This window comes from Procambarus clarkii, chromosome 43, assembly GCF_040958095.1.
Source record: "Procambarus clarkii isolate CNS0578487 chromosome 43, FALCON_Pclarkii_2.0, whole genome shotgun sequence".
Classification (NCBI taxonomy): domain Eukaryota; kingdom Metazoa; phylum Arthropoda; class Malacostraca; order Decapoda; family Cambaridae; genus Procambarus; species Procambarus clarkii.
The window spans coordinates 22,761,362-22,905,540 of NC_091192.1; the positions used below are offsets into that span (position 1 = coordinate 22,761,362).

The 144,179-nt window shown below is 41.5% G+C and overlaps 4 protein-coding genes across 15 annotated transcripts in view; 2 read left to right on the forward strand and 2 right to left on the reverse strand.

Moving 5' to 3' along the window:
• The first annotated feature begins 5,171 nt into the window (after window positions 1–5,171).
• LOC123755837 (uncharacterized) lies at window positions 5,172–45,926 on the forward strand. Of its 2 annotated transcripts, XM_045738716.2 has the most exons (7): window positions 5,172–5,197; window positions 14,085–14,169; window positions 33,427–33,516; window positions 35,284–35,379; window positions 37,246–37,874; window positions 39,660–39,826; window positions 43,826–45,926. In XM_045738716.2, the coding sequence occupies exons 5-7, from the start codon at window positions 37,518–37,520 to the stop codon at window positions 44,046–44,048; spliced, it is 747 nt and encodes a 248-aa protein (XP_045594672.2). In that variant the 5' UTR covers window positions 5,172–5,197; window positions 14,085–14,169; window positions 33,427–33,516; window positions 35,284–35,379; window positions 37,246–37,517; the 3' UTR covers window positions 44,049–45,926. The 2 variants fall into 2 exon arrangements, with proteins under 2 accessions (XP_045594672.2, XP_045594673.2); XM_045738717.2 differs by lacking the exons at window positions 5,172–5,197; window positions 14,085–14,169; window positions 39,660–39,826; window positions 43,826–45,926 and adding an exon at window positions 20,279–20,435 and having other exon boundaries at window positions 37,246–37,503.
• On the reverse strand, window positions 45,914–58,614 carry LOC123755835 (vacuolar protein sorting-associated protein 33B). 6 transcript variants are annotated; one of them, XM_045738705.2, is made up of 6 exons: window positions 58,555–58,614; window positions 56,215–57,084; window positions 55,352–55,504; window positions 53,813–53,968; window positions 52,042–52,219; window positions 45,914–49,507 (listed from the first exon to the last, which is right to left on the reverse strand). In XM_045738705.2, exons 2-6 carry the CDS (start codon window positions 56,376–56,378, stop codon window positions 48,347–48,349), a joined length of 1,812 nt encoding a protein of 603 aa, XP_045594661.1. In that variant the 5' UTR covers window positions 56,379–57,084; window positions 58,555–58,614; the 3' UTR covers window positions 45,914–48,346. The 6 variants fall into 6 exon arrangements, with proteins under 6 accessions (XP_045594661.1, XP_045594665.1, XP_045594660.1 ...); XM_045738709.2 differs by having other exon boundaries at window positions 56,215–56,542; window positions 58,555–58,613; XM_045738704.2 differs by having other exon boundaries at window positions 56,215–56,369; window positions 58,555–58,603.
• On the forward strand, window positions 57,409–80,554 carry ClpX (Caseinolytic protease chaperone subunit). 3 transcript variants are annotated; one of them, XM_045738702.2, is made up of 13 exons: window positions 57,409–57,499; window positions 61,853–62,034; window positions 62,220–62,447; window positions 65,232–65,374; window positions 66,118–66,286; window positions 67,449–67,679; window positions 68,515–68,679; window positions 69,037–69,137; window positions 69,626–69,781; window positions 75,524–75,691; window positions 76,256–76,384; window positions 76,861–76,953; window positions 78,563–80,554. In XM_045738702.2, exons 2-13 carry the CDS (start codon window positions 61,956–61,958, stop codon window positions 78,731–78,733), a joined length of 1,833 nt encoding a protein of 610 aa, XP_045594658.2. In that variant the 5' UTR covers window positions 57,409–57,499; window positions 61,853–61,955; the 3' UTR covers window positions 78,734–80,554. The 3 variants fall into 3 exon arrangements, with proteins under 3 accessions (XP_045594658.2, XP_045594657.2, XP_045594659.2); XM_045738701.2 differs by lacking the exon at window positions 57,409–57,499 and adding an exon at window positions 58,893–59,013; XM_045738703.2 differs by lacking the exon at window positions 57,409–57,499 and adding an exon at window positions 59,239–59,397.
• A 12,469-nt stretch (window positions 80,555–93,023) lies between these two features.
• LOC123755839 (protein phosphatase 1E) overlaps window positions 93,024–144,179 on the reverse strand; it is an 82,018-nt gene continuing 30,862 nt past the window's right edge. Inside the window, exons 2-4 of one of the 4 annotated variants that reach the window (XM_069300106.1) lie at window positions 101,209–101,416; window positions 98,227–98,259; window positions 93,024–95,083 (exon numbers count right to left, since the gene is read on the reverse strand). In XM_069300106.1, the coding sequence (XP_069156207.1) occupies window positions 94,968–95,083; window positions 98,227–98,259; window positions 101,209–101,410 (351 nt within the window). In that variant the 5' untranslated portion in view covers window positions 101,411–101,416 and the 3' untranslated portion in view covers window positions 93,024–94,967. Of the gene's footprint in view, window positions 95,084–98,226; window positions 98,260–99,825; window positions 99,943–101,208; window positions 101,420–144,179 lie in introns of all 4 variants that reach the window. The other 3 variants (XM_045738720.2, XM_045738721.2, XR_011221980.1) reach the window with 3 other exon arrangements.

Below are 144,179 nucleotides of genomic sequence, written 5' to 3' on the forward strand. Positions count from 1 at the left end.
GCTCATTTGGGCAATTAAGGGCAAAGTTTCCTTCCAGTTTCCATCTGTGTCCCTTTGTTCATGTCTCACCCGTGATAGAGAGTTTGTCTTTGTCCACCCTGTCAATTCTGAGAATTTTGTAGGTAGTTATCATGTCTCCCCTTACTCTTCTGTTTTCCAGGGACATGAGGTTCAGCTCCTTTAGCCTTTCCTTGTAGCTCATACCTCTCAGTTCCAGGATGAGTCTGGTGGCATACCACTGAATCTTCTCTAACTTTGTCTTGTGTTTAACTAGGTATGGACTTTAGGCTGGAGCCGCATATTCCAGGATTGGTCTGACATAAGGGTATACAGGGTCTTGAACGATTCGTTGCATAAGCTTCTAAAGGCAGTTCTTAGGTTGGCCAACCTAGCATATGCTGCTGATGATATCTTTTTGATGTGGGCCTCTGGGGACAGATTCGGTGTGATATCAATCCCCAGATCTATATCTATCTATCTCTCTCTCTCTCTCTCTCTCTCTCTCTCTCTCTCTCTCTCTCTCTCTCTCTCTCTCTCTCTTTCTTTCTCTCTTTCTCTCTTTCTCTCTCTCTTTCTCTCTCTTTCTTTCTCTTTCTTTGACTCGGTATGACCACAGAACACCTCAGGATCCTCTTCCTGTATGACCACAGAACCCCTCAGAAACCTCTCTCCGTATGACCACAGAACACCTCAGGAACCTCTCCCCGTATGACCACAGAACACCTCAGGAACCTCTTCCCTTATGACCACAGAACACCTCAGGAACCTCTCCCTGTATGATTACAGAACACCTCAGGAACCTCTCTCTGTATGACCACAGAACACCTCAGGAACCTCTCCCTGTATGATCACAGAACACCTCAGGAACCTCTGCCTGTATGACCACAGAACACCTCAGGAACCTCTCCCTGTATGACCACAGAACACCTCAGGAACCTCTCCCTGTATGACCACAGAACACCTCAGGAACCTCTCTCCTGTATGACCACAGAACCCCTCAGAAACCTCTCTCCATATGACCACAGAACACCTCAGGAACCTCTCCCTGTATGACCACAGAACACCTCAGGAACCTCTTCCTGTATGACCACAGAACCCCTCAGAAACCTCTCTCCTGTATGACCACAGAACCCCTCAGAAACCTCTCTCCGTATGACCACAGAACACCTCAGGAACCTCTCCCCGTATGACCACAGAACACCTCAGGAACCTCTCCCTGTATGATCACAGAACACCTCAGGAACCTCTCCCTGTATGATCACAGAACACCTCAGGAACCTCTCCCTGTATGACCACAGAACACCTCGGGGACCTCTCCCTGTATGACCACAGAACCCCTCAGAAACCTCTCTCCGTATGACCACAGAACACCTCAGGAACCTCTCCCCGTATGACCACAGAACACCTCAGGAACCTCTCCCTGTATGACCACAGAACACCTCAGGAACCTCTCCCCGTATGACCACAGAACACCTCAGGAACCTCTCCCTGTATGACCACAGAACACCTCAGGAACCTCTCCCCGTATGACCACAGAACACCTCAGGAACCTCTCCCTGTATGATCACAGAACACCTCAGGAACCTCTCCCTGTATGATCACAGAACACCTCAGGAACCTCTCCCTGTATGACCACAGAACACCTCGGGGACCTCTCCCTGTATGACCACAGAACACCTCAGGAACCTCTCCCTGTATGACCACAGAACACCTCAGGAACCTCTCCCCGTATGACCACAGAACACCTCAGGAACCTCTCCCTGTATGACCACAGAACACCTCAGGAACCTCTCCCTGTATGACCACAGAAGCTTGTCAAAGGCTCCCCCCCCCACATTATTCCTGAAGATTTTCCAGCTAAATTTTAAACTACAGTATAGTAATATCTTAGCTTTTATAGCTTCGACCTCCTCAGCTTGGTGCCTTCTTTTGATAATTATGGCTTTGATGAAAAGGGAATCTAATAATAAGAAGAGGCTGTGGAGACAAATAATGTGCATCATTTAGTCAAAGATATGCATTGTCTAAATTTTGATTACCATAATTACTTGTAAAAATGTATTGGAGCACACAATAAGTTTACACAAGAAAACGTCATCCATCCCATATCGTCATTATGTTTCCGTGAACAATGAATAAAACTTGGATAAGTTTAGTTTCTGGAATTTTTTCAGAACCAGGTCCAGGTCTGGAACATGGACCCCAGAACCACCGCATGGTAAAGGGGCCCAGAAGCCGAGCTCGACCTCCCTGGAAGCACATTGAGGTGAGCGTTGGTCGTGTGCAGAGACCATGGAGGAGGAGGAGAAGTGCCGTGTGCACAGGACATATAGTGATGATGGCTGGAGACACGTCGTCAGATAAGACGCAGAGCTTATCATGTTTACCCGTGTGTGTGTGAGTGCTTGTCTGACCATGTTTGAGTGCGTGGCGGCCAGCCAGTCCAAGTCCACCAAGGATGCCCTTCAAGGCCGGCATATAGCCCCGGCATATGCATTCATATGGCGTTTACCACAAATATGTTTAATCCACCTGGGAAGCAATAAAGGCATACCAGAGTATACTGTCCCACCAGGAGTATCCCCGTATTCATCATGTGACAGACAGCATACCGCATGCACTATTGTAGTTTCCCTTTGAAAGGGGTAAGACGGGAAATCTATTATGGGCTCACCATAGCCCGTGCTACATGGACACTTCGTTCTGAGTAGCTAAATCTGAAACAACAACAGGGAAATTTAACGCGGTCTTCTCTATCCCAACGACTGACCTTTCCCCGGAATGCAAACTACAACAGCTGTGGAGGTGATCAGAGGCACAGACGAAAGAGAAACTGGCCAAACGTCACACAACCTTCCTGGGAATCGAACCCGGGTTCATTCGGTTTTAAGCCGACTACATTGACCACTCTATAACCTACTTTTCATATAATGCGGGAATTATTCCCTACGAATAAGCTTCAATAGATAGGCTCGGTGTTTATAGCATTTATGCTAAATATCCCATTACCGCTGATAATAATAGCAGCTTTGTAACAATATAATCATTGTAATAAGCATGTAAGTTTTGGAATATATCTATCGTATATTTAATACAAATAAAATTATTATTAATAATTATTAATTAGTATTAAATATTATGTTGCTCCACACAACAAATATAATCTCACTTCGTGCTGTAGTTTCAGCTTTATGAAAAACAACGCAAGTTTATTTAAGATTCTTTAGAACATACTATTATCTATTACATATTAAGTTGTACAATTTTATGCTAATCAATTAAAACAAAAATAAATAACTAGCTAGCTGTGTAATTGTTTGCGGTCTACAAGCACAATAATAATAATAATAATATAATTACACACAGAAATCACAATAGCGTGATACATCAATGAACGAATCCACAAGGGCCGTGACACATCCTCGAATACTCGTTACGGCCCTTATGGATTTGTTCAATAATATAATATTTTATTTACAAGAAGGTACAATGTGTTGGTAAGATTACATTAGAGTGATATTTTTCCATTCATGCAAAGCCACATAACAGGTTTCGGGCAGGTCTTTAATCTAACATATTAGGTAAGATGAAGAGGTACATTGTACCAAGGTTTTTTTTTATATCAACAATATAAATTGACAGAGGTGATTACACTGGTAAAGATTAAGTAATTAATTAGTCTTAAGTACTAATATTGAGGAAGTGGGTAGTACAAGATAGAGCGTGAGTTTGAAGGACAAGGTAGGAAACTATGAGGATGAAATTAGATACTTTTTTGTTTTATTTTTGAACAGAAGATTGGAATTTTTGTTAATTCACCAGGGAGTGAATTCCAAAGACTGGGCCCCTTTTATTTGTATGGAGTTTTTGAATCCATTTAGTTTGGTGGGCACAGTGACGGGCCGGGCTTACTGCAGGGTCGGCGTTCGATTAAGAACGTAAGAATTAAGGACACTGCAGAAGGCCTATTGTCCCATACGTGCAGCTCCTATTTATATCCACCCAAACTCATTCATTTATATGTCTAATCTACGCTTGAAACAATCATTTCCCTTTGGTCTGGCTTCATATCTCAGCTCCTAGTTTAGCTTCATATCTCATCAGTAAGTCTATCCTCATACAATAATAATAATATTTTATCGAGGACAGACATCGTCCTGTTAATTAAACCTGTTAAGCTTATATATAAGCCTATTAGGCTGATATCGTCAAGGTTCCCCCCCCCCCAAGTTCGAATTACTGACCCTCCCCAGGAGGTAACTCCTGTGTACCTATTCACTGCTTGGTAAACAGAGGCATTAGGTGATAAAAACGTGCCTATAACCACTTCTGCCCCCCCCTTTCCCAAGGGATTCCCCATTGTGAGATGAGAACCCCATCTATCATTGTTGATGTGACGATGTGCATTGAATTTTGTAACTAACTCATCAAGATGATAACTTGCTTTGCTAAATGAAATGTGGGGTTCAGTTCCTGAGCCCATTATGTGCCTCTGTAACCCTTTCCACTGCCGCCTACAAGATGGGTATGGGGTGCATAATAAATGAACTAAACTAAACTATCCAGCTCTTAGTCTATCCCTCTAACCCACCTTTTGTTTAGTCTTATATCTATTTTAAGTGTTGTATAGTAATGCTGGGTGCTTTCTGCTGGTGATTACTCGTCTCTTTCATTCCCGCCTACTGGATTGGCTCGTTTGGGGGGGGGGGATTGCTCGTTAACTGGTACCAAGCTATTGTATGTTAAATAGAAGCCCCCGAAAATGTTAAAGAAATGTTGTACATTTATAATCGAGTTTACACAAAAATGTTACAAATTCAGTACATTTAGTTGGCACAAAAATTCAGTACATTATTCACATAAGAGAAAGTCATAATAATGATCAAACACATAATCATAACAATTCAATACACCTCGGGCGGCAACAGTGGAGCCTAATAGTCATTATTTCGTAAAATATAAGATAAAGCTTCTCTGAGTAGATCAACCATGCTATCGCGTTGCTAAGAAGACCAAATTAAGAGAGCCGAACTGAGGCACGCAAAGACTGTAGTAACTGATAAGCAAAGCCATAGAAGAATATATCAACTTTTGAGAGATAAATAATCTAACCTGACAACTGGCTATACCTGTCACCTACATATATAGCTGCGCTTCGCACCTGTCCAGTGTCGTCATTCTTGCTTCCACTTCCATGGTAAGCGGAGATATTTGCTGTTAGAGGAATATTACCATTACACACTCCAGTAGTCATCCACAGCAACACTGCCCAACCGCTTGAGCTCAGTTACATGCCCGCTCCGGTGCCAGGTAAGTCCAGATTGTTGCGGATTACATCATGTAAAACTGTTCATGTAGCAGCAAACGGGTTTCGGGGAGTTAAGCCACTGTTGTGGGTTGCATCCTGGGAAGGTCAGCTCCTGGCCTTGAAGGACCTTAGGCTGACAGGCTTCCTATCCTCAACCATGGAAAACCTTGAGTTTGTGGTGAAATTTTGACAAAGTTCCTAGGCTACTGAGGTCACGTAACAAAGTGCTCCTTATCTTAAATGTTTTGATGGGATTCCCTTTAACCATCTCGTGGGTATTGCCCTCGTTTCATTTCTCCTTTTACCTCCTCTCTCCTCTGTGTTCCTCTCTTTACTCTCACTCCCCCCCCCCCTTCTCTCTCTCTCTCTCTCTCTCTCTCTCTCTCTCTCTCTCTAACAACATCGTGTTGCTAGACATGTAATTCAAGGAAGCATGACTGGTAATCATTACACTTGCGATAACTGACTCGCTATCATCAGTTGCTGAGAAAACACACACGCACAGGTGTGTGTAACTAGGTGTGCTTGCGGGGGTTGAGCTTTGGCTCTTTAGTCCCGCCTCTCGACTGTCAATCAACTGGTCCCTACCTGTTCTCATAGTTTTTTTTTCACTTCCTGATGCTCTAATATGTTTACTCATACTCGCTTTTAGTGTTGTGAATCTCGTTGGCTTCAACGACTTCTGCTTCAAGTGCGTTCCATACGCACTTGACTTTTTCCTACTGTTTCTACGACAAATTTGTGCGTTCAGTTTCCACCTGCAGCCCTGCCCTCCGTCATCTGGATAACACCATTTCCACTTCATCTATTGTTCTTGTTCTTGTTGTAGATTCAGCTACTCGGAACATGTTCCAAGTAGCACGGGCTATGGTGAGCCCGTAACTTACCTGGCACAGGAGCGGGGCGTTCATCTATTCCTCCCGGTATCGCTTATATTGCGATCATGTCACCTCTGCTCTTCATTGAATGTAGCTAGATCTGATGCCTTTGTATATGGACAGTACAAAACGTCTATCCTGTTACTCTAAATAAAAGTTTTTAACACTGGCTAACAAATTTCATCTTGCGAAATGGATAGCTCAATATATATTATGCCGCGCTCGTGGCATGAACTCTGTAACTCTATATAGCTTAGACTAGCGCCAATTCAAGATTATTCGAGTTTATTACAAATTACACAAAATACCTAACGATATTCAGAAAGCTGTAATTACTGGGCTACGTGTAAAATAACTCCCATAATAATAATCAGACTATGCAAATGGGAATAAACGAAAAAGTAAAACACAAGTGAGTGAAAATATTCGATGTTTTCCTTAGAGTCGGCCACAGAGAGGAGGAACCAGCTTGGCCCAGGGCGACGCCATTGTTGCTACCCGCGCCACCCTCAGTTACTGACCCCGCCCAGGATGCAACCCCACAACAAGTTGACCAACTCCCGAGTACCTACTTACTACTAGGTAAACAGGAGCATTAGGTGAAAGGAAATGTGCTCAACCATTTCTGTCCCGCCCGGGATTCGGACCGGGAATTCTCGATTGTGGGTCGAGAACGAACCCGACTGTACTACCGGGGCCCTAAACCAGATTTACGCCAGATTCATCAGTTACGCATGTGCTACGCACCTGCTGTGCATCTTTTCTCAATCTTTGGCGGCTTTGTTTAGATTTATTAAACAGTTTAATGAGCCTATAGGTTCATTTAAAAGCAAGTGTCATACTGAAGAATACGTAGCCTCATTAAAGACAGGTGTCTTACTGAAGAATACGTAGCCTCATTAAAGACAAGTGTCTTACTGAAGAATACGAAGCCTCATTAAAGAACATAAGAACATAAGAACAAAGGTAACTGCAGAAGGCCTATTGGCCCATACGAGGCAGCTCCTATTCTATAACCACCCAATCCCACTCATATACTTGTCCAACCCGTGCTTGAAACAATCGAGGGACCCCACCTCCACAATGTTACGCGGCAATTGGTTCCACAAATCAACAACCCTGTTACTGAACCAGTATTTACCCAAGTCTTTCCTAAATCTAAACTTATCCAATTTATATCCATTGTTTCGTGTTCTGTCCTGTGTTGATATTTTTAATACCCTATTAATATCTCCCCGGTTATGTCCATTCATCCACTTGTAAACCTCTATCATGTCACCCCTAACTCTTCGCCTTTCCAGTGAATGCAACTTAAGCTTTGTTAATCTTTCTTCATATGAAAGATTTCTAATTTGGGGAATTAACTTAGTCATCCTACGCTGGACACGTTCAAGTGAATTTATATCCATTCTATAATATGGCGACCAAAACTGAATTGCATAATCTAAATGGGGCCTAACTAGAGCAAGATATAGCTTGAGAACCACACCAGGTGTCTTGTTACTAACGCTGCGATTAATAAATCCAAGTGTCCGATTTGCCTTATTACGAACATTTATGCATTGATCCTTTTGTTTTAAATTCTTACTAATCATAACTCCCAGATCCCTTTCGCAATCCGACTTCGCAATCACAACACCATCTAGCTCGTATCTTGTAACTCTATCATCATTACCTAACCTCAGAACTTTACATTTATCAGCATTAAACTGCATCTGCCAATCCTTTGACCATTTCAAAACCCTATCTAGATCAACTTGAAGTGATAGTGAGTCCTCCTCCGAATTAATTTCCCTACCGATTTTCGTATCATCGGCAAATTTGCAAATGTTGCTACTCAAACCTGAATCTAAATCATTTATATATATTATAAACAACAGAGGTCCCAGGACAGAGCCTTGAGGCACTCCACTTACAACATTTTCCCACTCTGACTTGATTCCATTTATACTAACTCTCTGTTTCCTTTGGTATAGCCATGCCCTAATCCAGCTTAATATAGCACCCCCAATACCATGAGACTCTATTTTTTTTAATCAGTCTTTCATGTGGCACTGTATCAAAAGCTTTGCTAAAGTCAAGGTATACAACATCGCAATCCTTACCACTATCAACTGCCTCAACAATGCTAGAATAAAAAGATAACAAATTTGTTAAACATGAACGGCCATTTATAAAACCATGTTGCGACTCAATTATTAATTTATGTTTTTCAAGATGAAGACGAATTTTATTTGCTATTATAGATTCGAGTAACTTTCCCACAATAGACGTTAGGCTAATTGGTCGATAGTTAGACGCAAGTGATCTATCTCCTTTCTTAAAAACTGGTATCACATTAGCAACTTTCCAAAACTCTGGCACTCTGCCTGACTCTATTGATTTATTAAATATGGTTGACAGTGGGTCACAAAGCTCCTCTTTGCATTCTTTAAGCACCCTAGCAAACACTTCATCCGGCCCTGGGGATTTGTTTGGTTTGAGTTTTACTATTTGTTTAAGAACATCCTCCCTGGTAACTGCTAAACTCGTCAACCTGTCCTCGTCCCCACCCACATAGACTTGTTCGGCTGAAGGCATATTGTTAAGTTCCTCTTTAGTAAATACAGATACAAAATATTTATTAAAAATACTACTCATCTCTTCATCACTATCTGTTATTTGACCTGTCTCAGTTTTTAATGGACCTATCCTTTCCCTAGTCTTAGTACGATATAACTGAAAAAACCCTTTAGGATTTGTCTTTGCTTGCCCTGCTATGCGAACTTCATAGTTCCTTTTTGCTTTCCTTATCTCTTTTTTAACATTTCTAACCAGTTGTACGAATTCCTGTTCTAAAGTGACCTCCCCATTTTTAATCCTTTTGTACCAAGCTCTCTTTTTACCTATAAGGTTCTTCAAATTCTTTGTTATCCACTTTGGGTCATTAGTATACGATCTATTCAATTTGTATGGTATACTACGTTCCTGTGCTTTGTTTAGAATATTCTTAAATAAGTTATATATTGAATCCACATCGAAATCCCCATTTAAGTCACCTAACGCTGGGTTCATGTCTCGCTCCAAGACCGGCCCACACCCCACACCCAAGCCTTTCCAATCAATTTGACCCAAAAAATTTCTTAGGCTATTAAAATCAGCTTTTCGAAAATCTGGCACTTTAACAGAATTTTCTCCTACTGGTCTATTCCATTCTATGCTAAATCTGATTTCTTTGTGATCACTGCTCCCTAGCTCACTCCCTATTTCGATGTCATTAATTTGTGTTTCCCTGTTAGTTAAGACAGGTGTCTTACTGAAGAATACGAAGCCTCATTAAAGACAGGTGTCTTACTGAAGAATACGAAGCCTCATTAAAGACGGGTGTCCTAACACAGAAATCACAATAACGTGATGCACCAAATGAACAAAATTGAACACTTTTTTAACTATGTCGTAGCTCAGTCGATTAAGACAGCGTCTGGGATGCTCCCGGACGCAGGTTCGAATCCTCGTTACGGCCCTTGTGGATTTGTTTAGGTGTCCTATTCGAGGACAGGAATCCTACATACAAGGATGCTTGACTATTGCACCTATAAATTTAGTGGTGGAATATTTGTACATATAAATTCATATTAGTCCAAATATTTGTGTCTGTCCTGAGCTCCGCAGCTTCCAGACAGGAACCGAAGACTCGGCTGGAGTTTTCATTCTGGATCGCCACACTCGAGTCCCTGAAACAGGAGGCTGGCAGCTCTTGGGTCTCTGGTTGTGTCAATGAGCCTAGAACCAAATTCTCTTGAGAAAACACAAGGCACCCTTACCCCAGGGGCCAACTGCATTAGATGCTATGGGAACAAATGTGTACTCTCACACACACACACACACACACACACACACACACACACACACACACACACACACACACACACACACACACACAGGCCTGAGGGAACTGTGCCTTACGACACTAGAAAGAAGAAGGGAGAGGGAGGACATGATAGGGACGCATAAAATACTCAGGGGGATTGACAGAGTGGACATAGACGAAATGTTCACACGGAATAGTAACAGAACAAGGCGACATGGGTGGAAGCTGGAAACTCAGATGAGTCACAGAGATGTTAGGAAGTTTTCTTTTAGCGTGAGAGTAGTGGAAAAATGGAATGCACTTAAGGAACAGGTTGTGGAAGCAAATACTATTCATAATTTTAAAACCAGGTATGATAGGGAAATAGGACCATAGTCATTGCTGTAAACAACCGATGCTCGAAAGGCGGGATCCAAGAGTCAATGCTCGACCCTGTAGACACAACTAGGTGAGTACACACATTGGGGGCCTGGTAGCCTGGTGGATAGCACGCACGACTCGTAATTCTGTGGCGCGGGTTCGATTCCCGCACCAGGCAGAAACAAATGGGCAAAGTTTCTTTCACCTTGAATGCCCCTGTTACCTAGCAGTAAATAGGTACCTGGGAGTTAGTCAGCTGTCACGGGCTGCTTCCTGGGGTGTAGTGCTAATAGCTGTGGGGGAAAAAAAAGTAGTTAGTAAACAGTTGATTGACAGTTGAGTCACTGGTTACTCCTCTTTCAAGCCTGGCAAAAAGATATCCAGAGACATTGCAGTAGCCATACACAGACTCAGACTTGGTTACAAGTGCTGCTGGGAGGTAATGAACCCAATAGTTAAAGAGTGTCACATCTGTGGAACAGAAGCAGAGGCGCCACTATTGCACTACTTACTGGAATGTGAAGCTACTGAAGCCCTGCGCATCAAACTCAACATTAACCCAACGACAGCAGCTGCATTAGATGTACATTCCACCGCGACTACAATGATTAGAAAAGCCGTTGAGGAATGGGACTCACTAGTGAGCATTCTGCACCTACATCCACCACCAAGATAATGTTAACAATACAAGACTAAAACAGAAGCGATAAATAAACAGGGGAAAAGGAGAAATCCCCTCCTCCATTTTCAACTTAGACCCAAATATCACAGAAACAAGGCTATCGCGAATAACCAAACTCAATTACGGGCTCACCATAGCCTGTGCTACATGGACACTTCGTTCTGAGTAGCTAAATCTGAAACAACAGTCAGTTGAGAGGAGGGCCGAAAGAGCAAAGCTCAACTCCCGCAAACACAACTAGGTGAACACAACTAGGTGAATACACACAGGGCTCAGGGCTGCCCGGCTAAGTGGACAGAGCTCGGGGAGTTGTAGTGGTTAGCGCCCGGGCTCGACTCCCGGCCAAAGCAGTAACTAATGGGCAAAAATTCTTTCATCTGATTCGCCTGTTCACCTACAGTAAATACTTACGTGAGAGACGGCTGCTACGAGCTGCTTCCTGGGGATGTACTCACCTATTTGTGCTTGCGGGGGTTGAGCTCTGGCTCTTTAGTTCAAGAGACCAAATTATTTGTGTGTGTGTGCGTGTGTTAGAGAAATATATGTTGTAGACATAATAGAGAAAAAAAAGAAGATCGGTTAGAAATGCGGGGTCCAAAAGCTAATAGCTCGATTCTGCAGGTAAAAATAACACACACACACACACACACACACACACACACACACACACACACACACACACACACACACACACACTGTGAAGGAGTTTAAATATATTGTCAAAGCCTCCGGCCATGTTATCTGCCAGCTGCACTTTGCTCGATATAGGTGATGAAACGAGAAACCAAACACATAACAATCGCAGTTGAGCAGATCTTCAGCCTTGAAGAGGATCGAGTCATGTCGTAAGGGGGGAAGGTTCAACATTTTCTGTTGAAGAACTGTGGTGAGGGAGAACAGCCAGGTTCTGTTGAAGAACTGTGGTGAGGGAGAAGAACAAGGTTCAGTTGAAGAACTGTGGTGAGGGAGAACAGCCAGGTTCAGTTGATGAACTGTGATGAGGGAGAAGAGCCAGGTTCTGTTGAAGAACTGTGATGAGGGAGAAGAGCCAGGTTCTGTTGATGAACTGTGATGAGGGAGAAGAGCCAGGTTCTGTTGAAGAACTGTGATGAGGGAGAAGAGCCAGGTTCTGTTGAAGAACTGTGATGAGGGAGAAGAGCCAGGTTCTGTTGAAGAACTGTGGTGAGGGAGAAGAGCCAGGTTCAGTTGATGAACTGTGATGAGGGAGAAGAGCCAGGTTCTGTTGAAGAACTGTGATGAGGGAGAAGAGCCAGGTTCTGTTGAAGAACTGTGATGAGGGAGAAGAGCCAGGTTCTGTTGAAGAACTGTGGTGAGGGAGAAGAACCAGGTTCTGTTGAAGAACTGTGGTGAGGGAGAAGAGCCAGGTTCTGTTGAAGAACTGTGGTGAGGGAGAAGAGCCAGGTTCAGTTGATGAACTGTGATGAGGGAGAAGAGCCAGGTTCTGTTGAAGAACTGTGATGAGGGAGAAGAGCCAGGTTCTGTTGAAGAACTGTGATGAGGGAGAAGAGCCAGGTTCTGTTGAAGAACTGTGGTGAGGGAGAAGAACCAGGTTCTGTTGAAGAACTGTGGTGAGGGAGAAGAACCAGGTTCTGTTGACTCTTCATGTAATAAATGGTTTCTATTCTTAGTTGAAAATTTTTATATAGACTGGTGCTGATGTAAGTGCAATCGTCAACAAAAGATTAATGATATCACTATACGGCTAAAGTGAACGTTTCATAGATGCAACTTAAGTAACTATAACAAAATATAAATAATTCGACCATTGATGTAACTTTCACGACAAGACAAAACCAATCATTAGTTTTGAATAACAAGACTTATTACCTGATAAGAAAATCTTGCGAATATAATTTTATAACCACATAACGCAAATGTGTGAAGCATATACATATGACGATTAGTCAGATATATATTTTCAACACTGGCATGGCGAGATTTCTTTTGATAATTCCCACCTTTCTGAGTGATAGGGCCAGGTGATATCCCACAAGTATATGACACCTGGCTGCCCCCAACCTGATTTCAGTATATCCCGGACAGTCCTAGTGGGAGGTGGTGCCGTGCGCTCTTGAACCTAAGCAAAATTTCCTTGTAAGTGATATCGATGAAAATAGTTAAAAAAAATTCTAAACGAGTTTATATACGTAACCACTTTAGAAAATGGGAGCGTTGGAGTACTTAGCTCGTTACTGTTGTATATATATATATATATATATATATATATATATATATATATATATATATATATATATATATATTTACTCTGAATAAAAGTTCCAAGTAGCGTGGGCTATGGTGAATCCGTAGTAGAAAGTCATGTATAGTGTAAGGTAAATTTTCAATCTCGAAAACTTCATATTAATTTTAATTAATGTTTGTTATAAATGCCCCCTATTTTGGTATATTTTTTGCGGTTTATATTTGTATATTGTTTTTATATTAAATTTTAATAATTTATATATTGATACAATTTTTACATGTTATCGCTGATGGTTTGTACGTGTTGATGGTGATATTTTTTGTTGTTGATAGTATTAATTCAGACGTGAAGTGAAAGTGTAGCAGATAGTGTACTGTCTGGTACACTTTCTCAGTATACTGTCTGGTACACTTTCTCAGTATACTGTCTGCTACACTTTCTCAGTATACTGTCTGCTACACTTTCTCAGTATACTGTCTGCTACACTTTCTCAGTATACTGTCTGCTACACTTTCTCAGTATACTGTCTGCTACACTTTCTCAGTATACTGTCTGCTACACTTTCTCAGTATACTGTCTGCTACACTTTCTCAGTATATTGTCTGCTACACTTTCTCAGTATACTGTCTGCTACACTTGCTTCCCTCAGTTCACCTCTGAAGATAACACTGTCCAAAGTAATAACTCCCGTTTAATAGTCAATATATTCCGACTATCAATGACAACAGTAGTCAATATAGACGTACAGATACAAAGCTTAATGCCTTATTATGTATGTTTAGGACAAAGAAATCCTTGAGTGCTGCCGAAGCTTACATATGTGTCTGAGAAAGCTGGAGGTAATCAGCAACTGCACCCAAGATTAAGGTAAGACCTTTTACACTTCTAATTTGGAAATAATGTGTTATTTTCTACATGTTTTCCAAATTTCTATTTTTTTATAATTGTGATTATTAGTAGCTGCTTAGAACACTTTTATCGAAGGCATTACGTGCGCCATATTTGCCTTCTGCTGCAAATTATGTACAGGTAAATGAAATAGTAATTAAAGGCGAAAAAATACCGGTGTCTCGGCATAATCACTTTACCTTAAGAACAGGCTGAATAGTTCAACTTGTCCTCTGGGAGGGGGTACCCTGAGGGGTAATTAATTCAAAACCAATACGTAATTAGTGTTATTATATAATAATAATAATAATAATAATGTATTCACTAGAAGATACAATGGGTTGGTGAGATTACATAAGATTGGAATTTGTACATTGTTGCATAGCCACTAACACGCATAGCATTTCGAGCAGGTCCTTTATCTGCTCCTTAATTATCTGCTCCCTACCCCATGGTTAGGTTAAGGTTAAGTTAGGCTATGTATGTACAGTGTATTATTCTCTAACATGTGAAAATATGAAATTCGAAAACTGTTCGAGTATCCCCTAGAATTTCATTTGCATGAAAACCATATTCAGACCGTTTCAAAGAAAACGAGTTAAGCATAGACTTGTCATACTTTAAACCAACTATTTATAATACAATAAAGCCATAACTTTAGAATAATCTTTGTTTAGGACTTTGTATTAGTGCAGGGGGTAATGATGTTGGGCGAGTTAGGAGTGAGGAACTGATAAAGAAATTTAACAAAGCAATAGAATTAGTTAGGAGCAAGGGAGGAATCCTGATCATATGTGGCATTCTTCCAAGAAAGGGAGTGGGAAATGAATGGATGTCGAGGGCAATTGGTGTCAATTACCGGCTGGAAAGATATTGCAAATCAAATGCAATATCTTTCATAGACAACTGGGAACACTTCTATGGAAGAAATGAAATATATGCTCGTGATGGGGTGCATCTATCGAGGGCTGGGGTTGTTGTTGTTGCGAACTCGTTGGAACCAGTGGTTAGAGTCATTTGTTTGGGTTTAAACTGTTAGTAGATAGAGGTATGGGAATTGATAGGGAGGAAGGAGGTAATAAAAATGTGTTTGTTGGAGAAACAAATTGGCAAAATGATCAGGGAAAGAGAAGGGCCTCAAAATAACAATTCACTTAGGGTATATTACACTAACACTAGAAGTCTAAGTAACAAAATAAACGAGTTAAATGCTCTTATCTGTACAGAAGAAATAGATATTATTGCACTTACCGAAACGTGGATGAATGTTAGCAGTCTCCGTGGTGTAGTGGTAAGACACTCGCCTGGCGTTCCGCGAGCGCTATGTCATGGGTTCGTATCCTGGCCGGGGAGGATTTACTGGGCGCAATTCCTTAACTGTAGCCTCTGTTTAACGCAACAGTAAAATGTGTACTTGGATGAAAAAACGATTCTTCGCGGCGGGGATCGTATTCCAGGGACTTGCCCGAAACGCTACGCGTACTAGTGGCTGTACAAGAATGTAACAACTCTTGTATATATCTCAAAAAAAAAAAAAAAAATGTAGAAAATAGAGAACTATTAGCTGAATATCAAATAAATGGATTTAAACTATTTCACACAGATAGATATATTAGACGAGGAGGGGGAGTAGCCATATATGTTAGGGACAATTTGAAATTTAGTCTCAAAGAGGGAATCAAAACTGAGCCACATACAGAAACTATTTGGATAGAATTAAACGAAAAAGCAAATATTATTATAATAGGAGTTATATATAGGCCACCAAATTTAGACAGAATGGAAGCAAAGCATCTATGGGATGAAATAACTAGAGCATCTAGATCTAACAGTATTTATGTCATGGGTGACTTTAATTTTAGTGGAATAAACTGGTTGAACAAAACAGGGAATAGTGAAGCAGAAGATTTTCTAGAATTAATTGACGATTGCTTTCTTACGCAACACATTAAGGAACCAACACGGGAAAATAATATTTTAGATTTAGTGTTAACTAACAGGGAAACACACATTAAGGCCATGGAAATAGGGAGTGAGCTAGGGAACAGTGATCATAAAGAAATCAGATTTAGCATAGAATGGAATAGATCTGTAGAAGAAAATTTCGTTAAAGTGCCTGATTTTCGAAAAGCTGATTTCAATAGCCTAAGAAATTTTTTGGGTCAAATAGATTGGAATGTCTTGGGTATGGGGTGTGGGCCGGTCTTGGAGCGAGACATGAACCCAGCGACAGGTGACGTAAAAGGGGATTTCGATGTGGATTCAAAATATAACCTATTTACAAATATTCTAAGCGAAGCCCAGGAACGTAGTATACAATATAAATTGAATAGATCGAATACTAATGATCCAAAGTGGATAACAAATGATCTGAAGAACCTTATAGGTAAAAAGAGCGCTTGGTACAAAAGGATTAAAAATGGGGAAGTCAGTTTAGAACAGGAATTCGTACAACTGGTTAGACATGTTAAAAAAGAAATAAGGAAAGCAAAAAGAAACTATGAAGTTCGCATAGCAGAGCAAGCGAAGACAAATCCTAAAGGTTTTTTTTCAGTTATATCGAACTAAGACTAGGGAAAGGATAGGTCCATTAAAAACTGGGACAGGTCAAATAACGGATAATGACGAGGAGATGAGTAGTATTTTTAATAAATATTTTATATCTGTATTTACTAAAGAGGAACTTAACAATATGCCTTCAGCCGAACAAGTCTATGTGGGTGGGGACGAGGACAGGTTGACGAGTTTAACAGTTACCAGGGAGGATGTAATTAAACAAATAGTAAAACTCAAACCAAACAAATCCCCAGGGCCGGATGAAGTGTTTGCCAGGGTGCTTAAAGAATGCAAAGAGGAGCTTTCCGAGCCACTGTCTACCATATTTAATAAATCAATAGTTAGGTAGAGTGCCAGAGTCATGGAAGGTAGCTAATGTGGTACCAATTTTTAAGAAAAGAGATAGATCACTTGCATCAAACTATCGGCCAATTAGCCTAACGTCTATTGTTGGAAAGTTACTTGAATAGATAATTGCAAATACAATTCGTCTTTATCTTGAAAAACATAAATTAATAAATGAGTCGCAACATGGTTTTACAAATGGCCGTTCATGTTTAACAAATTTGCTATCTTTTTATTCCAGCATAGTCGAGGCAGTTGATAGTGGTAAGGATTGTGATGTTGTGTACCTTGACTTTAGCAAAGCTTTTGATACAGTGCCACATGAAAGACTGATTAAAAAAATAGAGGCTCATGGTATTGGGGGTGCTATATTAAGTTGGATTAGGGCATGGCTATTCCAAAGGAAACAGAGAGTTAGTATAAATGGGGTTAAGTCAGAGTGGGATAATGTTGTTAGTGGAGTACCTCAGGGCTCTGTCCTGGGACCTCTGTTGTTTATAATATATATAAATGATTTAGATTCAGGTTTGAGTAGCAACATTTTGCAAATTTGCCGATCATACAAAAATCGGTAGGGAAATTAACACGGAAGAAGACTCACTGTCACTTCAAGTTGATCTAAATAGGGTTTTGAAATGGTCAAAAGATTGGCAGATGCAGTTTAATGCTGATAAATGTAAAGTTCTGAGGCTAGGTAATGATGATAGAGTTACAAGATACGATCTAGATGGTGTTGAGATTGCGAAGTCGGATTGCGAAAGGGATCTGGGAGTTATGATTAGTAAGAATTTAAAACAAAAGGATCAATGCCTGAATGTTCGTAATAAGGCAAATAGGACACTGGGATTTATTAATCGAAGCGTTAGTAACAAGACACCTGGTGTTGTTCTTCAGCTATATCTTGCTCTGGTTAGGTCCCATTTAGATTATGCAGTTCAGTTTTGGTCGCCGTACTATAGAATGGATATAAATTCACTTGAACGTGTCCAGCGTAGGATGACTAAGTTAATTCCCCAAATTAGAAACCTTTCATATGAAGAAAGATTAACAAAGCTTAAATTGCATTCACTGGAAAGGCGAAGAGTTAGGGGTGACATGATAGAGGTTTACAAGTGGATGAATGGACATAACAGGGGGGATATTAATAGGGTATTAAAATTATAAACACAAGACAGAACACGAATCAATGGGTATAAATTGGATAAGTTTAGATTTAGGAAAGACTTGGGTAAATACTGGTTCAGTAACAGAGTTGTTGATTTGTGGAACCAATTGCCGCGTAACGTGGTAGAGATGGGGTCCCTCGATTGTTTCAAGCGTGGGTTGGACATGTATATGAGTGGGATTGGGTGGTTATAAATAGGAGCTGCCTCGTATGGGCCAATAGGTCTTTTGCAGTTACGCAGGCGATGAGTCACAATAACGTGGCTAAAGTATGTTGACGAGACCACACACTAGAAGGTGAAGGGACGACGACGTTTCGGTCCGTCCTGGACCATTCTCAAGTCCAGGTCGTCCCTTCACCTTCTAGTGAAGGGACGTCAAGATTGTCGTCGTCCCTACACCTTCTAGTGTGTTGTCTGGTCAACATTCTGCAGATTGATTGATGAAGATTAAGCCACCCAAAAGGTGGCACGGGCATGAATAGCCCGTAAGTGGTGGCCCTTTTGAGCCATTACCAGTATCTAGAGCTGATACTGGAGATCTGTGGAGGTGCGACTGCACCCTGCGTGACGGGAGATGTCTCCCGTGAATGTTGGAACATTCTGCAGTTACCTTTGTTCTTATGTTCTTACCGGTGGTGGTGTCAGTGTACTCCTTAATCAAGGCTCCACATCCTGCCTTTCCGTCCTTATGTACCGAGCCATTACACTAAACATAATACGTGTAGGGTGTTTAATATAATTTGTTATATTATTATACATTGGCATATTACCTTCAAGTCCTGGCTCGTACATACTCTTCTTCAGCTGGCGAACACTCTCCACCTCTGCTCTACACTGCATACGTGATGGTGGTAATTGTTCCGTAGGTAATGAAATACATTCTTACAAGACATTATATTTTGTAACAGAAAGATTGTCTGATGATGATTGATGAAGATTAAGCCACCCAAGAGGTGGCACGGGCATGAATAGCCCCTAATTGTAACAGAAAATATAATTCTCACAAATCACCTCTTGTTATACATTAAAATACAATGTTAATTTCTTTCCGCCTTTTGAACTAAGAGGATTGATTCATCAGCTCCCTCTCCTCTCATTAGTTGAATCCGCGAGGCTACATTTATCTCAGAAATTATATCCCAAATATTTGGGGATATAATATATAAAGTTCACTTCCAAAATTATCTCAAACATAACATTTCTTGGACATCCTAAAATTATTCGCATGACTTCGTTTTGCACGTTCCTCAGCTTGTTTAGTCTACCTTAATCGAAACAGGAAATGGCAAGTGCACGGTCCTTACTAATCATCACGCCAAGATCATTGTCCAGCAGGTATCTGGGAAAATCCACTACGGGCTCACCATAGCCTGTGCTACTGGAACTCTGTGTTCCAAGTAGCTGAATCTAAAACAACATCGTACCTGGGTACTATTTTATTCTTACCTGAGACCAGAATCTGACAGTTTCCATCATTAAACTGCATCTACCAGTCGTATTCAATTTGAAAGCATCGTCCTGCAGCGATTTTACTCTTTCGAATTTGTTTATAATCTTATTTTTGAATGTCTGCAGTTAGTTGTTGTTAATATGTATGTATGGTATGGTACATACATAATATGTATGTACGGTAAACAACAGAGGACCAAAAACAAAACCCTGGGGCACGCTCACTTACTCGGACTCTATTTATACGAACTCACTATTTGGGTGGCTATAAACAGAGGCTGTCTAGTATGGACCAACAGCCCTACAAAAGCTCTTTATTCTCATTCCCATGCAACATCATGGAAGCCTAATGACATTACCTGAGGTGAGGTGTCCGTAGAGCTTTATATCGTTGACGGCGCGTGACTGTCAATAACTGATTGGCTCCGAGATGGGATTCTGGGTCCACTCTCAGGCCAGGATGCCACCAGTCCACCCCTAGACACCGTCCCGGTAGGATCAAGCGTCGCTCTCATCGCGTCTGGATGAACAAAAAATGTTCGTCAAAAATCTGTGATATTTGAAAGACTTTGGATGTTTGAAGGGGAAGTCATATGAAGCTTCAAGATACGTCTGAAACGCAAGCTATAAATTTGGGGGGTTGGAAAAGTCCCAAGGAATATATATTGAAGTGTAATTAAGAAAACCGCACTTTAGGCTACTGGAACAACAATGATCTCTTTAAATCAGGTGAGTGTCTTAAGCATTTGTTTGGTGTTGATTTGATGTCGTGAAACATCGCTTTCCACGGTTGCTGATTGATGGAACAAAATTACCTTAATAGACGTGTGGGGTTCCAACATATGCGCCGAGTGTTCCCAGGCGCGCCTTAGTCAACAGTACCACAACATGGTCAAAAGAATTGCAACCTAGAGTGCTACGGCACCCACGAGGGTCCCGAGGCTTCGACTGAAGCCTCCCTTTCACACAATTGCCCCCATGCACTCCATGTTAGATACATATACTAGGATGTTCCCTGTGTTAGATACTTATACTAGGGTGTTCTCTATGTTAGATACTTACACTAGGGTGTTCCCCTGTGTTAGATACATATACTAGGGTGTTCCCCTGTGTTAGATACTTATACTAGGGTGTTCCCCTGTGTTAGATACATATACTAGGGTGTTCCCCTGTGTTAGATACTTATACTAGGGTGTTCCCCTGTGTTAGATACATATACTAGGGTGTTCCCCTGTGTTAGATACTTATACTAGGGTGTTCCCCTGTGTTAGATACATATACTAGGGTGTTCCCCTGTGTTAGATACTTATACTAGGGTGTTCCCCTGTGTTAGATACTTACATTAGGGTGTTCCCCTGTGTTAGATACTTACATTAGGGTGTTCCCCTGTGTTAGATGCTTATACTAGGGTGTTCCCCTGTGTTAGATACTTACACTAGGGTGTTCCCCTGTGTTAGATACTTATACTAGGGTGTTCCCCTGTGTTAGATACTTATACTAGGGTGTTCCCCTGTGTTAGATACTTACACTAGGGTGTTCCCCTGTGTTAGATACTTATACTAGGGTGTTCCCTGTGTTAGATGCTTATCGAGGATGAGTCCACTATCTCCTGGCGTGAACACAATGTATAATGTATACCGTTATCATGTCTCCGCCCCTCATCTGAATCCCCCACCCCAGCTAGTCCCCCACGCTCTACGCCCCCCAGCCCCTTCCCTCTTTAAATAAATCTACACCAGCTTGAATTTATTTAAGGTAAAATGGGTTGTGAAAGCACATACATTGATAATTCAGTGGTACATTCTTGCCACTAACACGCATAGCGTTTTGGGCAGGTCCGTAAGGTAGCCGGTAAATGTAATGATTATCAATAATGGTAATTATTATTGTATTTTCTAATAATTATTATATAATTACACATTATATAGTGAGTTACATAATTATATAGTGAGTTACACAAAATTATAATTATATTGTAATTATATAGTGAGTATACACAGAGATCACATTAACGTGATGCATCAAATGAACAAATCCACAAGGGCCTTGACGAGGATTCGAACCTGCGTCCAGGAGCATCCTACACACTGCCTTAATCGACTGAGCTACGACTCTTTTACTGATGCCTTAATCGACTGAGCTTTCAACTTTTTTACCCTGTCGTAGCTCAGTCGATTAAGGCAGTGTCTGGGATGCTCCTGGACGCAGGTTCGAATCCTCGCCACGGCCCTTGTGGATTTGTACACTAGTGAGTGTAACACTTACACTATTATAATTACAATATAATGATAATTATATTGTAATTATGTATTATATATTGTATATTATAATTAACATAATTTGAATTCATATAGTAACTATCTCAGCATAAATACACGGAGGATGACAAAGAAATTAGTGAAATCCTAAAAAAGCAGTACGTATGAGGACATGTTTAGCACTCCAATAAACAACATGAAAGTGGAAGATCCAGACAATTTCTTTATGCGGGATATTTAAACCCTTGTAAATATAACTGATATCAACACGAGCGCACTAAATTTTGAAAGAGAAATTGAAAACATGCCCAGTCCTTGCACCGTTGCTTTTTCTTATTCTCATATCAGATATAGACAAAAATACAAGTCACAGCTTCGTATCATCCTTTGCAGATGACAGTATGTCATCTGCAAAGTAATCTGCAGAAAATCAGTATGAAAATTATCTCGGCTGAAGACATTAAAAAACTTCAAGCTGATATTAATAAAGTTTTCGACTGGGCATCAGAAAATAACATGATGTTTAACAGTGATAAATTCCAGGTACTCAGGTACGGTAAAAATAAGGACCTTAAACATAATACAGAGTACAAAACACAATCAAATGTACCCATAGTAGGAAAACAGCATGTAAAGGATTTGGGAATAATAATGTCTGACGACCTAACGTTTAAGGAGCATAACCAAGCAAATATTGCGACAGCCAGAAAAATGATAGGATGGATTACGAGAACTTACGAGAAATCCAGGGATCCCATCACAATGGTTGTACTCTTCAAGTCAATTGTGTTGTCCCGTCTTGAGTACTGCTCAGTACTCCCTTCCCCCTTCAGAGCAGGAGAGATTGCTGAAATAGAGGGAATACAGAGAACATATACGGCACGCATAGACGAGAAAGAAGACGAGAGAGATATCAAATAATATACACCTGGAAGATACTGGAGGGCCAAGTACCAAATCTACACAGTAAAATAACAACGTACTGGAGTGAACGATATGGAAGAAAATGCAGAATAGAACCAGTGAAGAGCAGGGGTGCCATAGGCACAATCAGAGAACACTGTATAAACATCAGAGGTCCCCGGTTGTTCAACGTCCTCCCAGCGAGCATAAGAAATATTGCCGGAACAACCGTGGACATTTTCAAGAGGAAACTAGATCTATTCCTCCAAGGAGTGCCGGACCAACCGGGCTGTGGTGGGTATGTGGCCCTGCGGGCCGCTTCAAGCAACAGCCTAGTGGACTAAACTCTCACAAGTCAAGCCTGGCCTCGGGCCGGGCTTGGGGAGTAGAAGAACTCTCAAAACCCCATCAACCAGGTATAAAATGATTAAATAAATTATACTAATGAAGGTGGATTTGTATACTGTCCTGTGTCTACATTCTCCCCCGCAAGGCTTTGGCCGTTTGCCAGTATGGCCGAATTTGGACGTAATTTGAAAATGAAAAAAAAATGAAAATAAATTTGGGATTTTTTTTCAACAACAGTAAGTTAAGGGTCCTCTGATAGGTTAGGTGGGCAGGAAATTCTCATAAAGTTTCAAAACGTTATGAAAAACGTTAATTTAAAGTGTCCTCTTATAACCTCTGCGCGTACGCCGGACGACTCAAATAGAAAACGGAACAGAACGTCACTTTTGTGAGTCGATTTCATTTCAAATTACGTCCAAATTTGGCCATAGTGCGCATACGAGCCAAAAGTGACGTTATTTTTAAGAGGACTGGTTGGTGAGAGGGGGGTACTACACAGGGTGAGAGGGGGGTACTACACTGGATGAGAGGGTGTACTACAACAAGGACCTATAGGTTGGGTGGGTTGCTTGGGTGTGCACGCTTGTAGTCAAGAAAAACCACTTCAACTGTGACTCTTGACAACGGGCTGGCCAACAGTCGTGACCTGTTATCGTTATCTCAAGTACTTTCGGTCCTTGGTACACTATCTTGCATAGTTCGAACCTGTTATCATTTACAAGTGTGTTATCGGTATTTATTAGGCAACTCAAACAATAATAGTCGCCTAACAGATTACGCTTTCGTAACTGTGTATTTCAAACAGACTTGACATCAAACCTCGACGTGACAGACGCTACTCTAAACACGAAGATTGATTGATTGATGAAGATTAAGCCACCCAATAGGTGGCACGGGCATGAATAGCCCGTAAGTGGTGGTCCTTTTGAGTCATTACCAGTGTCAATAGATGATACTGGAGATCTGTGGAGGTGCGACTGCACCCTGCGTGACGGGGGATGTCTCCCGTGTAAGCAGGAAGATCGGTTCAAACATTTTATAACGAGAACTGAACTGGCTAATTAAGTCTACGGATAACACAACCAATATTTCAGAGTCGACTTCATGAAACTCGCATGGGGCGTGTGTTGGGTTTAGACGCCGTAATTTCTTAAGATGTGACACTGAAGCCGACCCCCGACTGGCCTATGACATTCCCATACTCCACATGTTTCATATGTCAAAGTTGAATGAGGCTAGCCCCAAACATCTGGCCTCTAAACAGTTTATTTACCTATAATAACCAGGTTATTAGAGATTGTCTAAACATTTCTTTCAAGTGCATTTTATGTTAAGAATTCGAAAAAAAAAATTATAATTCGGCATACTTTAAAATAAAATATTTTTTTCTTACATAAGGTACAAGACAGTAGGCTTGTCGGTCCAGGGGGGGGGATAGAAACACTGTAGTAGGCCTATTTTCCCAGCACTCTTGTATATATTTAAACTCACTAAGGTATTCGCTTCTGTGATGTAGTCTGGCAATTTTTGTTTTTTTAGTAGAATGCCTAGAAAATATAATTCTTAATATATCTAATTTGTGTACGTTTTCACTTGCTCTGTTTCTATTGACCATTTTCTTTTTTTTTGTACTTTTCAAACGTAATTTCTATAGCTCTAAGCTCTTCCAGATAATCTTTTCTAGCTCTAAGCTCTTCCAGATAATCTTTTCTAGCTCTAAGCTCTTCCAGATAATCTTTTCTAGCTCTAAGCTTTTCCAGATAATCTTTTCTAGCTCTAAGCTCTTCCAGATAATCTTTTCTAGCTCTAAGCTCTTCCAGATAATCTTTTCTAGCTCTAAGCTGTTCTATATAATCTTTTCTAGCTCTAAGCTCTTCCAGATAATCTTTTCTAGCTCTAAGCTCTTCCAGATAATCTTTTCTAGCTCTAAGCTCTTCCAGATAATCTTTTCTAGCTCTAAGCTCTTCCAGATAATCTTTTCTAGCTCTAAGCTCTTCCAGATAATCTTTTCTAGCTCTAAGCTCTTCCAGATAATCTTTTCTAGCTCTAAGCTCTTCCAGATAATCTTTTCTAGCTCTAAGCTCTTCCAGATAATCTTTTCTAGCTCTAAGCTCTTCCAGATAATCTTTTTTAGCTCCAAGCTCTTCCAGATAATCTTTTTTAGCTCCAAGCTCTTCCAGATAATCTTTTCTAGCTCTTAAGTTCTTAAACTTAGTTTAGTACTAAAGTAAAAACAATGTATATACACGTACTCGGTGTATATGTTAGAATACAAAATTCATCTTCTAATACATGTATGGTGTACTGCCACGGCGTGTGAGCGTATGGGGGAGTGGGGTCTAAAACCTGAGTAAAGTCTGTACTCGACTAAGTCATCGATACTCAGTAAACAAACCTAACCTATCGCAGCCAAGATATCAAATGTCGTGTTTGATTGGTTGTGCAGGTGTATGACGTCATAAGGTTCCTGCCGGAACAGGTTTTAGGTCCTGTACCAGATGAGACGAGGCTTGCTAGGCTCCGCGTTTAGAAAGTTCTATTACTAAAACGAGGCCTTCTGCATTTAGCAGATTATCACACTAGTGATATAGGGTTCTAATTTAAACAAAAATGGAATACTGCTTGTATATATCCTGTATAATACCAATGGTGGTTATTACTCCCCTCTACTAACAAGGTTCGTTAATTATGAAAGATAAATTTCGCATCCACTGATAGTGCCTCTAATTTCTTGACAGAAACTGCATTCCAAGTTGTCTTCTCTCTGAAAGACATATACTAATATGAGGAACCTGGATGTAAAACAAGTTGGGGATCGTGTTCTATGGAGGGGTGAAACATATGGGGCTGAATGACAAAAATTACATTACACACTCCAGCCTGAACTGCACTTGACTTCAATAAATCACTTACGAATAAGACTTGTAAATCTAAATCTAAATTTGTGTATTTTGATGTAGAGGGAAATTTGAGGCAGTCACACACTGAGAAGAGCAGTGAAAGGCTCCTTCACTGATAAGAGCGGCGAAGGGCTCCTACACTGAGAAGAGCAGTGAAAGGCTCCTACGCTGAGAAAAGCGGCGAAGGGTTCCTACACTGAGAAGAGCGGCGAAAGGCTCCTACACTGAGAAGAGCAGTGAAAGGCTCCTACACTGAGAAGAGCGGCGAAAGGCTCCTGCACTGAGAAGAGCGGCGAAAGGCTCCTACACTGAGAAGAGCTGTGAAAGGCTCCTACACTGAGAAGAGCAGTGAAAGGCTCCTACACTGAGAAGAGCAGTGAAAGGCTCCTACACTAAGAGCAGTGAAAGGCTCCTACACTGAGAAGAGCAGTGAAAGGCTCCTTCACTGAGAAGAGCAGTGAAAGGCTCCTTCACTGAGAAGAGCAGTGAAAGGCTCCTACACTGAGAAGAGCAGTGAAAGGCTCCTACACTGAGAAGAGCAGTGAAAGGCTCCTACACTGAGAAGAGCAGTGAAAGGCTCCTACACTGAGAAGAGCAGTGAAAGGCTCCTACACTGAGAAGAGCAGTGAAAGGCTCCTACACTGAGAAGAGCAGTGAAAGGCTCCTACACTGAGAAGAGCAGTGAAAGGCTCCTACACTGAGAAGAGCAGTGAAAGGCTCCTACACTGAGAAGAGCAGTGAAAGGCTCCTACACTGAGAAGAGCAGTGAAAGGCTCCTACACTGAGAAGAGCAGTGAAAGGCTCCTACACTGAGAAGAGCAGTGAAAGGCTCCTACACTGAGAAGAGCAGTGAAAGGCTCCTACACTGAGAAGAGCAGTGAAAGGCTCCTACACTGAGAAGAGCAGTGAAAGGCTCCTACACTGAGAAGAGTGGCGAAGGACTCCTACACTGAGAAGAGCAGTGAAAGGCTCCTACACTGAGAAGGGCGGCGAAGGGCTCCTAGACTGAGAAGAGCAGTGAAAGGCTCCTAGACTGAGAAGAGCAGTGAAAGGCTCCTAAACTGAGAAGAGCAGTGAAAAGCTCCTACTTTAGAAAGTCGACCGTTAATGACGTCATCACGCGCTATCCTCAAGGGCCATATTTAAGTGAAAATTTCTCCATGCAGATTCACTTCTGTGTTTCTGTCCGTAAGTCGTATTGTTTTGCATACAAAAATATATAAACCTGGAGTTTGACGCAATAATAACTATAAAGTTGAGGTATATGGAATAACGACTGATTGACACGGATAAACATGAGGAAATCTTGCTAGGTTTCACGTTCGTAAATTTGTCAAAACTGTTTATGGGTAAACGTGATTTGTAAGATATCACATATATATATATATATATATATATATCCCTGTGACTTACATAGCCTAAGTCACAGGGAAATTAACATGTGATGAATAATGTGAAAATGTGTAACCACGAAGGAAAATGGACCAAGAAATTACTTGAGCGCTTTCATGTTAATCAACACAGCTTTAAAAAAGATGAGCTGATTAACACATTCCAAGATGGCTTGAAGATGTGTTTATTAGCGCGAAAGCGCTCAAGTAATTTCTTTGTACGTCGTTCCTACAGTCTAAAAAAAAAAATTTGCTCCCGAGAGGCTTAGCAAATAATAATGAATGTTTCCTCTTTCTCTGAATTCGTCACTATAATAAATGCAACTGTGTTGCCTAATCAGAAAATCGTACGAACCTAAGCAACCCGCCTAACCTACAGAGGCTGTGAACTTAATTTTACACACACACACACACACACACACACACACACACACACACACACACACACACAAAATGACTTGCTAATGGTCCAGGACGGACCGAAACGTCGTCATGGTCTCTCCATCTTATAATGTGAGGTTTGGTCATCAACGTATTTAAAATTTCATACAAGTCGCATTTTTAGCGGGTTGACTGATTACTTAACACATGTGTACTATATTACGGACCGATGTGTGTGTGTGTGTGTGTGTGTTTACACCGGAAATGGTGGCCATCCGGTGTCCGTGGGCAGGTTAATGGTTGGTGAACTACCTGCGTGGACGGTAGTTGGCTCTTGTGCAGTTTGTGTTGTTATTGTGAGCCCAAAGACAGCTTCGGTTTTCTCCCCTCACGCACAAACCCACAAGCCTAATAAATGATCAATATTTGACTCAACACAATCCGTCGTAAGTATATGCGCTTTAACTAACTGCTCACTGCTTATTTGAAACTGAATTTACGAATTAATAATGTTGTAATGCTTAGACAAGACTAGTTATGCCCAGTACCCGAACAATTATTTGTATAGATAATTATCATGATGTGTCGCACTACATTCTTTACTCGCTTGTTAAAACTGTAAGAGTGTTACAGCCACGATACAGTGACTGGTAATCAGTCATGGGTTACAGTGACTGGTAATCAGTCATGGGTTACAGTGACTGGTAATCAGTCATGGGTTACAGTGACGTAATCAGTCATGGGTTACAGTGACAGGTAATCAGTCATGGTTTACAGCCACGATACAGTGACTGGTAATCAGTCATGGTTTACAGCCACGATACAGTGACTGGTAATCAGTCATGGGTTACAGTGACAGGCAATAAGTCGCGAGTTACAGCCACGATACAGCATAATCAGTCGTATTACAAGTGATAAAGAGAGAGACGAGACTAGGAGCCGAGTAATGCACATATCAACACACACACGTGTTTAATTGTTGTGTAAACAAGAGTGGCTTTCACTCGAGGGGTCCCAAGCCACACCTTGCTGGGTGCTCAGTTGTCGTCCAGGCCTCGGAGGGTGAGGGTGCGCTGCTTTCTCGCTCTAGTCTCTCTCTCTCTCTGAACTTGCGTGTGTTGAAGTGTACACTAAATGCATTTGTACAAACATTATAACGAAGGTTACCTGGTTTGCGTTCAAGTTTGACTGATAATATTAATGTGGGTTAACGCTGGTTCGTGCGACGCGTTACTGTGAATAATTTGTGCTGCTGGAATGCACGAAATGAGTGTATACTAAGATGGTGCTCATATCCATGGTCATTTATCTTAGAAATGTGTCCCAGCAGTTCGTGGAATGTCTTCATATGAGCACCATCAGAACACAATGGCTCGATGTCCTTGAACGTAGATTTTCCTTCTATTTTTTTTCTTAATCTGGTGTTAAATAATACATCACAACCTCTGACATCACCACTTAAGCCTTTTTTACCTTGGGTTATCTTACCTTTTACACTAAGATACGAGACTAAGAACAAAAACATACAAGGAAAGAAGTTCAACCCCGATCGAGTCCCGACGTGAGGAGCGAGGCTGGGAACCCCTATTGTTACCCCGGACCAATCACAGGCTGCTACGTCATCACTACGTCACGAGTTCCTCCTCCGTCACCCTCTGATGTGTTTCCCACACCGTGACGTCACCTCTGACGTCACGCTGTGGGAATATAAATATATGACGAATATACCTCTTGTATATTCCGTTATTTATATATTTTTATATATACAATACATTGTATGCATACATATACATAATTCCTATGTATACAATACATATATTTATATGTAAACAATGTGCATTCAATTCAATTTGTTTTTTTCCAAGCAGAATGCTATACTACTGCATGACACTATGGTTAATTTCGTCTGTCCATATAAAGCATTAAGCATATAACTTAGTAAATATACTTCAAAGTCAAGTATGCATTTTATTTGTTGAAATAAACCCAATTTGGATTCATCCACTGAAAAAAAATAAGTGTCGCCTTAAAAGAAGAGGCGGGGAAATAGACGTTTTCTGTGATGCGGGCCACAAGTGGGGCGTTTATATCATTGTCACGTAGCTGGGTCTGTGTTGGTTCACTCCCCACACAGACTCTTCTGTTGTGTGTTTTGTGATTGTCATGTGTGTGTGTGTGTGGTTGTCATGTGTGTGTGTGTGTGGTTGTCATGTGTGTGTGTGTGTGGTTGTCATGTGTGCGTGTTTTGTGATTGTCATGTGTGTGTGTGTGTGTGTGGTTGTCATGTGTGTGTTTTGTGGTTGTCATGTGTGTGTGTGTTTACTAGTTGTGTACTAGTTGTGTTTTTGCGGGGGTTGAGCTTTGCTCTTTCGGCCCGCATCTCAACTGTCAATCAACTGTTTACTAACTACTTTTTTTTTTTTTACACCACACACACACACCCCAGGAAGCAGCCCGTGACAGCTGACTAACTCCCAGGTACCTATTTACTGCTAGGTAACAGGGGCACTTAGGGTGAAAGAAACTTTGCCCATTTGTTTCTGCCTCGTGCGGGAATCGAACCCGCGCCACAGAATTACGAGTCCTGCGCGCTATCCACCAGGCTACGAGGCCTGTGTGTGTGTGTGTTCTGTGGTTGTCATGTGTGCGTGTGTGTTTTGTGGTTGTCATGTGTGTGTGTGTGTGTGTTCTGTGGTTGTCATGTGTGTGTTCTGTGGTTGTCATGTGTGTGTGTTCTGTGGTTGTCATGTGTGTGTTCTGTGGTTGTCATGTGTGTGTGTGTGTGTTCTGTGGTTGTCATGTGTGTGTGTGTGTGTTCTGTGGTTGTCATGTGTGTGTGTGTGTTCTGTGGTTGTCATGTGTGTGTGTGTGTTCTGTGGTTGTCATGTGTGTGTGTGTGTTCTGTGGTTGTCATGTGTGTGTGTGTTCTGTGGTTGTCATGTGTGTGTGTGTTCTGTGGTTGTCGTGTGTGTGTGTTCTGTGGTTGTCGTGTGTGTGTGTTCTGTGGTTGTCGTGTGTGTGTGTTCTGTGGTTGTCGTGTGTGTGTGTGTTCTGTGGTTGTCGTGTGTGTGTGTGTTCTGTGGTTGTCGTGTGTGTGTGTTCTGTGGTTGTCGTGTGTGTGTGTGTGTTCTGTGGTTGTCACGTGTGTGTGTGTTCTGTGGTTGTCGTGTGTGTGTGTTCTGTGGTTGTCACGTGTGTGTGTGTTCTGTGGTTGTCGTGTGTGTTCTGTGGTTGTCACGTGTGTGTGTGTTCTGTGGTTGTCGTGTGTGTGTGTGTTCTGTGGTTGTCACGTGTGTGTGTGTGTTCTGTGGTTGTCATGTGCACCACATGGATATACCAACGCATTGTTTGCTGCGTCAAGTGCATATATCGACGAATGGTTCATGAAGACATATTTTCAGGTTAAAATGCATTAATTATTATATTCTGTTCCTAAATGCAAGTAATATAAGGCGTCTTGTATGTTTTCCTCACTGACTGTGCATCCGTGCGTCACTCATCGTGTGTTTATGCGTCACTGATCGTGCCTTCACGCGTCATGATGTTCACATTCAATTGATGCGTCAGTAATTCCGTCCATGCGTCCTACGCCCATGTGTCATTCCGTTTGTGCGTCCAAACATCCGGGTATGCCATTTGTGCGTCCGTAATCCCGCCGGCGTTTATTATAAATGTGTGGCTGTAAGTACAGTATGTACTCAACTATTTGTGCTTGCGGGGGTTGAGCTCTGGCTCTTTGGTCCCGCCTCTCAACTGTCAATCAACAGGGTTACAGGTTCCTGAGCCTATTGGGCTCTATCATATCTACACTTGAAACTGTGTATGGAGTCAGCCTCCACCACATCACTGCCTAATGCATTCCATTTATTAACTACTCTGATATTAACAAATACTTTCTAATGTCTTTTATGACTCATTCGGGCACTCAATTTCCACCTGTGTCCCTTAGTGTGTGTGTGTGCCCCCTTTTATGTTAAATAAACTGTCTTTGTCTATCCTATCAATTCCTTTGAGAATCTTGTATGCAGTGATCATGTTTCCCTCTAACTCTCCTGACTTCCAGCGACGTGACATTCTTAATTTCCGTAGTCTCTCCTCATAGTTCATGCCCCTCAGTTCGGGTACTATTCTGGTGGCAAACCTCTGAACCTTTGTATGTGGTAATCATGTCTCTCCGAACTCTTTTATCTTTAAGCGACGTGAGGTGCAATTCGGTCAGCCATTCCTAGTAATTCATACCTCTTGGTACTGGAACTAGTCTAGTAGCATACGTTTGGACCTTCTAAAGCTTCGTCTTATGCATGACAAGGTCTGGAGTCCTGTGGGACTCTACTAGTGACGTCTCGCCACTCTGAGACCTCACTGTGTGAGTGAGTGAGTGAGTGAGTGAGTGAGTGAGAGTGAGTGAGAGTGAGTGAGAGAGAGTGGCATCAACGACTAATATCCTTATTATGAACAGGACATATAGTTAAGTAGGAAGCTCTTGGTTAACTTTGTGTGTGTGTGTACTCGCCTAATATTTGTACTCGCCTATTTGTGCTTGTGGGGGTTGAGTTCTGGCTCTTTGGTCCCGCCTCTCAACTGTCAGTCAACTGGTGTACAGATTCCTGAGCCTACTGGACTCTATCATATCTACACTTGAAACTGTGTATGGAGTCAGCCTCCACCACATCACTGCCTAATGCATTCCATTTGGTGTGTGCGTGCGCGCGTGCGTGTGTATTTACTATTGGGTGCCTGCAGAAGCGAGCTATTAGCTCCTAGACCCCGCCTTTCTAACCAATCTATTTTTACTCTATTATATCTACTACATACATATCTAACACACGCACTCACACATCACCAAGAAGCAGCCCGTAGCAGCTGTCTATAACTCCCAGGTACCTATATACTGCTTGGTGAACAGGGGCATCAGAGTGAAAGAAACTGCCCATTTGTTTCCGTCTCTGCCGGGGATCGAACCCAGACCTTTATGTCTACGAATCCCGAGCGCTGTCCACTCAGCCGTCAGGTGTGTGTGTGTGGTGCGAGCGAGCGCGGGCGGGCGTGTTTTTTCTTGTTTACCTGATACCTAGTATCAGGCATACTAGGTATTAGGTAGACGATCCTCAGTTCCCAGTTTGGGTACTCTGGAACGACATTACCTATATACTTTTTCTCTATCAGAAAGTATCCTAAAAAGGATTTGCGAGTCCATTCCAGTATGTTATCGATATCCTCATATACAGGTTGTTTTAGCCGCTTCCAGCTTAGGCTACGTATCTGTACCTTGTGGACCTCCCGTTATCACCACTAAGGAGCCTTAATCTTGCAAGATGTCTCAAGGCCTCTAAGACCATCACGGGTTTAAGAACGGATCTCTGCTGAGTCTCCTCTACTTAGGAGGAGTCATTTATTCACGCCATTCTCACGCTTTATACAAAATATAAATATTTTAAAACTACTATAGCCTATCGCTTATTTAAAATAATGTTCCAAGCCACAACAATTAATTTTCACTCTTTGGAAAACATGCTAAACTTAACTATTATTTTTACAGATGGAAAACAGAGGATATCAGAAGGAAGGGCACTGTTCCACCTCCGACCCTGACCAGAGTATATACCCAGCCGCGCCATTCACTCACCAGGTACTTTCCAATTCCCCTTGATAGGCTACTATCCTGCTTCTCAGGCAGGCCTACTGACCCGCTCAGTGGGTACTGCCCAGCTCCTCCCCAAGTAGTCACACTCTTCAATATACTGCCCGACCCATTTACACAACATCATCCTATTACAGGCGATGAGTCACAATAACGTGGCTAAAGTATGTTGACCAGACCACACACTAGAAGGTGAAGGGACGACGACGTTTCGGTCCGTCCTGGACCATTCTCAAGTCGATTGTGAGAATGGTCCTGGACGGACCGAAACGTCGTCGTCCCTTCACCTTCTAGTGTGTGGTCTGATCAACATCCTATTAAAAGGATGCCCCCAGACGAAGTATTCCTCGTCCCCATTTCTTTTAGCATAGGCTATTACAAACGCAAGACTTCACAGGGAGCAGCAGGGCATATATTAGACACACAGCGCCTCTGGAGACACAGGAAGCCAGAGACGTCACGGTGCACCCTGGTTCATGTCCAGAGATGGGGGGGGGACTGTTTAATATGCAGCCAGGTTATTGACTCTCACTGTGTGCACAGTTGTAGCATTAAATATTATGATAGACATCGTGAGGAGACATTCACATATGGGACTAATAGAACAAGAACCCGGCAATGTGATGTTATAGTGGCCAGAATACGCCTGGGATATAGACGTATCTGGCAGCTTTCTCAAAACCCAAATGTCGAGTACACAATGTGTCAACTTTGTGAAAGAGAAAACATGCACTCTCTTGAACATTATATTGTAGAATGTCCCATATTGACTGACTTTCGCCCTCCTGGGCTAAGGTATGCTGAACTCTGTAGTTACTATATGAGTACTGGAACACTTGATGATATATTGGACTTGTATCCAAAATTGACCATGTAATGTAACAATCATACAATGTATGTATGTGATGTAACTATATAACCTGAGCTTGTAAAAGCACCTTCACCTTCAGTGATTAAGTGCTTAATTGCACACTAGTTTCTTTATCAGCTACCTCACCCTGTCAGGGTAAATGAGACAAATGTATGTGAATGCATGTATGTGTGTATATATGTATGTGTATGTGTGTGTGTGTATGTATATGTATGGGTATAAAGCATATATGGAAGCTGATCAGAATTACATTTCACCTTTGTGAATGTACATTAATGACACTATGTAAAAGACACATCTAATACTTTATGTAGGGCGTACGTAAATCTGTGTATCTTTGTATTTACGTATGTAGGTTAGCTTAGCATTTTAAAAGCACCGAATCACCTTCTGTGGTTGAGTGTTCAATAAACCCTTGAACTATATGTTTAACATTTCTCTAACCCTGTCCATGGAGGACAGAAGAAAATGTATATATGCTGGTTAGCATTGTAAATGTGTGGCCACGTCTGTGGTAGAAAATAATAAAAAAAAAAAAAAAAAAAAAAACTGTGCACATACTGCCTCCCAGGAAGTAAACGACCAGTACACTTAAAATATATTAAATTAAACTCACGTGGTTTACTATCCTACTCCCCCCCCCCCATGTAGTTTACTATCCTACTCCCCACGTGGTTTACAGACCGATTCTCTACATAGTTTACTATCCTATTCTCCCACGTGGCTATTAACCTGCTTCCACATAGTTAACTATTCTATCCGTACGTAGAGTACTATATCCTAGTTGCCCCATATAGTTTATACTATCTCGCTATATGCTGTCTCAGGTTTGGTAATTTGTCCTCATTTGAGATACAATAATGACTCGTGTGTGTGTCCTCCAGGTGGACTTGTCGCACCCTCGGGCCACGTGCACCTGTGAGGAGAATCAGAACACTTGTACATGTGGATCATCTTCCCCTGCCAAGCCTAAGTCCAAGGTAAGCGCGTTCCCCAGCCTGTGCCGGCTTGCTGCCCCCCGCTATGTCTTGGTGCACTGGTGCGCTCTCTTCAGATTATAGTCGCTGTTATTCCTGGGTTTGAACTATTGAGATGTTGTATTTTAAAGAAGATTTGCTTCATAGCATTGTGCCCGATGCTTGTACTATGATGCCGTTAATCCTGTTGGAGGGTTGGGGGGGGGGGGGAGGATTTTGGCTGGATGCCTAACGCTGAAATTATTTCTTGTTCCATGTTCCTTAATTGTGTTGTTCTAGAAAGCAGAATATGTATATTTTTTTGTATATATACTGATGTACCTGAAAGTCTGCTTATAAACTTGTCGCCAAGTTCTTGCAGGGTTGGCGTTCAATCCCCAATGATCAAAGTGGTTCGGCACCATTCCCTCACTGTCCTCATACCCCTGCTCTTAGTCTTAATGTTAAGACTATAGTACACTAGAACACTAACTGATAGAACCTGGTATCACTATCTTATGATCTACCAACAATTTTACTTCTAAAGCTCAAATTAATACTAGGTGTAGAGGAGCAGTGCTGTCACCCACCCTGTGCCAGGCTTCACCAAGCGTTGACGTGACCACTTACGACACCGCTACATCTTGACTCCAGCATGGCAGCTTAGTCTCCATCTATTAAACAGTTTACGAGCTTGGAAACGCTGAGAGATATTCTCGACCCAGTGTTATTATTGTTACGTAGCCTCGTAGCGCCTCCGAGCTCATTAACAGTTTAATTAAAACAAACTAAGCCGCCACAACCTAGGAAAGATGTAAAGGTTTCGCGTCTCAACTCAGTCAGTCAGACCAAACCGTTATAATGGTATATAGAGCACCGTGTTAACGTGACGGTCACCACCACGAGTGCTGTTACCCATCAAGCTCACCAGCTTTACTAACTGTATAGGAAATCAGTGGTAACACACTCGCCCTGCGCATCGCGAGCAATTTGGCCTGGGTTCGTATCCTGGCCGGGGAGGATTGTCCAGACGAACAGTCGTCTGTTCCTGTATATCGTAAACAAAAAATCTGCAAAAATCTTTGCCAACTTCAACAGGTTGAATGTTCGTCACAGTCGTTTCATTAAATAGCGTAATGCTTCGTATTTTACACCATTCTGTTATTGAATTTGTTTCCCATTGTTAGAGGTAATAAGCCTTATCGAGGTCCTCCCCCAACCTACGGGACCCAGGTCAAAGACTAACGTTCCCCTCCGGGATGCAACCCACAACAGTTTACTAACTCACTGCTTGGTAGAGGCATCACGTGTCAGGAAACGTTTCTCCCTCTCCGGGAATCGAACTCGGGTCCAATAAGTTATGAGTGCAGTATATGGGTCAATGAACAAAATGTAAGCCCTCGTAAAACTGTTTAATAAATGTAAACAAAGCCGTCATGATTAAGGGAAGATATACAGGTTTCGTAAGGGGGTTGTGTAAATGATTAACGACTCCTGGTCCAGCTGGTGTCTTGCACTGTGTGTGGGGTGATCATTTTGTTATCGGGCGCTGTTAGCTTGGACTAGATTGCTACAATCTAGCATCGAGGCCAAACAGTGAACCTGTATGGGTTATCGAGTGCAGCGGACACTGCTGTTGTAGCCTTTGTGCCGTGTGAAGGGAGTGTGTCCTGTCCCGTCAGGTAACACTAGTGGGCCAGGCAGGGGTAAGGAGTTTATATATATATAAACCAAATTAAAAATTTATACTTGTGACGTCAGCTAAATATATAGCTTTACTGGGCAAGTTGTTTCTATTGATAGTTGCTTATATTGTGAAATTATGAGATGTTATTTAAAATGTATACATACAAAAAGTGCAAAATGTATTGTTTAATTCATTTCTTGCAGGTTGAACTTCTGACTTGGGTGCAACCAAAGGGTTGGCTGCTCTTAGCCCTTGGCTTGGCCTTCGTAGCCTGGTGTGCTATCTTCTTCACACTGCTGAATCTGGACATGATCTAACATGATCGAACTAAAAAGCAACCGAGTAGAAATATTTAATTATTTTCGCGAGTGTTAGGCTAACAAAGTTAGAGCTTTGCAACTGTTAATGTCACCATTAATATATACGTAAACAAATAAAAATAAACTGAGAATAAATGTTAAATTAGGCCTGGATAATGGCTCATTCAGCACCAGACTGTCTAACTACTGACGTTAATCCAGTTCAAGTTATTTTGGAAAATGAAACATGTGCGAAGGATTTTCAGTGTACTGATAACCCAACAACAAATATTGAAATAGCCAAAACGGTAATGGAACAAACGGAAGAATTGAAATCCAAGACTCGCCAAAGCCCGTCGGTGCAAGATGACCCCAAAAACGGCTCATTATTCACAGCAATAAATGAAAATCATGGCGAGATTGGTGACATCGGCCAGACAACCAATCATGGGGAGATTAGAGACATCAGCCAGACAGCCAATCACGGCGAGATTAGAGACATCAGCCAGGCAACCAATCAACACGACAGCGCGGTATGTGTGAATTCTTTCAGGTTTTTAACTAAACGTTTAAAATATGTATTTGTAAAAAGCGATAATATTTGATGAATAATTAGATGGAAGAGCACATTTTAGAAAAACTTTTCAATATGAACGAGGAGCCAAAACCTGTAGCATCTTCGTGAACATTATTCAAATTCAAATTTGTTTTATTCAAAAGAATGTGTGTACAAAGACCATAAGAGTAATTTACAATTGTGGGGACAAGAGTTACACATACTAATGATGACACTATTACGCAAAGCGTTTCGGGCAAAGCTTAAACTAATTGTGAACAAATTTAAAGGTTTAACGGGTATACACCTAATACCACAAGAGAAGTAAGCTAACAAAATTTGAAAAAAGTTAAAATAAATAGCAGACAATAAAACAATACGTACAATAAAAAGATAATTAATGATGTCGTTCTAAAGTGTCCTCTCCTAACCTACCACACGACCCAAAATAGAAAACGGGACAATGTCACTTTCGCCAGCCGCTTCCATTATCTAGTACGACGATTTTTGGCCTTAGGTAGAATATACGTCAAAAATGCGACGCTCTGTTAGGAGGACGGGTTAAACGATAGGCTGAGACTTACATTATGGAGTCAGTATAGTTCTAGCAAGATACGCCATAACTCCTCTACGGTCGCTGACGCTACACCTTCGTCCACACTATATATGAAACATATTTTCGTTGTTAGTTTAGAATAGGTTATCTTATCGGGGCTTTAGTGTCCCCGCGGCCCGGTCCTCGACCAGACCTCCACCCCCCAGGAAGCAGCCCGTGACAGCTGACTAACACCCAGGTACCTATTTTACTGCTAGGTAACAGGGGCATAGGGTGAAAGAAACTCTGCCCATTGTTTCTCGCCGGCGCCCGGGATTGAACCCGGGACCACAGGATCACAAGTCCAGCGTGCTATCCGCTCGGCCGACCGGCTCCCAGCTAGGTTGGGTTAGGTTACGTAATTAGGTTTACGCTTGTTTACATGAGCAGCAATGACTTAAAGGGTACATAATGTTCTCAGGTTTTAGACCCTACTCACATAAGCAGGGTTCTGGACAAGTCCTGTAGCATGATAGTGTAAGTTTCTCGGTTCAGAATCGAGGGGACCGGGTTCAATTCCGGGTGAGGACAGAAACGTCTGGGCATGTTTCTTTTCACCTCATGCACCAGTTCATCTAGCAATAAAATATGGCGAGTCGACTTGTGGGGTGGCATCCTGCAGAAGGTCAGTAGTTGGTCTTGGGGGCACCTCGATAAGCCAAATTACAGGCTTCCTGTCCCCGACGACGGAATTTAAAGTTATTGCCCATTGAACATGTGCAGATGTGGATTTACACAACATAGGCTTCTCGCACAAGGTTCTTTATGTGGTGCTCAGGTGACAGTTTTCTATCCAGAACCACCCCCTAGATCTCTTTTCTTCAGAATAGTGGCTTTAGGCATTGTATGTACTAGCTCTATCTATAAACCGATCAATTTGTTGTAAAATCTCCTGTATGTACCTTACCTGAATAAACATTTATTATTTACTTATTTATAATTCTTTAGAGGCTTTTTAAATAATTTGTATGTGACCGATTTTCTCCTATTCAACGTGTCATTTAATTTGTGTCTGTTTGCGCTTATGTCAGTTTCTTCGTCTATTTTGTACAGTATGACTACAAATCTAATTATATTTGTCAGCATTTTCATATTCCATATGTCAATTTACAATTTATAAAAAAATTATTAAATGTATCTAGATTTAACTTAAGGTGATCTCCGCAGGTGCCTGTGTGCCAGTCTTGCCAACACTTGTATGGCAAGACCAGTACAGTTGTCCTCACGCCCTCTACCCTCTGCCATACCCACGCCCACGCCCATGCCAACGCCCACGCTAACGCCCAACACCAAACATCTTTCCTCTCATCGCTCAAGCCGTGGAAGACACGCAGGTATGTTCAAGTATGTTTATTGAGACAAGAAAAAATACATCTCAAAGGGAATGGACCCTGTACGGCTAGTTTATTTATATATACAAGAGTTGTTACATTCTTGTACAGCCACCACTAGTACGCGTAGCGTTTCGGGCAAGTCCTTAATCCTACGGTCAGCGAAAAATCGTTTAACAACCAAGTACCCATATTACTTTTGAGTTACAGAGGCTACAGTTAAGGATTTGCGCCCAGTAAGTCCTTTCCGGCCAGGATACGAAATAGTAACACAGGTTATCTTCCTGGAACACGCCTCATATAGAAAAAGTTTAAACTAAATGAACAAATCCACAAGGGCCGTGACGAGGGTTCGAACCTGCGTCCGAGAGAATCCCAGACGCTGCCTTAATCAAATTCATACATTGGATGCATCACGCTATTGTGATTTGTGTGTGTTTAAACTAAATAATATTGGAAAGTAGGGGTTACGTTCTCAGATATAACAAAATATACATTACAGGTATACTTTCATTTAAAATAGTGTATTTACTATTTGTGCCTGCAGAATCGAGCTATTAGCTCTTGGACCCCGCCTTTCTAACCAACGTATTTTCCTCTATGTGTACTACATGTATATTTTCTAATACATACACACACACATCCCCAGGAAGCAGCCCGTGGCAGCTGTCTAACTCCCAGGTACCCATTTACTGCTAAGTGAACAGGCGTATTAGTGTGAATGAAACTGTCCCATTTGTTTCTGCCTCGGCCGGGAATCGAACCCGGGCTCTTAAGACTACGACCCAAGTGCTGTCCACTCAGCTGCGAGGCCATGTGTGTGTGTGCATGTATGTATGTATTCACCTAGTTGTGCTTGCGGGGGTTGAGCTCTGGCTCTTTCGGCCCACTTCAACTGTCAATCAACTTCCCCCCCCCCACACACACACACAGGAAGCAGCTGGCTTCCGAGTACCTATTTACTGCTAGGTGAACAGGGGGCATCAGGGTGAAAAACTCTGCCCATATGTACAAATCCACAAGGGCCGTGACGAAGATTCGAACCTGCGTCCGGGAGCATCCCACGTTCTGCCCATATGTTTCCGCCATCGCCGGGGATCGATCATCGGTCCTTAGGACTACGAATCCCGAGCGCTGATGACTCGGGCACAGGTCCTGTGTGTTTACTAGTTGTGTTTTTGCGGGGGTTGAGCTTTGCTCTTTCGGCCCGCCTCTCAACTGTCAATCAACTGTCAATCAACTGTTTACTAACTTTTTTTTTTTTTTCCTCACCACACACACACACCCCAGGAAGCAGCCCGTGACAGCTGACTAACTCCCAGGTACCTATTTACTCCTAGGTAACAGGGGCACTTAGGGTGAAAGAAACTTTGCCCATTTGTTTCTGCCTCGTGCGGGAATCGAACCCGCGCCACAGAATTACGAGTCCTGCGCGCTATCCACCAGGCTACGAGGCCCCATGTGTGTGTGTGTGTGTCGTCTACCCAGCACTGTCATATAACGCTCTGAAACTATGGACGGTTTTGGCCTTCTCACATTACTTATTCCACCCGGTCGGAGTGGAATAAGGGAGCCGGTCGGCCGAGCGGACAGCACGCGGGACGTGCTGGGAATCGATCCCAGGCGCCGGTGAGAATCAATGGGCAGTTTCTTTCACCCTATGCCCCTGTTACTTAGCAGTAAAAATAGGTACCTGGGTGTTAGTCAGCTGTCACGGGCTGCTTCCTGGGGGTGGAGGCCTGGTCGAGGACTGGGCCGCGGGGACACTAAAGTCCCGAAATCATCTCAAGATAACCTCAAGATAACTACCCGTGTACCACTGTTTGCGAAAGTGAATGTTATAATATTTTTTAGTGTGTGTCCATGCATGTTTGCGTGCATGTGTTGTCCACATGTGTGGGAGTGCCTGTGTTACGGCCTCACTTAGCCAGTAACCGGGTTCTTTTCAAATCAAACTTTGTGTGGCTCTTCTTACTCGATCCAACCCTTCTTCTTCTTCTTCTTGATAGTAAGTGCAGTTTGTATGAAGGATTTGTCCTCCCGATGACAACCGATCCAACCCTATGTCATATGTTATTAAGAACTGCAGTAATAGTCTAACAGGAATGGAGGGGGGGGGGAGGTTAAACAATACTAAACAGAAAACCACCAACACGTGTACTTCTTAACTATATATACTTACGTACAACACAGCAGGTGCCACATTCACACAGGACAATTTAATACAACTTCTGTAATTATCTTTCCCGGCGAGTCCACTTCTATGGTACACCACTCAAGATTCCTTCCCTAAGTGTGTCTTATAGTACTCTCACTGGATGTAACTATATAACCTGAGCTTGTAAAAGCACCTTCATCACCTTCAGTGATTAAGTGCTTAATTGCACACTAGTTTCTTTATCAGCTACCTCACCCTGTCAGGGTAAATGAGACAAATGTATGTGAATGCATGTGTGTGTGTATATATGTATGTGTATGTGTGTGTGTGTATGTATATGTATGGGTATAAAGCATATATGGAAGCTGATCAGAATTACATTTCACCTTTGTGAATGTACATTAATGACACTATGTAAAAGACACATCTAATACTTTATGTAGGGCATACGTAAATCTGTGTATCTATGTATTTACGTATGTAGGTTAGCTTAGCATTTTAAAAGCACCGAATCACCTTCTGTGGTTGAGTGTTCAATAAACCCTTGAACTGTATGTTTAACACTTCTCTAACCCTGTCCATGGAGGACAGAAGAAAATGTATATATGCTGGTTAGCATTGTAAATGTGTGGCCACGTCTGTGGTAGAAAATAATAAAAAAAAAAAAAAAAAAAACAAAAATAAAAAAAAAAAAAAAAAAAAAAAACTCTCACTGGAGAATTCACCTTTCTCAGTAAATCATGGCCCAGTCTTCTACAGTAACGTCACGGTGTCGAAACTCCATTCCACTTCTAGCAATACTCTGGCAGAGGTCTCCACACAGGCTTCAATTATAACAAGCCTTAACAGCCTGACATTAATTCCATCTCATAACTCAACTTCACCATCCCGGGATACATTGGTCCAATCACTAATACTTCACTAAGTATAACAGACAAATCAGTCTACACCGACTCGGCCACGTGGTCCCACTGGAACATGTCTTGAGTTCAGGACTGCCCAGGGTGAACTGATTTCTGTCGACCAAAGTACCCTCCACATAACTTCTGAGGAGTAAAAGATAAATAATAAGAAGCAAACTACACAGGTGTCAATAAGATCACAGCCTTCCACCAGGGAACAGAAAATGGAGTTTGATCAACATCAACATGTGTGTGTACTAAAAATAAAGTCTTTTCCTTGGTTCTGTAATAAAGTGAACAAGTAAGCATGCACTAAGTGCATGTTTTATAAAAAATAGAGCTTGTAATTTAAATTTTTGGTTATTAAATGAAAACTATTATGTCAAAAATGTGGTAAATGAGGTACAATAACGTGGCTAAAGTATGTTGACCAGACCACACACTAAAAGGTGAAGGGACGACGACGTGGTCAATGGTAAATAAATGTATAATATATAGGAAAAGGATCTGTTTACACTGTTAGCTATATGTTATGATGAGTGTCTTAGATTTTCTCATCTGTGTGGATTGCAGTCTAATGTAAACAATTCGTGTACCTGAAATAATTCCACTGTCGCCCCTAAATCAACACAACAACCTTGTCAACAACAACAAAAGCATGTGTTCTGCTTTTTTAATCCTCTTGTGAGCAGTCTATCATCCTCTTTTAATTCAATCTCTCCAAATAATTCATATAAAATCTTACGTATTGGTTAATTCTCCATGTTTGATTCATTAACAGCATTCTAATTAGTTGTAGCTGCCTGCCTTTTTCACGTCAGACATAATTGTTCGAGGTTAGAATGTCTCGTCTTGTGCTAAAATGATGGTTGTTTTATGGTTAAATTATTTTACCTATGATTCTACCAGTCACCCACGGATCTTACTCTCTTACTCTTACAGATATGAAGATCTATCCGGCTGCTCAGAAAATGGGAGCGAGTGTCAAGATAATAAAACGGGAAATCAAACTTCCATATGGCTGCGTCTCCTACCTCGCAACGCACCGTGGTGGCCGCGCACCAAGCTTATCCTGCTCATTATTGCTGGAATTTTGCCTTGGGTTTTCCTAGCAATTTATTTGGTATATACATTTAAGGTAAAAAGCCATGACAAGAATCCATGAGCACTAAAAGATTAAGAATAAATGCTCTTTACCCAGCTCATGCCGATGAAAGTCATGCAGTCTAGCGTCACAATGAAAGTCACAATGTGCCACCGTGTGGACTAAGCATGCAGGTTGTGGGGGTTCAGTGTGGTATATTTTGTCTACATGTCTTCATGCACACATACATCCATATTCAAATTTATAGTCTCATGCATTCCATTATGTACAGTAATTTGGTATACAGTATTTTCCTATTGCCAGAACTGTGATTAGTACTGTACTTACGTTTCATTATATTTTGCTCATCTAGGAATTAAATTGTCAAGTTGTCACAAACGATGATTGATTGATAAAGATTAAGCCACCCAAGAGGTGGCATGAGCATGAATAGCCCGTAAGGTTAACAAACATAAAATGTGATTTATAATACTATAGCATATTTTATTAATAAATAATAAATAAAAAAATCTGTGATATATACACTTCAACATAAATATATTGTTGCCAATATTTGGCATACATTTACTGTAGAGTATATCCCATACAATACTTAAGCTCAGCTGACGTCAAACAAATAATTTTCCATTTAACACAAATTTACAAATCAATATACTGTTGTCTGTGTTGTTATTTTAAAGCAACAGTATGTGGAGCATAACACCTCTGAATGTCGCGTCTTTCTGTTCAAACATTTGGTTCGTCAATGAGTGATTTTTCTCGCACAATTTTTCCAGCTCTTAAACCAGTACAAATTGACAGAGTACAGTATACTGTACTGAGAAAATATTTACTGAAAGCTGACAAACAGAATCCACACTCAGCTTTATACAATATCATGCTCCAGATGTAAAATGGAAGTTTCAAGATTCCCTTCCTCTTCCTAACCCAAACTACAGTATATGCTATGTGTAAAACATACATTCTAGTAGAATAGACAGTATTATATCTAATATATATAGCATCAATGCCTTAAACCTTTCTGAGGGGCTATCCATCAGGTGATGGGCACAGTAGAAATTTCTCAACAAGATTCTGTTATCACACTTTTCACTATTTCATGCACTCTAAACTCCTTTCCCTCATCCTTCCTTTAATATATTATTCCACGCTTCTTTTCCCTGGGCAAATCTGGGCACATGATGTTGATGTGACAATGAAATGTTGAAAACATTCGACCACCACTCTTAACGTAAAAACTTGTTCTGTCAACCCTACCCCTATCCTAAATGCTTCATTGCCTTTTCTATCCTCATTCAATTATTTCTAATTATCTCAATTTGCATCCTTGCATACACTTTTTTCTTTGATACTAAGTAAAGTATTTCCCTATAATTCACACATTCTTCCCTACACCCTTTCCCTTATAGGAACCATAATGCACCATGAATATGGAATGTACAAGTGTTGGAAAGTTATCATGCCTTGAAAATGTCAAGAAACAGAATTGTTGTACTGGTACATAATATAGGAACAAGTCATTAAAATGCTGACAAAGTTTAAAGTATTTGAAACTTCAGTACAGTATTATGATTTATGACTGTTGATGTAATTGTTATTTTATTCTTAAGATATTTCTATAATTTACTAGACTGGATTTTGCAGCTAATTGTATAGCAGAATGATAGATGGTGTTATGACACAATTGTATTCCTAAGAGACTTCCTTATACCAGAGTCTGTAGCAATGTGTACAGAGTAAATACTGTATGTATTACTTTTTGTGCATGGAATTTGACTACAATACATTTTACAATATTTTTCTACACTATCATGAGATAAATGATTTATTCATAGCATGTCCATCAATTAATATTTTAAAATATAATGTTTAATTATATTTTAATAAAGATTTTGAATGAATGGCTTGGAACAAAAAATAAAGTATTTCTATATTTCCCTTCAAAGGCATTTATTTTCAAGCATTTATATAGAAATAAATTAAGATAGTGGCATCATTATCTATAAATACTCAGAAGAAACTTTTAATGCAATATGGATAATATATACTGTATTACAATAAAGTACAGTATATCTGAACAGAGGAATGTATTGATAAAATATGATTGGAATACAAGGCACATCAGATTACAAACACGTGCATCTCTTGCATATAATATACACTGCTACACATGTATTTATTTATATAATGTACCTATATAACTGAAACTACCTTGTAGTTTCAGTTACTTTAAGAAACAAAACCTGTCCTGTAGTAGTAGTACAATATACCTATTTCAGTTACAATACCTAATAAGAGATTCATCTTAGACTGCTTCAACTCCATAACTCGTGGGTGAAGGTACTTTACAACTAATTCAAGGGGCATTACCACCCCTAACTCCACAACAAATACTTGTGAGTGTTTACAGCACGCACTCAAACTCTGCCCATTCACTTTCCGTCAATTTAATTTTCATCAGTTATTCCAATTATTCATTTGTCCTTCCCTTGTACTGCTGGATTATTTGGGTAGGTGTCCCAAAATTTTTCTTACTGCTTAATTCAAGAGTTGCATGTGAAAATAAGACTTCTGAAATGCAAAGTGCATTGTAATACTGTACTGCATTTTAAATGCTAAGCAGAGGAAAAAGTGGAACATGTGATTTTTTTGGTTAGAATTTTGCATGTGCCATCCTGCTTTAAAGGTTGCTGTTGTATAATTCACTCCACACATGAAGTGAAAGTGATCTTTCGGTCAGCCCTGGTCCCTTATTAGGACTTTATGTCGGTCCAGGAAAGACAAACTGTCACTTTTTATTTTATTTCGTATAGATGGGTTGGGTTATTTGTTTCAGATATGTTCTTGTGACTTATTTTGTCGATTGACATGACATGAACGTGTAAACCATACAAGTGAAACGTATTTTTCCCAAAATTACATACAAGTAGTTCACTAAACAGTGTTTAATCACTGAGCAAAATTTTTAATTATATTGGTACTGCATAACATAAGTCACTAGAATAACTCAAAGCATACAGTATTTAATCAATGAAAATAAATATATATCAATACAGTACAGTACATCAAAACTGAATGACATACTGTATATAGTACAGTATACTGTATGTGGCAAAATATAACCTGTTTAAAAAATCAAATTAAACATGAATTTGTAAACATGATATATAAAACTAATTTTATACAATTGCTCATGTCAGAGGTGCTCAATATTTTTATTGTCCGGAGAATTAAACTACATCAAATTGCAGTATGATATTGGAAATCCAAACGCACTATAAATGCACGATAAAATCATAAAATCTAGATCCATGAGAAAATACACAGGCTGTATGATGGGATCGAACCCCTGTCCTTAAACCTCTTCAATTTATTACAAGGTTAGAACACATTTATCAAATTGCAGCGATTCACTAGGCTTTTGCAGGCTCCAGTCATACAGTCAGCAACAAATATAGAGCACAAACACCATTCAAAGCTTTACCTTATTTTCAGCTTCTTTTACTCACTATTAGATATGCAGTCTAAGCTTGAGTCAGCTCATTAGTGTGGAAATGTTGGAAAATAATGATTCATTCTTGAGCAATGTGTTTCTTCGAAACTGACAATCCATAAAGCTGTAAAATATAAAAGTACTTCATCATTTGTTAATGCTGAATTTTAGGCATTTCATTGACTTGTATCATCCCTGATTCAAACTTGGGCATCAAAACTATGAGATCAGCATCCTACTAACCAGGCAAAGCTTTGTAGGTTAATTACCAGGATGGCCTGGCCTGTAAGACAACAATTTCATACTTTTGACGCCTTCATTTGAATCTTCAATGATCCACATGAATTACAGTTATTACCTATGCTGTTGGGGATTGTATCTTATTTCAGGCATGTACAGTATGTGTTCATTTATGCTTTGTATATAAGGAGTGAATGTTGTCAAAGGCTATGACTATGAAGAGGGATGCCAAGAGACTATGCGTAATGGAGAAGCACCGAGAATGAATGTATTGAGATCAATAAACTTTGAGAGCCAAATAAAGGATAAAAAAGTAATCAAACAATGCACAAGTCTACATTTACTATTTCAATCAGATTAATATGAAGATGTATGCATCTTCTTTAATTGTTTAAATTTCTTTTCTTATAAAATATACATTTATTTGTGTATGAGACTCTTTGCACACGTATCAACCTAACTAGTTGGGAAGAGATAGGTAGATAAAGGTAGATGGATAGACCATTTACTAACCATTTAAGGTTATTGTTTAATGCTCACCAGTTATTGGTTTGCGTCCACACTACTACACACTATAAAAGCTTTCATAAACATGCATAGATCAACATATGGCAATATAATACAGTCATTCTTGTGCAACAGATAAAACAAGCTGAGCTCCGGTAGCAGTGTTAGTGGAGGCCAATATAATGCGTGTTGCAGATGTCAAAGCCAAAAGTCTGAATGCTGCAACCTCTGCATATGTTATCCCACCCAGCACCACCACTAATGCCACACGAGGACCGGTTGCAGAACCTGCAGGCGGTGTAATGATTGCCGTTGTTCCGGGTAGAACCTTTAAGTTATCCGAGAGAGACTGGGTACCTCGTCCAGTGAGGGCATCACCAACCACTTTGGGGATAGCTGGTGTATATGCACCATTAAAAACATAACTCATATGAGTAGGATTGTGGAGATCAATTGGCTCATCAGCATCAGGAATGAGACGAAAACGTTTTGCAGCTGTACGCCAACCAGATCCCTTTTTTGGTAACAAAGAGGTTACTTGTGCCAAACGATCTTGTAGGGGAGCATTACTCACACCACTTCCAGTACTAACATTTGATGTGTCGGCAACTGCAAGCAATCCAAGCTGGCGAAGATAATGGAGAGTGACCAGGTGTTTATGGCCATGAGCGGTCAAAACTTGCGATGTGATTTTTTCATACTCTTGGCGGGAGATGCCATCTTGCGTGAGTGAGTAGAGGCATAGAAGACGGAGGTTGGCAGCCAGAGGTAACATGCGGGCTAAACAGTCGTTTAAAAATTTCATTGCCTTGCCCGAATTCCCTGCTCTGGTCACGAGTCCGTGCTCTGTTGCAAGCTGGGTTTCAAAATCTCGTCTCATAGATTTTGTGATTGTCTCGCATGCTTTTAAATGCAGGCCAAGTGTTGCCTGTAGAGCCTGTAGTGTGCGCAGTTCATTTGCCACAAAGTCTCTAATTTGCCCAGTAGTCATGTTCTGAGCCTGATCTTTCTTTGCTTTTACCTCACGAGCTCTAGTAATCAAGTAGCTCGACACGCCAGCAAAATGTCTATTGCGAATGTTGTCATAAATAGTGTCCTTGCTATTGAGTGGCACCTTTCGAGGACTATCTTGACCCACAACGTCAGATGGGAACTCCACCACCCCAGCATGAATGCCAAAGTGCTCATCTAATACACCTTCATATGTCAGTTGAGTGAGAAGTGGGGTTACATAGTCAGCATCACGATCAAAAATAAAAAGATGGCCGATCTCTGGAGTCTGAAAAAATACATAGACATTTAATATAAAACCAATAAAAATAGAAGACACAACATATATACAGTACAGTATAAAATGTGCTTTAAAAAATAAGAAACCATTGTAAAAAAAAAAAAAAAAAAATTTGCACTCACACAACATGAAGATAGAAAGAGAAGAACCCGAATAGGGAACCTTGAGGTATGTCTCCTTTAACCAACATTTATCTTCCAGCATTCATAGGTGGTCAGTACATGCATATTTTTTTTTTTACCAAGCATTAAATAGCTGGCACTCTCCACGCACATCAGGTGTTAAAACCATAACAGTAATGCAGGGATGGAGGGGGAGTGGGGGGAGATAGGACATGTTCAAGTTAGCAGGGTAGTTGTAAATTACTCAAAATAAATCTACTCAAATTAAGAAATGATGAGAATTACCGTATGTTAACAAGCACTGCATACATGAAAAGAATGCATCAACTTACACTAAGTTCCTTACCTCTGGGAATTCTTTATATAATTAAAATGTCCAGAAACAATATATCTGTTAAAACTTTAAATTAATCCAATTTCTTAAAAGGTGAAATAAGAGACAAAAACCCAGCGTTGAATATGATGAAATGCCATTTTCTGGGTGAGCCCTGGAGGCTCCCTGAAGCTATCTGAACTGATATGTGTTATATTAGTTTGGGTTCATCATTCACAGGAGTTCTTATGCCTACTGGGAACCATGAACCAGAACCTGGTCCCCTAAGAGAGGTGCAGGTAGAACTTTACATTTAAAGAATATCATAATACTGTACTTTAAATGTTAAATGGAAAGTACCCAGAAAGGTAGGCAAATCAAAACAGACGACTGTCTGGTTACTCTGTGCAATCTACATTCCAAAAGATCAAAATAACTCCCTAGAAAGAAACCAAACAAGCAACCCTTCATGTGACTAACACTTCCGCTCGTTGGCGTTACTCCCTGTAGGAAGGGAGGGGGCAGCCGGCAGCCCACCACTCCAGTTCTTGAACAGATGTGCTGGCAGTCAGTTCGGTCACCTCTGGCCTCAAGTTTCTGTTCTGGACTTTGCCCTGTGTGGCTGTACCAGCAGTGTGTGTGTGGGTGTTGGCCAGGTGTCTTCTTGTACACAGAGTAGCATGCTCCTAGGCTGAGCTTCCCTAGGTACTCCATTAGTACCATCCTTGCATTTCAGGGTCATCTTCCCTGGGGTATTCGGGAATCACTCCCCGCAAAAGGACTTCCTCGCTTGAGGTTGTCTTTGCCTTTGGGTACGTCGGGGGTCTTGGGCTTTCCGTATTTCCACGGGTGGGAGAGGAGTGTTATTAGTTGGGTGTTGGCGCAGTCTGCTTTACTACAATGCGGCAGTTGATGCTTCTCTCTGGCTGCCAGTTTGCTTCCCCCCCCCTCCAAAAAAAAAAAAAAAAAATGTTGGTCACTGGTGAAAGAAACAGATATTAACATTGTGTAATGTATTTATATGATATATAACAAAATAGAGCATAAGATACTTACTCATTATTATTTGTGTTATTATGTATTACTCAGCAATGCTATAAAGGCACCAGCTGCATACCCACTTTGTGGACCCTTCTTATTACTAGTCTTCTTTGTGCATCAGACATGTGCTTGCAACTTTTTTTTTCTTTTTCTTTTTATATAAAAGACATTCTTGTACAGCCACTAGTACGCGTAGCATTTTGGGCAAATCCTTAATCCTATGTTCCCTGGAATACGACCCCCCACGAAGAATCATTTTTACAACCAAGTATCCATTTTACTATTGAGTTAAACAGAGGCTACAGTTAAGGATTTGCGTCCAGTAAATCCTCCCCGGCCAAGATACGAACCCAGGACAAAGCGCTCGCGGAACGCCAGGCAAGCGTCTTACCACTACGCCATGGAGACTGCAATACGTGCGATCTCTCTATTATTGCAATATCCCTCAGTTCCAGTTAATAGGAGCTGTTCTCCTCATCAACAAAACCTTCTTCTTTTTAAAAAAATTGTCTAAAATCGATTTCTGAAAATATTGGGATGAAACTTTCATGACACTGAAGCCAATAATTTGGAGATTTGTTTAACAATTTTCACTATATTTCATATCTGGACAAATATTTCTGAGCACAGGCCCCTTAAACCATAATAGAGGACAAAGACTAGGTAAATAGCTAAAGATTAACATACAAGCTAAGATTGATATACAAAACAGGATAAATTTAAATTTTTTGAAGGAAAGAGTATTACCTATGAGGCACATCAGGAAAATGTAATACATATACAAAAAATCAATAGAAGGGGAAATATCTGCAGTTTAAATTCTCCCCCTAACTTCCATGGGGATAAACTCAGTTTTCTTCACCTTCTTTGTAATAATCTTCAAGGACAAAAACTGAGTAAAAGAAATCGGTTCCAAAAAGTAGCATTGAATGTAATGAAACGCCATTTTCCGGGTGAGCCCCAGAGGCTCCCCACAGAAAACATACAAGAACTCTGCATGAAGGTGAATATATATACACATACACATGACCCACATGCCCACCCACCTGATGGACTTTTTTGGGTGAATCTTGTTCATTGAGGATTTCGAGGGTATTCATGACTGCCTTAGCAGCTCTGCCATGGGCGAGCACATTAGGGATGCGCCCATAAAGCCCCTGTAAGGTATTGATAGCCCGGGCCACACTCACACACCCAGAAAAATCCCCCTCCAGGAAAGCATTCCTGAAAATGTAGTACAAACCACTATTTACAATCATTTCTAATTTCTTATTCACTGATATAAGATATATTACACTACAGTATAGACTATAGACAAACACCTAAATGAGAATACTGTGGACATTTTCATAGACGTTTAGCCTGAGGGACCTCAGGGTAAACGCCGTAACGAGAGGGGGGGACCTGCTGCCTGGGTAACAGCTTCTCCCCCGAATCAACCTACCCTGGCTTTGCGCCCTGGTGAGGCCACTCCAGACCGACAACCAAAGCGCAACTCCATAGTCTCCCGAGAGTGATGGATGCCTACTACTACTACTACCCTGTAATGGATTCATTGTCCCTGAAGTGCATGAGGTGATTTTTGGTTCTTGTCTAATTACAGGATGAGAGCCAAGCTTGTGATGTTTCAGCCCATCCTCCGAATATGGGGAGGTAAATGTAACGGCACAAGTGTAATTATGTAGTACTGTATTCCTAGCAGTCAGGAATTGTACTTATTACACTTAGTATTAAACTGTACTGTCAAATAATCGCCAGAATCGCACCAAAGTATTGTGAATATTTGAGTTTACCTGAAAAGCTGAATAGAAAACTACGACCTAACTTAACCTTCTTAGTGAATGAGGACAAGCATTTTATTGCTTCTTAATTACAATTAGTACTTAATCTATAGCTATATTGATATTACAGTTTTATAAAACTAATAAAACAAAACTAAAATCTTTCAATAAATTATAAACTCATGATATTTGAAAATTTTGTATAAAATCTCTATTGTTTAATAAAACTGAAAAAGAAATTCTTTATACAGTATTTAAAACGTGTGTGTATAGAATTGAACATGAAAACTTCATCCTAAAATTCTGAGTGTTTTAACAGAAACCGAGAATATATGGGGAGGTAAATGTAATGGCACAAGTAAGTGTAATTATGTACTATTCCTAGCAGTCATGAATTGTACTTATTACACTTGGTATTAAATCGTACTGTTAATTCGGAGGATGCGTTGGATGTTTTGTCATATTTATGAACTTTGTCATACAGAACTCTGAAGCTCCCAAATATGTTGGCACACACTACCTCTCATTTAATTTCCTCTCAACCTCTCTGTCTGCTACTTTCTTTGCAAAGAAGATTTTTCTACAAGTTTTTCAAGACCTTTATTTCACAATTTCAACCCGTCTTATTCATGACATTGTAGTTTTAAAAAATCCCAACATGTAAATTTTGTCCATTCCTACTATAATATTGCACATGGTGATCTCGCCACCTCTTTTCCTTCTGTATCAGTATTGGCATATTTAGCACCTTAAACTTTCCTTCATAGCGCATAGAAAATATTTGTCTAGAAAAACGTAAGAAATATTGAGAAGATTCGTGTTGAAATCATTAATCTTACCCTTTCGGTCATATTCAATAGCATATACGTATACAGTATACATGTTTTCACAGGAAATGTTTTTCCCTATAATGCTGTCAACAGAGAGAACTGTAAGACAATACACTGAGAATATTCTGCAAATTTAGTCAACAGAAGTACTGTACAGTACCATGTAAATATGAAAATGCATGCAGGACATCATTACCAGAACTGACCTGAAGAAGTTTGTCATTTCCAAGGAGAGGAGATCATTATCAAGAGGGATGAAGTCGGGGGTAAACTCGTGAAGCATGACAACGCCATACAGACCCTCCTCTTCCAACAGTGCCGTCACCCACGACACAAGGCGAGGCACTACCACCAAGTGAATGCTGGGAGAGTACAGAGATAAACTCAAGGCAAGAACTAATAGTCATATTTATTCCCATACACCTTCACTTCAATCAAATTGGTTACTGTGTTCACACATACAACCTCTCCTCTAGTAAATTGAGTGCCGCATTCCCTGGCTACTATGTCCTCCCTATTAGACGGAATAATGTATTCTCTTGGTCTCCCTTCTCTAACAAATTGGTTGCTATGTTTCCATTAACATACTTCTTCAATTTAGAAAAAAATGCATTCAAAACAAAGAACTCATTAGTTTTACCATTTCATAAAAACTTTAAATGACATTCTCAATTACTCAAGTTTTTAATATCAATGTGGCACTGAGAAATTGTGACAATATTTGATAACAAATTCTCCTGGCAACTGCCTTCACAACTGTCTCCTAAAGTGCCTTCACAAAATACCTTGTAAATTGTTGTAATAATAGCTATTTGGACATATCATTATGACTCTAAAGTTATTGTGAAGTACTGACAATGGGAACTGACCAATAAACCACTGTTTATTCCAGTGCTGGATGAACACACTTCATTGATACCTGCAGTCATGCTCTAAACTTATGCTTTAATATACCTGCAGTCATGCTTTAATATACTTACTAAGCTTTCTCATCTCATTTTTCTCTTGCAATGTATTTGTTATCATTTATCAATTCTCATAGAAATTACCTACTTAAAATTATCTGTTAGATTAAGGACCTGCCCGAAACGCTGTGCGTACTAGTGGCTTTACAAGACTGTAAATACTGTACTATTCAATATATTCTCACAAACCCAATGTACCTTCTTGTATATATACAGGTATAAATAAATAAATAAATACCCTGTGACACTGGTGTCGTGTGTTCCCCTCCTTTACTTGCAGATACATACTGTACCTTTGTAGCACATAGGACAGAATACCAATGGAAGAAGCAGAATGACTTAATAATTTATTTAGTGAAAACTAATATAATAAATTTGTGGTGTAGTCTCACCATAATAAAATGTTATCCCACCTTAAGGTCTTGAAACATATTACAGGTGTTATAGCAGATTTATTTTGACTTTGTATTGGATTTTTGGTGAATAAGGCTAATTTCAATGAAGTTAGGGAAGAGCCCTAGAGCTTTACTGGGTAATATTTTACCCTTATGAAGTTAACTTTACTTTCTGTAGATTTGCTCTACACATGCCTCTTCCAAGATACACATACTGCACAGACTGAGAGATCATTTAATGATGGTAAATCATAATAAAAATGATTCCAAAAATACACACACAACACAAAAATTGAATCCGTCTTCTCTCCTCTACTAATGTGCTAGCTTACCAAAAATTAACAAAACACAGTTTATACCTTAAGCAAAAATCACTTCAACCTACTGTATATCAGGATGGTTGAGTTTATCAGAGTGCACATGGTCTGCTACATATTTAAGAGTGATAAGAGACGGCTGCACTACGTATACACGCTGAGCACTCTGCACAGGCGGTGGCAAGCGATCCAATCTGTACATTTTCTCTACGCCATGACTCCTAAAAAGAAAAAAGTGTGCTGAAAAAACCTATATTGGCTGTGAGCCAGTGTAAAGATATTGTATAAATTATACCTGTAAGAAACTATCATCCACAGTATAAGGGAGGAATTATATACAAGGAAGATCATTTAGGGGTGTACGAGGGGAACATCAAATGCAACTAGAGGCCACCGTGGGATGTATACGGTGAGGAAGTAAAGTTGAGGTAGACTAAGAGCTCTTTCTACCTCATATAATTTTAAAGTTCAACTATGCAGTTCTGCTTAAAACACAATCTCCAGATAGTGTTGGGTGTAAAAGATTCTAACCTACAACCTGTCAAAAAATGAGTGTTTATTACTACAGTTTCTAATTAAACTATTATACAGATGCTACATTTGTAAAAACATGGTGAAATTTTGGTTAACAAACATTTTTTTGCAAATTACTTTACTAAATTAACCTATCTGTACAGTCTAATTTAAGTATTTGTATAAATATATTTACCTAATTCATTTATTTGTTATACTGTGTACTATTATGCATAATTAGCAGCTTTATATAATATACAACTTCTGTACCTACTATTTAACCACTAATATGTTCCTATATACAGTACACTCCATAATAAATAATTATTATTATTACAGTATTATTATTATTATTATTACTGTATTACTATAAATAAGCAAGCTTCCCACTGCAGACTAGAAATCCATTTGAACCCACCTTAGAAGTGTTGCTCCTGAGATACGGTCAAGCATCTTCATGAGGTCACCATCAATGATCAGATCTTTGGCACCAGGTGCATCCTCAAGGACTCGCACAAGACGATCCCGGCTCAAACGACGCAGAATTTCTACATCTAGCCCTAAACTCTGAGGCTGAGACATTTTCTTACTTTGGGGGTTTTAATGTTACAAAAAAGTTTAAATAATGATGGTCTTTTTTTTTTTGTCTCTTCCTTGACCTTGGCTCCAAGTTTTACGTGCTTCTATATCTACATTTTGAAACTACAGGCTGTACTTTTATTTCTTTGTTAATGTTGAGATCATTTCTATACCTCAGGGAAGAAATGTTATATGAGTTATTGCATCATATTGAATATTATTGTACTGTACCGTAATTATGATGAAAATCCTCTAAGCCAGTAAAACTATTATACAGTATATAGTATAGTGTACTGTACAGTACAACCTCTAAATAGTAGAAATCTCTGAACTTACTAATGAAATAGTTCTCCCAAATCCTGAAGAGAACTCAGATTTTTCCCAAAATAGCACTAAACAATGTTGTAGCAATATCTAGTGCTCACACTCTCCATATTTTGACTAGATGCTTATAATTTTAATAGTACTGTACTGTGCCTGCACAGTAGATATTAACAAAATTAATATTTAATAATTGTACTGTACCGTACTTGTAATATACAGTACTATAGTATATAATGTACTGTAAAATAGTTTGTACATGTGACTTTTTTTCCTTTAGGTAGCCCAGTACTACTGACACTGGATGTGTCCCAACCATGCGATCTTTAGCTTTGTTCTCTCTCATTTTTAGAAAAGATGTCTGTCAGTGAGAGTAATCTGGCTAAACCTGGTAAGAGAAAGAAGAGGTATTACATCATACAAAAAAAAGACTAAACTGAAACAAATGTAATAATTACTGGGAGCAAGAATGCTGGCAGCTAAGTATGACATTGGTAATTACTCTGTATCCAATATAATCTCGTCTCCAACATTTGCCCAAAATGCTGTGTGCATTAATGGCTTTAGGCATAGTATGTACTAGCGCTATCTAGAAATCTAACATTATGTTTGTAACTCATTTTGAATGTACTGTATGTACTTTTACCTGAAAAAACAGTATCTTATCATTATCTTATCTTATAATCATTCCTGAAGCACATTACCCTGCATCTTTGGCTCCCAGATTGAATCCACAGGTGGGACAGAGACGGTTGGGCATACATCCTTTCACCCGATGCCTGGATTCACCTAGCAGTAAATAGGTACCAGGGAGTTGAGTAACTATTGTGGGACGAATCGTTTGGGGAATGGTCTTGGGCAGCTGGAATTAAAGAATGAATTGGGCAGCTGGCCTAAAGGGACCTTGACAAGCCAAACAGGTTTCCTGTCTCTTGACTATGTGAACCTATAAGGTGTCAAATTATCTGAGGAGCTAAAATTTCTTTGAGCTTAATCAATCAGTATACAAGTAATATAATGTTAGCTAGAACAGGGATGATAATCAGTAAAATTTGAAAAAATATAAAAACCATCGTTTAACATTATATCCCATTATATTACAAAATTATTGTGCTTAAATTGTGTTTAAATATGCACAAACTTACATTCTATTATTTGTTATTAGATAAATCCAAAAGATTGTGATAAATAGGTAAAAAGACCAAAAAGACAAAAATGTGACCTTTATTATAACGGTGAAAAAGGAGCCTATGTAACCCAAGCGTATACAAGACCTAAGGATCGTGAATACTTCAGGTACAAGTTGATGGGGCACGGTAGTTTAGCACTAATAAGATTTTATATAGCTAGAATTCTCAGGTTGAGGGCAATGGTTCACTTGATTTTCCCAAAACTGCAAAAATAATTATATTACATATATTAATAAATATAAATATACACATTATATTATACTGTATTGATACAGGGGTACAGCTTTTTCTTTTTATAAGGATATGTGGATTTAACACACGGATATGGTCTTTCCTGCAATGAATGGAACGCAACAATTTGCACCATGAAGAGACCGGCATAATATATATATATCCGTAGTTCAAAATGAATATATTTCACATTTAATGGAATAAAGTGTCGTCAGGCTACTGAATTTTCATATCTGGTGCCAAGACCACATCACAGGTGGGCGGCATAGCAACCAAGAGTACTGGCTACTAAGAGTACGAAAGTAAAAAAAGAGTACAGTGCTCGCTTACTTTTACAAGTAAGGAGACACTATACCTTAATCCCCTTAGCCATGAAGGACACGCAACAAGATGAAAATATATCCGGTCACCAGGAAAAGACAAATTTTAATACTAACAGCCGGAGTCATCATGCTTGGCCTCGAGTGTTGACATCGCTCAGCTGATAACCGCGACTCATAAAATAATTGTTGTTATATCCTTACAAATATTTTAAGATTTTGAAATATACAATTATTGGATTCTAGCATATCATTAACGTTTCTCTTGTGCTTTGCTCAATTATATACTTGTTTCTCATATTAATATATCATATTCTAAACTGAATCGCATAAAGCAATTCTTTTATGTATATAATAATTAATTAGTATTACATTGTAACTCAGTAAAATCAAGTATAAGAAATATAAATTATATAAAACTAAATTATAATTTAGTCTTTTATTGGTTTTACTTGAAATAGTTATGATAACAGGAATAATACGACACAATCAAACCCTAAAAGCACCCAGGCAAGGGCCAGGCAGAAGTGGTGACAGGAGAAGACAAGTGCGTCTCTACTCGCACACTAAAAACAGGCATGAAAATGATCATTCTCTCTTGTTTGATGTACTTCTAGTAGCGTGACAAGTGGGTTCGTTAATGCTGGCTTTGATATATTGGCTTTAATCATCGTTGGAAGGGGGGTAGCTGGAGGTGGTTGTATGACGGGCGATACTAGCCCTCCCCCGTGTTACTGTGCCAGTGTGTGTGTGGCTGATTTTTCATTATTCACAATAATTGTCGCGCTATCCCCTGTCCTCACAGCCGGGGGTGGCCGCCGGTGATGCCCCCACGTGGCTGGCCCTAGCTGATGTTTTTGTCCTTGTGAGCTAGAGCAGAAAAAGTGGGTCACCTTGAAAGTTAGAGCTGCACGTCTGACCGTTCCAAACTCAACTTTTTCAACTTAAGTCTATGGTCCAGTGAGTGGAAAATTGTGGTTAGCTGGAGAGAGTGAGATACGGAGAGGGACGAATTGTCGCCATAGACAATATCGGCAGTATAGGGTACTTGCTTGTGTGTGTGTGTGTGTATTTGTTGGCCTGAATTTACCTCAATCAACGGTGGCCTCAACGTGGCCAGGAAGATAGTAGGTTATTAAGAGTAATTTTGTCGAAATTAGGCTCTGTGCTTCAGTATGGGCAAGTTGTACATAAGACGGTTCGACGAAGCTCGTTTTTTGATTGCCAGAACTGTATATCCAGTACAAGAATATCGTTATATTAGAATATACTATTTTCACTCGGGGTTTGGTTGATGTACGATGGGTTTGGTTAGATTTGGTTCGGTAAGTTTGGGAATCGTTAGGTTTAAAAACCTGTAGGCAAATCTTGTAATTACCTAAGTGTATCTATGAGATAAGAGCTAGGCTCGTGGTGTCCCATCTTCCCAGTACTCTTGTCATATAACACTTTGAAACTACTGACGGTTTTGGCCTCCACCTCACTTAATTTGTTCGAAGCATCTACCACTCTACAAAATTGAACTTTCTAATGTTATTTTGGCAGCTTTGTTTCCTTAGTTTGAATATATGACCTCTTGTTCTTGAAGTTGCAGTTTTCAAGAATTCTCCTTTGTCAATTTTGTCGATTCCTGTTACTGTCTTATATGTAGTGATCATATCACCTCTCTTTTCTTCTACATGTATCTTCTAGTCTTGGTATATTTAACACCTTTACCCTCTCCTCGTAGCTCATGATTTTCAGTTCTGGAAGCTATTTAGTTGCACGTCTTTGCATCTCTTGTAGTTATCACAGGTTGATCCCCAAGGTAATGCACTCATCATCATCATGATTATTTTAATTATCACCAGGTTTTAATATAAATGATGTAAATGAAGTAAAAATACATCTATGTGGATGTAATGGAGTTAACCCAGTCCTAGGAACAAATTCTACTTTGATTATTAATGGCTTACTATCGCTGAGGTTATCTTGTGTCACAAGCTCTGCAATTATCACTTCACAACATGATGTTTCCTGCTGGTGTTTGAACCTGTTTCCAGATAGTTGACCTTACCCGCCAGAATAGCTGCGAGGGAGTAGGCTGCAGGACACTTCCTTTGAGCTGTGCTTGGAACAGATTTATGGGCAATATATGTGTACATATTACTTTGTAGGCCTATACTCTGTACAATACTTAAACACTGTTTTTTGTAAATTGTGTATATAAAGTGAGCTATTCCACACATAATCAAATCAAATTAAACACTTTAATCATAAACGGTTGTACATTTACAACTGGGAAAGTTCACATGAATATTACAGTATATTAATTGCATGTCATAACAACACCATAGCACATAGACATTTCATTATTAGAATCAGAAAGTTTATTTGTAAAAACTTGTATAATTCATTACAATACTGGCTGGACTAAACAGGTGTAAAGCAGTCTAAATCAAACGTACATTTTAGGCATAAAATGAGTGACATTTAGCTTACAATTTGAAAGGTGATATATAATAAAGACAAAGTAAGGCTTACCTCACTTTGTAAGGTATGGTAATGTATATTGGCACATTTATATCACAAGAGTAGGATGACGAGACAAAAGTAAAATAGATATAAATAATCATTCCATGACATTGTATATGTGGTATTTGCACACCTTTGGTATTCTATATCAACATATTCTGGGGCTGTCCCAGCTCAGAATCATTCATTTTCATTTCTTTATTATGCACCCCATACCCATCCCATGGGCCGAATCATTACTCACCTAGTTGTGCTTGCGGGGGTTCAGCTTTGGCTCTTTGGGTCCACCTCTCGACTGTCAAATCAACTGGTGTACAGATTCTGGAGCCTACTGAGCCGAATCACTCCCAACACACAGCTGATATAACATCGACCTGACTTCAGTTAGATTAAAAATCCCTGTCAGTAATCTATGACAGTAGTTTCTTCATAATTCCAAATATCCAACTGGGGGTCTCCCTGCTATTCCTTGTCACTACTGTACTGTAATATCTTTCTGGTCCATAAATGGTCTTAAAAATTTGCATGGGTCAGTGGTTCTAAGAACAGGTGTTGGTAAGTGGACAGTGATGCACCTGTCACATGGTGCGAATTTTGTTTAATAATGCCCAGGAAGGTAACCAAGATTTTCAGGATTTTTTTTTTTTTTATGTGACAGATGATTGCCAGAGGTCTCTGGTGTCAAATAAGGTTCACATAAAACCTTTATGAATTTTGATTATTATGAGGCATATCAAATCTCCCACAGGCAGTCTGCCCACTGTCGATCTATTGCTTGAGGGTGACAGGAACAGTTTAAGGGAGTAAAGCTTTGCTTCCTGTCTTCTTGAAGTTACCTTGCTTGGAATATGATGATAAACAATGTTTATGCTAGCTAATGAGTTTACTTTTCTTTTTACAGATTAGGACACTGAATAAAGAAGACACAGAGGACTATTATAAAGTCTTGTATATTTTACACTCAAGAACAGAAGCAGCTAATTCCTGTCACCAACAGAGCAATCATGTCTAGTGTTAGATGGGGAGCTAGGTCATTACGACGACTTTTGTCCGTCAAGAATGCAAATATTGTAAATAGGAATGGTAAGCTTTCACAAAATGAATTGGTTAATGGTTGCAAATGGATATGTGAAATGTGTTGATGGAAATGGAAAAAAAAAGAGACTTGTTAAATTTTTGGCCAGTGGTCAGCCTTTGTGGGTAATTGCCTGGTCTGTGAGACTGTGTACTGGCCTTTTTAATGTTTCAATGCTTGTTATTTCATCCAGGTGTGTTGTGTGTACGTATGCTAGAGCATAGGACCGAGAGATGTTCCTTAGTGTTTGTACGACCCATATCCTCTGCTACACTGTGCTACCAGTCCTCTACAGGCCCTCCAACAGACGGTAGTGGTGGCGATGATGGCAATGACAAGGACACACAGAAGAAGAATGATAAGAATCAGCTATGTTGCCCCAAATGTGGTGACCCTTGCACTCATGTGGAAACGTTTGTTTGTAAGTATAGTAGTTTAACACTCGTTATGGTTCATATAATGTATTGTGTCGGGGGGACAGAAAGCCAGAGTTTATTCATACATGTTAGGCTTATACCGAGGTCCCTCCCCACCTCCCCAAGGTCGAATTACTAACCCCACCCAGGATACAATCCTACAACAAGCTGACTAACTCCTGGGTACCTACTTACTGCTAGGTGAACAGGTGCATTAGGTGATAGGAAATGACCCCAACTATTTCTGTCCCAGCTGGGATTTGAACTCGGAATTCTCGATTGTGAGTTGAGAACGAACCCGACTGTACTACCGGGACCCCACAACTTATGCAACTTTGTTGCATGTAGAGTAGTGTTGGGGTTATGTCTACTTCCTGGTCTCTTTCTCTCATTGTTTCTTGTGGTATAATTAAATACAGATCTCCTAATCTACGTTACACATTTTCATTACTTTACACTGATTTTTATTGAATTCTAGGAGCCAGTTATCTGCCCACATCTTGGGTTTGTCAAGGTCTTCTTGCAGCACCCTATAATCCTCTTCAGTTGCAGGCGATGTCACAATAACGTGGCTAAAGTATGATGACCAGACCACACACTAGAAGGTGAAGAGACGACGACGTTTCGGTCCGTCCTGGACCATTCTCAAGTTGACACACACAAGAGTGTGTGGTCTGGTCATCTCCTCTTCAGTTCTTACTCTCATTAACTTGGCATCATCTGCAAACATCACTCCCTCTGCAAGGTCATTTGTATACATTAAAAAAAGAAGCAATGGTCCTAGGACCGAATTCTATGGAGCACTACTTTCCACTTCTCACCAGTCTAACATATCCTTTCTCACCTTTCTCACGACCTTTGTTTCCTATGTTCATCAAGTACTTCTGTGCCCACTCTAGTGCCTTTCCTGTTATTCCTCCTTGTCTCTCCATCTTGTGTATTAGTGTTTTGTAAAGAACTCGTATCAAAAGCTTTGTGGCAGTCTTTAAGGATGAAGTCTACCCATTCTTCCTTCTCTTGTCTTATTTTGGTGATCCAGTAATAATATTTATTCAAGTTTGTTAATTATGACTTTCCCTCTGAAGCCGTGTTGTGCCTCTGTTATCAAATTTACTGTCCGCAAATGTTCTACAATCCTTTTCATGATGACTTTTTCAAGATTCTTGCTTGGAATACAGGTTAATGACACTAATCTATAGTTTCATGTCTGTTCTCTTTCTTGATTATTGTAACTACATTTGGGTTTTCCAGATTTATTGTATCTGTCCCACTCAGGTGTAATATTGAATACCTTTTTATATATTCAAGGTCAAAGGTCACACCATGTAATCTTGAGATTAAAAACTCCATTTTTAATGAAAACAATCCTTCCTTAGCTTTGAAACAAAGTTATGAATTTTTGTTTTCGAGCTTCTAAGCAAATAATTTGTATTTTTGTTCACATTGGCAACCCTGCTGTATAAATATTGTGCATCACTGAGCACTGAAATTTTGCATATATAAATTAATTCATGTCCTCTACTATCCTACCAAATTTCATGAAAATCTGAGATGATCAGGTAAAAAAAGTCCATTTTTTGTGATGATTTGGCATGGAATTATGACCCATAATTCTTATGATATGGAAGATATCATGAATGAATTAGCTGCAAGGATCTTTGTAGCTATTTTATACAAATTTGTGATGACATCATTTACTTTAACATTAACATTATTGGATAAGTTCATCGAGATGTACTGACATGGCGCACATTATCAAACCAGATTTGTTGTGCTCCTAGTTTGTCAACCCCCCCATCTATCCTGGGGAACAAAATCCCTGTATCTACCCTTGGGTTCCTCCTATATATATTTATATCCTGTATAATAATGTCACTAGGCAAAGCTGCATTATTTATCATTTTCTTCACGTCATGTACTAGCTCAGTCTGTACACCTTATTGTTTATACTCTGCAATTATCACCCCTTTTTTAAAGTCCTTGCATATATTTAATTAAAGCATTGTAAGGTATGTAGAAAAATCTTAGTGCAATAACTGTGACATTCAACATAAAGAAGTCTCTCGTCGTGTCTAAGACTCTTCACATTGTTGGCTTTGCTGGCAAAGTTGTGGTGGCTATGAGTGGTCAGTGGCTATGATTATACAATGGTTTGAATTATATTTATTGATGTAGTGAGTAAAGTACATTCTGTTAGGCTTGTTTATATATTTATATGCATTTTACATAATTGGGATGTTTATTGTAACATTCTATTTTGTCTAAGCCCATTACTTTACTTTCAATCTTCCCCAAGTCCCACCAACAGTCATTTAATATTATTTCTAAGGTGTTGCTTTATATGATAAAATATCTTGATTATTGTTAAATACTATACTTAAATAGAAGTGCAAATATATCCAGCACTGCTCTTATATTATTGAAAGTAATCAGTAATTTATTTAATAGAAATATCAATAGATTTAATTTAGTGAAGTTTTTATGAGTCAAGGCATTAATATGGCCATCATTTTCCTGGAGAATATCAAGAAGTTGCTAACATAATGCTGCTGCTGGCCATGGATGAACTTGAACTGGCTTCTGTAGACTTCCTGTGATTACTATAGAAATCTGGTTGTACTGTATAACTTTTATCAAGTCAGGGTGGTGCGGTGGCTGGGAGTCTCCTGGTCGGGGGTTTGAGTCCCCCCCACAGCTCCAGTTGCTTTTCTTATCAAGTTGTTCTTATAAACTTGTGCATTTTTATACTTTGTTAATTTCTGTTTATTTTTTTTTTTGTGGGGTGGCAGCTTCTACTCGTTTTGTGAAGTGCGAAAAATGCTACCACTTCTTTGTTGTCTTGTCAGAAGTAGACTCTAAGCGAAAGAAAAAAGAAAAGAGAGAAGATCCGAGGACTAACTTCAACCGTAGACCTCCTCCACCCCCAAAGAAGGTATCTGCCATGTGATGATTTGAGTATAAATATTTACTACAGTTTCAGTCTAACTGAAGCTGCAGTAAATCTAAATTCACATTGCTTAGCATGCTCAGATGGATACATGGAATCTGTACAATTTGTTAGGCTCCAAGTCTGGTGGTCTAGAAGCAGCAGTTTCCAAGCACCACAGCACTGCAATGACAAACATGCTTATATGTTAATGGAAAGCAGTCAGTATTGTCTTGCATGAATGATGTTTGTTTGATAGATAAAGGTAGGTTGAAGGAAGTAGTATAAAAAATTTTTTTAAATATAATAGGAGAGAAAATGTTAAATATTTGCAGAAGATGAGTCACAATAACATGGCTGAAGATATGATAACCAAACCACACATCAGAAGATGGAGAAACGACATATCGGACCGTCCTGGACCATTATCAAGTCATGTGAGCTCTCACATGACTTGTCCTGGATGGACCGAAACGTCATCGTTGATCCGTCTTCTGATGTGTGGTTTGATCATCGTGTGAAATATTTGACAGACCCACAGTTAGGCTACAATTTGAAGGTGCCTTCAAGAAGATAAAGGGTTATATCCTTTACCTTCCCACATTAGTAAAGTGTTTTAGCAATGTTGATCCGTCTTGATTCATCTTCTATGGCAACATAGATCATATACCTTCTCACATGCAAGTGGTTTAACTTTTCACTATATTTTTGCATTAAATACATTATGTAATTAAAGTTTCTATTTCCAGATCTATGAATATTTGGATAAGCATGTTGTTGGTCAGGAGAGAGCCAAGAAGGTGTTGAGCGTGGCTGTATACAATCACTACAAACGTATCTACCACAATATCCCACAGACAAAAACTGATCCTCTACACCTTGACTCTGCCAATATTCCTCAGGGACTTACCAATAGGGGTATGAGTTGGTGATTGTTCTTTTATGAGCGATTCAATTTACTGTAGAATGTAGAAATTAGTACTCTCAGGACTGACATTGATGTACAGTATATTTACCTACTGTACTGTATTGTACCATGTGCTTTAGTTTTATTGACTAATGATGGTTAAATGCATGATTCCATTGGTCGTGCTTCTAGTGTTGATAAAATGTTGAATGTGAACTGTGTAATAGGGTACTATGTTAACTCGTCAGTATTCTTAATGTTATTCTCCTCTAGGAATGCTCTCCTATAATAGCGTGGTCAAACACAACTTTACTCACACATGCCAAACTTCCTTCATTAATTAAAATGCTTTTGAAGTAGAAAATAAGACACAAGAATTCTTTGTGCTGATTTGGCTAAACTTAGGAGGTGTGATTACTGCCTGCCTGCAGTGAAAATTCAGAATGCTTAAAAAAATACTGAGGATTGCATAAGTAAACATGCACTGTACAAGACAGTAATATGAAAAGAAAAGGCAGAGTGCTTTATGTTAGCAAAGATATACATTGTATTCATTCTTTGGCATAATCACACAATTCTTGAAATGCATATACGTAGTGTACTTTATCTTGAGATCTCAAGATAACATATCATCTTTAGGTGTTTGACCCTGTGGTGCGCATAACATCCTAAAAGGTTGTACGTAATTTGCTAAGTTTGAAACTTGACGGTACATCATAATGCAAACCTGTGTACAGCTGCCGTCTTAATTATGGGGACACTATTTTTGGGACCTTTTTTTCCTGTCTTTTAAGGACTTTTTAAATTAACAATATAGGAAGACAAAATGCTAGTTTTGAAGAGTACTTTTGTGTGTGTATAGAGATATTGCTTGCTGTAACCCTTGTGCAGTGCAAGCATTAAGCTAAAACACCTGAACACTTTCCAAAGTTCTTCAAATTAGGACATTCACAATAAGTGAATATTGAAATACTGTATGCAAATCTTAATAGATTTCTATTTGTTCTATTATTGATCTACAAGTTTTTGGGATTAATTAGTATTTATGCTAGCTTCATATGGATAAGAAGCATATATTTTTCAGTATTGTCTCAAAGTTTCATAGAATAATTTGTGCTCGACTGCCTGTATACGTATGTATGGGTTATTAAATATAATTTACTGCTCCATCAGATTTGCTTCACATTGCGGGCATCAGCCAGAGTCATGCATTAGGTGTGAGTGGCTACCAGAACTCAGACCAGCATCAGCAACAACAAGACCCCCAGCAACAGATGGAACAGCACCCACATTCCAGACGACCCCTGTCCAGCAACTCGCACGGCTCGGACATCCTCGACGCAACCACTCACAGTTTAAGGCTAGAGAAGAGTAATATCCTTCTTCTTGGACCCACTGGTTCAGGTATATTAAATGTTTATTTATACTGTATATTAAGAAACAACTGGCATGTGTTACTATTGCTTTGTTGGGTGTTCATAAATTAGTCTACTTTATCAATATCAAATTCTCTCTGCATTTTATACAACCAACTACATAGCATTGAGATGTGTATGGGTCTTATAGCACAGTGGTCTGCATCATTGGCTCGTAACTGAAGACCCAGGTTCAGTCCCCATATGGGTCAGAAATGTTTGGCCACGTTTCCTTCTGCCTGATGGGTCTGTTCACTTAGAGGAATATAGGCCCCAGGAGGTAGATGATTTCTGTTGGTTGCATCCTAGGAAAGGTCATTAGTAGTTGGCCTAAGAGTAGGTCTTGGTAACCCTAAATACAATCTTCCTATCTATGATAACAGGAATTATCATTATATTTCTGGGAATGAGTGATGGGTGAGCGAGTGGGATTGTTTATATCAATAGCAAGAATCCAATTTCCCTGAACTACAGTGTTGAAGATGGTACTCACATAAATGATTTAAATAGCATTTGTAACTTTGTAATAGCACCTATGCACTGTACTTGAGATAAAATATAATTACTGTATTTCATAGCACTCCTTAAGATTTTTATTTGAGTAATCAACATTGTGAGGAAATTGCTGAAAAGCTGCATACTGGCTGTTAGTAAAATTTGGTGGAAAATGAGCCCGACAATCAAACTCCTTCTGTACCTTTGTGCGGTGTTAGCATGCATGTGATTGTTTTCCCAATTATGTACCTCCTATATTATGTGAAATGAGAGGAAAAGCAGCTACCTGTCTTGTTAGTTGTGTGATTTAGCTTCGTTTACATTTTCAGGTAAAACCTTATTAGCTCAAACCATAGCTCAGTGTTTGGATGTTCCCTTTGCCATATGCGACTGTACGACTCTGACTCAGGCGGGCTACGTGGGAGAGGACATCGAGTCTGTGATTGCCAAGCTGCTTCTTGATGCTAACTACAATGTGGAAAAGGCACAGACTGGTGAGAAATTTAACATTTTGGTAAATACAATTGATCCCTTTCACCACATATTTGATTTCCATTTGAAATCTAAAAGTAAATTTGTAGATATTAAAATAACCTACCAGTACAAAAAGGCAATTAGGTGGGGCATAAAGAGTTAAATCTCACTTTCTCATAGTAATCACCCCAGTTCTTGGCTTTGACCTAATACAACCATAGCAGTTAAATCCTCATGGGATTTAACTGTATGAGGGGATATCTGAAATATTTTTTATCTGAATTACTGTGAGCCATTGGACCCAAAGTAATGGATATTAGATTAAGCAGTCTATATTATGTTCAGTTCTAGCCAGTCTAACATGTTTTTCCAAACAGGTATTGTATTCTTGGATGAAGTGGACAAGATTGGAGCTGTTCCGGGTATTCACCAGCTGCGTGATGTGGGTGGAGAAGGCGTGCAACAGGGGATGCTCAAGGTCAGTCCTGCATCAGACAAAGAGTTTACCATTACCTGTATCTACAACATTTCACACTAGACAACACTTGGCCTGGAACTTCAAGAACAAGAGGTTCTTGATTTAAAGTTAACTAAACAAAGCTGCTTAAAAAAAAAAAATAGAAAATTAACAGTCAAAGAAGTTAGGTGAGAAGGTGGTGGAGGCCATCAGTAGTTTCAAAGCATTGTGTGATCAGAGAGTGCTGGAATGACTTGATACCATCAGCATAGCTTTCACCCTGTAACTACTCTTGGGTAATTACTGGAGCAACCTTAATATATAGAAATACTCAAGAAAGCACCAGGGTATGCATGCCCCAGATTAAGAACTGGTTTAGAGGTCCTCTGTTGAAAGGGATGGGGGTCATCGATTGAAAGAAGACTTTCTAATTGTACAGAACCTGTACTCCAATCATTGTAGCTCACATAATGTTTGAAAAATAATGTATATGCTTCTCTCTTCTGCAGATGCTTGAAGGTACAATTGTCAATGTGCCAGAACGCAACTCTCCCCGAAAGTTACGTGGGGAAACAGTTCAGGTTGACACAACCAACATTCTTTTTGTTGCTTCTGGAGCCTTCAATGGTCTTGATCGTGTCATATCAAGACGGAACAACGAAAAGGTAAAAAAACTCTCACTGGCCAAATTCTATAGTATATTGTGTTTTGGAGGTTATGTGTAGGCATGTTCAGTCAGTGCTTCATTTGCTTTAAATTTAAGTACCTGTAATACTGTTCAGTCATCTGAAAGTTTGCATTCAGATTATAATAAGTTTACATGTTTGTGGCTGGGACAACCCCCCCCCCCCCCCCCCGGAACAACCCCCGCCCCCCCCCCCCCTTGATCTCAATGGGAATTTCCCTTTCTTATTGGGGGGATGAGGATTGGGGTGTTTTAATGTGAACGCTTCCCAATATATTTCATCATCCATTATCAGTACAGTATCTTCTTTTTTTTTTGTGGTGGTGAGACATTCACTGGAAGGAGATAGAAGTGCTGTATTTCAAATTACACCAGTCATTCACCACACCTTCTGCTCTCAACAACAATTTACATTTTGTTAAGAGACATTCTGAGACCAGTTTTTAATGCCTACCAAATTTGTTTGCACACGCTAGTTTCCCATATCACAAAGATGAACACTGACCCAGGACACATTTGTAAGCATGAAAGTAGATTTAGAAAATACCACATGAAGATCAGCATTTATAATATCGTGAGACAGTATGAAGATTTAACAAATATATTGGTTTCACCGTGAGTACCTTCCTAATAATAATAATAATAGAGCTCGTAAATTTCCAAGAGATTAATTTTACTTTTAAGCTTACCACAAAACAAGTTAAGTTCACAGTATTCAATTCATTTGGGGTGTATGGGTCTGGAATGTTTATTACCACGAAAGTGTGGATGGCAATTTATATGATGTGGGTGTGGATCACTAATTCCTCTGGGCTTCAGTAGTAGTCAGGGGAAAGTAAAAAAAAAATCCAGTTTGGCAGCAAGGTGCTGCTTCTGGAAAATTTCCTAATTAAGACTACTCATAGCCCAGTCGATAGAGCTTCGGCCTCACACTCGTGGGGTCCACGGTTCAAGACCCATACAGCCCAGGTGAAAGGAATGTTTATTTCCATGGAAGTGTGGATGACAATTTATAAGTTCACAGTAATTTATTTGATAGGAATCAATTTTTCTTGTACCTTTTCAGATAAAAGGTTTTTGTAAAATGTGAGTGAATTTACAATGATCGTTTTAGTTTGCAAACTACACACCAGTTGGAGCTCTGTTTTGTAGGGTAATGAGAAATTGCAAGTTAATGTAAAATCTGTTTTAGGTTCAACACTTGAGGTTCTTAGTTAATAGTGCTTGCAGGTAGACTCTGCCTCTCCATTCTAGAGTGCCTGATATATCTCGTCACAAACCTTCGTGATTTTATTATACCTGGTTTTGGTGCTGGGTTTTATTTCTGCCTGTATTACCACTACTACTGTTACATCAGGTCCATTCCCTTCCTTTGTTACACACTGTACAAGTACTTTCGTACGTGTCGGACTCATCTTTTCAGTTTCCGCCTCTCATTCCGTTCCTCTTTATGTGGAACAATTTGTTCCTCTACCTTGTCTATTCATATTAATTTTTGTTATCTAAATCATGTCTCCTCTGGTTCTTCTTTCTTCCAACATTTGTAGGTTCAGTTCTCTTTGCCTCTTTTCGGTTGGTAACTCAAGCTTCTAATTTCTGGTACAGTATCAGTCTTGTAGCTTATCAGTTTTCTTTGCGCTCTTTGGAAGAGGTGTAGGTGCTCTTCTCTTTAGATTTGCTCTCCTTGTCTTCTCTGTCTAATGGACTCATTTCTGAATACTCATGTTCAGTACTAGTGACTACTGCACCTGCTATGATTTCCTTCATGCTTTTCACACACTTCAGCATGTGAGAAAATAAGCAAAAATATCTCTACATGTATGTGATAACCAAATCAATAGGCAGAAGTCTTAAAAAAAAATATTATGGGTATTGATACTTGATGACATCAAGATTGCTAATTCATTGCAGTGCTGTACAGTACAATACAGTTGATGAAATGTTCGGAGGAGACTTTGCCTTTAGCCTTCCCCCCCTCCCCCCCCCTCCCCCCTTGCCTTCAATGTGGAAAAAGGTGGACGTAGATGAAGACACATTTGCTTTCAACAGTATTTTTCTAATAAAAAATATACATAATAATCCATGAAGGTTTATTATTAAATAATCATCTGTTTATGATTTCAGGACAAGTTGCCCCATTTTGAACTTTCTTCAAGTCAAAACTAACCGTGCTAGACAAACATATGCGTACCTAACCTCTACCGAACTATACAATATACACATGCAGGCGATGAGTCACAATAACGTGGCTAAAGTATGTTGACCAGACCACACACTAGAAGGTGAAGGGACGATGAATCAACTTGAGAATGGTCCAGGACGCACCGAAATGCCGTCGTCCCTTCACCTTCTAGTGTGTGGTCTGGTCGACATACAGTATACATCTAGCATAATGTAACTTATCCTTAGAATTCATCCAGAGAAGTGTGGCTAGGCAGAAGGGTCGATTCATTCTGATATCATCATTTATTGCTTTTATCATCAAACCTTGTAATTTTTATTAATTATAACTAACATATATTAACTATTTAAAGGATTCTCGTACCCTTCTTTTTTTCATGCCACAGTTTCAAGTAAGTCTAGAACTATGTAAAGAAGTGCTTTTTATTTACTGTTGTTATTTGAATAACCCTAATAAAAAAATTGATGGTCACTTGAGAAGGTACTGGTATGTGAGAAGCCCAGGGCTCTGCTGCACTTCTTGGTGGTGATGGTTCCCCACTTCTTGGTGGTGATGGTTCCCCACTTCTTGGTGGTGGTGGTTCCCCACTTCTTCGTGGTGATGGTTCCCCACTTCTTGGTGGTGATGGTTCCCCACTTCTTGGTGGTGATGGTGGTGTCCCACTTCTTGGTGGTGGTGGTGGTTCCCTGCTTCTTCATGGTAGTGTCCCACTTCTTGGTGGTGGTGGTGGTGGGGGTTCCCTGCTTCTTCATGGTAGTGTCCCACTTCTTGGTGTGGTGGTGGTTCCCTGCTTCTTGGTGGTGGTGCCTCAGTACCTTGCTTCTTGGTGGTGGTGCCTTCTATGTATGTGGGCAGCACAAAATATCCATCAGACTGTGCAACAAAGTTGTTGCCAGACTCAGGTTAGGTTATAGCTACCTACGGCAGGTGGCTACAGATGACAAATCTCCCAGTCCTGAGCACTCCAGGTGCATACTCTGTGAGCAGGAAGTGAGTCATGACCTCACTCACTACATTAGTGAATGTCCAGTTATTAGACCCTTCAAAGACCCAAGCAAGAGGTACCTGAAATTTTGCAAACACTTTATTGATACGTGTTCTTGAGGATATGCACCCAAAATGTGCCAGTGCAGGCTACTAATCACCTTGTCTTGTTTGACTAACCGTCCTGCGAGATGGGGGGCATCGTAATATTACTGCCACCTTATTCACTCTTGTGTCCTTGATGATATCCTCATAATTCACCCAAAGTTTGCCAGTGTAGACAACTAATCACATGGCCCTGTATGACTAACCATCTTGAATTATGAGAATTTTTAGCATCACATAGCTTCTTCTTGACACACGGTATACTCCCCCTTTAAATAAGCTGCACAAAATGCAGTTGTACCTAAATGTGTTAATAAAAAGAATTGGTGATGCCTCAGTGCCTGGGTTCCTGGTAGTGGCAATCCATTGTTTGGTGGTGACACTGCCCCACCTCCTTGTGGTGGTGCCACGCTTCTGGGTCAACTACCGTACATGATGGAATAATGTTAATTGATAACATTTCATCCAGTCATGAACACTCAAGATTTTCCTCTTTTGAGAGAGCCTGTAGCAGAGTCAAATGTCATTTGGGTACAGTCTTCTCTCTCCCTGGCACTTGTTGTTATAAAGTTTCCCTTAGTTTCCCTTTGTAATTTTTCAAACCTACTCCTTGTGTACCAGTGCTAAAACACATTTCATGTCTCTTATGTGTATCATAGACAGTACACCTTTTTCCCACATCCAGGCCTGTATTCTTATTTCTCTCTTTTGCATGTTTTTGTCTGCTATGCTTGCTACATGTTGCATTATTGTATGCCTCCTTGTGAAGCACTGTATATACAACCTGGCCTCTCCCTTAATACATCACACTTTTAACTGACTTGGCCATTCCATTAACAAATGTGATGGTAGTAGTAAAAAAGCACCTTAATATGCATGATTTCTAAGCGTCGGCATCGATAAGTTAGGTGGGTTGCTTAGGTTCATACGTTTCTAATTAGGCAAAACAATTCCAATTTTTGCAGTGTGGCAAATTTAAAGATTGGGTTAATATAGGGACCAAATTGTTACTTTGTCATTATTCTCCTCGCTTTGTCCAATAAAGAATATCTCGTCATTTACTGGACATTCTGATTGCTTCGTTTGTCAATTTATTCAGATATGAGACTGTTTCTGTCATGCATGCTTTCCCCACTCAAGACATTTTACTTATGTTATATCATATTTTATTCTGTTAATCAAACTCAAGCAACAGTAGTGGAATCTGTATATGTAGAGTATTTCCCCAACATTGTACTGTATTTCCTAAATTACCTCTACGCCTGGTCAGAGACGGAACTACAGGAAGACGTAACCCCATTACAACTGCCATAAGGTACAGTAGTGTAGTCCTCCACGTCTCAGAAGTCCTGTACAAACCTAGCTACATTTGAGGAAGTTTGGTAATCATATAATTTAAGAAATGCAAGCATGAAAAGAATAAGGTATTAATGATGGCTAAATAGATAAGCTCAGAAGTAATGTAGATACTATTATTGATCAAACTAATTCCTGATAGTTGAGGCAATCATGGTTATGATACAACCCCATAGTTAAGGGGTTAATATCACGATCATGGTCTTGGTCACGAACACAACCCTCACAATTGAGGTTATCTTGAGATGATTTCGGGGCTTTAGTGTCCCCGCGGCCCGGTCCTCGACCAGGCCTCCACCCCCAGGAAGCAGCCCGTGACAGCTGATTAACACCCAGGTACCTATTTTACTGCTAGGTAACAGGAGCAAAGGGGTGAAAGAAACTCTGCCCATTGTTTCTCGCCGGCGTCCGGGATCGAACCCAGGACCACAGGATCACAAGTACAGTGTGCTGTCCGCTCGGCCGACCGGCTCCCTTGGTCACGAACACAACCCCCACAGTTTAGGATAGCTTGGTCATGAACACAACCCCCACAGTTTAGGATAGCTTGGTCACGAACACAACCCCCACAGTTTAGGATAGCTTGGTCACGAACACAACCCCCACAGTTAAAAGCACTGCAGAGATAAATTTATAAGGAATACAAAAGCTAACTTGAGTTGACTGTTATAGCACCTTCACACAAAAAGTAACTATTGGTGCTAAATTTGTCAACCCAAATATTATCAATAAAGTTCTTTTGGTACAATATTTGTATTAAGAAGCACAGTTAATAGTTTATTAATACAGTATATACTGAAATTAATTGAACATTTTGAATGAAATTCCAGAATTAAGAATTTAAAGTATTTCCATATTAATTTGTTAAATAAAATACAGTGTTTAATAAAATGTAACTGAATAGTATATTGTAATAATACTTTAAGTGTATTACTTGAGGACTTGGCTAAGCAAGTTAAAGGCTATAAATTTGTTAGATATTTATGTATAAATATCAAACCAAAGAGGGGCCATCTTAATTGAGATATCTTTTGTGTGCCATTATCCATAATTCCTTAATTATCCCACACCTTAATCTTTGATGGTTCGTTCCAGTACTTAGGCTTTGGCATCGGAGGGCAGTCGGCGGGTCGGCGAGCAGCATCGCAGGCAGACGTGGCTCACCTCACAGCCAGCACAGATGCAGAGGAAGACAATCAAGAGAAGGATGCTCTTCTGACCAAAGTGGAAGCAAGGGATCTCATTGAATTTGGAATGATTCCTGTAAGTGGTGGCTCATTTAGTCTCTTGGAGTTATGAGCTTCTGTTGAAGTAGCTTGGGTAGAATTCACGCTCGGTTTTTTCAAACTTTAATTTTCTGTGAAATACGTTACTTTATTTGTTTTTCAATACAGGTATAAAGGAGCGTACACGAATAATGTTTATACTCCATGATCATCCTGAATCATATCGTAATAACATCGTCATCATCCTGATTCATATTGTAATAACACATCAGCTGTGATTCATGTCTTCCCAATATCACATTTGACATGAATACTGATGGATTCCTATCTTAAAATGTAGTTGATGGTGCAGTTCATTGTATAAGAAAGATGACAGGAGTAACAGTCTTAGAAATACAGTCTAGTTATTCTTATAAATTGCTAGTAATTCAGGGCTTCTCTTGTGATGATGTGAGTGAAAATAGTTTATTTCTACCAATTTCATAACACATTTGTCTACTTTATAACACTGTAAGTGAGATCCTGTGAACCCATTTCTGCCTTTTTGTCCAAACAGTGTTTACATGATAAACGTACAAGTGTGTAACTATTACTTTTGTAGGAGTTTGTTGGGCGGTTTCCTGTACTGGTTCCATTCCACTCATTAACTGGCATCATGTTGGTGAGGATCTTGACCGAACCCAAGAATGCTCTCGTTCCTCAGTTCCAGATGCTGTTTGGCATGGACAAGGTAAAGAAGGTCCCTGACCTTGTGAGTAGATCACATATAATAGGGGAAGGGGTCATAAAACGAATGCCAGAAATCCCATATTGAGTTCAGTAAATAAAATAAGATCTTTGAACCATCTGTGTGCATGTTTTCATGTTGATTATACAGTATGCTTAAACTGTGAATATTTATAATCTTTGCAAATTGTATTAGTTTGTTATTTGAATTAGTTTGTTCACAAATTATCTATCATATTGCTAAGAAAATTAAAAATAAATCTGTTCTAGTTTACATTTGTTAATGTACAAACATTTTCTTACCATGGTATGTCATATGTTGTAAATTGCTAAAGCAGTTTGTTAAACTAGGATATGTTAGAGCAGGAGAGTTTGTTATTAAGAAGAATGTTCAGATGAATGTGTAAATATTTGCTCACTAGATTTTCTGGAGAAGGATTTACTCGAGCCTTGAACACTTCCTCCGTTTCCCATCTGTAGGTTGAGTTGAGCTTTACTCCTGATGCCATGGAGGCCATCTCCCAGCAAGCAATGGAGAGAAAGACGGGAGCCAGAGGTCTTCGTGCCATCATGGTAATATACCTGCAGTTGTTTCTGGGGGAGACAGCCAGTGTGTCACTGTGTGGCAGATAGCCACCATAGTGTATGGTGAAGAGGGGGGTAATTGTTCACAGGTCACTGTGTGGCAGATAGCCACCGTAGTGTATGGTGAAGGGGGGGGGGGGGTAATTGTTCACAGGTCACTGTTATTCAAAATATAGTTTTACTTAACACAATTTTACAGGACTGAGATTCATTAGATGCAGCTAATTTTGACCTCATAGCTCAGGCCTATCAATTATCGGACTAGCCTTGCATTAACTCTCTGTACTTTCCTGATTTTGATTTAGTGTTTTTGAAGTATTGAAGGTGGCTTCTTGCCGGAGATCCATATTCTATGACTGGCCGAATATAAGCTGTGTACAGCGTTCTGAATGATTTCCTGCTGAATTTTCAAAATGTTAATTCTTATTTTTGCCAATTTTGTACCTGTTACTGATGCTGTTGTATTCATATGTATATTCCCTTGTGTTGGTTCTATGCTTTTCAACGGGGCTATTTTGCACTTGCTGCCACGTCTCCTGGTCTTCTGAGGAGGTATTTCCAGGTACAGATTTGGAAGCAGTTCCTCTGTATGTCTGATGTTAGTGCTGGCATTTTGTCCATTTTTTTTATTTTTCTTACTCCTACCATATCCTCCCTTTTATATGGTTAGGTTAGGGTATCACTGTTCTTCTGGCCTCTAGTCCACAATGTCAAACTTCATTGCTTTACACTTGTTGAAACTGAACTCCAGTAACTATTTCTCTGACCAAGCATGTAACTTATTTAGGCCCTCCTGTAATATTGTGCAATTGTCTGTGCCAGGTATGTCATTTATTTGTATAAGGAATAGTAGATATCCAAAAGTGAAACCCTGTATAACCCTGCTTACTACTACACCCCCCCCACCCACCCTAATCATTTCATCATGCTATGAATCTGTTTCCTTTCTGTCAGGTACTCTCTGAATCCAATTTAGTACCTTCCCAGTTTATCCAGCCTGCTTCAACATTTTGTGTGTCAGTCTGTTAAGTGGACAGTTTCAAAGGCTATTTGATTGTCAAAGAATATGCAATCCACCCAGCTTAAATCTAAACATCAATAGTCTTTCAAGACTGTAGTGTTAGTTCTGAATTTCCTTTCATGTCACGGTACCTAATGTTATTAAGTATTTAACACATATAGTACTTTATATTTTAAAAGTCTTTATCACCAATGAATGACTTTACATAGAGAATAATCACACTAACATTGTTTAGAAACATCAGAATCCCATTCTGGGTCCAGAATGGGATTTTCACACAATCCACCCATGCACTCTTGACACTGTCATCTAGGACTTGTTCTACCTCTTGCGCTCCTCTTTCAATACACTGAGTAATCACACTACATGTGCGTCCGCACATGTGTGCTTGGGAACACCCACCGCATAGGTTCGAACTATCATCACTGCTCCTACAGATTTTCTCAATTAATGATTTGTAAATTTGTATTAAATATAATTTTGTCAATGATTTGACAATGATTTTACCATATTTGAGTAATCTGTTATAAAAATAGTATAGGAAATGTTAGTAATGTATGTCTATCCAATCTCTAGGAAAACCTCCTCTTGGATGCCATGTTTGAGATTCCGGGATCGGATATTGTAAGCGTGCACTTGACAGGTGAAGCAGTGAGAGGAGAAGCGTCTCCCATATACATCCATGGTCAGCCAGTCTCTCCAGAAGATGACCAGGAAGAGGAGCAAGCACTTGCTCAGGCCAAGTGAGAAGAGGGGGACAATAGGCAGTTTAAGTTTTTAAGAAAGTTAAGTTCAAGTCTGCAGCCAACTCGTCCTGATTCGATGTTTCCATACAATATAAGTTTCCTATTTGTATATAATTCTGTTCCTATATTGAATAGTATTTGCAGTTGATTATGTGTGGTTATTTTAGTATGAACAGCGGTAGCTCCTGCCAAATAGATGTATTTTGCGAATTTGTGAGATTATGGCACTTGGGGTGGTGAGAAATTAATCCTTTGATCTATATGTACTGTATTTCTATAATAGATCTGGAAGATGCTAATCTTTTCTGAAAGTATTATAGAATAAAAACAAAAATTTGTGTGTGCGCACGTGTACGTACATGTGTTTCTCTCACACACACACACACACACATACACACTAAAACAGCAGTCGCCAGCCTTTCGAAGCTCACGGATCACCAAATTCATAATTTTAAATCCCATGGACCACTAATATGAATCCCCTGGTCCACCAAACAAGAAATGATAGTTATTAAAGTCAAACTATTTGATGCCATTAAATATAACAATTATAGAAAATACACAGTTACATACAATACACAAATAAAATTGTCTCGAGGACCACTGGTTGGAGACCGCTGCACTAGGATACTTTCTAATATATTTCTGGCACCTTTGTTTCCTTAGCATAAATCTGTATCCTCTTGTTCTTGAAGTTGCTGGTTTCAGGCATTCCTTTTTGTCAGTTCGATCAATTCCTGTTAGTATTTTGTAAGTGATGATCAAATGACCTCTCTTTCAACTAGAAGATAGAAGAAAAAGTGATGATATGATCACCACTTACAAAATACTAACAGGAATCGACTAAATTGACAAAGAGAAATTCCTGAAACCAGCAACTTCACAAACAAGAGGACTCATATTCAAGCTAAGGAAACAACAGTGCCAAAAAATTTTAGACAGTTTTCTTTTGCAAACAGTGTGGTAGATGGTTGGAACCAGCTAAGTGAGAAGGTCTAGAGGCCAAAACCATCAGTACTAGTACTGTATTTTCAAAGCACTATACGACAGAGTGCTGGGACACCATGAGCATAGCTCTCATCCTGTAACTACACTTAGGTAATTACACACACACACACACACACAATATTTAATCTACTTTTCTTATCTCTCATTATTAATGAAATAAGCTATTTTTGAAATGTTACATAAGCTGGAACTTTGTTAAAGGTGCTTAGCATGAGTTAAGAAGAATGTGGTGAAATCATGAGTCTAGGGAAACGAGAAGGGACGCCCTAAGACAGCCAGGTAATGTAAGCTAGTTCTGCGCCATGCTATATTACTAACTTTTAAGCCTCTGTAGTTCTCTTGTGGTTTAGTGGTGTAATTAAGCAGTGTTTGGCTAACCAACTAAGAAAATTCATAAGCAGAATAATAGCTTGAATTTCACAGAAATTTTTCCAGCAATGTAACTGAAAACGGACATGTGCGCGCACACGCCTCGTGTCTTTTAAGAAATGATGTGAATCAAACTTAAGACTCGTTGATTTCAAGAATTGCTACATTTGGGTTAGTACACTGTAATCGGACCAAGGTGGCCGAATATTTACACGAGGCTTGTTATTGTGACAAGCTTGGCCCTTGTACGCGTCATTTCCAGTGGGTCCCCCGTGGTGGCCCCGTCTTTGGGGGCCGTCGACGAGACCAACAAGAACATTCAACACTGGATTTATTGTAATGATTTCTGTGCCATCCTTGTGAGAACTCTTCTAAAAGTTATTTACAAAAAATCAAGAATATGCCTTTTTTTTATATAGATAGTGAATAAAATTGCTGAATTTTATTTGGGAATATTATAATCCTCACCGTTTCATTTCAAATGTGCAATAAATATTAAAATATTTTTTCATTTTAAATATCAAAGTAATTGGTGATAAAATAAAAAATGTTGTTGCATGATTTCCAAACAATGTTCTCTATTGGTAAATTTTGTAAAAAGGAACAATGCTGAGCTCCGTTATATATTTTACAGTTGTGCATGAACCAGTCGAGGAGAGTAGAGTCCTGATACACCATAGCGTACAATACAGTATATATTTGATCAACAAATCTTGGGCTTTAGATGAAACATTTACACTATTAGTTAATATTAAGTACTGTACTTACATTATACAAGTTGCATTCGTATATGTAGGCAGTGTGTTCAAGTTTGTTTATGTATGCGTGCAAGAGTAATTGTGTGGGGGAGGGAGGGGGGGGTGGATATTTGTATGTTACATTGTATACATTTGAGGTGTGACTGGGGTGTCATATAAACCTTCACTCTTTGGTCAAGTCTTGTTGTATTCTCTAATTGCTTCTCCTTCCTTCATTTATTTAGATTTAACGTCATTACTGTATGCTTGGCTGTTAAAGAATTTCCATTTTAAGGTAATTTCTTTACATCTTAAAAGCTCGCTAGTTTACCAACAGTACTGTTGTACAGATTTTTTTTTTTTTTTTTTTTTTTTTTTTTTTTTTTTTTGCCACTTGAGGTTTTTCTTGGTGCTCTAGTGACAGACCCAGGCTTATAACACGTTCATTCTCCAAATGATCATCGTAAGTATCCAATAACTTTTGGTGTCGGGTTGTCTCTGAAGCTGAAAAACGTTCTTCGTGCCTTGATCTTGTCTATATCCACTCGGAGATTACAGTTATTACATGGGCTTATGGCAGAGAAAAGAAGGCAGGATTCATACCATCATAAGATCATTTTATTTGTTTTCTGTAATGTGGGTAATTTGCAGCAGTATAATAAGTCTTGGCAGCAACTTTTGGTTGTAGAGCCTTGTTATTAAATATTTGTGCATTTTTAACACTTTATATTTTGGTATATATTCCGTGATTGGTAAAGAAGAAGCACATTATATTTTTTTATCTTTTGTATTATACAGTACAAGTTTAGAATAACTACAGTAGGAAGTGCAACCCAGAAAGATTGAGATTGGACTCTGATGACATGCAGGTAGATAATGCAAGTACACTACATTCTGTACAGTGGTTAGATTAGATTTATTTTGTATGGTGACAAAGTTTAAGATAAGGGTAAAATATACCCAATACTGTTTGTCTTGTATTCCATGATCAATTATCATCATTCTGTCTTTAATAATAAACTCATCACAACTATCTCAGTCTGATCTCTCTCTCTCTCTCTCTGGCCAGATCTAAATTTTCTGATTGCATTACTAATAATGTATTCCCTATTTAGTTTCAATATGTTTTGCACTGACTTGAAATGTCAAGGTTTATATGATGGTAAAAAGAAGATTAATATTGAGGTTGGAAAGGAGTCATCTCCACGGGAGCACGATAATGAAAACTTGGAGATTCTTTGGTAAGAACTAGTTTTCTGCTTTTCTGTATTTGATTAATATTTCTTACTGGAGATAGCATTGCATCAGTGAAAGCCTTAAAAATTGCAGTCAGTAACACTGACTGCAATTTACTGAACAAATCCACAAGGGCCGTGATGAGGGTTCGAACCTAAGCACGGGATGCTCCCAGCTGCGCCTTAGTCAGCTGTGCCACGACATGGTAAAAAGAATTGCAACCTGGAGTACTGCTGCCCTCACTAGGATCTTGTGGATTTGTTCATTTGATATATGAGGCTATTGTGATCTGTGTGTGTGTATAATTTACTGTTACTCTGAAACAATATGGGATGCACTGATGTAGACATTAACTATGTTACTGATATGAGGGTAGACAAGAAGCTGATATAACTTCTTGGTGAATATATTACTGAGGTGCATGTAAATGTATATAGATGTTTAAAATGTGTTACAGCTCAACTGTGCACATCTGCAGAGTTACCTATCATGCAGGTGCCATGGAATGTAGAACCAAGAGTTATACACTCCATTATCAGTCTGAAATATTGATAATAATGTGTATGACTTAAGATTGATAATGGAGTAAAGGTGAACCTTACTTAACATCAGGGTTAGATTCCTGAAAACCGTGACTTTAACAGAAATGACGCTAAATGAAACCAGAAACCTTATAGGTCTTATAAGCAAGGGTTATGTTCCTAGGGTGTTAGGAAAGATGATATTGGTAATGTTTTGCTCATTCATCCTTATACTTACTTTTAGCTTAGTTTCTAATGATATCTTTTGTTTATTTAGCCTTTCATTAGGATTACTGCCTGTTATAGGCCATTTACCCATCATGCCTTCTTGTCCAAGGAAATTTTTTACTAATAATATTGAGCTTGGAACTTGCACACCTTGTTTATGTCCATGATCAGCTGGCAAGATGCATTTGTTTCGGCAGCAGCTAAATTCACTTAATAAGTTAACATAGCATGTGGTTGTATTATGTTATACAGTGTGGTACAGTATTATATAATTTTTATGTATAGTACTGTACAGTATTTTGTGCTATTACTTTCAGTAAACAAAAAGTTTAGTGTTTAGTGCAGTATACAGTGTCCACTGACAATGTGGGTGTTAACCACTCATATACTAAATTTTATTTTTCTATTAGTATCATAAGCTTTCACATAGTTTTCTCTATCTTACATTAGAAAACTTAAATTCCAGGACTGTTGGTACATCTGATGTTAAATTTATTTATTTTCTAATGATATAAAAATGAAATGACATTAACTGGGGCGATGTTAAACAAGATTTACCTGTACTTGCCTTGGCTTTTGGACTCTGTTTGCGATCTTAGCTAAAGTTATTATTCATCATGCAAAACAAGAGCTAGATATATAGCAATGAGCAAATATGCTGCAACCAGTTTAGACTACTCCTAAACATAATGGGCAGTACTACCTGACCTGTAACTGTGTTCAAAAGAGAACTGATAAACTACTTCTCCAAAGAATACCAGATCAGCCAGGCTGTAATTCATACGTGAGACTGCAAACAGCAGTGTCTAACAGTTTGGTTAACCAGGCCTCCCTGGGTTGTGGGGGGACATTGATTCCTGACACCAACAATAGGGAAAATATTGACCAGACCACACACTAGAAAGTGGAGGGACAATGGCGTTTCAGTCCATCCTGGACCATTCTCAAGTCAATTTTTCAACCACGTTATTGTGACTCATCGTCTGCATCTGAATAGGGAAAATGAGATGCATTTGTGTTTACAAAGTCTGCAATGTGTACACACTATGTTCGGCATCAGTTCAGCTCCCTCCTGTGGCTAAATTCCTTGGTATTATGAGTTTGTTTAATTAGTAATTATTCAGAATTATTATTAGTACAGTACTGCTTCTACATTGGTATCTATATCCATTTTATTTTAATGCCTCGTAGTTCAGCCATAAAGTACCTGGCTTAGTTCATGGTTATTAATAATCATAATATTGTATTTGTAATTATTATGGATTATTATTTAGCGGCTGTAATGACTTAGTAGCTTATAATGTGTATGGAGAGATCCTGACAGAGGAAACTGGATAAATTCTGCAATTATTGTCACACTGGAAAACTATAAAGCACAAACATGAGCCAAGACAGGGAAAGTGATGGTTGTGTCACTCATAAACTCGTATGTTCAGTATACTGGAATTGTCTTATCCACTAAAGTATTATACTTCATAAGTATTATTATACGTACTTCAGTGTTGATAAATATGTTTAACGTAAACAGATTGTACCGGCAATTTACATAATTTCAAAATTACATGTGCCAAGACTTATAAATTATAACATTTAAATGAGCAACTAATGGCTATAGGTGCTCCTCTTGTTGCCCGAGGAAGCCATTTTTTTCCTATGTCTGCAGTAAACTTGCATGACAGTTAGCGAGCGGACGGTGGTTTAGTGTGTGCTGCAGAACATTCATCTTCCGAGGGACTCTGCAAGGGCTTTACAATTTTGGCAGTGATGAATTTAGTTCTCTATATTACCCAAGATTTTTTAAGATGATAATGGAATTTGGTTGAAACTCAAACTAAAACATTAATTCTTTACAAAGGGCTGAATGTTAAAATTTAAAACTGTTGTCTTGCCCCTATCAAATCTGATTTAGGAATGTATTTTGTATTGATAGATAATTAAAACTCGATCACAGTGGCTTTGGCATTGACAGAATGTAAAATGTGATTGTACCTTTAATAGAGTACTGTACCATTATATTTAAAGAAATTATGTTTTCAAACTAAATTTGGATATGAATGTCTTAGGATCTCCATTAAACATGAAATCTTAATTTATCTTACAACACAAACTGATACCTTACAGAAATACTTGCAAGTTTCTCATTGTTAGGGACAAAAAATAATAGAGAAGCCAACACTGTCAGCAGACTTCGATTCATATTTAAACAGAGCAGTAGTGTGTAAATGTCTGTGAAAATATCAAGAAGACATTTCAGTATAGGGGAAGGGGCAGGGGAGGGGGTTACAAGTCTTCACCTGGTTGACCTGACCCCCAACCAGAGAGGCCTGGTCAAGACCCCAGGCCACGGGGACATTGATCTTGGAATCATCAACAGGTAAGTGACTGATAGTATGGGTTAGGACTTTACAGAACTTAAACAAGCGGGACTCTCCAAGGGAAAAGGGGATAAGGTAGGCATTATATGAGAAGACACATTGCAAGAATGCTGACTAAGAAGCTTGCAAATGGACAATCTGTGCTGTACAAGAAAACATCTGCATAGTTTTCAATTGGAGCACCAGTTGGTATGCAGTACAAGGCTTTGTAGGGTCTGTGAAGTATTGAAGGCAATGGCGACTGCAGTTGTCTTTTCAATGGAACACTTACCTCTGCATACATGCTCTGGATTGTGGAAGAACAAAATGCACCCTGAAACTGAGGCACGGGCACATAAGATGCAGAGCAGCAAAATAATAAGAGACAAAATAATAATAATAATAATATAATATATCTATGTGCATTTGGAGGAGAACTCCATTACCTACACCGTAGTGTATGCGGGTTATAGGTAAAACATGCACTGGCGATCAGCTTGATACTTCCAGACTCGTAGTGGATCTGGGTGAATACCAGTTCGTATAATCTTTACCATACCATGGTTCATGGGTTAAGGTGTGTATCTGGGGTTACCCCAGAATGCTAGTTTGATCCCAGTCATGCTCCAAAGATTTTCTCAATGAAGAGTCGATTGCCAACCTAATGCACATGCTGGGGCACTCATAGTCCATTTAGTTCCATTTACTAATCACAAATGATGACCAATGGTCACAAGTTCTAAGAGGTTCCTCATATTACATTTATGTCCATTTTACTCTTTGAACACTGAGGCTAATAATGCAGGTGTCACTGAATATTGCTATGCAAGAATTAATTCTTTCTAGGGTAGTGCCCCTCAGCCCATGAAAGTTACAAGAATATTAGATTTCTTGTATATATAAATAAATAAACAGAAAAATAATAATGATGGCAATTACTTTAAAACAATGTAGCAACTGTTAAATATGCATTTTAATAATTTCTAGTTCCCCTTGTTAAAGATGGCTCTTCTAGGTAGCAATGTAGAAAATAATGACAAAACACTGATGATTTTATCAGTACCCTAATGCAACCAGTTACTGGTGCTGATTTTTTCAGTACCAGTAACACAAGGTAACCCTGTATAATGTACTGTATATCAAGTGTAGATTAACTGTACACAGTCTAAATGTTTTTATGGCAGAGCTTGTAACAAAAATATGGCTGGGAATCTATATGCAAAGCAACTTTCTGAGCAGTCGTACGGTATCCTCCTAAGGTAAGATCTGCTGTGTCATGTACAGCTAGGCAGGATGATGAATAGGTACTACTGAGTCACTAGAGGAGAATTCAGTCTATCTCAGAATGACTTCAACAAGTGACTGCCAACAGAGGCATGTGTGTACTAGTGCTGACCAACATGTGACATAGCCAGGGCGAATGTTCATTTCTGAGAACCTTGAGGTGTGAACAAATCTATGTTCACACCTCAATCTTTGAACATCATATCAAATCAAACTATGCACTCCCATGCTTGAGGTGTACATAGTGCTATACAGTATCTGTTAACAAATGCAACTGTTTTATGTAACCAGAAAAAGAACCCAAGCAACCTACCTAACCTGTTGAGGCCAATGCGTAGAAAAACGTCAATATGTTGGTGCTTTAATTTATACTACTGTAATTTCATGTTGCATTATAAATATATTAGTTGGTTTTGTAAACAAATTACATATTAGTGGACAGCTCTTCAGATTCGTAGTCCTGAGGTTCCAGGTTCGATTCCTGGTGGAGGCAGAGACAAATGGGCAAAAAGTTTCTTTCACCCTGATGCCCCTGTTACCCAGCAGTAAATAGGTACCTGGGAGTTAGACAGCTGCTACGAGCTGCTTCCTGGGGGGTGTAACAAAAAGGAGGCCTGGTCGAGTACTGGGCTGCAGGGACGCTAAGCCACAAAATCACCTCAAGATAGGTGAGAGGATGGGTTGACCACAGATTGACCACCACTTAGTGGTGGTCAACGTAGGGAAGCTAGCAAACATTTAATGCTAGGCAAGAGTCAAGGACAAAGTGTACTCCAGTGACTCCGTAGCTCCTTTTAAGACCTGTAAGGATGTTTTAAAACTGTGGCACTGGTGCCCAAATTTCATCCTTATCGCAAAGTAAAAATTATAAAGTAAAGACTAGTAAAGTAAAGACTAAAGTAAAGTAAGACTGTACCCGACACATAAGAAGAACATAAGAACAAAGGTAACTGCAGAAGGCCTATTGGCCCATACGAGGCAGCTCCTATCTATAACCAGCCAATCCCACTCATATACTTGTCCAACCCGCGCTTGAAACAATCGAGGGACCCCACATCCACCACATTTCATGACCATACCTAGAGCATATCTGGAGAGGGTTTCACAAGTTCCACTCCCCGAGCCCAGACTGGGGCCAGGCTCAACCATATGACAAGATTTACCTTAGGTATCAGTCAAATTGCAGTATTATTCTAAGAGTCTGATCTAATGATATTCAAAAAAATTATTCTTATTCACTTTCATTTACAGGATTATTCTCTAGCATTCATCATATATCAATATTTGCTATACAGTACACTATATGGTAAACATGCTATATTACATGCCAAGGACAAATTATTTCAAGGTTGTGTGTTGCAGTTATGTGAATTAATAATAAATACTGTAACTACTATTAACTTTTTTTCATCCTTTCAGTTGACAGTTTTGAGCTTTATCACATTTGCTACCTTCAGGAAAAGGAGAATGAAACTGTATGATGTGTACGTTTGAGATTCATTTACTTTTCTGTAGGCTTAGTATAACTTAGGAATAAATATTGAACAAGTTCACTTATGAACACTTAATGTAATAAAAACTTCACCTTACTGTCAGAACTGCATTGTCTTCCTTACAGTCGCATATCTCGTAGTAGTAGTAGTAGGCATCCATTAGTCTCAGGAGACTATGAAGTTGTGCTCTGGTTGTTGGTCTGGAGTGACCTCTCCAGGGTGCAAAGCCAGGGTAGGTTGATACAGGAGAGAAGCTGTCACCCAAGCAGCAGGTCCTCTCTCTCTCCACGGAGCCGAAAGTCTCCAATGGAAAGGCAAACACCCATACGAATGGTTCCAGCGCTGTGGGAGGAACTGTCAGGACGAGGTTGAAGGTAACGAGGAACTGTCCTGAACTCGAAGTTCGTGAAAGAAGGCACATGGACTCCAAACCCGGAGACCGCAGTGATCGGGGCCAGAGAAGAACCACTCCAACAAGGGCAAGAATGACCCCAGCCTCCTGAAGCAGAGCTTGGGCCGCTCGAGCCCCCAGGGGGTGGACAACCGAGTCCCACACCTACGGGTTCCAGACAGAGATAATCACAGCCCCCTTTTACCTGAGGCTGGCTTCCTTCATGATCCAGCAGAAGAAAGAGTTATAATGTCATAGAATGTCATAGTTTTCAAGTTGCTTTCTTTCCCTATCCCTCCATAAAATCCTGTGAATGTCTTTGGCATCAATAGTCGTGACTTTTTGCTTTCATATTGGTAAGTTCTCAGGATGGGCATGAAAATTCATCAGATCCCTTACCCAAACATACAAATGTGTCGAAAATGACTCAAAATTACATTTGCATATGATTGTGCACTAGCCTATTTATCACTTTTTTTGTTATTATTATAAACACATTTAGGTACATCTGCATTTGTGCAGCTACCCTAAACTATATGAAGCGGAGTACAGATTGTGTCAAAAAACTAGCTACTTGATGCTAAAAATCCCCATCACATAGGATGATTACAGAGGCACGTGATACCTGCTTGATCGGGTTCTGGAAGTTGTTCTACTTCCCAAGCCCGGCCCGAGGCCAGGCTTGACTTGTGAGAGCTTGGTCTAACAGGCTGTTGCCTGGAGTGGCCCGCAGGCCCACATATCCACCACAGCCCGGTTGGTCTGGCACTTCGTGAAGAAAACTGCATTTCTTATACTCTCTGGGAGGATGTTGAACAACCATGAACCTCTGATGTTTGTACAGTGTTCTCTGATTGTGCCTATGGCACCCCTGCTCTTCACTGGTTCTATTCTGCCTTTTCTTCCATATCGTTCACTCCAGTACAGTATGTTATTTTACTGTGTAGATTTGGGACTTGGCCCTCCAGTTTTTTCCACATGTATATTATTTGATCTCTCTCGTCTCCTTTCTAGCGTGTACATTTGGAGAGCTTTAAGATGATCCCAATAATTTAGGTGCTTTATCGCATCTATGTATGCCGTATATGTTCTCTGTATTCCCTCTATTTCAGCAATCTCTCCTGCTCTGAAGGTAGAAGTGAGTACTGAGCAGTAGTTAAGACAGGACAGCACAAGTGATTCTGTGAATGTACAACCATTTTGATGGGATCCCTGGATTTGAAAATTCTCGTAATCCATCCTATCATTTTTCTGGCTGACACAATACAGTATTTGCTTGGTTGTGCTCCCTAAACGTTAAGTCATCAGACATCATTATTCCCAAATCCTTTACATGCTTCTTTACATGCTGGTAAGTAGTCTGCTTTGGCAAACTCACAAGAGTGAATAAGGTAGCAGTGATACTAAAAGTCCCCATCTCGCAGGATTGTTAAGTCATACAGGGCCATATGTTCAGTAGCCTGCACTGGCAAATTTTGGATGAATTATGAGGATATCCTCAAGAACACGAGAGTATCTGGTTACCTGGTTACCTGGTACCTAGAGTGAATAAAGTAATTGCAAAGCTCCAGGTATCTCATGCCAACGGGTCTGAATGGTCTGATAACTGGGCATTCGATGATGTAGTGTGCAAGATAATGCTCCAGTGCAGAACTCTTAAGACTTCTTGCAGAACTCTAGGGTTCAGGGAACCCGTTAAAAACAGCTCGACCTCCTGAAGTGTTTACAATGTCACTAAACTGATGTTCCAAATTGCCCAACCCTAACAACTAAGGGCCCACAAATAGAAAACAGGACACCATGTAAATTTTGTGAGCCACTTTGATTTTTAGTACATCACTTTTTGGCCTTAAGAGAATTTATAAGACAAAATACAAGAGGATGGGGTTAGAGAAACAGTGCCCTAGTGTGGAAAAATTACAGTATGTAAAAAAAAACATTACGGTATTTGTGACACTCAACCCTTTGTAATTTGACTACTAATACATTACCCAGTGTGGCACCTTTTTCACCTTATGAAATCCTTATGCATTGTCACAATGGCATCATATCACTTCTAAGTGGCCTTGGCAATGCACTCGCTCTTGACTTCACTGTGGAGCTTTGCACAATCCCGTGTTCCGTGACATGTTTGGTTCACTAATATTAAATAAATATTTCCATCTTGATTATGTTGACAAACCTGCAGTTGCTGATATCTAGGTCTAGGACCTGCCTGGTCGAGGATCAGACCGCGGGGACGCTAAGCCCCGAAATCATCTCAAGGTAAGTGCATATTCACCTTCTGTCCATTGTCTAAAGTGTTAATCTCCATTCCCAACAGTCTGGCACACACTTCTTTGAGGTCCAGCCTTGGGAACAGGTTAACCGCAAGTTGGTAAGGTTTTGATAAAGATCGTCAAAAGTACAGTATCCTGATAAATGCATTATAATTCTTCCACACCATCTTGTTAGATGCAGGGCTCTTCAATATTGCAATGATGATGTTGAAGGGGCATAATTCTATATGTGGATGTAGCTCTCATCCTGTAACTACATGTAAGTAATTACCAGCCTCAGTTGTGATGAGCATACTTGCCCATGACGTCTTACTGTTGACAGTCATGTTCTTCTAACCTTAGAGAACTGTCCTGAGAGTCTAATGTTCTCTCTCTAGGAAATTTTGCCATCATTGCACCAGTGCAATACTTGGTAGAAGTTTGGCCTTTTGGCTATAACTTGCTAAAGTGAAATAATATTTTGACCAATTTGTGGGAAATCCAGCAATGTTTGCTTATATGACCTTGCCAGTTCACAAGTTTAATAGCAGTGGTCCCCACTGTGCTCACTAAGAAGGAACAGTCTATTCTCATCTTCAAGCACAATGACAACATTGCCTTTTCTGAGGCAAAGCACCAACTCTGGCACCTGGGCCAGCCTCTTCAAGGTCGTAATTTATGCTCACGTTTCTTGTTAGAATCTACCAACTAACTCTTTTACTTTTAGTCCCTTGCTCCAGGAATATTTCCATGTCCTCGCTACTGAAACCCTAGACCTTAACTGATGCACCACATTCTTGTACTCCATGATCTGCTGCTGGTATCCCTCTACCTTTCTTTCATTTCTTCCTCCATGTTAATACTATAACTCCATAGGCTTTCCATAAACCTGTTTTTCAATGCTTCCATTGCAAATGCAGGCCCCTCTGGGCTCCTCAAAACTCCACTTTCATCCTCTCCCTCCATCTGCCCAAATGCACAGACTGTCATTCCTTGATCCTTCAATTTACCCATGCCACCTAACCCTGCTTTTACAGATCCTGTGTTTCTTTTCTCAACACATTTCTCTGTCTTATTGTCATTCCTCACTACATCTATTATTGAATGTAACTATTATTGCAGTTTTCATGCAAACCTTATTGAACTTGCATATCCAAATTTTTGCTGTTGTGTGTTTGGGTGTGTCCAGAAACCAATGTTTGGCACTCATCCTGGCCACTGCCATGCTTTTACATTTTTATTATCACCTCAGCCTTTTAATGGTTCTTCTAGATCATTTCCCTCATGGCTCTCGGGTCCTTTAATCCTGTCCATCCCGTTGTCGTCGAGATTCAACATTGGCTGTTTCTTGTCTCTAGTAAATTTAAATCCATGGAGTTTTGCTGGGTTCCCAGCCATGTTGGTGTTTCTTTAAATGAGCGTGCGGATGCTGCTGCTAGAGAGGCTATCCGCTTTTGTCCCAATTCCCGTAAAGGTATTCCTTTTTCCGACTTTTATTCGGTTATTCATTCCTCCATCCTTGCCTGTTGGCAGGGTTGTTAGTCTTCTGTTGTTGGTAACAAACTGCGTACTCTTAAGCGTTGTGTGTCCCTGTGGCCTTCCTCCTGCCACTGTAACCGGCGGTGGGAAACGGCTCTAGCGCAGTTGCGTCTTGGTCATACTCACTTAACTCACGGTCACTTAATGGAGCGCCGCCCAGCTCCTTATTGTCCAAATTGCATTGTCCCTCTTGCCGTCGTGCATATCCTTGTTGAATGTCCTGACTTCCAGGACGAGCGTGTGTCTTGCTTTCCGACCGTCCCTAGTGGGTCACTTGTCCCTAGATAGAATTCTTGGTGAATCGGATACTCTTGATATTGTTCGCCTTATGCGTTTCTGTTCTCGTGTTGGTATCCTTGGTGATATTTAGCACCCTCTGAATATTCTGCACATTTGATGGTGCTACATGCCTTCCTGGTTTGGTGCCTTCTTTTTGATAATTACTTACAGTACTTACCTAGTCATCCATGCCAAAATCCACAACCATTGGGAAAATTTCTGGTCTGGTATTGCAGACTTACTGTGTACTTACTCTTAAATGTGACTTATTTTCATGGTCTTCTTTCTACCACCATAATAGGCAGTTGGAAATAGCCGGCTAAGCTGCATATCAGCCACATGTCCTTAATGGAACAACATCCAGCTAAGCATAGAACAACATTGCTTCTGAGTTTGTCACCTTTTGATAATGTCCATGCCTTAGTACACACTGATTTCGAAGTTGTATATCCAATTATTAGCAGGGATTATAAGTACGGTATCCCAAAGGTGTTTTAAATTATAGGATGTAACTGAATACGGCAGATGGGCACTCTAAACTATGAAAAGACTAAACAAAATCATCTATAGTTAGGCTGAAAATAAAAGACTATAACAGGATCAATTTTATTAATGTATTATCAGACAATACACTTTAAACTTGGGGAAGGGGGTGGTCTAGACTAACTTTCCTGTAAGTGGATTATACACTGCACAGACAATAGTGAAAATTTGTACAAATATTAAATAGGGAATGTTCAGCTTCAGGATGTACAAATATGCTTGGCAATACATCACACTTCGAGAAGCTCAGAATATCCATTAACATCCATATACAATAAATTAGAAACCTACCCAGTAAAACTTGACAATATGTTGCATAACAAAGTCTGAGGCTAAAGCAGGTGACTGACATTTACCTTATGTAATAGGGGAAAGTGGGACATCATTCATACATGATCACTTATTATTGAAATCATATGTGCAGATTTTATATATTTTCAATGACCTCAGCATACACAAAGCACTATAAAAGTACAAACAAGGATTTTGTTTCTACTGGGATGAATTACGGGAGGAAATTTAATTTTTTTTACCTAATAGTTTTCTCCCTAGTGGAAATGGATGGTGTAAAATGTCTCAACACAGCCTCCTCTGGTTCCCAACATTACTCATCAATTTTTAAGTACCAATTAAAATGGGGACTTTGGAATAATACTTTAGAACAGTGTTACCAACAGCTTTGCACATGGACAACTAACAATATGCAGAGGTTTTTTCTGCAATATATACTGGTACCACTGATAATTTTCAATTTATCAGTACCAAATGTATTTTAAAAGTGTAACCCTTATTCTTTTAGTCATAATGAGCAATCTTATGAACTAATCATTCTGCAATCAGTATTTGCAGAAAAAACACTGATTAACATTATGGATAAAATGTGTAAGTTAAGTCCTCAGTTTCAGACTGAAGATTGCACCCAATACAATGCTAAAAAATAAGACTGGGCATTAATGTTCTTTTAACTTGCCTTAGTTAACCGGATCTGTCCAGGTGACCGTATTCAATTTCAACAGAAATCTTATAAAAGGACTACTTTTTCAAGTGTATTAGAAACTGAAGGTCTTGTGTATTTATGTAGCATTTGGTGCATTTCGAGAAAAAAAAAAAATATATATATATATATATATCGTACCTAGTAGCCAGAACACACTTCTCAGCCTACTATGCAAGGCCCGATTTCTCTAATAGGCTGAGTGATTTTCTTTATTTTCAAAAATATTGCTTCCAGTTGCCTTATTTGAAATATTATTATTATATTAGGAACATAAAGTATTGACTTTATTATGTTAGTTTAAGATAGGTTAGGTAGGGTTGGTCATTTATCTAAGTTAGTTTTAACTCATTTTAAACAAAAATTAACTCGTACATAATGAAATGGATAGTTTTATCATCTCATGAGAAAAAAAATTAGAAAAATAAATAAATTCAAGAAAACTTGACTTATTAGGCAGATCGGGCCTTGCATAGTAGGCCGAGAAGTGCGTTCTGGCTACTAGGTACAACATATTATATACTGTATATATATATATATATATATATATATATATATGTATATATATATATATATGTATATATATATATATATATATATATATATATATATATATATATATATATATATATATATATATATATATATATATATATATATCTTATAATGATTAACTTTAATAGGTATCAAAGTTGCAGTTAAAAATGGCCAACAAAGGAAATCTAAAGCAATTTACAAGATCTTTACAGTTACTAGCATCGGAAAGCCCTAAATGTTTAAAATAAAAATAGACAATACATGCCATGTATTTTTAACTGGTTCTTTCTGATAAAATGATTTGTGAATTTCATTAGAAAAATTAACTAAGAACTGTCTAATACTGTATATTAATTCCAAAATTTTCTTGTACTTTTACCTACCAGTTATGTTCCTAATATTCTGATACATACACATATTTATATAAGGCCTTTCGATGATACTCTGAAGGTTGGAGGTTCTCTTCAGTGAAGTAACTTGAGTGCAACAAGAGCACCAGAGAACAGTGCTGGAAGATACAAGCTAGCCACGGAGGAACCACTACGGCCTGGCGAATCCTGGGCTTCTGTGGAGGGCGCTCCTGGAAGAAATTGTGATGTTAGAAACCTTGCATACTAGGAACTTGGCAATACATTTAGTGAACAGTGGAACAAGATATACTAGCCTTAGTTTATTTCTTTTGTAGAGATAAAGGCTAACAAATTACACACCCAAAGTACCCCTAATTGTCAAGTGTGTTACTGCATTTGCACTTAGTAGTATCGGACACGAGTTGATGTCTTCGTACAATAAAGCCTAACGGCAGATTATGCAAACATGCTTTAATACAAAACGGGGGACAGCAAAGACACAAAGCGAGCAAACAAGCCAGTACTGTAATTATAGGATGACCACAACCAACCATATTCATGCAATATTTTTCAATACAGCCTGTATAAGTAAAGTTGTCAAATTAGAAAGTCACAGATGTTTATCTTAAAATTATGAACATAAAGAGAAAACAACTTAACTTTGGCATTGCAATTGTTGCACCACAATACACAGCAAGCATTAACCATGTAACAGACTGCTTTGTTCTGTGGCACAAGGAAAAGGTAATGTCCTTGCCTCTCTTAGGCTGCTCCATTTTGTCATTGATAAACACAGTTGAGCACTTCAATTTCCAAATTGTGTTTGTTCCTACTTTAGTGAACGAGAAAATTTAATTGCCTTTGTACTACTATATATCAAAAACTGTTATTTTCTCACTCGAATGCTTGCTTGTATTTTTTTCCTTTGCCACTAGTGGTGTGTACAATATAATAGCCAAACCTGCATGTATAGCTATTCTTGCAAGAACTCTAGATATGATGCAGTTTCCAAACCTAATACTGTACCTATAAACTGAACTAGTCTATTATCTAAACCAATTTATGCAATGCTACAGTATGCAGTGAGGAAAATATAGATAATGGATTAGATGCTTGCTCTTTAATATTTTTAATACTTCTACTATTTGCTCCGCTTGATACCTGCTTGTAATTCCCTAATCATTCCCTAATTCACCCAACTTTCACAGGGAAGTAGAAATAAAAGAACTGGGTTTCCCATTATCAAGAACAGGAATCTTGTAGATTTATCAGAAGTCCCCCAAGGCTTTTAGATTGGCCTTTTGCAGGATGCAACCCACAATAGTTGTTTAATTCCCAGATACCTATTCACTGCTAGGTGTTAAAGAGTTACCAGGTATAAGGAAATACGGCCAAATCTCTTGTCCTGTGTGGCCATCAAAGTCTGAAACCCTTTGGTTGGGAGCCAACTGAACTAACCAACGTGCTACATCCATCCATTCACCCTACCTAAACAAAAATCACTATTAAAACTAATTCCATCTAAAGGAAAAGGTTAGATGGGATCTTGTTTATCAAGAAGAAGCAAATGTTTGGCATTCAAACTATAAATGATAAACTCTCAGTAAGCATATTTACATCTAATGCATAAAGTGATGGGGAGCTGCAGTGAGATGGTGCCGATCTGATGTGATGCTTCTGTGTTGTATAGTGGATTATTATCTAGCACAATAATATACCCAGCACCTTTTCCTCACAAGGGAAAGATTCAAAGGGGAGTATGTACAGTAAAATATGGTGAATTATTGGGCATCAAGAGTACTTACACCCATAATAAAGAGTTGCTTAAGTAGCGAGTGTTCTAAAGTGTAAACATCTTTTTGCTTGCAATAATGCAACAAAAAATTATAAAATTATGATCAAAAATGTGTGCGCAAAACAAAACAAAAATGCAGTGCTACGTCTAATGATTATGTCCAGATTCTTCACGAGGTGTTTTAACACCGTACGAAACTAGTTTCATTTCTAGGAATATATAAATGAAGGGGGCCAGTTTCATAACATAAGTTTTGGTAATTTGTGTTTATACTGGGTAGGATCTTCAGTTTGCACTACAGCATGACAATCTTGGTGAAGTGAAAAGCAGGCCAGTTGAGTTAAAATCTTGTAATTTATAAATTTAAAAGTTCAATATAGATAATTTGTTATTAGATGTGCTTCAATTGCATAATGGCCATGTGTGCATTATCTGTAGTGAGGGGTGGTAGAGAGGTAAAGGGGTGATGGTAGAGTGATGAGGGGGGAGGGGTGATGGTAGAAAATATCACCCCTACAGTAGTAGGGGTGATAGACTCAGGGTATTGTACACTAGGAGGGAAAGTTGGGGGGAAAATATGCAATCCAAATTTGTATCCAACATTTTCAACCATTCTTGCAAAATATAAATAAGTTTAGCTACTGTATTGCAAGACATGCTAAAATATCTTCTATATATTGGTTCAGCTATATTAATTCATTTTACAAACATCAATCATGGTTTTCACCTTATGTTATTAAAATTCTTTTCAAAGGGGCTACATGGCCCAATAACAATAGGAACCTATCCTGCATAAACTTCACAAATAAAAAACGATAATGGACCCCTCTATCTGGAATACCCAATTCACAATTTAAAATCTCATCCAACTGGTATGTAGAAATAATATTTGGAAATATTTTGATCTGGAAAACCTACAGAATCATTTTTGTATTACCATACCAACTGCTTTTTATCCAAATATTGTTATAATTTGTAAATTTGCAACATGCTTTTCTATCTACTAATATATCACTCAAAATGAATATTTGAAAACTTTTATCCATTTGCCTAATGCAAACTACAGTACCTTGTAAGGCACCTTATTTCAACTGAAGAATATTTGCACATTCTTAGGTCTTTTTCCTGACAAACAATATGAAGTTTGTAATTTACTAGATGCACTCGCTCAATAGCATATTGTACAATTATTAATACCAAATATATATACCAACATTTTCCTCTACTGTTTTCTCAAGTAGATCTTTTGTACTGAAAAATTTAAGTAATAAATTTAAAATTGCCTAAATTTTTTTGGCCCTTTCCTTAAGAAATACAGTAACTTGCACTTTTACCTACCCCAAGCCAAAGTTCTAGCGTACTACAGTCTCTGCAAAATTAAACAACTGATCAATTCAATCTTTCAAGTTTTGTCATTTTTTTGGTACAGTGCAAGAAACAGAAGCAACACTTGACAAAAGAAGCATCGAGATTATGCAGACAAACTTGTGTTTCAATTTGGTTCCCCACCAACATCCAAGTAAAGAAAGGTTGACGAATAGCACAATCTTAATACTGTACATTATCTATCATTCTTACCAGGTGTGACCGTTGAAGACACGTTCACCATGGCTGTAAAATAAGCAAGTCATGAGCAGATTTATATGGTTGACTAATGAACATGCCTATTAACCTGTAGAGGTCATGATATTCAAATGAATTCTGATGTAGGAAGTGTTAAAAGTCCAACAGCATTCACTCAACAAGAAAACTGGAAAAAAGATGTTAAGTGTACAGTACAGTACTGTTAAATGAGCACTACACTGCAGTGTGGGTACAGTAACACTGAAGAATAAACTCCTTTTCCCAGTTGAAGCAACTATTGCAATGATTGACCTGTACAGTATTTCATTATTTTAATGACCACCATATAGAATTCTACACAAGAGTTTCAAATGCATTATAGTACAGTAGTCTTGCTTCACTATTGGAATTTATATTGTTACAAACATGGCATCAGGAAAATAAATGCCAGTAGACAAGATTTGATGAGCCAAACTTAATAAAAAGCAAGCATTTATTTTTCATCATTGTTTATATACCATAATGTGAACAAATGTGTGCTCAATCATTTTGTGAATGCAATGGATCTGTTACATTGAAAAGGAATTCCACTGTGTGGTACTTAAAATTGTGAATCTACATGTCATTAAATAAAATTAGTAACTTGTACAGCACACCATTAGTTTCCAAAGTGGGTTTTTTTCAGTTCACATCATTTTTGTGATTACTGGTAATTTAATTCAGCATATTGTTACAACGCAAAAAAAATTGCAGGACAAAAAATAAAATAAAAAATACAGTATACATTACTATACTGTACCTCTGTTTTCAGCAGTTTATAATTTTAACTTCTTTGAGAGAGCTGACAAACTGCAGAAGTGAAACCCCTAGTAGTAAACTCTGCCAACTGTTAATTCAAGTGTGGCAGGACAAAGTGTGCAACAAGAATACCCCGAAGTGGGTTCTGGGGTTCTTCTTGTATGTCTATTTCAGTGGTTTTGTAGTAAATGAGGCATATTTCTCTGCCTCCAAACCCTCAGGTACATAAGATTCAATTCTAGTAGGTCTGTTAACTATATAGCCTATTTGAATACTGCATCATCAATTGCAAGCAAATATGTTTAATAGTGATGCATGTTAGTAGAGCTAATTAATACTGCCAAATCTAGAAACCTTTTATACTACTCCAAGGCCTTCAGCCAAGATCATTGAGTTAATTCACAACTAGGACACCATGCAAAATTCTCAGCCATTAATTGTCAATCGTTCATCAGTCACTACCAAGAACATAACCTAGGAACTGTAGCAGGGACAGGGTATGTGGTAGCCAAGCCTACACATTATCAAGAGGCAATGCCACTTACTACTAAATACCATAGCCAAATGCAACATGCTCTGGAGACCTTTCTCGTGAGAAATGGATTTTACACTAATTCCACGATTTATGGTATTACAATATTGTACTTAAAGTGAAATTAGAGCAAACTACCAGTTCAACTAAGTAAGGCAAGGGAGATGGAGGAACAGGTGTTTTTGGGCATATTGGAGCAGGAGGGAGATTAAGCAACTATCCAAGAGATCACACGTTACGGAGCTTCGTCACATCGTGCACAGGTCACTCCCACCTCCACTCACCCGACTCTCCATCCTTATACTCATCCCCCATATCCTCCTCTCCTTCCTTATCCTCTACTTCATTCTCTACCTCCTCACCTACATCATCCTCTACTTCTTCGTCCACATTTCTGGTAGCTGTAAAAACGGTAATGGAGAGGTGGCATTATACAAGTTAAATATGTACAAAAGTTCCAGGATGGGGAAGGGAGACTGAAGAAAAACCGACAAGACGAGGCAAGCAGCCAAGAGTAGAAATTGTTGAGGATGTGCCACAAGGGAAAAGGTAGAAGGAAAAACCATCACATAGATAAAGCTTAAACATGACAAATTGAACTGGGTGGAATAAGGCTGTACAAGAAAATAAAGAACAATGTATGAGAATGTAAGGCTGCTGTCATGGGGAATACTTTTGTAGCAAAAGGTTAGGTGAGGGACTATAATTCATTGTTTAAAACATTCAAAATTAAGGCAAACTATGATCAGGAACTTAACAGCCACACACATCTATACATTTAATATGTACAACATTCTGAAGAATGAATGTACAGTCAAACATTTCAATAAGTGCATGAGAGAGCAAGTGTGTGCTCCCTCATGAACATACATGTGCACAAAATGAAGCTGGAAAAAGTTCAAATATATGCCACCAGACTTGTCCCAGCGCCAAGAGGTACGAGTTACAAGCAAAGACTAAAAGGAGTTAAACATCATATCACTGGGAGAAAAGAAGAAACCGTAGACATGATCACCACATACAAAATGCTCAAGGGAATAGACTAATATTTAGCATGGGTCGTACACGAACAAGGGAACATGAAAACTAAGTATCCAGTTGAGCCAGCCACATTAGAATAAAATTGTCAGATTAGTAAACAAATTGTATATGTTAAGTGAAGTGAAGTGAAGTGGTGAAAGCAAGAGCCATAGTTCATGACCTGCAAGTAGTATACAACTAGGTGAGTACGCACACTGTACCATCCACAGACAAGTTATAATGTACTGTATAGATAGTACCAGCTTTGAAGGCTCCCATCATCTTAACACAACCTGTTCAACATGACACCATCATGAAAAGCAAAAGCATATCCAGCAATTCATTTATCATACATATTGAAAAGTGTCACTTGCATAAAATCTTACTATGTTGGAATGGAAGATAATGAAATGTCAACTGAAGGATATTCGATAAAGAATTTAGTTTATTTATTTATTTATTTGTGTTTGTTTATTTATATACAAGAAGTTACATTGGGGGTTAACAGAGAATATAGAAAATAAGTTAAATTAACGTTCTTGTAAAACCACTAGCACCCACACTAACTAGCACACTAGTTAATGCAACCATCCAAGATTAAGTGGTTAACTAGCAGATATGTGTAAGAGTGAGAACACATAACTAACCTGGCTCTGATGTAGGCTCTGCAGCAGCACCTTCAGCATCATCCTTTGAGGGGTCATGTTCATGGTCTTTCGGGGTAGGCTCAGGTGTTACTTCTGGCTCAGGCTCACTCTCTGGCTCTGGCGATGCATCTTGTTCCTCTGCATGCACACACACTGTCAGAGCCACCAGCCCAAACAAAGCCAATACCAGCCAGAACTTCATTTTGACCTGCTGACAGAAATACTTTGTATACTATGGTTTAACACATGATAAATGGCATGCAAGAAAGTCATAATTTATGCATAATGAAATCACAACAACTTGCTGGATCTATGAATAAATATTGAGACCATGATGGGATCAAATCCATGGACCCCTGAACTAGACACACACACACTTCCAATCGGACCATAATTTATAAGTACCGTACTGTAATAAAACATTTACCAAGTGTTGAAAGCTAAATACAGTAGCACTTTATAATATTTAATTTGGGTTAAACTCAATAACATCACAATTGTATCCACTTGTTTGTGAATCATATTTACAGATATTCTGCCACTATGAGTACAGTATTGTAATGAAAAGCCAGATAGATAGATCTACATCTTCAGCTAACCTATGTACTGTGCTGTACTTAATAGGTAACTGTGAAAGTTACCATTAAAATGGTACTTTCATTAAAATGTTAAGTTTTATTAAAAGCATAAGTAGAAACTCAACCACCAACAACACCCCCATCCTCCAAAGTGAACAGTCAAGAGTTACTGATGACACTAATACTTTTCCAAGGTAAAAACGCATGCTGGTACCCTGCCTTCTCACCCCGTCCACACTACTCCATCAACCTTCCCACCACGTCCACACTACTCCACCAACCTTCCCACCGCATCCACACTATTCCACCAACCTTCCCACTCCGTCCACACTAGTCCACCAACCTTCCCACCGCGTCCACACTATTCCACCAACCTTCCCATTGCATCCACACTATTCCACCAACCTTCCCACTCCGTCCACACTAGTCCACCAACCTTCCCACCGCGTCCACACTATTCCACCAACCTTCCCATTGCATCCACACTATTCCACCAACCTTCCCATTGCATCCACACTATTCCACCAACCTTCCCACTGCATCCATGCTATTCCACCAACCTTCCCACCGCATCCACGCTATTCCACCAACCTTCCCACCGCATCCACGCTATTCCACCAACCTTCTCTTCCCAACCCTAGGGAGCCTGTCAGCCGAGCGGACAGCACACTGGAATTGTGATCCTGTGGTCCCGAGTTCGATCCCGGGCGCAGGTGAGAAACATTGGGCAGAGTTTCTTTCACCCTATGCCCCTGTTACCTAGCAGTAAAATAGGTACCTGGGTGTTAGTCAGCTGCCATGGCTGCTTCCTGGGGGGTGGAGGCCTGGTCGAGGACTGGGCCGCGGGGACACTAAAGCCCCGAAATCATCTCAAGATAACCTCAAGAAGATTCCCAATGTATCCACACTATTCCACCAACCTCCCCACCCCGTCCACACTATTCCACCAACCTTCCCACCCCGTCCTCACTAGTCCACCAACCTTCCCACCACGTCCACACTATTCCACCAACCTAACCATTGCATCCACACTATTCCACCAACCTCCCCACCTCGTCCACACTATTCCACCAACCTTCCCACCGCATCCACACTATTCCACCAACCTTCCCACCGCATCCACACTATTCCACCAACCTTTCCACCACATCCACACTATTCCACCAACCTTCCCACTGCATCCACACTATTCCACCAACCTTCGCACCGCATTCACACTATTCCACCAACCTTCCCACTGCATCCACACTATTCCACCAACATTCCCACCACATCCACACTATTCCACCAACCTTCCCACCTCTTCCACACTATTCCACCAACCTTCCCACTGCTTCCACACTATTCCACCAACCTTCCCACCACATCCACACTATTCCACCAACCTTCCCACTGCATCCACACTATTCCACCAACCTTCCCACTCTATCCACGCTATTCCACCAACCTTCCCACTGTATCCACACTATTCCACCAACCTTCCCACCACATCCACGCTATTCCACCAACCTTCCCACCGCATCCACGCTATTCCACCAACCTTCCCACTGCATCCACGCTATTCCACCAACCTTCCCACTGCATCCACACTATTCCACCAACCTTCCCACTCTATCCACGCTATTCCACCAACCTTCCCACTGCATCCACGCTATTCCACCAACCTTCCCACTGCATCCACGCTATTCCACCAACCTTCCCACTGTATCCACACTATTCCACCAACCTTCCCATCGCACCCACACTATTCCACCAACCTTCCCATCGTTAGTTAGTTTAGTTCATTTATTATGCACCCCATACCCATCTTGTGGGCGGTAGTGGAAAGGGGTTACAGAGGCACATAATGGGCTCAGGGACTGAACCCCACAATTCATTTAGCTAAGCAAGTTACAATCTTGATGAGCTGGTTACAAAATTCAGTATAAGTCGTCACATCAACAATGGGTTCGAGATCGACCACAAATACAGTTTCTAAATTAAGCAACTGACATATGTGGAGAGCTAGTGTCACAATTGATATCCCTTCAACGAACCTTCCCACCGCATCCACACTATTCAACGAACCTTCCCACCGCACCCACAATATTCAACGAACCTTCCCACCGCACCCACAATATTCCATCAACCTTCCAACCACTTCCACACTATTCAACCAACTTTCTCATCGCATCCACACTATTCCACCAACCTTCCCACCACATCCACACTATTCCACCAACCTTCCCACCACATCCACACTATTCCACCAACCTTCTCACCGCATCCACACTATTCAACCAACCGTCCCACCCCTTTTAACATTGCCCCACATCCAAATTTGTCCACAATGACCCTATGTTCCGCCATTTTCACAATTTGATAAGCTTTAAATTTATCGTAATTCTGCCTATGCAGAAGCGTTAGAACCTAGGCAACTAATCGAGATCGATGCTAATTAGTTTAGACTAATTAGCTATAATAACACGTTGGTATTTCAATAAATCTCGAAGCATTTTAACGTCAAAATTCCTGTGCCTTTAAGTGTGAGGACAGATATATACTACCCAAACCTGAAGTACCAATTTTTCCCCCCCTCCCCTTCCTTCCTTCGACTATATTACCCTAATCTTATATAATATATATGTCTCAATTATCCTGCTATTATTCCCCTCCCCCAAAATAATAATACCGTACCCCTGTCAAAACTGTCTGTCCTCCCGTCCCTGTGTTTGACAACTCCCGTCTCCCTCCACACAGTTCCCCAGGCACAGCACCACCTGGAGTGCCTGACCTGCCATCACGCTATCATCCCAAGTTACCACATCACGGACCATCACGCTATCATCCCAAGTTACCACATCACGGACCATCACGCTATCATCCCAAGTTACCACATCACGGACCATCACGCTATCATCCCAAGTTACCACATCACGGACCATCACGCTATCATCCCAAGTTACCACACCACGGACCATCACGTTATCATCCCATGATACCACAACACGGACCATCACGCTATCATCCCACGATACCACACCACGGACCATCACGCTATCATCCCACGATACCACACCACGGACCATCACGCTATCATCCCACGATACCACACCACGGACCATCACGCTATCATCCCATGGTACCACACCACGGACCATCACGCTATCATCCCACGATACCACACCACGGACCATCACGCTATCATCCCACGATACCACACCACGGACCATCACGCTATCAACCCATGGTACCACACCACGGACCATCATGCTATCATCCATACATGGCACTTAATTAATGCCAGATATGAAAGTTTAGATCAAACTGTTGTTCACTTGTTTAATCCAGCCATTATTGTATCGATTTGTAAAAGTTCTTACGAATAAAGTTTCTGATTCTAATATATTAAAAGTTTTTGCTATAAACGTCATGTGACAGACTTTCAGTGGTCAAGTGGTTAATAATAACACTAGTTTCTATAGCAGCTATCTTACCCTGTCAAAGTAGGAGAGACAAATATATACGTATATGTGTATATTTATATACTTATATATAGCATTGTAAATGTATGGCCACATCTGTAGTAGAAAAAATACTAACTGTTCTAAAAAAAAATAAAGCAACATTAAACTTTATAAACCCGCAGATTTTGCCTCGATTACCAGTTTAGTTTAGTTCATTTATTATGCACCCCATACCCATCTTGTGGGCGGTAGTGGAAAGGGTTACAGAGGCACATAATGGGCTCAGGGACTGAACCCCACAATTCATTTAGCTAAGCCAGTTACAATCTTGATGAGCTAGTTACAAAATTCAGTATAAGTCAACAATGGGTTCGAGATCGACCACAACGATTACCAGATTTCATTTTTTTTTTTTTTGTCCATTCCACGTCCAGGAATATTTTAAAACTATGCTTTTGAGGGCCAAGAAGGTGGGTACTTTGGAAATGTCTTGCTCGATCATTACTCAAAAAGAACATTCCTCCCACACTATTGAAAGAAAAGGCCATCATAAATAAAGTCATCATGTCGGAAGACCTTACTTTAAAAGAACACAATAAATTAGCTGTCACAACTGCAAGAAAAATGATACGTTAGATAACAAGAACTTTTCAAACAAGGGATGTCGGAACAATGATGATACTTTTTAAGACACTGGTGCTCTCTAGGGTGTAATGGCACATTTAACAGCGCCATTCAAAGCTGGAGAAATTACTGACCTGGAGAAGAACAAAGGTTACTTACTGCCAGAATCCGTTCAATAAAACATCAATTACTGGAACTGCTTAACATGTTTAAATCTGTCTTCTTTAGAGAGAAGGCAAGATATCTACTAATCTACACTAGGAAAATATTACAGGGACTGATTTCAAATCTGCATCTGGGAATAATTCCTCAGGAGACCAGGAGACATGGAAGGAAGTGCAAAATAGCCCCGTTGAAACTGGTACATAGAGAATTCTATAAACATATGTGGCGTAGCTTGATGGGGTTCTGGGAGTTCTTCCACTCCCTAGTACTCACAAATTGTCTTGTGAGCTAGACCCACAGTTAGGTGAACAGAGGCATCACGTGAAAGAAACTGCTCATTTGTTTGTCTCGACCGGAAATCGAACCCATGTCCGTGAATTTCGAATATGGAACGCTGGCCGCTCGGCCGTGAGACCCTGCAATTGTGGGGCATAACCCACGAGGAAGGTAGACATAGCCTAAGCTGCTCTATCCCTTTGAGATGTATTTGCTTGTCTCAATAAACATACTTGAACTTCAACCCGCGACTCTTGGGTCAGGCCTCTCAATCCTTAATCGATTGGTAGACAGGTTTCAGGGTCTATTGAGCGCCATCATATTTACATTTAAATTTAAAGCGCCGGTTTAATAGGCAGGAACTAAACAACGGCTCCTAGCACCGTCAACGGTGTTAAATCTAACTCCAAAATGAATACAACTTCAAATCTTAATTTTACCTTTTGTCAGACTAGTCTTTAACTATTTATAGAAAGCAAAAGCCGGAGGGACGAAGCTGGGTATTTTTAGGCGCGGAATCCTAGCTGGATGCTTGCTCCTCAAACTGCGATACTTACACACAAGTCCACTTAACATCAGTACTTACACACCAAGTCCACTTAACATCAGTACTTACACACAAAGTCCACTTAACATCAGTACTTACACACCAAGTCCACTTAACATCAGTACTTACACACCAAGTCCACTTAACATCAGTACTTACACACCAAGTTCACTTAACATCAGTACTTACACACCAAGTCCACTTAACATCAGTACTTACACACCAAGTTCACTTAACATCAGTACTTACACACCAAGTCCCCTTAACATCAGTACTTACACACCAAGTTCACTTAACATCAGTACTTACACACCAAGTTCACTTAACATCAGTACTTACACACCAAGTCCCCTTAACATCAGTACTTACACACCAAGTTCACTTAACATCAGTACTTACACACCAAGTTCACTTAACATCAGTACTTACACACCAAGTTCACTTAACATCAGTACTTACACACCAAGTCCCCTTAACATCAGTACTTACACACCAAGTTCACTTAACATCAGTACTTACACACCAAGTTCACTTAACATCAGTACTTACACACCAAGTCCCCTTAACATCAGTACTTACCCACCAAGTCCACTTAACATCAGTGTTCTAAAATGATACACACACACACTATTAGTCAATTCTAAATCGCATATAATAAGTCAGAATAACCTAGTTGAAACAAATAACCCAAGCCACACATAACATATTTTCATGTGTGTGGGGAACTGACATTCTTAATTCTCAATTATCTCATTTTAAACAGTTTTGCGTATACGGAGTTAAATCATTAAATTATCTAGTATGTGATGAAAAAGTGTCAAAAAACCTATCTGGCTGCGTGCTGAGAGAATGTCTGGCAAATAATGTGTCTAGCGTTAGTTGTACTCTTAAAAAATATACGCAAGGTTATGTAACGTATTCAGCGTATTAGTGCGGACCCAAACTTCATGACAGTGTCGACTTTCCCAGTGAGGATGAGGGCCGGGCGGTCATTTTCTGCCGCGCTAACCTGACTTATTCTTAGCATATTTAATATATATAAACTCTGAATATCCAAGATGTAATTTATAATACGTGACTAATAATAGTAATAATATCAAAGAAGTCAGACAATGGCGTGATATAATGGCGTGGTCTTGGTGGACCAAACTCTCAAAAGTCATCAAGCTTGGCCTCGGGCTGAGCTTGGGGGAGTAGAACTCCCAGAACCCCATCAAACAGGTGTATCAATGAAAATCATTTTGAGGCAATGAAGTGATTCGTACTCGCGTTCTGTAAAACCTTGGTTAGGCTCCGGTCGGGGCCTCCAGAACCTCACAGTGAATTCAGTAGAGTTACGGGTTAGTCGACTTTTTGTCCCCTTAATGGCAGAGTCTGTTAGGGCAGGTGTCTGGGATTCACCAGAACGCAGGTTCCGAGTCCCTCCATTGGCTCAAAATGATTTTCAATAATAATAATCCACAAAATGTATTATTTATGATACACGGTTATTTCCTGTCTCATTCCTTCCTTTGTCTGACATTGACACACAGTTCATCGCGTTAATTTCTTCCACCACGCCATGCTGGTACTTTCTGGTGGCCCACCACGCCATGCTGGTACTTTCTGGTGGCCCACCACGCCATGCTGGTACTTTCTGGTGGCCCACCACGCCATGCTGGTACTTTCTGGTGGCCTACCACGCCATGCTGGTACTTTCTGGTGGTCCACCACGCCATGCTGGTACTTTCTGGTGGCCCACCACGCCATGCTGGTACTTTCTGGTGGCCCACCACGCCATGCTGGTACTTTCTGGTGGCCCACCACGCCATGCTGGTACTTTCTGGTGGTCCACCACGCCATGCTGGTACTTTCTGGTGTTCCACCACGCCATGCTGGTACTTTCTGGTGGCCCACCACGCCATGCTGGTACTTTCTGGTGGTCCACCACGCCATGCTGGTACTTTCTGGTGGCCCACCACGCCATGCTGGTACTTTCTGGTGGCCCACCACGCCATGCTGGTACTTTCTGGTGGCCCACCACGCCATGCTGGTACTTTCTGGTGGCCCACCACGCCATGCTGGTACTTTCTGGTGGCCCACCACGCCATGCTGGTACTTTCTGGTGGCCCACCACGCCATGCTGGTACTTTCTGGTGGCCCACCACGCCATGCTGGTACTTTCTGGTGGCCCACCACGCCATGCTGGTACTTTCTGGTGGCCCACCACGCCATGCTGGTACTTTCTGGTGGCCCACCACGGCATGCTGGTACTTTCTGGTGGCCCACCACGCCATGCTGGTACTTTCTGGTGGCCCACCACGGCATGCTGGTACTTTCTGGTGGCCCACCACGCCATGCTGGTACTTTCCAGCAGATAGTTATAAGTACTTTCATTTTTGGAGCATAGGCTGATATTTTTACAACGTGAATTTACCCGAAAGCCACCAACCAACTCGAGTGCCCTCGGGTTGAGGGAGGTGGGGCAGCAGGAAGCCGGGGGCTTGTCTGAGAACAAGTATGCGCTATTTTCAATCAAACGAGGCATCATTCCTTTAAAACTGCACTTTTTTTTAATCATGGTCAGGGCTGCTGTGCACGGATCATCACAGCCAGCCAATGTACACTATAATAGTGGCCCCACGCCGGGCCCTGAGGCCCTCTGTGGCCCTCTGTGGCCCCACGCCACGAGGCTCTTGAGTTATTTTAGTTGTAACAATGATACTTTTCTTGGTAATGAAATTTATAATGACCATTATAAGCCGAGTACAACATCAGTAGAAGTATGAATGTTGGGATGATTATTTTTAATTTAGCCAAATAGGCTATACACACTCACAAATATAAGTTTTTGTTTTCTTATTAACGACTTTAGGTACTCATCAGTGGTGCTAGTTCTCTTCAATATTAGTAGTACAAAAGCTAGCTATGAGTTTATATACTAGTGAATGTCTTTTGCTGCCCCGTACATACAGTTCTAGACATAAGTTTAACTTTATACTAGTTATGTTTAGACTTACAAGTACGGACAGCACAAAACTTTCACTAGACAGTGTGACATAGTAATTGTCAGAATTAGGCTGGGATATCCATTGCTCTAATGTCAGCCCTGAAAAGGTGTATTATTTAGGAAATCACTGCACGAGTTAATAAGCGGAAAAGAAAGACGAAAGGACTAAGGCTCGATCCCGCAAGCCCGTCTATGCTAGTAAACGTAGGTGAACACACACACACACACACACACACACACCAGTATCTCAAGAACGGAATGGCTCAATAATGTTCCGACAAGTGCCAGCTGCCATATATGCACACAGGCACTCCAGGGATCGATCCTGATTGTCATACAAATGTGAGGAGAAAGACAGGAGGAGAGAGAGAGAAGCAAGGAGGGTGTGAACAAAGAAAATGGGGAATAACACTACTCACAGAAATTACAACAGCGTGATGCATCATATCACCAAAGCCATAAGGGCCGTAATGAGGGTTCGAATTATCCTGGACGTAGGTTCGAACCCTTGTAGATTTGGTCATGGGAATGACAACTTGAAAATTACGGACTAATTATAACGTAAAACGCACAGACCAAAATGATAAAACCCCATTTTCAACAGCTACATCCTTTACCTGGATATTACTATTACACGCAAAATTCCGTAGAACGTTTAAGGAATTTAAAATGGGAGGGAAGGACATATAGACGGAGAAGAATAACTGAAGTAGAAATTACTACTTGTTTTAATTTTGACCTGAAGGGTTAGTTTACTGCAGAGCCTCGCATTGCAATTTCATGTATAAATTCCCTACGGCCAAAAACTGATGTACTAACAAATCACAGCAGCAGGCAAAACGTGACGTGATGTCCCGTTTTCTTTTCGTGGGTCCTCGGTTAGGTTCGGGCAATTTAGTGTATCAGTTTAGTTCTGTTGTGAAGAGCCAAGTGGACGGACTGGGTAAAACACCTCCAATAGGAAGAAGACCTGTAACCTGTACCCAGACACAGTTGAGACATAACTGTCTCCAGTGAACACACTCCAATAACTGATTGACATCTTACACTCCTCAAGTTTGCGGATGCAAAATGGGGGGGTGGGGAGGGAACCTTTTGATGACAGTCAAGCGTGACTGTGACGAGTAAAAAAAAAAATGAACGAGAAAACTAGGCTACAGAACAAAATTGGCAAATGAATTAGCTTTAGGTCGACACGAATTACCAACCTAACATCGTGGCGGAGCCAACCAACTGGAGAAACGCCCTCTTATCACCAAACTAAAGCAGCTCAACCCAACCAGAAATGCCACCACTCAACGCGACAAGCAGACAGCACCAACAAACACTCAACACTCCCGCCACAACACGACTCCACCCTCCTGCTGGGGGCGACACCCCGGCGCCTCCCCGCCACCTGCTACGTTAATAATTAAATCCTTAAACTGCACCCTCATCACCTGACCTCTGACACACCCTAAACTACACGCTTCGTTGGCCTATCCACCCCAATGACGTCACCAATAATTAATCAAGTTGTCAGTGGTCTATCCATCCAGTGACGTCACGAGTCATATAAGGTCTCTGGTCCAAGCCCCCCCCCCCAATGACGTAATTCGTTGTGTACCCTTTAGTTCAACTTATATGATGACATCACACACACATCTGTATCAACTCAATGTCAGGCGTTGTATATTATATATATATATATATATATATATATATATATATATATATATATATATATATATATATATATATATATATATATATATATATATATATATCCATCAGTCTCAGGAGACTATGGAGTTGCGCTCCATAGTCTCAAAAACTTTGTCAAAAGCAACAAAAAACACATTTGAAAAGGACAAAACCTAAGCGCTTTCGCCCAGGCCGTGGCTACGCCCTCAGAGACGAAGTGAGTGAGGCACAAGAGGACCCACATGGTCCAGCCCACATTATAAGTACCACCAAAACGTAACATCAATCTCGTGTATGTCTTTCTTAACACATTACAACAACAAAATATCTGAAATAAAAATTAAATTCCAGCCAAGAGCTTTATGCCAAGGAACTCCGACTAAACTACTATCCTACCAAGAAATTCCACCCAACACATCTTGCTAGGAATTCGCTGATGGTCAACATTTTTGTTGGGTGTGTGTTATTGATCAACCCCAGACACCATTAACCCTGGTTAATGACCAGCACGACCTCTCACACCCTTTGACCTTCGAGGACAGAAAAGCCTTCATCCTTCAGTACACTCCAGTGTGTATGTGTATGTGTATCTATGTATGTATTAACACGATGTACTGAACGGGGTGAGAATAGCTTGAGCCACCTCATCCCTTTGTGTGTATTTTACCTCAATAAACTTATTTCAATTTCAATTCAATTTCCAGTGTGTATGTATGTGTATGCATATGCTTTAATACATCACACGTATAATGTATACATAAGTCATAAAAGGTTATGATCTTTTTTTTTTTAGATAACTGTCTTAGAAGCCTAACTTGGGGTTAAGTCCCCGGGGGTAAGTTCCCTTGAAACAATGACAAGCTGTTGGGTTGGAAACTAGGTTATTCGAGGATCTAAGCCTTAATCCAATCTAAAACGTGGAGGGGGGGGGGGTGAGCTGTTCTAATGTTGTTACTCGGTCCTGTATGATAAATAATGACCCAGAAGTGATTTAGCTTGTCTATAAACAGTGGTGAGAGCATAGTCAAGTGGTAGGGGGTCGGGAGGACCCTTGAAGGAGTAGATCCCTGTAGCAACCTCCTGTTCGGATGATCCAAACCATCCAATAATTTCAAGAGCAAAATCAAAGAAGTGCGAATAAACCCAGGGGCCAGATTCACGAAGCAGTTACGCAAGCACTTACGAACGTGTACATCTTTCCTCAATCTTTGACGGCTTTATTTACATTTATTAAATAGTTTACAAGCATGAAAACTTGCCAATCAATTGTTGTTATTGTTATAAACTGCCTCCTGGTGCTTCGGAGCTTATTAACAGCTTATTAACTGTTTAATAATTGTAAACAAAGCCACCAAACACTGAGAAAAGATATACAGGTTCGTAAGTGCTTGCGTAACTGCTTCGTGAATCTGGCTCCCGGGTTCTCAACTAATAGGTCGCGTGTTTTAATCTTGTGGTTAACCAACGTTTCGCAAATATCTACGTTTTCTATGCATCGGACTCGATATACCAGGTGGGGTTGCTTGGCCAACCTGTCCTCTGACAAAGAACGTCGCATTTCGAGCGTATGCGTTACATAAGGCCACAAATTGCCCTACTAGAAAAATGGAAGCTGCTGGCGAAAGAGACGCGCTGTCCCGTTTTCTGTTTTAGGTCCTCTGGGGAAGGTTAGGAGAGACCACTTTAAATTGACCCGTTTTCTTGACGTTGGGAGACTTTAGGAGGACGGGATGGCTACGATTCACACGTTTCTGGTGAGGTTCGGACATCGGACCTCTTTTTTTTTTTGTTTTTTTACAGAGAACGGGCTAAATAGAGCATGGGAAGGGGAATGGGGAGGGGGGGGGGGGGGTGAACGGTGACAGTGAAGGATGGACAGCAGGCAGGGACAGCAGGGAGGGCCACTATATGGACCACCCAACCAATTATCTTTGTGTATACTCAGTGGTTTACCTCAACTATCCTCCAACCCCCTACTCCCAACACCTATGCCCATCACTTTTATCTAGCCTATCTCTACCCCCCTCCTCCTCCTATCCGGACTCTCAACACACCATCACTACTCTATCTCTACTTCTCAGGGGCCTGACGGCTGATTGGACGGCGGTCGGGATTCGAAGTCCTAAGGTTCCGGGTTCGATCCCCGGCGAAGGTGGAAACAAATGGGCATAGTTTCTTTCACCCTGATGCCCCCCCCCCCCCCCTCTGTTCATCTAACAGTAAATACGTACTCGGGAATTTGACAGCTGCTACGGGCTGCTTCCTGGGGATATGTAACAAAAAGGTGGCCTGGTCGAGGACCGGGCCGCGGGGACACTTAAGCCCCGACATCATCTCAAAATAACCTCAAGAAGATAACCTGCTATCCCCCACTCCCAACACCACATTCCCATCACTTTTCTCTATCCTATCTCCACTTTCAACACCCCATTCCCATTATGACATTCCTCCGCCCTATCTCTATTCCCAAATGCATTCCTTCGTCGCGTTAACACCCCTCCCCCACCCTCCACCCCACAGAAAAAAAACTGAAAATACAGCCCCCCCCCTCCTCCCCCCTACCCCAGCATCTCATTAATCACACTGACAGTCACTGATTGCCATCCAGCTCGTTAAGATAAGCCACATGTTCACCATAACGGCCTCGCTGGCTTAAACACCTTCACTCACCCGCAAGCACGCACGCACGCGTGCACACACACACACACAAATACACACAGGCCAAACACAGGATACAGAATAGGAGATGAAGTACTTAATGAAGCGAACAGAGAGAAAAATCTAGTTGATATCACACCAAACCTGTCTCCTGAAGCCCACATAAAAAGAATAACGTCTGCGGCATATGCGAGGCTGGCTAACATCAGAACAGCGTTCAGGAACCTGTGTAAGGAATCATTCAGAATCTTGTACACCACATATGTAAGACCAATCCTGGAGTATGCGGCCCCAGCATGGAGCCCGTACCTTGTCAAGCACAAGACGAAGCTGGAAAAAGTCCAAAGATATGCCACTAGACTAGTCCCAGAACTAAGAGGCATGAGTTACGAGGAAAGGCTGCGGGAAATGCACCTTACGACACTGTAAGACAGAAGAGTAAGGGGGAGACATGATCACAACCTACAAAATCCTCAGAGGAATCGACCGGGCAAACAAGGATAAACTATTCAACACTGGTGGGACGCGAACAAGGGGACACAGGTGGAAACTGAGTACCCACATGAGCCACAGAGACGTTAGAAGGAACTTTTTCAGTGTCAGAGTAGTTAACGGATGGAATGCACTAGGCAGTGATGTGGTGGAGGCTGACTCCATACACAGTTTCAAGTGTAGATATGATAGAGCCCAGTAGGCTCAGGAACCTGTACATCAGTTGATTGACAGTTGAGAGGCGGGACCAAAGAGCCAGAGCGCAACCCCCCGCAAACACCACTTGGTGAGCCCCCCCCCCCATAAACACACACCATGTTTTGTTCAATAAACCCTTGAACTATATGTTTAACACATCTCTAACCCTGTCCATGGAGGACAGAAGAAAATGTATATATGCTGGTTAGCATTGTAAATGTGTGGCCACGTCTGTGGTAGAAAATAATAAAAAAAAATAAAAAAAAAAAAACACCATGTTTAGGCTCCAGCCCGCTAGCCCGGTACCGAGAAGTTGACAAATGGTCGCAATGACGTTATGCAGCTCAGAAAATTCGAGGTAATATTGAACACTTCCCTTGCATCCTGATGGGCCATGCTAGGTCACGTGTCTCCCTCCCTACACACCTGACTGAACTATTATTATTTCTAATATAATCTGTTAATATCATTTAAATCTGATAGGAGGAGGGGGAGGTATTTTTTGAGGTAAATTAAAATTAAAAATGTTCATTAGGAAAATTGTGTTCTATCCGGTAATGAGGCTGTGTGTTTTAATACTAAAGATATTAGTATTAGTTTTAATACTAAAGATATTAAAATGTGTAAACTTAATCAGTTATTCTTAGTATATAATTACAGATCTTGCATATTACGACTCTCTTAGGAAATAGTTTACTGTAAATGTGTGTAAATTATGCCAGCTATAAATGTGCAAACATTTATCAATAAAGTATTTCAAGTCAATTAATCAGAACAGAAGCTGTTGACTGGAAAATATGACTGGTGAGATTTTTCAAACAAAACTTCCGAGGAAACATTTTGGCTGTTAAAAATCACAGAACAACGACGTGGTTCTCAATCCCCCAAAAAATTTTCTTTCAAAATCTCACAAGGTTCGTGATCTATACTGATTAAGAATAATCTATTGAAGAGCCTAAACACTAATAACAATTTCACGAATCGAGTTTAATGTAAACCTTTGTGGTCATTTGGGCAACGTTTGTCCTCTACTTACTCCCAATTTTCTGAATTTATTTTCGTTAGTTTCACCAATTATGTTTCTTCATATAGTATGACCGACATCCATCCCGTTTTCTATAAAAAAAAGTCCCACCCATTTTCTTCTATTTGATCACGCTGTAGACGCAATAAGAAGCCGATTTTCACGATTTTTGGCAGAATTTTTGTCCTCGCGTCGTAAAACCGAAACTCAAGCTGGTCACTGGCGTTGAAATTCAGGTCGTCCTTGTGTAAGACCACGCCACCGCGGCACCATCGACCCGCATCGATTCGCCTTACCTGGTGCTGAGAAAAGCCTCGTATTCCTGAGAGGTCTGCCCCATTAATTACGCTCTCCGGACCTTGACAAGAAATTGTGTGACCTTGACTGACAAGACAGGAAAGGAGAGGGTGGAACGGGGGGGGGGGAGAGAGAAAATGAAGGGTAAGAAAGGAATGGGAGGAAACGAGGAAAACTTTAGTAAGGAGAAAAAAAGCAAATATAATAATTTGGTTCATTTTCAAGAACCTGTTTGGTTTAAGAACCAACACAAATTCAGCAGTTAGGCATCACCTCCCAACACCCTCTCCCCCTGCACATAAACCTATTCAATCCCCCCCCCCTCCACCTCCTCACAACACACACAAGTATATTCTGCGTGTTCAAACAAAGGTGTAGCTAAACTATTTACAACATAACCAAGTGTCACACCGTTGTCACTTGGCTGGGAAAAAAGAGAAGCCCCGAGGGCGGAAACCGGGAAAAAAGTCGGGAGTGGGAGTAAACCCCCCCCCCCCTCTCCCCCTAGAGGAAAAAAGAAATACGGAGGAAGACAAAAATAAAAGGTCACAGAAAGCAAAAGGGAAAAGGTGTCATTAAGTGAGTGGCTTCCGACCTGGTCTCCGCCCCACACTCTCCCAGATGAGGGAGATGCCAGTATACACAGTGTCACGCCCACTGTATCAGTGTCACGCCCACTATGTCAACGACACGCCCACTATATCGACGACACGCCCAGTCCACCCACCTTACACACACACACACACCCAACCCAGACAATAACTTGGCCGCCCCGAGCAGGGGAGGGGGGTGGAGGGGCGAGTTAATGATGTAAAGTGGGTGGCTGGCTGGGTGGTGAAGTAGCACAACACTACACTTACTCCGTAGGACGTAATTGTAGCCTACAGGTGGTGAAAGTTTCCAACCAGCCGGTAACACTGCCTCCGCCTCTCCTTACCTCCCTACTGGTAACACACGCTGCCTCTACTTCACTTTTTTTTACGGGCTATTCATGCTCGTGCCACCTCTTGGGTGGCTTAATCTTTATCAATCAATCACTTCACTTTACGGGCTCACCATAGCCCGTGCTACATGGACACACTTCGTTCTGAATAGCTAAATCTGAAACAACAACATCTACTTCACAAAGCACATTCAGCACCGCTCCTGTGCCAGGCAAGTCCACTACGGGCTCACCATAGCCCGTGCTACTTGCCCCGCTCCTGTGCCATGTAAGTTACGGGCTCACCATAGCCCGTGCTACTTGCCCCGCTCCTGTGCCAGGTAAGTTACGGGCTCACCATAGCCCGTGCTACTTGCACCGCTCCTGTGCCAGGTAAGTCCACTACGGGCTCACCATAGCCCGTGCTACTTGCAACTTGTTCCGAGTAGCTGAATCTATAACAACAACAACAAACTCTACTTCACTTCCAACTAACTCTACCCTCCACTAACCGCCACTAACCATAGTTCATCCTTCCTCGGCCAACACGTGTTTGGGGGGGTGAGGGGGTGAACGAGTGGGGGGGGAGATGGGGGAGGAGGGAGAGGATAAGGGGGGGGGGAGGACGAAGAGAATGGAGGGAGAAGAGGACAAAATGGAGGGAATGAGAAGGAGGAAGTATAATATAGTTAAGTGGCACAAGACGGAAGGAAACAACTAAGAACTGGGAGCCGGGATGCAGGTGTGTGAGGAGAAAGGCTTCGTATCTTGAGGTTATCTTGAGATCATTTCGGGGCTTTAGTGTCCCCGCGGCCCAGTTCTCGACCAGGCCTCCACCCCCCAGGAAGCAGCCCGTGACAGCTGACTAACACCCAGGTACCTATTTTACTGCTAGGTAACAGGGGCATAGGGTGAAAGAAACTCTGCCCATTGTTTCTCACCGGCGCCCGGGATCGAACCCGGGACCACAGGATCACAAGTCCAGCGTGCTGTCTGCTCGGCCGACCGACTCCCTATACCCCACAATCCCAGCTCCAATTTACCCAAGTCAACACCTGCCTCCAGATCTCTGCAAATCGACCTTTTAAGGACGAGTCTAAGGGCTTGTCTTGAGACGCACGACAGGCTGCTCGATCAACAGAGCTGTGAATCAAACGCCAGACTCCCAGCAGCAGCAGCAGCAGTCTAACATCTTGACTGACCACACCACCAACCAGCAGAGAGGGGGCTTGTAGCGCAGTGGTCTATGTCCTCGACTCACACTCCACGGGCAACGGTTCGACAAGTTTGCTTGCACCCAGCAATACTGCAATTTGTGTGGGTTGCATCCCTAGGGGGGTCGGGGTGACGTTATAGGTGGGGGGGGGGGGGGTGAGGCTATAGGTGGGGGTGTTAGAAATAGCCTAAGCTGCTCTATCCCTTTGAGATGAATTTTTTCTTGTCTCTATAAACATACTTGAACTTGAACTTGTTATATTGGTTACCTCGCTAAGCAAAGTTAGGCTTCCCGTCGCCAACAACCGGAATTATACCTACAAGGTATAATTATATATAATACAAATATATAATTATATTTGTTCACCTACAAGGTGCTGCTGCCGGGAGTCCTGACGCGAGCAGTACAATATCTTGTACATATAACAGGTTTACAGCGCCGCCAGATGTATCTACGAACATATACACAGACTTCAGTTAGATGCGCACATCCAGGGAGAAGTCCAACTCATCCTCCTACAATGACAGTGCTGACACCAACTATTTGCTCGAGCGCACAAAAATGGGACTGTTCCACCCGACAATGTTCACGTTTCTACAATTAATTTTGTAGAGAGCACGATAAAATAAGCCAAAACCAACCTTAAAAATTCTTAGGCCTATTAAAGCACATATATATGTCTAAGTCAGGCCAAAGATAGCCTGGACCTTACGGTTACTTTGCGATGATTTCGGGGCTCAACGTCCCCGCGGCCCGGTCTAAGGTCAGGCCACCTGGTTGCTGTTCTTGTCAACTAGGCTGTTGGACGCCCGGTAGTTTAGGAAAATATAATAAGAGGGGCTGGTCCCAAACCTGCACACAGAAATAACACCACATGAGACCAGGAGGCATGGCAGGATGTGCAGAATACCCCCCCGTTGAAGAGCAGAGGTGCAACAGGTACTCTGAGAGAGAACTATCAACATCAGAGGCCCGAGACTGTTCAACACGCTTCCACTACACATAAGGGGCATAACTGGCAAACCCCTCACAGCGTTCAAGAGAGAACTGGATAAGCACCTCCAAAGGATACCTGATCAACGAGGCTGTGATTCATACATCAGGCTGTGAGTAGCCACGTACAACAGCCTAGTTGACTAGTCCAGCAACCAGGAGGCCTGGTCGAGGACCGAAATCGTCGCAAGGTAACCCCTAATGTAGATGTTTTACTGAGTGGATTCAAGCAGTAAAGGATCTTTGCACGGTCTCCAGGTCAGCCATTTCTCCAGCTCTGAAAGAGGCGTCATTGCAAAATTGTGGAGCAGTATTCCACTCTAGTGAGTGGAATACAGGTTACAGGACAGGTTATGTTATTTAATTACTTCTCCAGTTTTGTTACCGAGTCGTTAGGTCCAAATCAGTAGTACAAAAGGGAAGGGGTCACGGTAATTTATGACGCCAACTTTTTCGGCCCAACAGTCCACTTTCGTAGGTTTCACCAAATAGTTGTTATAAGTATATAAGTACTATCAGTTTACCAGGTTGGGCTGGAGAATTCAGGAAGTGGCGGTGCCAAGGACAAGCAGGATATGTTTGGCAAGACATTGTCGCCACGATGCCAGGACTATCAGTGTGGTAGGCACACTAATGTAATACTTTAATAGTTTCCCCTCTAAGCTTTATAAGCGATTAAGGCACGACAAATAATGACAATGGCATTTAAGCACAAGTTGGGCACTTATTGACAGGCAACATTGGTGCAGTTGGAGCCCCAGCCTCGTTACTGACAACGTTTGGGGTATAATTCAAGACCCAAACAGCAGCAGCTCGAGGAAGATCCCCAACGCTTGGCCAAACTCATCGCATATTTCATAGAATCTACCAATCCGGCAGGCCCGGTGTGGGGGCAGGCCCAGTGTGGTGGCAGGCCTGGTGTGGTGGCAGGCCCAGTGTGGTGGCAGGCCTGGTGTGGGGGCAGGCCCAGTGTGGTGGCAGGCCTGGTGTGGTGGCAGGCCCAGTGTGGTGGCAGGCCTGGTGTGGTGGCAGGCCCAGTGTGGTGGCAGGCCTGGTGTGGGGGCAGGCCCAGTGTGGTGGCAGGCCTGGTGTGGTGGCAGGCCCAGTGTGGTGGCAGGCCTGGTGTGGTGGCAGGCCCAGTGTGGTGGCAGGCCTGGTGTGGGGGCAGGCCCAGTGTGGTGGCAGGCAGGCTAGGCTGTGTGAAAGAGCCCCGCAGATCAATGAACTAATGAAACAAATCACACTCTAGCAACGACGGCTCAAAACACGACAGAGGGGCAATTTATGCCTATAATCCCACTTCTTAATTACCGAGGATAATGAACCATTCAATCAGCCAACCAAAAGGTGCAGTTGTCGGAGGAAGTGTTGTGATTGGTGGGGGGAAAGGTGGGGGGGGGGGCGGTGCCACGACAGGACACGACAATGATTGGTCGTTGAGTGAGAGCAGCCTACAATGAGGACTAATAAGAGTAATTGTGTAACCCCTTAGGAGCGTTCAGGGGGAAACTTACCAGCCCTCAACTCTCGGGGCCAGGCAGGGGTCGATGACCAAGAATGGTGGAAATAGGGCAGGAAAAGGAAGGGGGGGAATGGGGGAATAGGTGAGGGAGGAGGTAGTTATAACTCGTGTGATGTGACGACAGGTGTTAGGGGGGTGGGGAGGGGGGTGCAACAGATGACGGGTGTGTGAAGGAGGGGGGTGCAACAGATGACGGGTGTGTGAAGGAGGGGGTGCAACAGATGACGGGTGTGTGAAGGAGGGGGTGCAACAGATGACGGGTGTGTGAAGAAGGGGGGGTGCAACAGATGACGGGTGTGTGAAGGAGGGGGTGCAACAGATGACGGGTGTGTGAAGGAGGGGGTGCAACAGATGACGGGTGTGTGAAGGAGGGGGTGCAACAGATGACGGGTGTGTGAAGAAGGGGGGGGTGCAACAGATGACGGGTGTGTGAAGGAGGGGGTGCAACAGATGACGGGTGTGTGAAGAAGGGGGTGCAACAGATGACGGGTGTGTGAAGAAGGGGGTGCAACAGATGACGGGTGTGTGAAGGAGGGGGTGCAACAGATGACGGGTGTGTGAAGGAGGGGGTGCAACAGATGACGGGTGTGTGAAGGAGGGGGTGCAACAGATGACGGGTGTGTGAAGAAGGGGGTGCAACAGATGACGGGTGTGTGAAGGAGGGGGTGCAACAGATGACGGGTGTGTGAAGGAGGGGGTGCAACAGATGACGGGTGTGTGAAGGAGGGGGTGCAACAGATGACGGGTGTGTGAAGGAGGGGGTGCAACAGATGACGGGTGTGTGAAGGGGGGGGTGCAACAGATGACGGGTGTGTGAAGAAGGGGGTGCAACAGATGACGGGTGTGTGAAGGAGGGGGTGCACAGATGACGGGTGTGTGAAGAAGGGGGGTGCACAGATGACGGGTGTGTGAAGAAGGGGGGTGCAAGCATGACGGGTTGGAGGAGGGGGTGCAACAGATGACGGGTGTGTGAAGGAGGTGGTGCAACAGATGACGGGTGTGTGAAGAAGGGGGTGCAACAGATGACGGGTTGTGTGAAGAAGGGGGGGTGCAACAGATGACGGGTGTGTGAAGAAGGGGGTGCAACAGATGACGGGGTGTGTGAAGGAGGGGGTGCAACAGATGACGGGTGTGAAGAAGGGGGGGTGCAACAGATGACGGGTGTGTGAAGAAGGGGGTGCAACAGATGACGGGTGTGTGAAGGAGGGGTGCAACAGATGACGGGTGTGTGAAGGGAGGGGGTGCAACAGATGACGGGTGTGTGAAGGAGGGGGTGCAACAGATGACGGGTGTGTGAAGAAGGGGGGGTGCAACAGATGACGGGTGTGTGAAGGAAGGGGGTGCAACAGATGACGGGTGTGTGAAGAAGGGGGGGTGCAACAGATGGACGGGTGTGTGAAGGAGGGGGTGCAACAGATGACGGGTGTGTGAAGGAGGGGGTGCAACAGATGACGGGTGTGTGAAGGAGGGGGTGCAACAGATGACGGGTTGTGAAGAAGGGGGGGTGCAACAGATGACGGGTGTGTGAAGAAGGGGGTGCAACAGATGACGGGTGTGTGAAGGAGGGGGTGCAACAGATGACGGGTGTGTGAAGGAGGGGTGCAGCAGATGACGGGTGTGTGAAGAAGGGGTGCAACAGATGACGGGTGTGTGAAGGAGGGGGTGCAACAGATGACGGGTGTGTGAAGAAGGGGGTGCAACAGATGACGGGTGTGTGAAGAAGGGGGGGTGCAACAGATGACGGGTGTGTGAAGAAGGGGGTGCAACAGATGACGGGTGTGTGAAGAAGGGGGGGTGCAACAGATGGCGGGTGTGTGAAGGAGGGGGTGCAACAGACGACGGGTGTGTGAAGAAGGGGGTGCAACAGATGACGGGTGTGTGAAGGAGGGGGTGCAACAGATGACGGGTGTGTGAAGAAGGGGGTGCAACAGATGACGGGTGTGTGAAGAAGGGGGGGTGCAACAGATGACGGGTGTGTGAAGAAGGGGGTGCAACAGATGACGGGTGTGTGAAGAAGGGGGGGTGCAACAGATGACGGGTGTGTGAAGGAGGGGGTGCAACAGATGACGGGTGTGTGAAGAAGGGGGTGCAACAGATGACGGGTGTGTGAAGGAGGGGGTGCAACAGATGACGGGTGTGTGAAGAAGGGGGTGCAACAGATGACGGGTGTGTGAAGAAGGGGGGTGCAACAGATGACGGGTGTGTGAAGAAGGGGGGTGCAACAGATGACGGGTGTGTGAAGAAGGGGGGTGCAACAGATGACGGGTGTGAAGAAGGGGGGTGCAACAGATGACGGGTGTGTGAAGAAGGGGGTGCAACAGATGACGGGTGTGTGAAGGAGGGGGTGCAACAGATGACGGGTGTGTGAAGAAGGGGGTGGATCAGATGACGGGTGTGTGAAGGAGGGGGTGGATCAGATGACGGGTGTGAAGAAGGGGGGGTGCAACAGATGACGGGTGTGAAGAAGGGGGGGTGCAACAGATGACGGGTGTGAAGAAGGGGGGGTGCAACAGATGACGGGTGTGTGAAGAAGGGGTGCAACAGATGACGGGTGTGTGAAGAAGGGGGGGTGCAACAGATGACGGGTGTGAAGAAGGGGGGGTGCAACAGATGACGGGTGTGAAGAAGGGGGTAGATCAGATGACGGGTGTGAAGAAGGGGGTGCAACAGATGACGGGTGTGAAGAAGGGGGGGTGCAACAGATGACGGGTGTGAAGAAGGGGGGGTGCAACAGATGACGGGTGTGTGAAGAAGGGGGTGCAACAGATGACGGGTGTGAAGAAGGGGGGGTGCAACAGATGACGGGTGTGAAGAAGGGGGGGTGCAACAGATGACGGGTGTGAAGAAGGGGGTGCAACAGATGACGGGTGTGAAGAAGGGGGGGTGCAACAGATGACGGGTGTGAAGAAGGGGGTGCAACAGATGACGGGTGTGAAGAAGGGGGTGCAACAGATGACGGGTGTGAAGAAGGGGGTGCAACAGATGACGGGTGTGAAGAAGGGGGGTGCAACAGATGACGGGTGTGAAGAAGGGGGTGCAACAGTTGACGGGTGTGAAGAAGGGGGGTGCAATAGATGACGGGTGGGAGGGAGCAGGAGGAACAGGATATAGCGTGAGACTGAGGACCAATGGGTGTTAGCAAGAGTGAGATATGGCAGGATAACTATAGCAGTCGTACCCAAGGTGTAACTGAGGAACGATGACAGGAAACCCGTGGGGGTAGTTTCCCCAAGGGCTGGGGTCTAGGACCCCCGACACCCCCCCCCCCCCCTAGCAGCAGCAGCAGCAGCGGCAGGAGCAGCAGCAGCAGCTGGAGAGGGCGTGGCGCGCGAGTTTGCCTGACACTGAGGGAGGAGCAGGAGGATTAAAGGGGATACAGCGTGTGTGTCAGTGCCTCATTTCCCCGCGCCAGCATCTGCCACCACCCCACCACTGGGAGCCGGTCGGCCGAGCGGACAGCACGCTGGACTTGTGATCCTGTGGTCCTGGGTTCGATCCCAGGCGCCGGCGAGAAACAATGGGCAGAGTTTCTTTCACCCTATGCCCCTGTTACCTAGCAGTAAATAGGTACCTGGGTGTTAGTCAGCTGTCACGGGCTGCTTCCTGGGGGTGGAGGCCTGGTCGAGGACCGGGCCGCGGGGACACTAAAAAGCCCCGAAATCATCTCAAGATAACCTCAAGATGGTTTAATCTAAGGTTAAGATTTAACCTTAATCTAACCTAACCATGCATAGGGAGCAAATAATAGCACTATTACTTGTGCATGGTCCAGGAGGGACCGAAACGTCGTCGTCCCTTCACTTTCTAGTGTGTGGTCTGGTCAACAAATAATACCACTAATTATACAGTGGTTTTGAAATGATTACCTCCGCTGTACCGCCTTCCAGACGACGCGGTGATATTAAGACTAAGCAAAGCCACCAAGACAAAACTGTTTTTACAAACCAGGAACACACGAACCCAAGCAACTCGACTAGCCTATCGTTACGCAAAGAAACGTAAATATCCCGGTGTTTCAGTTGCCACTAATACGTCGCAAATTCAACAGATTGCGTCATTCCATAACAAAATGAAACATATTTAGGCTAGAGTAAGGGACGTGAGCGCCAGGTATAATAAACTTTTAAACGACGGCCTGAAAATTAATCAGACGACACACTAGAAGGTGCAGGGACGACGACGTTTCGGTCCGTCCTGGACCATTCACAATCGACTTAAGAATGGTCCAGAACGGGCCGAAACGTCGTCGTCCCTTCACCTTCTAGTGTGTGGTCTGGTCAACAGACGACAGATGTTGCCAAGTAAACGCACAAGGTCTCTTGAGTACTCACGGGCTCACCATAGCCCGTGCTACTTGGAACTTTGTTCCAGGTAGCGAATCTTTAACAACAACGGCACAAGGTCAGGCTAGACTCCCACCCAAGGTAGACTAAATGAGTAACGTCCCCAGGAATACCCAATCAAATCCAATGCCAGTCTAACGCACAGATAAGCGTGTCTTTTGTTTTTATTCACTGCCTCAGGAGGCAAGGGAGGGGAGACTCAAGGATAAAGCCTTCCATTATGCTCTTTACAAAACTTATTCGCAGTATTAAAGCAATGAGAAATAATTGTGAGAAAGCGCTAATGAAAATAGAAAGTTGGGAGGAGGAGGAGGCAACGCTTAGTATTTACAGGTCCAAAGTTGGGCACACTTGTCAGTTAAAACTGGTTGTGCCGAATTTGGTCATTCCTCCTCTTAACCATGCGACACTAACCGTCCCCAGCCCTCACCACGACCTCCTCCCTCCCACTGTAACTTACTACACCACCCTATCATCTCCTTCCAACCTTCACTCTGGTTTGTTCTCGAATCAAAATAGGGAATTCCAGGTTCAGAAATAATTGGGCGTGTTTCCCATCACCTAGATTGTAGGCGATGCCACTCTACACCTAGCAGCATATAACAGTAAATAACTCCTGACCAACAGGAGTTGGTCAGAGCAGACTGACCAACAGGAGTTGGTCAGAGCAGTCTGCTGTGGGATTACATCGTGGGCAGGGTCAGTAATTCGACCTTGGAGAAGGGAGGGAGAGATTTCGATATAAGCCTAACATGTATATATACACTAGCTGCCTGTCCCCCGACACAACGAATTACTAATATTATTATACCAATCTGTTACTCGTTTACCATTGTAGAGTGTGATTATGACGAGAGCTTGTGGACAGGATACAAGCAGAAACAGTCTGATCAAGCAGTCCCCTAGATTTCTTGTCGACAAAATTCTTGTTAATTTGTTCTAAGTTTCTCAACTTGTTTGCATTTCTAACTTCCCTCTACTGTCAATTCTAAGGCTTTTCGCGCCCAACTTTTGTTTTAACCCTCGGCAGTTTTTATGTAGTGATCATGTCCCCTCTGCTGCTGCTGCTCTCGCAACCTTTTTTTTTTACGTTCAGCTACCTCACCCTGTTTCCGGAAGTGTGCATGCAAGAGTGCGCGTGCAGGGCCGCTTGCGGGAGGGCGCGTGTAGGGCCGCTTGCGGGAGGGCGCGTGCAGGGCCGCTTGCGGGAGGGCGCGTGCAGGGCCGCTTGCGGGAGGGCGCGTGCAGGGCCGCTTGCGGGAGGGCGCGTGCAGGGCCGCTTGCGGGAGGGCGCGTGCAGGGCCGCTTGCGGGAGGGCGCGTGCAGGGCCGCTTGCGGGAGGGCGCGTGCAGGGCCGCTTGCGGGAGGGCGCGTGTAGGGCCGCTTGCGGGAGGGCGCGTGCAGGGCCGCTTGCGGGAGGGCGCGTGCAGGGCCGCTTGCGGGAGGGCGCGTGCAGGGCCGCTTGCGGGAGGGCGCGGCGTGACAGCGTCACCTATACGCCCCGGTTGGGTTTTCCGCTTTAAGTCTGCGTCCAATGCCGTGTATAGCTGCCCGCCTCTCGGGAGGCGAGCTCGGGCTGGGGGGGGAGGGAAATAATTCTCTCCTGGAAGTTACTTTCTCTTGATCTATTTTCTCTACGCTATCCCGAAACATTACTGCTTTAATTTTGTGTTTTCCTAGATGTATTAAGTCATGGTAGTGAGTGACTGGTCTATCAAATTCCTTTCTGTTACCTCTCGCTGAGCTCTATAGCCCGCTTTGCCAGCATTCAGCAGCGTTTTATATAATGTATCACATCTGTTGTCACATGTCCTCCCCACGCACCACAACCCCCTCCCTCAACCAATGGCCACCACAACCCCTCCCTTAACTAAGGGCCACCACAACCCCTCCCTCAACCAATGGCCACCACAACCCCTCCCTTAACTAAGGGCCACCACAACCCCTCCCTCAACCAAGGGCCACCACAACCCTCCCTCAACCAAGAGCCACCACAACCCCTCCTTCAACCAAGGGCCACCACAACCCCTCCCTCAACCAAGGGCCACCACAACCCCTCCTTCAACCAAGGGCCACCACAACCCCTCCCTCAACCAAGAGCCACCACAACCCCTCCTTCAACCAAGGGCCACCACAACCCCTCCCTCAACCAATGGCCACCACAACCCCTCCCTTAACTAAGGGCCACCACAACCCCTCCCTCAACCAAGGGCCACCACAACCCTCCCTCAACCAAGAGCCACCACAACCCCTCCTTCAACCAAGGGCCACCACAACCCCTCCCTCAACCAAGGGCCACCACAACCCCTCCTTCAACCAAGGGCCACCACAACCCCTCCCTCAACCAAGAGCCACCACAACCCCTCCCTCAACCAAGAGCCACCACAACCCCTCCTTCAACCAAGGGCCACCACAACCCCTCCCTCAACCAAGGGCCACCACAACCCCTCCTTCAACCAAGGGCCACCACAACCCCTCCCTCAACCAAGAGCCACCACAACCCCTCCTTCAACCAAGGGCTACCACAACCCCTCCCTTAACCAAGGGCCACCACAACCCCTCCCTCAACCAAGGGCCACCACAACCCCTCCCTCAACCAAGGGCCACCACAACCCCTCCCTCAACCAAGGGCCACCACAACCCCTCCCTCAACCAAGGGCCACCACAACCCCTCCCTCAACCAAGGGCCACCACAACCCCTCCCTCAACCAAGGGCCACCACAACCCCTCCCTCAACCAAGGGCCACCACAACCCCTCCCTCAACCAAGGGCCACCACAACCCCTCCCTCAACCAAGGGCCACCACAACCCCTCCCTTAACCAAGGGCCACCACAACCCCTCCCTCAACCAAGGGCCACCACAACCCCTCCCTCAACCAAGGGCCACCACAACCCCTCCCTCAGCCAAGGGCCACCACAACCCCCTCTCTCCCTCAACCCAGCGCCGTGGCTTACCCCGAGACCAGACACGTCCTGCTATTGAAAACCGTCAACCCTTGTCTGCTCAATACCAGCTTAACTCCTGTTTCTAAAATTCATTCCCACACGCACAACACAGAATTAAAAACGAGATAATTTCAAACATCCAACGGTTGTAACGGTTTTGAATATTCAATTTTTTTTTGGTACCTCGTCTTCCATCCTTTCTTTTCCTTCGTCCTGGCTAGATTCAACTCTCCATCTTTCTCGCCGGATAACCTTCGCTAGGAATACAAACCAACTAGCTGGTGTCCGCAGAGACACCTGACAACTCCCGCCCATCCAGCGAGCCGCCGCCGCTACCACTCGCGGGGGAAGAGACCAACAGAATCGAACAAAAAAACAAAGCGTTGGCAGCTCCCAGACAACAGAGACCCTGGCAACAGTGGCAACTGCTGAGGGAGGGGGTGGGGGGGTGGGATGGAGGAGAGGGGAGCGAGATTAAATTGGACGGGCGGATGAGGGGTTAAAGAGGGAAGATAAAGAGGGTGAGGAGATTATATCAAAGAGTAAAAGTGTGTGTTTGACGATGTCGACTCGTAGCATCACCATGGTCAACAACCTCCTACGGAACATGTTGTTACAGATTCAGCTACTCGGAACAAGTTCCAAGTAGCACGGGCTATGGTGAGCCTGCTACGGAACAGTTACCAGCATCTTTATATATATATGGCTGGGAGAGTGAGAGGGTGGGAAAGGAGGAAGGAGTCCTTTAAGGCAGGTTGGGTTACGTCATACCCCAAGCCTCAACCCCAACTCTACAACTCTTCCTCTCCCGACCACAACTTCCGCTCCATTACCAGTCTCCGCGCCGACATCTTAAATCGTCACGCCACCCATAGCTTTAGAATGACAAAAGAACTTACTTTGCCAGGGCTCTGCCTGATATTTAAGTCTTCTAGCGTAAAGAAATATAAAAATTATGTGGACTAGTTGCTGGTGACAGCTGCCTGAAATATCATAAGAACATAAGAACAAAGGTAACTGCAGAAGGCCTATTGGCCCATACGAGGCAGCTCATTGTTGGAAAAGAACTTAGCCCAACGACACGGCACAGAATCGAACCATTCGGAGCCTGCAGGGCTGACAGCTCCTCGATGACTATCGCAACACAACACCATTTAACACCAATAAATCGACCCTTAATTTCAAGTAATGTACCATAAAACGGACTCTTATTGGCCCATACGAGGCAATTCTCATTGGCCCATTTTTATTGACCGAAACTCCTACTGGTCCATGCGCGGCAATTCCTGTTGGCTCATTAGAGGTAACTCTTACTTATACCCTACCAAACCAGTAAGATCTAAAAACTGTACCAGCATTAAAATTATGCTATCATTGTGACGTCACACTATAAATACAGCATTTAACCTCTTACTTTAATAAGGTTAGGTCTGACTATTGAATCACACGCGTTCATAAAACCGATATAGTGGAAGGAAAAACCATTGAAAACCAGAAATTAGCAAGTTGACCAGACCACACACTAGAAGGTGAAGGGACGACGTTTCGGTCCGTCCTGGACCATTCTCAATCGACTTGAGAATGGTCCAGGACGGACCGAAACGTCGTCGTCCCTTCTCCTTCTTGTGTGTGGTCTGGTCAACATACTTTAGCCACGTTATTTTGACTCATCGCCTGCATACAGAAATTAGCAATATAGTAAACCGTTTCATATCAGTCTTTACAAAGACCTAAAAGATTTACCCAACTTAGAAAGGCAAGGAAAGTATGAGAAGGAAGCACAAATCCACTAAGATTACACGGCACTTTGACGGAACACGAGGGACGCTAAGAAACTTTATAAAACACCTCCAAAGAATACCTGATCAACCAGGCTGTCATTCAACAGCCTGGGCGACCAGACCACCAACCAGAAGGCCTGGTCAGAGACCGGACCCGCAGGGACGTTAATCCCCGGAACCAGCAACATAAGAACAAAGGCAAATGCAGAAGGCCTATTGGCCCATACGAGGCAGCTCCTATCAATAACCGCCCAATCCCACTCATATACATGTCCAACCCGCGCTTGAAACAATCGAGGGACCCCACCTCCACCACGTTACGTGGTAATTGGTTCCACAAATCAACAACCCTGTAGAGTTGTCAACAGGTAGACAACCGGTAGATAGTTATGCAGGCAAGGATACAGGGGACGGAGTGAACGCTAATTAGCAAGAAGCGGGGCCATCTTTGTTCTGACCAGAACAATGCCTGGCCACCCAGCGGAGATGCTTCCAAACAAGATATAAAAGCAAAGTCTAACAGATTAACTAAGGATATAATTATATAGAATAATGAGGATATAATTATACAAATTAACCAGGATATAATTATACACATTAACCAGGATATAATTATATACATTAGCAAGGACATAATTATAGACTGGAAGGATTCAACCGAATGAATATCCAGACGCAGCAAGGTAATCGAGAGAGTAGTGAAAGAAAGTGCCTTTCTGCTAATCGTGTACCTGAATTGTCTTCTACTCCCCAAGCCCGGTCCGAGGCCAGACTTGACTTGTGAGAGCTTGGTCCAACAGGCTGTTGCTTGGAGCGACATGCCCACTACAGCCCGATTGGTCAGGCAATATCTCTTATACTTATTGGGAGGATATTAACAACCGTGGACCTCTGATGTTCAAATTGTGTTTTCTGATTGTGCCTATGGAACTTCAACTCGTTCACTAGCTCTATTGTGCACTTCCTTTCATATCACTCACTCCAGTATGTTATTTTACTGTATAAATTTGGGACTTGGCCCTACAGTACTTCCCGTGTATATATTATTTGATACCTCTAGTCTCATTTCTAGGGAGTACATCTTGATAGCTTTGAGACTGTAAATTTTTGCCTCTTGCCTTATTACCTCCTTTATGGAGTGGTGCTATATCTGCTGTTTTTAGTATGTCAGGGATAATGCCAGCATCTAGGCCTTTGTCTCCAAAGAATGTGAAGGCCCTGCGACCTAACCTCTCATTCTACATAGTTCTGAGCATAAGTCATATTTATGCAGGCGATGAGTCACAATAACGTGACTGAAGTATGTTGACTAATCCACACGCTAGAAGATGAAGGGACGACAACGTTTTGGTCCGTCTTGGACCATTCTCAAGTCGATTGTGAATGGTCCAGGACGGACCGAAACGTCGTCGTCCCTTCATCTTCTAGTGTGTGGATTGATCAACAAGTCATACTTATGTAGCGCCTTCTCTTTGTGATAATTTACCGTGCCTTACGCCAAGGCCAAATATGGAACAAAGCAAGTCACCGTTGCTAGCTACTTTATAAAAGTAGCTCAGATTAACTCAAATGGGACAACAATTAAATGGAGATCGACGTGTTAAAGAGCCTATTTGGTTCAACCTGGTAACCAGACAGTTCTGCATTTGTATTACCACAACCCCCATAGTCAAGCTACTCTCACACACACATGGTCAAATTAGCGTCCTTCACGCTGCTATTCACTCCTCGAGGTCGTGAGACTATTTTCCCTCCAAAACCTTGTGTTGCTGCTCACTTCCCGCCAAAAAATTCACATTCCAATCCAGTGTGATTGCTTCACAAATTTCATATTACTGACGAGACTTGGATGGCATCTCTCCGCTCAGCGGGCAAGTGCAAATAAAAGCCTCATGCGCCTCATTTGACATCTGTTTTTAAACATTAATCAAGATGCCCCCGAATAGATTTGTTAAAAAATACAAGAAGCCATAACCATAACCTGTTCCCCATCCTGAAATTAAGGTTCATAAAAAATGTAAAGATGTAATTTTTAAAGTGCTTAATTGCATACTAACTATATGATTAGCATAATGGAGCTTGGCATGTCGCATCGACCAGGCGACGAGAGACACCAGGAAGAATGGGAGGAGAGGTGGGAAAAATGAGCAAGTCCGGGAACACTAGAGTGCATGGGTTTCGAGCCCTCATCAAGGTCCTTTGTGGATTTGAGGAAGTATATGCTATCATGAAGGATAAAACCAGCATCCCCTCCCCCCCCACCCCACCAGTGATCGCAGTAGATGAATGACAGCAACGTTATTCCAAAATTCGGCGGCAAGACCTGGATATGAAGTGTTGAACTAGGAGACAGTATCCTGTAGGTCACAGGGGCAACACACAGCAAATACCTCGAGGGTGGTACAGCACAAGCGCTTCATAGCACACACACACACACACACACAAAGAAAGAACTTTTTCAGTGTCAGAGTAGTTAGTAAATGGAATGCACTAGGAAGTGATGTGGTGGAGGCTGACTCCATACACAGTTTCAAATGTAGATATGATAGAGCCCAATAGGCTCAGGAATCTGTACACCAGTTGATTGACGGTTGAGAGGCGGGACCAAAGAGCCAAAGCTCAACCCCCGCAAGCACAACTAGGTGAGTACACACACACACACACATATAGAGCCCAATAGGCTCAGGAATCTGTACACCTGTTGATTGACGGTTGAGAGGCAGGACCAAAGAGCCAGAGCTCAACCCCCGCAAATACAACTAGGTGAGTACACACACACACACACACACACAAGTTTGCCCCGCCACAGTTTGAGTTTTCTAAGAAAGACACTTCAATATATTTAATCCAGATACAAAGTGTTACTATTTGAACAATACAACTAAAACCATCACTTAAAAGATTTTTTTTAGCAAAGCTAATGTCCCCTCTACCCCAATAACCCACGACAACACGCTCCCCTCCACTCCAGTAACTTAACAAAACGCTCCTCTCTACTCCAATACCCCACAAAAACTCCCTCCTCCAATAGCCTACCAAAACTCCGCAATCCTAATACTGCTGCTCACCAAAATTAGTTTTCCGTTTTATGCGGGAGAAATAAGACAAAAGTGGGAGAAAAAATGATACAAATATAAGTTTTATGTCCAAGTCTAAAAATCTCACTTTAATTTAACTGTCCCATGTAAAGTTGCTATTCTTGGAATGACACCAGGATTGATGCTGGTTTTTTTTTTATTTAACTGTGTAGTTAATTTAAGACCAGGCCTGAGTATGGGAGGAAGGAAAGAAACGTGTATAGGTCAATCACTAGACCAAACTCCTTCAACACTCCCACTCTTGTACGTTCAATCCCCCCCTCCCCCTTCTCACGTTCAATCCCCCCCTCTCCCTTCTCACGTTCAATCCCCCCTCCCCCTTCTCACGTTCAATGCCACTCCTCCACATTCAATACCTCCCCCATCTCACTCTTCCACGTTCTCCCCCCCCCACCACCTACCACTCAACAAAATCACCTTCACAACCCCCCCCCCCCCACACACACACCCCCACCTCGCCTCCATTCCCCGCCCCTTCACTTTCACCTCCACCAAGGCCCCCCACCACCAGGTCAAGTAACCACAGCGTCACTGCACTTGCAACACTTGAAGGAACAAAGTGTTTAGGCAACTGCGGAGCCCAGCATTCAAAATGGTCTCCCCCTTTCAACTCTTCCTCACACACAAATAGATCGACCAAACCGTTAAAACCGGGACGAATTGGTATAAATTTACGCGCCGTAATATTTGACAGGCGCCTATGCGTTGGCCTTGATAAGTTAGTTAGGTTCGTGCGTTTGTGGCAAGGCAAACCGGTGCATTTTTAACAGTCAAATCGAGAGAAAGGGCTGAGGAGAGGAGATAGGGAGATCTCCAACCCGTCCTGCTGTAACTTTTCCTCCGAATAGACAGTACGTTTTAATACTAAATGTGATAAGTACATTCCTGGCTGTCTGCAGTATATAAATACACTTAATTGTGCCCTTATATTTACCTTCCCATATATTCTCCTCATTTGCATTTAATACACTCAATATTTTAGGTTGAAGTTTTCGTGTTCAATTCTATGCACACAAGTTTTAAATATAAAGAATTTCTTTTTCAGTTTTATTAAACAATAGAGATTTTATACAAAATTTGAAAATATCTTGAGTTACTTTATAATTTATTGAAAGACTTCAGTTTTGTTTTATTAGTTTTATAAAATTGTAATATCAATATAGCTATAGGTTAAGTACTAATTGTAATTAAGAAGGAATAAATGCTAACTTGACTTGACTTAATGGACTTGAGAATGGTCCAGGACGGACCGAAACGTCGTCGTCCCTTCAATTTTTTGTGATGTGGTCTGGTCAACATACTTTAGCCACGTTATTGAGACTCATCGCCTGCAATAAATGTTATTTACATGCTTGTCCTCCTACACTCCCGTCACGCAGGGTGCAGTCGCACCACAGATCTCCAGTATCAGCTCTTGATACTGGTTATGGTTCAAAAGGGCCACCACTTACGGGCTATTCATGCCCGTGCCACCTTTTGGGCGGCTTAATCTTTATCAATCAATCAATGTACACTCCAAAGGTTAGGTTAGGTCGTGGTTTTCTATACAGCTTTTCAGGTAAACTCTAATATTCACAATATTTTGGTGCGATGCTGGGGCCAGATTCACGAAGCTTTTACACAATTACCTACGAACGTGTACATCTTTCCTCAATGTATGGCGGCTTTGTTTACAATTATTAAACAGTTAATGAGCTCCGAAGCACTCGGAGGCTGTTTATAACACTAACAATAGTTGATTGGGAACTTTTCATGCTTGTAAAGTGTTTAATAATGTAACCAAAGTCGTCAAAGATTGAGGAAAGATGTACACGTTCGTAAGTACTTGCGTAACTGCTTCGTGAATCTGGCCCCTGGTCATTAAGTGTATTTATGTACTATGCTGATAAGTCAGGATTGTACTTATTACATTTAGTATTAATATAAAACGTACTGTTTATTCGGAGGAGGGGTTATGATAGGACGTTTTGTAAGTGGGCATGGATCGTACCAATATGTAGTACCAATATGTAGTACCAATATGTAGTAATGGCGCTCCAGGACGCCACTATATGTACTCAAAACAAAAACAAAAAGTCTACGAAAAAAAGCTAGCACCAAATTTTAATATTCCTAGGCTTAGTATAGCACATGTATGTACTATATTAAGGCCTCATATAGTGTGCATTTGGCCTAGGATGGTTAGGTTTTATTAGTAACATATATAAATAAATAAAATTCCGGTTTGTTCATATATAATACTAGAAAAGTTTAGTTTCTGGTGGTCTATCTCGATATATTTATACTTTCGACCACATCGTTACTATAAGTATTTTCATTTTAGGAGGATGGGCTGTCCACAATATATAGTGAAAGTACTGGGAGGTCAGCTCCCACCCAAATATGCACCATGAAATAATTTAGTGGATAAAAATGTAAGAAATGTAGAATAGACCCAATGAAGAGGTGCCATTGTGCACAGAAAACACTTTGGATCACAAGAATACTTTTCTAAATATATATTACATATATTTTTGTACTTCGCCAATCTATCAACCCGGATTTTGACACGATGCCTTACAGGAATTTCGCGCGCCAATGTATCACAATCCGACCTGAGCGTTACCGCACGCTATGGTCGACAATTTATTACCCATGGTATTTTGACCGCTTGCCTGCAACAACAGCCTGGCCAGCCCAGGAACTGAAGTTGGGGACGAGCATAACTGAGAGGAGACGGGCGAAGCAAAGCTATATTTGTTTGTGTTGTTTATCATCTTCAAAAACACAAACGCGCGCACAAATCCATAAATCTGCATTCACTACAACAGTATCCGGCGAGGATGACCAGAGGCTTCCGGGAGTGCCTTGGAGGAGAAGACCAGGGGCTTCTGAGAGTGTCTTGGAGGTGGCGGCCAGAGGCTTCAGAGAGCACCTTGGAGGTGGCGGCCAGAGGCTTCAGAGAGCGCCTTGGAGGAGGTGGCCAGAGGCTTCAGAGAGCGCCTTGGAGGAGGTGGCCAGAGGCTTCAGAGAGCACCTTGGAGGTGGCGGCCAGAGGCTTCAGAGAGCACCCTGGAGGTGGCGGCCAGAGGCTTCAGAGAGCACCTTGGAGGTGGCGGCCAGAGGGTTCAGAGAGCACCTTGGAGGTGGCGGCCAGAGGCTTCAGAGAGCACCTTGGAGGAGGTGGCCAGAGGCTTCAGAGAGCACCTTGGAGGTGGCGGCCAGAGGCTTCAGAGAGCACCTTGGAGGTGGCGGCCAGAGGCTTCAGAGAGCACCTTGGAGGTGGCGGCCAGAGGCTTCAGAGAGCACCTTGGAGGTGGCGGCCAGAGGCTTCAGAGAGCACCTTGGAGGAGGTGGCCAGAGACTTCTGAGAGCGCGGTGGAGGGCGTGGCCGGGGCCTGGAGACACTGGCAGCCATTAACGCAGACAATAACACCTTGGCTGGTGCGACCTCTCGACAGCCTACTTCTCAGTCAATTCATTTTATATCACTATCATCAAGTAGTATTAGAACTAATTTGGGAAGAAAGGTCCCGGAAACTAAAAAGGGGGAGGAAGGACGTAGAATAAAATTTAGAGGGATAAGAATGTTATTAGAGGAAAGATAAAGAATAAAGACGGTAGAATATTAACCATATCGAGTCTTACAGGAGTCTATCCGTTTTCTACACAATTTGCTCGCGTTGTGTTGAGAAATATCCAACTAAATAAAATAACCATTCCAGTGGATACTTCCCCTCTCTCGTTCGTCTGTGGAAGGCTTCAGACGCGAGTTGGTCAAACATTTTCAGTCCTTGAACTAAGATGTGAGAAACTCGGCCTTTTATACAATGAAATAGCAAAACAAATTATGGACTCTGAAAAGGCCAACACAGTATATGCAACAGGAAATTTGCAGTACATATTTGCAGTAGCCTAGGAATGAAATACGCCCGTTTTCTTTTTATTGAACCTTCCACAACATTTATGCACCTGTTCTAGGAATGAAAATCATTATATATATATATATATATATATATATATATATATATATATATATATATATATATATATATATATATATATATATATATATATATACCTGCACAATGAAGTTAGTCAGTATAAAAATTGGCCTAATTAGACCTATATATCTGGACATACCTTTTCGGGATCAGGTAAGGAATTCAAAGTATCCTAACATACCTGAAATAGAAAAAAAATATATCATTACTTTCATGACAAAATGAATGTCACTGAGAGAACATAAAGCCCCCGACTCCCCCTCACCACACTACCGGCAACACATAATGGGGGTTGTACTAATACAGCCACACCCACTCTTGCTGGAATGACGGAATATTCCAGGAGCTTCCTCAGACCCCCTCCCACACCCTCCCACGACACAATCCTGTCACTCATCAACGCCCACGGCATCACCTTCGCCCCCTTCCCACATCCCACCGCCACTCTCCTTCTATCACCTTACCACTGTTCATTGCCCTTCCCATAGCCACCTACTCAAACACCCCCCCCCCCCATTCCTTTGCCTATCCCACTGCCACCCTCCCCTCTCTCTCTCTCTCTGGGCCACACACCTGGCAACGCCTCACAAAACCACGCCTCCCGTCCCCACATTCTCTGCTCCTCCACCACCTGATGGAATCACCCCGCCCCTCCCTCCCTCCCTCCCGTGCACCACATGCCACATACTACACGCATATGTTGACCATCAAAGCAAATTAGTTGTCCAGTAATTGGAACTTCCCGTTGCCGGTTCGGTACTTTTATAAATTTCAAATTCAATTATATACTGTATAGCGGTTTTTTTTCGAAGGTCGCGATGCCTTTCAGTAGGCTGTAAGGTAATAGATATACTGCACTGTATTTGCAGAGTTTGCCAACTGTCATTTGTCTGCCAATTGTATTACTTAATTTTCCTCAAGAAAAAGTTGAAAGACCCGAAGGAAATGTATTGAATATGAGCCATTCTTTTTTGAGACGCTAGACTCTTTATCTTAGGCTTGAACCGAACACATGATCAAGAAAATGAGTCACTCAAGCTCACATGTGACAATGCATTATGAATTAGGCTCAAGTCAACTTTTGTCATCTTTTTGAATCGGTGTTTCAAAGACCAAATCCATTTATGCACCCCCCACCCCCATACCCATAGTGTGGGTGGTAGTGCAGTCCGTACCCATCCCGTGGGTAGTAGTAGGAAATGTCAGAGGCACATATTGGGCTCAAGAATAGCTTGCTGCTATGACCTGGAGGAGGCCTGGTGGACGACCGGGCCCCGGGGACGCTAAGCCCCTGGAAACACCTCAAGGTAACCTCACGGTACGACTAGTCGTGTACGTGAGGTTGGGATTTCGACTCCAGAAAAGATGGGATACGCTTGTGACCAAAACAGCACCGCTCCTGTGCCAGGTAAGTCCACTACGGGCTCACCATAGCCCGTGCTACTTGGAACTTGTTCCGAGTAGCTGAATCTACAACAACAACAACAACAACGCTTGTGACAGTGTCCTGGTGTGAGTCAAACGTAACACAAGTAACTAGCAACAGGCAGGCTCACCAGTCACACTCAGTAGCACCCAAAACCTGTACCTATGACGTCATCGTAACCTTGTACTATATATAAAAATTTCATTTTCTCTTATTTTCGTTACTTTTTTTTTAAAGAGTAGCGATGCCGTAGAGGGATGCATACTTTCCTCAGGTCTTAGACCCTACTCCATTGTACAGGTCAGTTATAAAATTATGCATTCGGTGAAGCATATTTAGTTAAAAGAAACCTCCTTAAATAATAGTATATCTTGACTCAACTTGTCCTCTCGAAAAATAAATCGCATTCTGACGGTAAAATTTTTAACGAACAAAATATGATGTGCTATAAAGAATAGCGGCTCGCAAACAAGCCAGTTATCTATGCGTGGCTCCATCAATCAGTTCAATCGGAGGGATATATATATATATATATATATATATATATATATATATATATATATATATACAATCTTTGGACAACACCCACCAGTGGGACTCGAACCCAGAAAGCACAACTACCTTCCAGTAGCTGGCATAACTAGTATGCTTTAACCCACTACGCCATCAGACCTTACAAAAGAAGTAGATAGTTCGAGATATATATCTCAAACATCTCTACCTCCCGAAGGCACCAGATGAGTGAGGGGTCAGTCTGCATTTTTCGTCAAGCCACTGTCAATGTGAGAGAACTCGTGTCCAGCTTATAAGCCTATACTTGCATAAACCACAAGTGAAGATAAAGTGTTGTCCAAAGATTGTTTATCTTCACTTGTGGTTTATGCAAGTATAGGCTTATATATATATATATATATATATATATATATATATATATATATATATTTCCGACACAATAATGCGTGACGGACTTTCCCATCCTGTTCAGAGAATGAAGGGCCCGTGTGTGTGTGTGTGTGTACTCACCTAGTTGTACTCACCTAGTTCTTTGCGGGGGTTGAGCTCTGGCTCTTTGGTCCCGCCTCTCAACCGTCAATCAACAGGTGTACAGATTCCTGAGCCTATTGGGCTCTATCATATCTACACTTGAAACTGTGTATGGAGTCAGCCTCCACCACATCACTTCCTAATGCATTCCATTTGTCAACTACTCTGACACTAAAAAAGTTCTTTCTAATATCTCTGTGGCTCATTTGGGCACTCAGTTTCTACCTGTGTCCCCTTGTGCGTGTTCCCCTTGTGTTAAATAGACTGTCTTTATCTACCCTATCAATCCCCTTCAGAATCTTGAATGTGGTGATCATGTCCCCCCTAACTCTTCTGTCTTCCAGCGAAGTGAGGTTTAATTCCCGTAGTCTCTCCTCGTAGCTCATACCTCTCAGCTCGGGTACTAGTCTGGTGGCAAACCTTTGAACCTTTTCCAGTTTAGTCTTATCCTTGACTAGATATGGACTCCATGCTGGGGCTGCATACTCCAGGATTGGCCTGACATATGTGGTATACAAAGTTCTGAATGATTCTTTACACAAATTTCTGAATGCCGTTCGTATGTTGGCCAGCCTGGCATATGCCGCTGATGTTATCCGCTTGATATGTGCTGCAGGAGACAGGTCTGGCGTGATATCAACCCAAATCAGTGTGTGTGTGTGTGTGTGTGTGTGTGTGTGTGTGTGTGTGTGTGTGTGTGTGTGTGTGTGTGTGTGTGTGTGTGTGTGTGTGTGTGTGTGTGTGTGTGTGGTGTGCGCTTGTGTGTGCGCGTGTGCGTGCGTGTGCGCGTGTGCGTGCGTGTGCGCGTGTGTGTGTGTGTTGACCTATATACATTTAGTCCATCTAGTCAGTCACTGCAATCTGGAACCTTGAGCAGGTGGGAGCCTAGTCACGCCACCGCTGGGGGCTGGCTGGCTGCTCTTACACCACAACGCCTCCGAGCGCAACACTTCAACAAGCTCGAGGCTAGTCCCAGGATGGCCTCGCAACCCTCACAGTTACACACAAACCCTTCTGAAGATGTATTATTATATACGAAAGTACTTGAGGAAATTCCTGTTTCAATTCTTCCTTCGTGGTCTGACACTGTCACTAGCTATCTATCCACTGTATCGCAATACAATGAATCAAATCAAGCATGTTCTTTAGGTGTAGTAAGAATTATAAAGATTGAATAGGATATTGTAGAAAGTGCATAACAAATGATACTAATAAAGTATTATTAAATATATTAACATAAAATAGAAACCAGACTGAGAAAGATGTCAAAGTTAATGCCATAAATCAGATGCCTTCCTTATGAAAACATTAAAAACCCGTAACTTACATTCCTTAGAAAGACGAAGTGTATGGGAATATATATATATATATATATATGTCGTACCTAGTAGCCAGAACTCACTTCTCAGCCTACTATGCATGGCGCAATTTGCCTAATAAGCCAAGTTTTCATGAATTAATTGTTTTTCGACTACCTAACCTACCTAACCTAACCTAACCTAACTTTTTCGGCTACCTAACCTAACCGAACCTATAAAGATAGGTTAGGTTAGGTTAGGTAGGGTTGGTTAGGTTCGGTCATATATCTACGTTAATTTTAACTCCAATAAAAAAAAATTGACCTCATTCATAATAAAATGGGTAGCTTTATCATTTCATAAGAAAAAAATTAGATAAAATATATTAATTCAGCAAAACGCGGCTTATTAGGCAAATCGGGCCTTGCATAGTAGGCCAAAAAGTGCGTTCTGGCTACTAGGTACGACATATATATATATATATATATATATATATATATATATATATATATATATATATATATATATATATATATATATAAGATTTTAAATATCTTCGAAAATAGAACTCTACATAATGGATATTAATTGAACAAGTTTAGATTTAGGAGAGACCTGGGTAAATACTGGTTTGGAACCAGGGTTGTTGACTTGAGAAACAAATTACCGGGCAGCTTAATAAACGTGGGATCCCTTGTTTGTTTCACGCTTTGGTTAAACCTCGCTTGACATGTTTCAAGATACCGTTGGTTGGTGTTTTAGAGTAAAGTAGCACGGGCTATGGTGAGCCCGTAGTGGACTTATCAGGCACAGAAGCGGGGCTGTAACGTAAGATACAGGACCAGCCGGGGTTTAATAGCCACGTAGACCTGCTGAATATTATCTCCTATCTAGTAGATAGTAGTATCTACTATCTACAGAGTATATAGATGCTCTATATGTAGATAGTATGTATGATAGTATGTAGATAGTATCTACTATCTACAGAGTATATAGATGCTCTATATGTAGATAGTATGTATGTATGATAGTATGTAGATAGTATCTACTATCTACAGAGTATATAGATACTCTGTATGTAGATAGTATGTATGTATGATAGTATGTAGATAGTATCTACTATTTAAAGAGTACTAGTACTATCACAAATAGGCTCACTGGCCAGACAATGTCAATATTTGTAATAACTTTCATGTTAACAGCACTGCCTATATGTAACCTGCCACACCCAGTTAAGATTTTGCATCACGCAGCAATCCACAGAAATCAATTACGAGTGACAATAAATCTCATGGTCAAAATCAATGTTCGTGCTATAATATACTTTCATGTTATATAAGCCTGGTTACAACCGGTAATTCCCCCCCCCCTTCCCACTAAGGAAGAGAACCGTTACCTAACTGTACCAGTTTCGACCTTCACAAGACTGTTGATAATTCCAGAATAGACAACTTTGCATGGATCAGATTAACTTCACTTTCCGACATCCCATGTACAACCCTACTGTTAACCCCCTACACAACAGCATACTCACTTACGGGCTATTCATGCCCGTGCCACCTCTTGGGTGGCTTAATCTTTATCAATCAATCAGCATACCCATCTGGTACCCTATACCCAGTATCTACTCCCCTCTCGGGCGACAACACACATGTTAAGGGCATCCCAGTTACTGTTAAAATTATGATGTGAATTAATAATTCGCCTACCCAACGAGCCTAGTGTTAGATGTTTTGTTTTTATATATATTTTAAAAATGAAAGTTTGTGGGGCGAGTGTTAAAAAAGGGGGGGGTAAAAAAAAAAGGGGGTGGGGGAGTGGGTGTGTTTGTTAGTCATATTTAATATATATTGGATCCACCCTCACTCCCCCGGACACAGGATATTAAGTATCCCACATCCTAGTGCCACCACTCCCTGCCCCCCATCACAAAGGTCCGAGACGGGCAGCCTTTCCCTCCACAACCGTGGACATCTTCAAGAGGAAACTAGATTTATTCCTCCAAGGATTTGATTGATTGTTGCCGCCGAAGGCGGCTAGTTTATTGTGCACCCCATACTCATCCTGTGAGCAGTAGCGCAAAAGCATTACAGAGGGCACAAAAGGTCTTTATCAGACCGCATCTTAGATTATTACATAAACAATTTAGTGCCGGACCAACCGGGTTGTGGTGGGTATGTGGGCCTGCGGGCTGCTCCAAGCAACAGCCTAGTGGACCAAAATCTCACAAGTCAAGCCTGGCCTCGGGCCGGGCTTGGGGAGTAGAAGAACTCCCAGAACCCCATCAACCAGGTAATCAACCAACACCCAACCAGTGTGTTGACACGCCCCACCCTTACACCCTCCCCTTCCTCACCAACCAAACACCGACTAACATTCACCTCCTACACTCCACTCAACATCTTCCCCAGCACACTAATTCAAGTTAGAGCGACAGCACTACTTCCTGACCCCCACTTACCACTGCCCAACCAACTCGCTTCACTGCTTTACTTCCGTTTAGCCTACTCCACATATCTAACCGCAGACCATGTGACTGGCTGGCTGACCCACTTGCTCTACATCAATATCACAATATTGAAGTCTTCTAGTCAGATAAGGTGCACATTTCCATTCACTAATTTGTAGTCTAACTCTAGTAACATTGTAATGAATGTCTACCAATAAATTAATTTCAATTGGTAGACTACAAATAATTAACCTCCCAGCTTGTATAGGAAACGATTTGTGGGAATAATATCATACAGTCCGTTATCGAAATAAATAAATTAACGTACGAAATAAATTGATATATTTTTTTTTAAATAAATAAATCCCACGAGTCAGTTTTCCCCACAGATGTAATATGCCTCATGCCACACATACACGCCTGCGGCAGTGATCTTCTTTTGTTATTAAAATACGAAAATGTCACCTTTTTCCTGTATCAAAATACAATAAGAGCCGATAGAAAAAAAAGCATCATCAAGAAACAGCAGCAGCTCGGGGCGGTATACAGTATTCCCGCCAGCTGTGGCCGCGGAGGACTGGTTTTGGCGCGCACGGCCACATCTTGCCACCTCTCGATTAAAATTAAACGTAAACCAATCTTAAAGTTTCTTTCTTTAGAGATCATAATCAGACTGCATTAATGCAGACTTATTTATATTTGCCATAATCGTACTTGCCCCTTCATAGGACAATTTCATATTTAAATGATTTGGCTTAGAAAAGTTCGAGCTTGGCCTCGGGCCGGGCTCGGGGAGTAGAAGAACTCCCAGAACCCCATCAACCAGGTATCAACCAGGTATATTTTGGGCACATTTGACAATTAGCCGTGCCTGAAAGCGATATAACAGAATCCTGGATGAAACCATAAGTTTGTAACCTATGCATGGTTCTTCTATGGGGGAATTTCAACAAATGTTTTCCCATCCCTTGAA

Excerpts from the sequence above, each read along its gene's own strand:
- LOC123755835 (XM_045738704.2), bottom strand. Across the intron at positions 53,969-55,351 it reads CTCAACCATCCTGATATACA|CATTCACTTGGTGGTAGTGC; the intron begins GTAGGTTGAAGT and ends GTACTCTCCCAG. Across the intron at positions 52,220-53,812 it reads GAAATGACAAACTTCTTCAG|GAATGCTTTCCTGGAGGGGG; the intron begins GTCAGTTCTGGT and ends CTACATTTTCAG.
- LOC123755837 (XM_045738716.2), top strand. The coding sequence starts at position 37,518 with ATGGCTCATTCAGCACCAGACTGTCTAACTACTGACGTTAATCCAGTT. Across the intron at positions 37,875-39,659 it reads CCAATCAACACGACAGCGCG|GTGCCTGTGTGCCAGTCTTG; the intron begins GTATGTGTGAAT and ends TGATCTCCGCAG. Across the intron at positions 39,827-43,825 it reads AAGCCGTGGAAGACACGCAG|ATATGAAGATCTATCCGGCT; the intron begins GTATGTTCAAGT and ends TTACTCTTACAG.
- ClpX (XM_045738702.2), top strand. The coding sequence starts at position 61,956 with ATGTCTAGTGTTAGATGGGGAGCTAGGTCATTACGACGACTTTTGTCC. Across the intron at positions 75,692-76,255 it reads TTGAATTTGGAATGATTCCT|GAGTTTGTTGGGCGGTTTCC; the intron begins GTAAGTGGTGGC and ends TTACTTTTGTAG. Across the intron at positions 76,385-76,860 it reads TGCTGTTTGGCATGGACAAG|GTTGAGTTGAGCTTTACTCC; the intron begins GTAAAGAAGGTC and ends TCCCATCTGTAG.